Consider the following 144179-nt stretch of genomic DNA (forward strand, 5'->3'; position numbering starts at 1 on the left):
TTCCAGAAAACCTTGAGGCTTTTTAAGGGCCTTAGGTTCTGTTGATTAAAGAAAAACTTTAAACCTGAAGTTCAAACCTCGGACTTGTATAAGCTTCATGCTAGAACACTTCAAGATGGATTTTTGAGGAAAAGAGTAATAAAAAAAAAAAAAGATGTTTCCTGCAACTCTGCCTGAAGTTATTCTAACAACTTGTAATATTTATTTCATATCTTGTTTCTTTTTCCTTTCAACCTCCAAATCCTTATCAACAGTTTTTCCACTAAACCTTTTCCACTCTGTCCATCACATCTTACCAGGCAAATATGCCATGAGGGACTTGGTGCATCGTTTACCTGGAGGGAGCAACAACAACAACACCAGCAGCGGAGGCGGAGGAAGCACCAACAGCAGTATCCTGGCTGGGAAGACAATGTCAGACGACACCATCACTGCAATCTGCTGCGCGCTGCATGAGGTCATCACAAAGAACATGGAGAATACCAAAGCTCTGAGGGACGCCGGTGGCATCGAAAAGCTTATCGGCATCGCCCGCAGCAAGGGAGACAAGTAAGTCAAATGTGAAGGTGTTGTTGGGTGAAAGATTGGGGTAAACAAACAGAATAATAAGGCTTGGTTAGATGCAGAATTTCTTTCATTTGCACTTTCAGTAGTTTCATAAAAGTTGCTAAGCCTGGTTGGATTTAAAGAGAATTAAAACCGGTTTTAATTATGTTCACAAGAACTCAGAAGATCTTTACACCATTAGTGAATGTACCAATAAAAAAGCTTGTCGACAAAGCTTGATGGACTCTGTCTTTTACCTATCAGCCAGCCAAAAGCAAAACTATGTCTAAGACATGCTTAGAAAGGCATCCAAATTCCTGCAAGTGAATTTATCCGCACTGCTCTGCTAACGTATGGCTGGGCTGGACATCACATTGATTATACCATAGTTGTTTGCCATATCTCTTTTTGTCATTATCAAGCAGATTTAAGAGGACTGTAGTCAATGTGCTGGAATCTGATAGAGTGGAAAGGGGATATAAAGCCCTCTGGTGAGGCAGTAGTGAAGCTGAAGGTCACCTGTGTGCTCATGTCCAGGCTATGAGTCCTCAGGCAGAGGAGTAAATAGAAAACTGGATTCAGAATTAAAACCAAGCCATCATTGTGTGCTCTCTACACAGACTGTGTACTTACAAGCCTTGAATTTTTAACATCTAGTCCAAAGGACAGTTGAGTGTAGAAACAAAGAACACAAGGTTCATAGCTTGAGATTTTTAACTTTTATCTCATAGTCTAAAAGATCGATGCTATTTATGGCCTACGTGATTAAATAATAGCAATACAATAGTCATCATTAAACAATGACCAAGTTCAGTGTATCTGAATGAAATCTTCATATGATAGACCAAAATAAACACCAGACAGTGGGCCATACTAACACATAAATATGCTTTGAGCTGGCTATAGGTTTGGGGTCACTGCAGTGTTGTTTGTTCCCTTTCTTGTTATCACTGTATTTAGCTCCATCGACTCTGACCAGTTTTCTCATATCTCCTAAAGAAAACCATCCCCACTGCATGATGCTGCCACCACCATGTTTCACCAGAGCGTAGTGTTCAGGGTGATGTGCAGTTTTGGTTGTTTGCCACAAATAGCATATTGTATGTTGGACAAAAAGTTCTATTTCAGTGTTATGTGAGCAGAGCACCTTCTTCCATGTGCTTGCTGTGCCCTCTACAGGGGTTGTGGAAAACAATGCAAAGGAACTTATTATTGCTTTCTTTCAACAATGGCTTTCCTCTTTCTCAGTCTTCCATATAAGTCAGCTTTATAGAGTCCATGACTACTACTGGTCTTTTTCATTATTTTATTATTTTATCATTAAACTAACTAACATTTATTGCCACATAAACACACACAAAAGTACCGTAAATTGGTACCGTTGAGTACCAATACCAATTCCCACAGGTACTGTATCCATTGAAATGTGAAAGGTACCGTACCCTAATGATAACTATAAAAACTAACTTTAAACTGTAAAATTAGAACATGGGGAGATGCCAAACCGTAAAACACCTGTTTTAGTTTATTTCTGTAATAAATTGCTTGAGAGGCACGAGGACCATAGAGGCTACTTCTGCCTCTCTGCCTGCTTTTCTCTGACGCTTTTCTCCTAAGCTCCCTGCTTACTTGCATTATTTACTCTTAACTTTTTATCTCTTCGCCAAAATTACAGAAATATTGGACTAAAACTACTTCTTACCAGCGACTCCCAAGGATGATTATTATTTTTTTTTTTTTTTTTTTTAAAGATGTTAATGTTTTTATAATCAAACTCGAAAGAAGGACAAGTTGACGCCAGCTAATCGGCACAAAATGTCTCCCTTCACCACAGAGGACTTCGACAAACATTTACAGAAATTGGCTGTTTTGGAGATGAAAATCCATCGACTAGAAGTGAATGTGGAGGTGAATATGGGGTACAGCGATGATTCAACTCTGCCTGTGATCCCAAACAGTGACAGTCAGCTCAACAACTCAGCCGGCAATCAGAACATCAGAATAAACCTACCGACAGATCCCCCTGGCATGTTTTAGGTACAATCCCAAAAAATCAAGGTGGACGACTCACTGAAAGATCTCAGCAATAAATTAAATAAATTAGAATGGCCAGAATTACAAAGAAATGCCCCCGTTTCCCCTGGGAAAAGGAGACCTCGACAGCGAGCTGCTGTCACAACAACTGATAGGAGTGAGACAGCTGGAAATAATGGAATTCCCCTCCAAAACAGATTTGCTCCACTACAGAATGAAAACCAGGAAAATGATCCATCTTCTGAGAACAATAAAAGGTTTGAGAACAACCTTCATTCTAAACAGTCTTCTCCTAAATTACCAGAGAAAAAGCGCTACACCGAACCAAGAGCCCTAATAGTGGGCAACACAGCTGTGGATGGGATTAAAAACTTCTGCAACAAGAAAAACACAGAAGTTATGATTGGTACCAGTAACATGGTGTCTGATATCTCAGAATATTCTGGCAATCACAGAAAAGCGCCCATCTCTAGAAAACCTTATTATACACTGTGGAGCCATGGATGACGTGGCTAAGAAAAAATCAGAAGGACTGAAAGAGGATTTCACTCGTTTTCTGAATATTGTTGGAGGTCTCAATATCAAGGTATTTCTCAGCGGACCCTTTGCACCGATTTTCTGTAGAGATTAAATTTTTTCAAGACTTCTGATGAATAATAAATGGTTGAAAAAAACATGTGCTACTACACCTGTGAACTTCATCGACAACTTTAATATGTTTTGGGAAAAAAGACAACTCTTCAAGCTAGATGGTTTCTGTTTGAACAAGCCGGGAGCCAGACGTCTCACATCTAATCTGTTCTATTCATTAAATAATCTGCCAGCAGCTTCAACCTTCAGCAGAGAACATGGAGCATCAACAACAATGATAACGCTGCCTCCAACAGCTCCAGCTGAGACTAGCGGCCAGTTGGCTGAGAAAGAGAGGTCATCACAAAAGGTCTCCCAGTCGAAATACACAGGAGAAGTGGACCCCCCCGTTATACCCCCCTCCCCCCAGAGCCAGACCGACCCCCCCGTTAAACCCCCTTCACCCCAGACCCCGACCCAGACCGCACAGAACTCTCCCATCACCCCACTGAGCCCGCTTTTTGCTTTACTGGATTCTGATAACATGAAAGGAGCTCTTAAGATCGGAACCCAAATGGTTCTGACATCTTCTCCATTCAACACCCCCCGTGGCCGAGGCCCTGCTACTAAACCAACATCCAAATCCAAATGCCGCAGAGCCCCACCACCCCCTAATCTATCTCCTCCTAATCAGGACCTTCAAATCACTTCTCTGTGATACAGTCTGGGCCCCAGTGGTAACTCTATCAGAAATGAGCAAGTCCAAGAGGAACTTGGGCCCCTAATAGGAGATAGTTGTAAAATCTATGTGCTTATATGTGACAGAAAGAACAAAGCCAAAAGAATAAGAGACAGTAATAAACAATCAACGAAAGCCATAAACTGTCAGGTACAACCAGACACAGAGTTAATATCAGCAACTAAGTCATAAAAAGCTTTATTGAACATTAGATCTCTGTCAGAAAAATCATTTTTAATCAATGACTTCATTACTGACCACAATCTTGATGTTATGTTTTTAACAGAAACATGTTTACATGAATTTAATGAAGCTCCCATTCTGATAGAGTCAATATCTCCGAACTACAATTTTCTTTGTGAGAGCAGACAACAAAGAAAAGGTGGAGGGGTGGCCACTTTGTTTAAATGTTTATTAAAGTGTAAAAAAGTATTTCTGGGCAAAGTTGACTTTTGAATATTTGGCTCTCCAGGTAAAGAGCCCGGTCCGAACCATGTTCTTGAATATTTACAGGCCTCCTAAGTCCAAAACAAATTTATCAGTGATTTTAATGAGCTTTTATCTGTGATATGTGTTGATTATGACTGTTTAATTATTGTGGGAGACTTGAATATTCCCATGGACAATCCTGAAGACAGAAGTGCAATAGATCTATGTGACACTCTTAGAAATTTTGGTTTGACTCAACATGTTAAACAGCAAATGCACAAACAGGGACATATTTTGGACTTGATCATCACTAAGAGTCTAAACATTTCCAAGGTGTCTATGACTGATGTTGCTCTATCTGACCACTTTTCTGTTATTTTTGAAAGCATCATTTCCAATGGCTCAGTTTGCCAAAGAGACATGATAAGAAAACACATCTTTAAGGATGGTGCTGCTGAAACCTTTAACGAGATTTACTCTTCTACCTCCACTTTGCCCTGTAACACTGTAGATGAGCTGGTTGATAACTTTCATTCTAAAATTTTGGACATCATTGATTCATTTGCTCCAATTAAAGTGAAAGTCATTTCTGGGAAGAAAATGTCTCCGTGGAGAAGTGCTCCACCAGTCAGAAGTGAAAAAAAGGAGTGTCGAAAAGCTGAACGCAGGTGGCGAAAGACTGGACTCCAAGTTCACTATATAATCTATAAAGAGAGACTATACAGATATAACCTACAATTGAAAAATGCAAGGGAATCTTTCTTTTCTGAGATCATCAGCAAAAACATTAACAATGCTCATGCATTATTGGCCACGGTCGACAGGTTAACAAACCCTCCTGTAACTGTAGCATCTGAATTCCACTCTACCAGGGCCTGCAATGAATTTGCTAACTTTTTCACTGAAAACCCCAAAAGATCAGAGGGGCAGTCAGCACATTCACATCAACTCCAGTACCAAAGTTGTCTCCAACTAGAACTGATTTTGACAAAATTTCCCAATTTCACCAAATAAACGACAAAAACTTAGAAGAAATCGTACAGCAACTAAGCTCTTCTTCCTGCTGTCTCGATGTTTTACCCACAGCTTTCCTTAAGAAAGCTTTGCCTGTCATAACATCTAATTTAACACAAATAATAAACACGTCCCTTTTGTCAGGTGTTTTCCCCCAGGCCCTGAAAACAGCAATTATCAAACCTCTATTGAAAAAGAGCAACTTGGAGAAGCTGCTACTACAGAACTACAGGCCTATATCAAACCTCCGCTTCATCAGTAAGATTATTGAAAAAGCTGTGTTTCAATATTTAAACAACTTCCTAACAATGACCAACCGCTTCGATGTCTTCCAGTCAGGCTTCCTGCTCACCACAGTACACACTGCTCTTGTCAAGGTGTTCAATGACATCCGTATAAATGCAGACTGTGGAAGAACCACAGTGCTGGTATTATTGGACCTTAGTGCAGCATTCGACAATGTTGATCATTCCATTTTATTAGAGCGCCTGGAAAACTGGGTCGGCCTTTCTGGTACAGCACTCAACTGGTTTAAATCCTATTTGAAGGACAGGAACTTTTTTGTGTTAGTAGGTAACTTTACATCAGAGAGCACAAAAATCACATGTGGCGTTCCCCAAGGGTCCATCTTAGGGCCCCTCCTATTCAATATCTACATTCTCCCCCTAACTCAGATTTTAATAAACAACAACATAAGTTGTCATAACTATGCTGACGACATACAGCTATACGTTACGATGTCACCATGTTACTATGAACCCATTCAAGTGCTGAGTAAATGCTTAGAAGAAATCAATGCATGGATGTGCCAACATTTTCTTCAGCTGAATCAAAACAAAACTTAAGTAATAATTTTTGGACCAAAGGAAGAGCATTTAAAAGTTGGCACACAGCTTCAGTTAATACAGCTAGAAACCACCAGTCAGTCTCGAACCCTGGGTGTAGTGATGGACTCAGACCTGAACCTTCAGAGGCACATAAAGACAGTAACAAGGTCAACCTTCTATAAACTAAAAAACATCTCCAGGATTAAAGGACTAATGTCTCAGCAGGACCTTGAAAAACTAATTCATGAGTTCAGTTTGGTATTGATTACTGCAATGGTGTCTTCACAGGTCTGCCTAAAAAGTCGATCAGACAGCTGCAGTTGATCCACTAGAACTAAGAAAGTGGAGCACATCACCCTGGTTCTAAAGTCCCTACACTGGCTCCCTGTAGCTCAGAGAATAGAGTTTAAAATACTTCTGTTAGTCTATAAATCACTGAATGGCTTAGCACCAAAATACATTACAGACTTGTTGTTAGTGTATCAACCACCCAGACCTCTCAGGTCTTCTGGCTCAAATCTACTCTGCACACCCAGAACCAGAACCAAACATGGAGAAGCAGCTTTTAGTTCTTATGCTCCACTAATCTGGAATAAACGTCCAGAAAACTGTAAAAGCGCCGAAACCCTAAGTTGCTTTAAATCAAGATTAAAAACCTATTTGTTTAGAGTGGCCTTTGAATGTGCCATCTAAACATTATTAGTTAAGTTTTCAGTCTAATTTTCCTTTCATTTTCTTATTCATCATTCTATTCTCTCTCTTTTTTTAATTACCTCTATTGTTTGATTTTCTGTATCATTGTAATGTTTTTCCTTATGTACAGCGCCTTGAGTGCCTTGTTGCTGAAAAGCGCTATATAAATAAACTGGACTTGACTTGACTTGATAAATGTGATTCCTTAACTGTTTTTTTCTACATCTGGTATATGGTTGGCCCTCCCAGAATCCAAGACAATAACACTGACTGAAATGTCTTGGAGAAATGAAGTTTAATTTTGCAGACTCGGATAAGGCCACATGAGCCAATTAAACTCAAAGCCATTAGTCAGCTGAGTAAGAACCTGGAGGAAGCAGATTGAAATGTTGGCCAATTAATCAATCACAAAGAGCAATTATGCTGTCTGGGCTCAGTTCAATTTAAGGATACAACAGAGAAAATAAATACAGTTTTTTTTAAATGTCGTGGTCTTTGTTTGAAGGTGCTGATGATTTAAAATGTGTAGTTTTGGTGTTTTTTATAACCTTATCCTACACAAAGCAACAAAAGGACAATCGAGCTTTACACTGTGTGTTTTTGCTCTGCTGAATTCCCAGACATAGTCCCAAAGTGGTGAAAGCAGCATCGCAAGTCCTCAACAGCATGTGGCAGTACAGAGACCTCCGCAGTCTTTACAAAAAGGTACAAAAAGGACAGTCTGCTCTGGGAGCCTTCCACTGGGATATCAGACTTGTTTTTCATGATGAATATTGATACACTGAGCGCTGAGAACAAAACTGCAAGGCTTGTACATCGTCTGCCTTTCTTTCAGGATGGCTATTCGCAGTACCATTTTGTGGGCTCCTCCTCCACAATAGAGCGAGACAGACAGCGACCTTATTCCTCCTCTCGCACACCTTCAATCTCTCCGGTGCGGACATCCCCAAACAATCGATCAGGTGGGTCGACACCTTCCTTTCTTTGCTGTCCTCCCTTTAAAACCCCATCCTTCTTCCCACCAGTAGAGTCCAGTCAAAGAAGAGCTGCTCCATTATAGCTCAAGTCTTCTTTAACCTTCACAGTACAGCGACTGCTGACAAATTACTCCGTTGTCAAGTAAAATCCTTGCTTCATGCCCATTACAAAGGTTCCCCACCCTTGTGTTGTCAGAAGAAGGGTTTGAATAATTTGAGCCATCAAAGTCTTACAGAACTTGGACTGATGGTGATGATGACAGCTTCTGACAATGTTCATCATCTTTGATCTTTTCAGTCTTTCCAGACTGCGGTGCTGGCTTTCACAGTGATGACTGCTGTGAAACCAAAGAGACCAGGTTGACAAACTTCAAGCACACATGCTGAATGTTTGATGCAGATCGACACTTAATTATTTTGAAATTAAACTACTTTGTTTGTTTCATCAAAATTGTGTGTTTATTATAAAATAATAATAAAAATTAAAAATGTCACAAGAAATATATTTTTCAGTTTTATTTAAAAAGAAAATCGTGGCCCTTGAATGCTCTCAACTTGATGATTTTATCTCTCATGGCAAACTGTCTGGACACCAAATTTACTTATTGTTATATGGAGTTTTGATACGAGGGATCGCAGATTTGATCTTTAAACAAAGTCTGCTGTTTTATAGAAATCTATTTCTTTCAGCTAAAAATATTTAGAAAAATAAAGGATTAAATTCTAATGTATTGTCAGGCATTGAGGTAAATTCAAAATCAGCGAAAGATAAAAGTGTAGGTTAAAATAAAAATAAAACATGCCTGTTAGGTTAATTGGTCACTCTAAATTGCCCTTAGGTGTATGAATGAGTCTGTGCTTGGTTGTTTGTGTGTTGCCCTGCGATGGACTGGCGACCTGTCCAGGGTGTACCCTGCCTTTCGCCCATAGACTGCTGGAAATAGGCACCAGCTCCCCAGCGACCCACTATGGAATAAGCGGTAGAAAATGACTGACTGACTGACATATTTTCTATTCTTTAAACAGCTTTAGAAACAAATGAAACTAAATATGGATATAACATCCAATGCATTCGGTTGAAGCAAAAGAAAGGAAATTAAATAGACCATGGATTTCATTTTAATGCTAGAAATACATTCTAATTATGTGACATTACAATTGCTCTAGCTTGTCTGCACATCGGTATGGTACTCTGTGTGACAGAGAGAGAAGAGGAGACCGTGTAGACATATAAATGACATAAATGAAGCTTTGGATTGCAATGTGACAAAATGTGAAAAGGGTCAAGTAATATGAATAGGTTTGCAAGACACTGGGTGTAACTTTGTAATGTCACATATGTGGATATTTGAAAAGAAAACAACACTGTCATCTTTAGAGTCAAGCAGCTGTAATAAAACTAGTGCGGAAACTGATTATTTACGGTAAATTTAAATTATCTTATCTGTGAACCTTTTTAAAGGTTTCATTAGCCCATCTATATTTAGAAACAAGCCTTCTGCATGAATATCTGAGCCTATCAAGCAATAAAGTGGCAAAATGAGAGCGACTCAGTCATTTGGAAGCTAATTTGACATTTTTTTGTTTAGTTTCTCAGTTTACACGCATACAAGCTGCTGCAGATGGTCCCTCGAGCACACAGAGAACTATAAGTGTGCCTTTGTGTGTAGGAAGCTTTAGAAATAAGTGTTCCAACAGCAGCTACTGACAGACAACGATTAGCCGATGCTACACTAGAGTGGTGATGCTGCAGTGCATACCTAAGCTTATGGATCAATGCAAACTATATTAATGCATGCTGAAGACATAAAGTGGCAGACATGATGAGTACACGATCTGGGCAGCTTTTATGTGCAAAGCTGCTGACAGTGATGTGTATATTACAGGAAACCACATGGCACTGAACTGAAAGATCTTCTCCTATGTATCTCAGTGTCTTTGCTGCCCATCGCAGTAACAAATAGTGGAACAGTGAACTTTAAAATGGTAGAAGAGATAAGTCAGTGTTTACATGTCTGAAATTACACATGAGAGGACAATGACATACAAACAAAGGAGAAATGTGTTGCCACCACATTGTAAAGATAAAAAAAAAAATGAATCTTTTATTGCAGCAACATAATATCAGGAAAATCAAATCATTAATTTAAATATATTTATTCAGTGGAGAGAAAAAAACATAGAAATATGTATCTTTTGGAAATATGCTGGTTTTACTGACTTTGCAAATGATCCTTTTGAAATAAAAGTTTTTTTAAATATTTATAATTAACTTGTTTAAGTTGATCATAATTTATAGGATCTTTATATTAGTAATCCATGATTTTCCTTTTGGTATGAATCTTAAATAAAATAGAGGATAGTTTTTTTCATCTACTTTTCATCTTAGCACCACACATACTGTAATAAGCAGGTTGGTGAAGGAGACAAACAAATCTCCAAAGCTGATGGTTGGAGAGCTAGAACAACTGGCGACCGGAGGTTTCCGAGACCCCATAACAAAATAACAAAAATACAAATTTGAAGTATTTGAAGTAACAGGCTTATAAATTGGAGTAGAAAAATCACACTAATAGGGCTATTAAGATCACTAATAGGGCAATTAGGACATGCAAGTCACTGACCCTACTGTGTATCTCACAGGTCTACAGTGCAGGTGTTAGAAAGATTAAATCTGAGGCTACCTCCTCTGTTCAGTCTTCAGTAATCAAAATGGCTTCCTTTACTTCTCTCTAAAACTACCTGTCTTTCCTAGCCAAAATGTGCCCATTGCTGTCTTCAGAAGAGTGTCTCTTGTCCCTGAGTGTTAAAAGAACCACTGATTCTTCACCGGATCAGTTTGCTCTTCAGTGATGGGCCATCCATTTGTGTAGCAGATGTTTAGTTTTTCCTGTGTAGAGGTCTCAACATTTTTGGACTTGGAGCTTGTGTTTGGGTGTTTTTTTCTTGGGATGAACCAGTTTCTGTCTGAAAGTAATATTAGGTTTAAAATGCTCTGGAGTATTTCGTCTTAGTTTCCGGGATTTTCTAGCCACATATGAAGTGACAATGTTCTTTTGCCTCTTCTTCTTTTCTCCTGGTGTCTGGATGACTGAAAACCTACAACGGTGTTTTGTAAAATAAAGAAACGTAAAGAATGGCACAAAAATGCATTTATTAATGCATTAATTTTAAAAGAATTGTTAGAGGTGTCATTGATATCGTAACCTCTGAAACTAATCTTTTCCTATCATGAGATTTTCCTTCCACTAAATAAATGTACTCAAATTACCAGTTGATAGTTTGGATTATGAGAGATTGCTACTTCAATAAAATATGAGTTTTTCTTTAGGTTTTTTTTACACATCTTTACTGGGGGTCAACAAATATGTATGTGTCTTAATTTGCTATAAAGCCTCAGAGCTCTGTGTGTTAGTTTAGATTAAAATCAAGTAAATACAACAGTTCAAGCTACAAAAAAAGGTACAAGTTTCTGACTTTTTGGTTTTGAGAGGTCTCCAGAATGTTTCATCCATACTTGTTTCTTTTGTTCTCTCCTCCTCATGTATATTGGAATATAGAATAAAGATATTCTGTGTGTGCACCTATCATTTTTGTGTGCAGCAAGTGCTCCTGCATCCCCCAGAGAGATGATGGCATTGAAGGAGAGGAAGGCAGACTACGAGTCAACCGGCAATGCCAGTTTCCATGGCAACAAGGGCGAGCACACGTCCCGGAAGGACGCCATGACGGGTAGGAATTCCATCTTGTGTGTCTGTCACAATGTCACTATTCCCTTATGTAGTAAAGGCTTTAGAAATAAAATCAGCTTACATGTGTCTGTCAGTTCGTCAGTATGCAGCAAAGCTTCAACATTTTAGATTATTAGTTTTGAAACCAACAGGGCGGAGAATCCGCTCTATACCTCATATATATACTCTATGTGAAGCTGGAGGCAGAGAAGGGTTAGGTAAACTTTGTGCAAAGGCAAATCTGCACATTAGTACCAAGTGGAATACAAAACTGAAATGCAGCTTGTGTAGTGGTAAATTTCGACCTCCGTAAAATTCGTCTCTGTCTGTCTGTCTGTATGTATGTGTCAATCTTCCAGGAAATGATACCTTTTTTCTTTATATTTCTCAAGGCTCTGATTTTCAAACAGTGATAAGAACATTTAAAGATTATTAGAAAATTACTGTAAGCTACACATAGAATCAAAGGGAAAATGTATTCTTAATCAAACTAATATACTGTAGATTCACAGGCAAACACAGGAAAGAAATATACAAACATAAGACTAACCAAACGGAACAAACTACTTCTAATGATAACAAAGGATACGTGTCTGAACTGCTTAGTGAACATTCATCAATCCTATTATTTAACTGACTTTATCAGACTTTCATGAGACTTTGCATGAAAAGGTCTCCTTTTAATCTGACATGCTGTCAGATTAAAGGCAAAGGGGAGGAAAGGGCATTGAGTTCACTCTCCTAACGCCAGGTCCAATTTCACTGCAGACATTACAAAGGATTTCTCCCATCTGGATTAACAGGGGAATTTCTTTCTCTCACACTCAGGATTACAGTCTCTTGGCGAGCAGACACTATAACAGTCCCAGCTCCTTATCTCTCTATCGAAGGAGTCTCTACTCGTGGCCCTTAACAGTGGCTTGGGTTACTTGGTTGAGCCATGGTGGATTTCCTGGTGGGGGATGAGGGAACACCGTCTCTGAAGAGTTGCACAGAAAAATCTCTTATGAGGAATGTTTGCAGGAAGACAAACAGGCAATGTTAAAGAAGATAAAACAAAGGATTTTCAAAACAGTCTCTGGCCTCAGCTGATCAGGTTGGACCTGTGGACGGCATGTCTTGATAAAAGCAAAGCTTACACACATCGGCAGTGACATTTAGGTGACCAACTTTCAACGTCTCTTTTCCATCCCCGGATGTATGAACGGGAGATGAAATGTAGGATTCTCCAATAACCCTTAAGTAACAAAAATAATTTTTCACACATGGTCTCAAAAAATATGCCAAGGTCCTTAACCCAAAGCAACACTTTTAAAATTTTCAGTTGCACATGAATATGATAATTTTACTAAACGTCAGGCATAAGGATTCAAAATTATTCAAGGACAAGTTCATATCATTAAATTAAATACCATAATTGATATAAAAGTGTACATTAAACTTTATCTAATGAGGAAATGATTCAAACTGTCTAAATTCATTAAATAGAAAGACAGCTTACTGTGTGCTCAGCACACAATGAATGATAACATAATTCTCTCTCACACTAGAACTGGGGATGACTGTGTGTGTGACCCTAGAACAAAGTAAGAAGTTACAGCGTCGCATCCTGAGGGCCACATAAGCTATAGCTCTATTTTCCTTTCAGGATTAGTAAAATGAAACAAGAATAGAAGGATTGAACCACTTGCCCTGTGTGATTTAAAGGTACTTGTATGAAAACCAATCATCAGAGCTCAACTCAAAATGAACAAACTTGAAAACCCAGAATTTTTACTTGTTTTCTACGAGTGCTTTTGCCTTAACCAATGTAGAGCAAATGTCTCCCCACTGTCTCTCCAGGTCAGATATCCGGGGGATCTTCAACGCTACACAGAGGAGCCTATGTATCTCCCACTGATGATCTAAAGTATAATCAGGTAAGTAAACTCTTTTTGTTTTGGAAATGTCCAACACTGTATGTGACAACCTGTGTCAGTTATTCCAAGCAAATGCATCATACCACGTCCATTTGAAAAGAGTATCCTCTTCACAGTATATGATAAATTCATTTAAACTGACTGCTAGTTTGATGCGCAGAGTATAAACAAAAATAAAAAAGGAACATCTTAGAATAGGCAGCACTCATTTAATTTGTTGAACATTGAAGCTCTTGATAATACAGTAAGGAATACAAAAATTAGGTATGATTTGTTTGGAAAGGTCGTAAGCAGAACGCTTCTTCTCTTTAAAGTGAATATGGAGACATGGTTTAAGTTTGTGAAATTGCATCTGAACAAAAGGCAAGACTCCTTCATGCAGGCGATACCAAAATGATGTTTATAAATGCTAACAATATATTTAACCCGGAAGAACTGATAATGGGGACTTATTTATCAATTCAAGTTGCTGAAAATGATGTGCCAGGACATTAACAACCTAGTGGATAAATAGATAAAACAGTCTTTAAGCAGAGGTTGCATACCCCACTCCTCAGGAGCCAGTGCACTGCAGGTTGAACTAAAGCAACATTGTAAAAAAGACAGGCCTAAAATTTCTTCAAAACGATCTAAAGTACAAATCTGATTATGTAGAAAATAATTGCTTTAAGTTATAGCTGCTAAAGCTTTAATTTATTCTGCTTTATTTATTCGACCCCTAAACTAGAAAGAAGCAACTTTACGTAATGCCACGACTTTTTGACAGACCTGCAGTTTGTAGCAGCTTTTTAATTGCTTCTCACTGATTCAGTGATATGTCATGTGTTTGCTAGCAGTAGGAAATGAACATCATTAGCAGACTGTAAAAGTAGGAAAAAGCTCCTTGTTCATTTTTTGTTAGTAGCTAGCTTGAGGAAGTCTGGAAACATTTTTAGGTAAACTAGGCCACAAAAGTGTTTGCACCCCTTGAACCTTTTCACATGTTGTCACATTACAACAACAAACTTTAATGTGTTGTAGTAGAGATTTATGTGACAGACCAACACAAAATAGTGAGCAATTGTGAAATGGTAGGACAGTGATAAGTGTTTTTTAACTTCTTCTACAAATAAAAATCTACAAAACCTCCATTTGGATTATCCACTGTTTGCCCTGATAGCTCAAAATAAAATCCATTGCAGCCAAATGCCTTCAGAAGGCAGATAATTAATAAGCAGAGTCTAACTAAGCTGACAGACTAGCTAAGAACAGCAACGGCAGAAAACTAACACTGCACACCACCCTGAACACACAATCCCGACAGTAAATCCTGATGGTAACATGATGATTTTCTAAATTGAAGTATGTGATTACAATGTGACAAAAGTGCACAAGTTCTTCCTGTCATAAATGGCTTTTGATCTCTTTCCAGATCTCTTCTCAAGGCTTACCATCAGAGCCTTATCCACCCTTCCAAAATCCCCCCCCACCCGACAGCGGCAACTATGAGGATCAGGATCAGGCCTTCTATGACAGCCAGGTTCACCCTGGAGGTCGTCCCCCACAGGGTGAACTCAACATGCACCTACAGGGACTAAAGTCCACTGGCAACTATGTAGACTTCTACTCAGCCTCCCGACCCTACAGTGAGCTCAACTATGAGACCAGCCACTATCCGGCCTCACCAGACTCTTGGGTCTGAAGGGACACAACGCTGGAGGAGGAGGACAAGCTGAAAGATGGGGAATGGGGATAGTTAAAGTTTGGAGTTAGAGCAGAGAGGATAGTTTGCCTCCCTCCTCATCCTCTCCCCTGTAGTTTCTGAGTAGCATTATAGATAGCAGGACAAAGGAGGAGGAGGATGGAGTACTGGAATGGAGACATTAGGACAGGACACTCCTTTCAGAGACATCTGAGGAAGGCACGAGAGGGGGCAATAGGAAGAGCTGCCACGCATGTGCATGCACACCACCAACCAATTTGACACATTTTGTTTATGTGTTAAGTTCTGATCGAAAAGTGTTTTAAAGAGTGCTCATCTTGGCAGGAAGACCTCGGACCCCTCAAGGAGAAGTAAAGGAGACAGACATAGAGAAAGAGTCAGAATGTATGGGGGAAAGGTTTGGGTCGGCGACTGCTTTGGGAATCTGAAGGATGACAGAGATAGAGGAAATCAGATTAGTGGTCTCCAGCATGTGAGGTTAAGGTATACAAATGAAAGTGGTTGCCTGTAAATATGTGCTATAGCAACATGGCTTGTAGTAATGTGAAGCACAAGAGGCAGAGCTGTAGGACATTTAGTACATCACTCGTACTTTAGTTTGGGCTTCAGAAAAGTGTCCCCTTCTCTGGGCTGGAGAATGGAAGGTTTTTTTCTGTTTCTCTTTGTTTTGATGTCTTTCTACTTTTTTAATTCCAGTGTATAGTATTTGATGTCGCACTGTACATTGATGGAGATGCATTGTGTTCTGTGCATTGCACTATTTCTGTGTTATGTTCGGGCCTTTTTTATGCCATTGGGTCAGCCTCACCTTCTCACCTGATATCACATGTAATAGCTGCACTTAAATCTCACACCTCAGACATCTGTTTGTTACCAATGCGAAACAGTGGCGATGAACTGCTGGGTCACGGTGCTCCTTTCACTGCCCTGCTGTTAGCAGACAGTACAGCTGCCAGGAATAGCTGAAGAGAGACTGATATGGCATACCTTCTCTGCTCGCTTTACTTTTCTAGGCTAGCTTTTGCATTTTAACATCGTAAATCCTCTCTTTGTTGTTCAGGGGAAGCCCTTACTCCAAGCGACCTGTCACTTGTTGTGTATATAACCGTGCCAAACAAGCGTAACTTCCCCTCGGCTTAAGAAGGGGGCATCAAGGAGTGCGTCAAAGGGTCCAAGTTCAGCTGAACAACCTCTCGGTTCGGATGCCAGTTTGTACATGCTTTGGTTTTTCTAAACTGTGTTTTACTGAGATGAAAAATTGTCTATCTTGCACCAACAAGAAGAAAACCACACACATAAAAAAAGAAAAAGAAATCCCACTGAGAGACAGTGGGACCCGGCAGAGCTTCACTTGCTCACATGTACAAAATTAGTTGATTTCTGTGTTGTAAAATAATCAATGTTTGAAGTACAAAAAAAACAAACTTTTCTGAGAGATGGGTGGCAGTTCTAACTTCATGGTAGACAAATCTGTTAATAGAGTACGGATATATATTATATAAATGCAAATATATACTTTTTATGTGCAGATGTGGATGTCACTTATAGCAGCAACATTAACGAGAAAAGACTTGTTAAAAAAAAAAAGACAACAGCTACATGTAGGCATTTTGTTCAAATCTTCTTTTCTGGTCAACACAATAAAATGTCAACTTTGTGTAGTAATGTTGTTGCTATGTGGAGTAGAGTAGTCCAGGGCCCAGGGACCCATGTTGTCACTGAATCAAGCCAACAAGGTGCTACATTTCTGACGAGTATTACCAACATGTCGGTATTTTAACACTGCACAAAACATCTCTGTGGGGCATTCTGATTATATACAGGACCTTGCTGTATTCATACTCCCTGTATTTGTTCACAGTTTATGTTACTACACAGACTTCAGTGTATTTGAAAGGGATTTTATGGGACATGCCAACACAAAGTAGGGCATGATTGTGAACGAGAAGGATACATACATTTTTTTTTTTTACTAAAACAAAATATAAAAAGTGTGGTGTGCATTTGTATTTTGGATCCTTTAGTCAACACTTTGTAGAGCCAACCTTTTGCTGCAAATACAGCTATAACTCTTCTGCTGTATGTTTCTACCAGCTTTGCAATTTAGACATTAACATTTTTGCTCATTCTTATTAGGAAAATAGCTCAAGCTCAGACAGATTAAACAGAGAGCATCTCTGAACAGCAATTTTAAACTTTTGCAAAAGATTCTTGTTTGGCTTTAGGTCTGGACTTTATCTCACACCTGAATATGCTTTGGGAAAAACCATTAATAGTTTTTCTTTGAGGTTAGAAAAACTGATCTGAATTGAATTAAATTCCATTGAGGCACTGGCTGTATTTTTAAGATTGTTGAATTGCTGGAAGGTGAATCTCTGCATCTCAAGGGCAGGATGGTGCCACCATGATGTTTCATGATTGGGATGGCCTGTTCAGAGGGATTTTCAGTGTTACTGTAGTGTTCCTTCACACAGTGTTTTGCATGTTTTCCAAACTCTTTAGATGTGCACCCATTTGTGAATTATGGTCATATCTGACTAGAGCACCTTTTAGTTGTCCCGTCAACATTTTCTCCCCCTGAGGTGTTGATATCTGCAGCTCTTCCAAAGTTACCTTGGACCTCTTGGCTTCTTCTCTGTTTGATGCTCTCTCTTCCCCAGGCTGTCAGTTTAGGTGGACAGTAACTTCTTTTTATTTTTGTGTAAAGGATTTAACAGCTAGATGCCCAAAGCACACAATTTAAGTCAGGGATATCAGAGCAAAGCGTGTTGAAATTAAATGCACATCACACTTTTCAGATTTTGAATTCAGAACAATATTTTTCCATTTCACAAGTCTACATTATTTTGTGCTTGTCTATCACATAGATCCTATTAAATCACACTGAAATTTGTGAATATAGTGTGATAAAATGTGCATATCTTCAAAGTATATCAATACTTTTGCAGTGCACTTTTATAATCTGACCTCCTCAAGTCAAAGAGCAAAACTTGCATCCCATGAATGCATGAGTATTTTTGTCATCAAGCCAAAAAGACTAAATTGGAACAACTGACAGACCCTGGCCCCGGCAACTCACTGCTGTTTTAGAAGTCCTAGAGGTCATCTTCCAATGCTTAAAAAGCCACTCATAATGCAGCTGTTCCCCACAGACGCACGCTGGATGTTCAACAGATTTGTTAGTGAGCATCTGGAAACTGACAACGTCATGTATGTCTTTGTGATCCTTAGGCAACAAACCTGACATAAGACCTGTATGGAGATATAACGTCGGTGACCTTTTATTTTGTTGCTAGACCAAATGTGTTTTAAGAAGACAATTGTAAATCTTTCTATTGCCTCAAACAGATTGCAACTGCTCCAAAAAAATATAAAAGGACCATTGAAGAACCTCTGATTGATCGAGTTGGTTTTTTTCTGCAGAAAAAGATGCTTCTTTGTTGTTATAAATTATATTTGATGATTTGAGCAAACCCTGATTGCTGGGCCCTATTTTTCTGTCTTTGCTGTGCTTCTGCTCTCTGACGACACCCCTGCTGGTGAGGCAAATAACTACCAGACGTAATTGACAGCAGTCAGAAACACCTCCTGGCTCCTATTGACTGCTTTCACTCATGCACAGTCTGCTTCATGTTACCATCTGGGCATGGTGACAGTTTTAGTAAATGGGTCAAAAAAAGGATAGAGAATTTAAAACCAATGTCCAGCGACCTCCCTGACATGCAAAGCCACAGCTCAGTCCACTGTATGTTGCTCCACTGATATTTCATTTATGGAAATGTCTGTTGCTCAGAACGTAACAGTACACCTGCCTTCTTTTGCAAGAATCCAATCAGCCAATCCCATGGCAGCAGTACCAAGCACGCCAATTTGCAGAAGTTCAGTGAGTGCCTTTACAGTCTAGAACTACAGATGACCGGCTGCATACCTGTGCATCAGGCAAATATGCAGAAATGATGTGAATTGTTTCAAAATATAGAGAACTTCTGAACGTATAGAGACTTTGCTGCATAACCTTGATTCTGTAACACTGAATTCTTGGACTGCAATATTGTTACTCATATTATTATTTCTAGTGAACTCCTGAGTCATAGCTTTTTGTTTTAGGCTTGCAGATATGCAGAAATTAAATAAACACAAAGAAACTGAGAGATATTTAAATAGTTTCTTCAAGCCTTGCAGTTTGTTGCTTTTATTAAAAATCGCTCTTGACCTTAATATGCAAAATGCAAGGAACTATTCAGTAACACAGACAAAAATAATAAATGGAGCTGTTTGTTATAGAGCTGCACAGTCAGAAGAAAAGAAAGAAAAGAAATGAGTTCATTTCTAATTATGGCATTTGTGGATGGTTATCTCAGTCAAACAGGCAACCTCAGATTGGTGACCTGCAAAGGGTCATGAGTGCTCTCTGGTGGCCATTATGGCAACTGCACTACAGGTCAGGATGGCAGCCATTTTAGTCTCGCAGGCCCATTCTGCTTGCCTATTCCCATATGGCACTGCAGAACCAGTCTGTATGTAAAGGCTGCTTCTTTATTTTTATCACACAAAATGTGCTGGACAAGTAGATCTTCAAAAGAGATAAATACATTTTATTTATTCGCTGTCAAAGTCAATATTTATATATCAAAAAGCACTTTCTTTCAAAGCAGAATCAAAGTTTTAGATCTCGTATTTCTTTTGAGGTGAAGTCTGGTAATTCTCCTCTTTTATGTACTGTATATTGGACTGTCAGCTCTTGATTTTCTTTCATCCTAAAAACAATTATTAAAAAACAGTAAGGAATCCGTAACTGACAAGCAGTAATGCATTTAAAAAAATATCATATCTATAAACACATAAATCACGCATAAATATAAAACACACACACGCACACACACACACATACACACACACACACATACACACACACATATATATATATATATATATATATATATATATATAGATAGATAGATAGATATAAGTACAGCCTTCACATTTTTTATAATATTTTATTCATGGGACAGCATGAAGATATGACACTTTGATACAGTGTAAAGTAGGCAGTGTACAGCTTGCATAGCAGTGTGAATTTGCTGTCCCCTCAAAATAACTCAACACACAGCTAATAATGTCTAAAGCATTGGCAACAAATGTGAGTACACTCGTAAGTAAAAATTTCCAAATTGTGCAAGTTGTGCCCAATGAGCCATTTTCCCTCCCCAGTGTCATGTGACTTATCAGTGTTACAAAATCTCAGGTGTGAATGGGGAGTAGTTGTGTTAAATTTGGCGTTATCATTCACATACTCTCCCATACTGGTCACTGGAAGTTCAACATGACACCTTATTGCAAATAACTCTTTGAGGCTCTGAAAACAGAATTGTTGCTCTACATTATGATGGCCTCAGCACCTGAAACTGAGTTTACATTCAGTACTCCAGATTCCTGATAACGACCTAATTATTTGATTCAGATGTGTGTGTCAGCAGTGACACCTCTAAATGTTGCAGGACACTGGCCCTCGAGGACTGAAGTTTGATACCTGTGAAATACTGTAACCATGTCCCGTGGTCTGATGAGACCATGATAAACTCTGTTCAGATTGTGTCAAGTGTGTGTGGCAGACAGGTGTGTCTTGCCTACAGTCAAATATGGTGGTGGGAGTGTCATGTTTCTAGATTGCATGATTGCTGGCAGCTGTGGGGAGCTAAAGTTCATTGAGGGAACCATGAATGCCAACATGTACTGTGACATACTGAAGCAGAGCATGATCCCCTCCATTCAGAAACTCGGCCGCAAAGCAGACATGATAATAACTCCAAACACCTCCAAGACGACCGCTCCTAGAAACTGATGGTAAAGGCGCTGGACTGGCCAATCATGTCCCCAGAACCCAAACCCTACTAAGCAGATGGAGGAGAGGAAGCGGATCCCAGTGGCAACCCATAAAGATCCAGAGAAACTCCATGCCAAAGAGAGTTAAGGCCGTTCTGGAAAATAATGGCGGCCGCGGCCACACAAATATTGAGACTTTGAGCGCAATTTGGACATTTTCAATCATACAAGCTGTACACTGACTACTTTACATTGCATCAAGTTTTATATCTTCAGAGTTCAGTGTACCAAAATGTGTGCTGTTTTACTAAATTTGTAATATACCATACTATACCATATATACAGATATATATATATATATATATCTGTATATATGGTATAGTATACTACAAAAGTGAGTATATATATATGTGTGTGTGTGTGTGTGTGTGTGTGTGTGTGTGTGTGTGTGTGTGTGTCAAAATTCAGTGTGGAGTGATTTCATGTACACTGCAACTTTAAAACTTTCTTACTAAATAATCTAGTTTTAGTTGTTTCTTGCACACGCAGTTACACATGATCCCTTCTTCCAAACCCTGTGACATATGAACTGAAAAGCTATACATTGGATATGACGGCCAGAATAAATGAGAAAGTCAGAGAAAAAGTCTCCACCGCTCATTTACTGTTGGTGAAGTAACTAATGTGAGGGGCAACCAAAGCACATTCTTGGATATACTCAATGTAACTATTGGTTTACTTGTAAACCATAAAACTAGGGCTGTTAAACTGCAAACAAAACAGTATTATTGGGACTTTGGTTTTTAACTGGAAGTGGACACCCAAATGAAATTCTGTTCAAGACTCCATGCAACCTTGGGTCAGCTGTGACCATATGATCGAAGCTTTGCTTAGTAGGATTTTTTTTTTTAAACTGCCAAGTTGTTGTTGTTTCATATAGGCAGAATTGCTTGTGAATTTCAGGAATTAAAAAGACACCAAATGTGAAAGCAAAAAGTGACATCATTTGTCCTGATGTATGAGACATCCGGAACCTAGACTGTGTTTAGAATTAAAGCCAATATGTGAAATTCTCTTGTTTTGACTAGGAACAAATTATTAGCAGCATCCTAAAGTTTCAAGGATTTTTAAACATTATAAACATTTTTGAAAATATATAACACAGTAGTAGTGGTCAAGATCACTAGTAGATGGCCTGTTGTGTTTAGTTTTAATTCAGAAAAAAGTTAAATGTAATTTTTATTATTATATCTTTCATTATTAAGTACGAGGACATTTGATTTTGTTGTTATGATTAAATGTTGCAGCAGCCTGCCATAGTTTTATAGTGTGTAGCGGGACAGAAAAATCTCCAAATAGACAATCATAAATATTTTGTTCTCATCTTTTCAGGTAAAAAATAAACATCTTTACGGTTCTAGAAGCTGATTCAAGATGTTAGACCTGTGGCAGCGTTGAAGTTTGTGCAAAGAAGGTCAAGTTCCAAGTCAGACCATGAGACTTGTCCTGGAGTGTCTGATCGACTATTCATAGTATGGTTAAATGCTTCCAAAGGTGCAACAATAAAGGTTAATGTTCATTTTAAACTTAAAAAAAAATAGAAAACTGTGCAATGTTGTTAATAACATAACAGAAAATGTTAGAATAATGGCTAGATTGTATATTATGAGTGTATGAATGGCCTGTATAGTGAGAAACCAAAAAGCTAATGGTTATAATCTAATGCAAAAATTCATTGTTAAATGTTCTCTTTGAAATACAAAAACATGCACATTGTAAACCAGTTTAACTGTTTTTATTATAGGTCAAAAATTCACACACATAATTTTTTGATATTCAGAAGGAAGCTTATACTCAGAGCCACACACTCAAAAGGTAGAAAAATGCAACAACTAGGATAATATTTTTTTCATAAGGCAAGGGACTCTGACATGTGTAGAGTTATTAATTGAGTTTGGCATGTAAAGTAAGTCTCCCTCTGTTTTTGTTTTGTTTACATTCAAGTTATTTGTTGAGGTGTCATCAGATTTTGTATTTGTTTCAAGAGTTTTTCAATACATCAACAGCATATAAAAGTTTTGTCATTTTGTTCATATGTATTTTTCACAGAATATTATTTGTACCCTTCAGATTTTAGGCATTTGGTTCTCGCTGTGTTATGTACCAAAAGTGAAAAAGATTTGAATGAAATTTTCACTGCCAGCATTTTACTGTTAGCTAGCATGTGTAGCATAAGTTAAATAAACTGTGATGTTAATTTGGGTGCTAACTGTTTACTTTCTAAACATATTTAAAAATAAAATCAGTGTGTAAAATTATTTAAGTTCATGAGAATTTCTACTAATATCCATTATGAAGAAATAGGTTTATTTGCACTACAGTCTTCCACAAATTAACTTTCCCCCAACATTTTAAAAGCTGATATTAGATATATGGTCCTCACAGTGTTTTGCAACAACAGCGAAAATAATTTGACAACATTAAAGGAGCCTACTCATAGTGTGTTTGTATTTGCCTTTGGAAGTTGGATTTTCTGAGTTCCCTGTCATGAAGGTCACAAAGCACCCTCAAGTAGCCAATCTAGCTTCCAGCCATCTAAAACATAGTACAGTCAGTTGGAGGAATAAACCATTCAGCACTACTGATCATTTGTATCTCAATAAACCGGTGTTACACAGTCTACTGTTCTACCTCCATCTGTGAACATGTTCCTGTTTGCCCCTTTACCACTAGTTCTTTTTAGGTCATGCCACTCCAATTAGTCTTGCTCTTTTCGGCATGGATCTGTTGTATTTCCATGAATTCACTGATTGCTGCAGCTAAGGTTGAAGCCCCGCCTCCAGCCATCAGTGTAGTGAGCTGTGCCGCTATTAACTTTACTGTGTAACATTGTCACAATAAAAGTAATCTGTGCGAAATGATAAAAAATAAATAAATAAAACATGAATAAACAAAATACAAATACTGTTTGTATTATTGTATGTGCAAGAATGTCTTATATATGTTATTTTTTTTCATGTATAAAATTACCCACTGGGATAATTAGTAGTCCTGAGTTTTATTAACTTTTCCCTGCACTACCTCAGTGAAAACCTTTTCATTTCTTTTTGTCCCATGGCCAATCAGTAAACAGCAGTCTGTTCACGTCACATGTAGTCCCAGACAAAAAAAAATAGGTACCAATATTGAAAAAACAGTAATGGAAACACTCACAAAGAGGGCTGAGTGGAGTGGCGCCAGGCTAAATGGAGCCCGTGAATAAGGGGCATTAGAGTTTGAACGCATTAAATTAAAGAGGAACTAAACCCCAAATCAGCTTTTTTTGCAGATAAACTGTTTAAACTGGGTCTTAAGGGCTCCATAAAGGGCTCCATAAAGCCTCTTTTAACCTCCGGTGACGAGGGGCGTGAAAAGTCCTCAACCTCAAAAAATCTCTCCGTGGTGAAACTACCAGAACTGCTCTGCTCACTCTCAATGATTCAATATATGAAATTAATCTAACTGCGCACTTTCCCTCGTCCTCCTGACCACACCCCAACCCCCATTTGCTCATCCCCACACTTTGGGGGTGGCGTTGAACACTTTGGTCGCATTTTTTAAAATTTTCCGGGGAGCGGAGTTATTCTTTTACATGGGGTTTAGTTCCACTTTAAGCAAAACACGATATAACCTTGAATTGCTAATAATAGTTAGCACCATCAAATTTAGTAAATTGAACTATTTTTTCTGACTTGCAAGTAGAACATGCTCTTATACAAGTGCAATATTTATTACTGAGTCTGAGCTCTGACGTCTAAGACAAATAAATATACCATCAGTTTTTAATGCTAGTGCTAATTAGCCTTATATAATTAACTTACTTTTTTGCCCAACTGACATAAACTGTGATGTTGGCAAACAGTTTGAGTTAACAGTTTGAAACGAGGCATTTGGTCCCCCGCTTAATTCAGTAATAAAACCCAAAAGGATCTAACATGAGAGAAGCACTCTTCCCTGCTAACGCTAGCAAGCTTGTGAAGAGTGACTGACAAAGTCATATTGATTGCATATTGATTTGGATGCTAACTCTCTTTTTTGTGGATTAAACCCTGTTTTAAAAAATCATTGCATTTTTGTTATCTAAAATAAATGGCAAATTGAGTAAATGGGCACTTCTAGTTAAAACAAATCATTGATATGAATTATACTTTTTCACAGATTAATGCAATGTTTTTAACCCCAGCATTTTAAAGCTAAACTTAGGTGTGTGTGCTAAATTGAGGTTTTGTAACAAAACTGGAAAAATGTGACAAAAATGAATCGCTGAGATTTCACTACTCTTCTTAATTAGCTTGTTTAACGTGACTGGTATAATGTTAGCTTTATTGCTAACTATCTATTTAAAAGCAGAAAAATAATCATTAAATTTTTTGTGTAAAGTTATTAGCCTTCTCTAAAAGTTAATAATTGTGGAGCTACCCTGTTTTTCTATCATATTTGTTCATCTCTGACACTATGTGTTAAACCCCCATTTTGATTTGTTTTCACCAATTTGTGCTCCAAAAGCCAGAAAGAGCTAATGACAGCCTTCATATGGCACAGCTCAAAGAACCGCTTGCCTACAGACAGAAAACTATCTCGTGATAACGTTAAAAGTCAGCATGTCAGAGTGAAGAACTAAGCTGTTTATTTTTGGCTCTGTCTTTTAGCTTCTTCACAAAGCTCTAGCCTCTGTGAGCTCGCTCTTCAACTCAACTCTAAAACAGTGAAGGAGGACTTTTTGTTGTGTTTTGATGTCATGTTATATGCTCCCTAGTCCTGCCTTGTTTCACTTGATTTGGTTGTGTTGAAATTCTCATCATCCTGTATCTGTCTGGCAGGTTGTAAAATCCTTGCCTTTTCTGAGCCCATTCCTCCATAAGAAAAACTGACAGATTCTACCAAATTACTCTTTCTGCTAATTACATCCAATATGTCATTTGTCTTTTTGATGAGCACTTCTGATTTTGCTGTTTTTGTTATTTCTACAGTTATTCTTCTGTTATTTTGTCAGAGGAAATGTTTGCCACTTACATGAGTCCTTCCATATAACCACGATGTAAAGAAATTCAAGGGTTGGCTATGTAAAAAAAGAAAGCTTTGTAGCGCTGCCTGTCTTACAGACCACCTTTAAATGTGGCGAAAGGAGTTGTCTAATCTCTCTAAAAATACCTGATGCAGTAACATTTAATCCAAGTTACATGTTTTTTCTTTATGTTCTGCTCCCTTATCTGCTCCCCTATCTTTAGCATTACAAAATACACCTTATATGGGAAGTGTGCAAATTCAAGTAGAAACAAGGCAACAAGGCCGTCACATCAACAACTAGACAAGCAGAAATTACAACTTGCAGTTATATTCACATTAAAGGTTCAGATTTGCTAAGGCTGTGCTTTGAGACCACTTTGCCACAAGACACTTTCAAGCTCTATCTGGGCATTGCACAAAGTCATGTCCTGCAGTGACTTCCTTCTTTTATCCTTCACCTCCTTCTTAGCAGAGATAGTATTCGTTGTCTCTCCTCTTCCTGCCTCCTCTCTATTTTCTTCATCTTGTAATCCCATTTGGGGATCTGGAGCTGGTTTCTGCTGCTGCTTCTGCTTGGGTTTTCTGGTATGAAGCTCGGAGGTGGAGCCTTGCAGAGCCTGACCTTTGGCACCACAATGCTTGGCCGCACACTGCTTCTTCTAAGCATGTTAAGCGGCAGGAGACTGGCTCGTCTAATGGCCACCGTGGATGCTGCAGCCATGTCATTGAGCAGTTGAGGCTGCAGGCTAGCCCGTCGATCCCTAACTCTGGGAATGAGGAGGACCCTTGAGTTCTGGAAAAGCCTTTTATAGTTGTTTAGCCTGTCGGGACCCAGGCGTTTGAGCTCTGCTATCCGTTGCCTCCTCAGGATCTCCTGGACAGCGTGCCGACGCTTTCCAATGCACGGTGGGCTGCCTGGACACACGGTGTGGCACGCTGTGGCCATGAAGGGACTAGAGATGCCTGTGGTTATCCTCACCATGTGTTCGAGAACACCATCATTCACAGGGTTTACCTTGTTGTTGATGTAGAACCTATAAGGGCAGCAAGAGACGATTTTCTTTAAGCGCTGACAGAATGTCTGTGGGTTTTGTGCCTTCAACACGCGTTCCTGCAAAAGAACATCTTCTTTAGTTGTTTGAATTGGACTGTGTATTTATATCTACAACTTAAGTTAATCGTATTGTATTAACCTCTAACAATGGCCATTCTAAGGAGAAGGAGTCACAGAACTGCTCAGCACAGGGATTTGATATAAGCCGAAGCATCAGGTCAGCCGTCTCGTATCGACCGGTGAAGAGAGCCCACTCCTTGGGGGTCATTTGCCGTCCATAGTCCCGAGCCTGTATATCACTTCCTATATGGAGACATATTTTAGTGCTCTAGAGTTAAAAAAAGTGTTATTAAACATGTCCAGGTGTCTAATTTTCAAGGCAGCATATGCACTATGGCATATTCTTCCACTTAGACATCATGATCATGTTTGCTGTCAGACCAAAGCCACTCTGTCAGGAGTAGGCTTGGTGAAGACCTGTTTCACAGCAAAGTGATAACTTGTACATACCTGCCAGCATGAGGGCTCTAACACACTCAAGCCTGCCCTGCATTGCAGCCTTCATCAAAGCTGTGAAACCATGACAGTTCCTCCTCTCGATATCCAAACCCGGGAAGTAGTTCAACAGATAGTTAGAGATAAACGCATGACCTGTGAACCACAGAGAAACAAATATGCATCATGAAGTATGAGTTTTCTGAAGGACATTTCCACATTTTGTCACATTGCAAACACAAACCTCTCTATTGTATTGGGATTCATCTGATAGATTGACACAAAGTAATGCCTAATTGTAAAAAGGAAGGAAAATAATGCAGTGTTTTCAAAACGTTTTTACAACTATAAATCTAAAAAAGGTTGTGTCCATTTCTACTTAATGTGCTTTGCTCTAAAACAAAATTCAATGACTCCAATTGCCTTCAGAAGTTACCAAGTTATCAAATAGTCCATCTGTGTGTAATTTAATCTTAGTATAAACACAGCTGCTCCATGAAGGTTTCAGAGGTTTGTTAGAGAACATTTGTGAACATGTAGTTTCATAAAGACCCAGAAACATACCAGACAGGTGAATAAAAAATCTTCAGAGAGGTTTATAAACCAAGGTTAGATTCATCTCATAAGTACTGTTTCATTTTAATAGAGGTCCATGCAGGAGACACAGCAAACATGTTAGTAAGGTGCTCTGGTCAGATGAGACCAAAATAGAGCTTTGTAGCTTATGTGCAAAATACTATGGGTGAAAGACCACAGCACTCACAAGAAACCTGATCAGAGTTTGTAGGAGGATGGATGGAGCTACAGTCAAGCCTAAAATTATTTAGACCTCTGGCATATTTAGGTTTAATGTAATCTTTGAATTTATCAACATGTTTTTTCTGACCTCTAGTAATATTAAGCTCTTGGAGCCAGATTCCTGACTTGAATCAGAAAGGGAAGCTGTGGGAGAAACTAAAGATCAGGATAATGACAAGGAAGCCTTCCAACTACAAAGACTTGGAGATCTTTCCTAAAGATAAATCGATAAATTACCAGTGCAAAGATACAAAAACCTGTTCATCAATTATAAGAAAGGTTTGAATGCTGTGATGCCAATACAGACTGATTATTGAGAAGGGTTAAAATCATTTTTGTCATGCCACTTTTCAAATGAATTAAAAATGGATCAATTATTTAATTCAAAGCTGATACCTTCATTATGTTTTTTTACTTTTGAGCGATGCCTATCTAATTTCCTAAAATCTAAGGATTTAAGAATGATTTTAAGATTAACTGTAAATACAGGGCAACATCTAGAAGAAAACCTGGCAGCGGCTGCAAAAGACTGGAGAATAGGGGCAGGTGTTCTACCAGCAGAACAATTACCCTAAGCATTCAGCCAGAGCTAATGGAATGAGTTCGATCTAAGGGTATTCCTGTGTTAGAATGGGAGTCTTCTACAAAGCTGAAGATAAAGATAGATTTCATTTTTCATCATAACTGTGAACCTCAGCATACTTTCAGTTTATCAACATAATTGATTCACCAGAAGATGATTAAAGGGTTTGAACGGTCTTGGCAAAACTCTGAAAATCTGCAGGATCACAGGGATTGTTGGTGAGAGAAGTTGCATTCGCATAGATGTGTGGATGGTGTGCGAAACTATTTCAACATCAAGATTTAGGGTGCTGCAAGAATCCAACCAAAGAAGACCTCAAGCTGAAACTGAATCAAACTGTCTGAATTAAAAAGAAATTGCTCAGTGGTTAATGCAGCTTGTTTAGTTGTTTGTTTTCTTAACCCAACAGGTTTTTTGTTTTTTTTGTGGAGTTTTGCAGAATTTATGTCACATAAAAATAGGAAAGGATATAATATGATTTGTGTATCCATGCATCACAAAAACCTGGCATTTTCACCACAAAAACATACAATGTTGATATCCACAATAGTATGAAAAAACTTGTCTTGCAACCCTACTTCCTAGTCCAAACACATAGGGAATATAAGATATTATGGACAGAGATATTCCTGCAGCTATTTCAGTGTTGCTGTAGTCCTCTTCACAACTTCCCTAACCACATTCTGCCTTGTGTTTAAAATAAATGGAGAAACATTACTTTATTGATTAATTATTATTATTATATCATTATTGCTGAATGTCTTAATTGGATAATATTGTTTATTTTTTATGTACCATGCTCCTGACAGATACATTTATACAATATAATTTTGATCCTTTGTAACCCCTCTGTGAACTACGGCTTTAGCAAAAAGTACGTAAATGAGCAAATTTTTCTTCCATTGCACAGTTGCATTATATTTTAAGCTGACTTATATTCTCTTTTTCAAAATAACAAAACTCGGCTCTGGAAATGGGGGTGTATATGTTCATAGGCATGAGTATTCATTTCATTTTAATCTTCTTATTTATTTAAACCATTTTTGGGGTGGAATGAGGAAAATCAGAATCAGATTTATTGCTAAGTTCGTTCATACAAACAAGGAATTTGACTCAGCTACACTTTGCTCTTTTGTTTTGTTTTTGTATTACAGAATATACAAATTTACAATGTACAATATACAAATATATAATAAAAAGGTTCATTTGCAACATCTGTATGCTGTTGTTTTGTACTCTATTGAATGTTCAACAGAGAAACAGCCTGGGGGAAGAAACTGTCTCTGTGGCGGCTGGTTTTAGTGAACAGTGCTCTGTAGCGGCGGCCTGAAGGTAAAACTAAACAGTTTATGTGCAGGGTATGTGGGGTCTGCAGAGATTTTTGCAGCTCTTTTTCTGATCCTAGACCTGCATAAGTCCTGGATGGAGGGAAGGTCAGCCCTGATTATTCTCTCTGCATTCCTGATTATTCGTTGCAGTCTGCACCTGTCCTGTTTTGTGGATGACCCAAACCACACTGAGATGGATGAAGACAGGACAGACTGAATGATGGCAGTGTAGAAGATGACCAGCAGCTCCTGTGGAAAGTTGAACTTCTTTAGTTGCCTCAGGAAGTACAGTCTCTGCTGGGCCTACTTTTGAACAGTGTCTATGTGTGAAGACCATCTCAGGTCTTCAGAGATGGTGGTTCCTAAGAACCTGAAGTGGTCCACAGCTGCTACGCTGTTGTTGAGGATGGTGAGAGGGGTGTATGGGGTTGGTATTCTCCAAAGGTCCACCACCATTTCCACAGTCTTGAGTGGGTTGAGTTCCAGGTAGTTCTGACAACAACAGTGTACCAGCCGATCCACCTCCTGTCTGTATGCAGACTCATCACCGTCCTGGATCAGAACAATGACAGTGGTGTCATCTGCAAACTTAAGGAGTTTCACGGACAAGTCTGCTGAGGTGCAGAGTGGGGATAGAACACACCCCTGGGGGGCACCGGTACTTATTGATCTGGTTCGGGAGAAGATGCTCCCCAGTCTAAGCTGCTGCTGTCGGTCGGTCAGGAAGCTCTTGATCCACTGACAGGTGGAGGCTGGGACGTTGAGCTGTGTGAGCTTCTGGTGGAGGATGTCTGGTATGACGGTGTTGAAGGCCGAGCTGAAGTCTACAAACAGGATCCTGGCGTACGTCCCTGGACAGTCGAGGTGTTGCAGGATGAAGTGTAGACCTAAGTTAACAGCATCATCTGCCAACCTGTTTGCTCAATAAGCAAACTGCAGGGGGTCCAGCAGGGGCCCTCTGATGTCTATCAGGTGCTTCAGCACCAGCCGCTCAAAGGATTTCATGACCACAGACATCAGGGCTACAGGCCTGTAGTCATTTAATCCTAGGATGGTGGGTTTCTTGGGCACTGGGATGATGGTGGATCGTTTGAGGCAGGAGGGGACCTCACACGTCTCCAGTGATTTGTTGAAGATCCGGGTGAAGATTGGAGCGAGTTGATTTGCACAGGCTTTCAGACATGATGGAGAGACGTTATCAGGTCCTCCAGCTTTCTTTGTTTTCATGCGCTGAAAGAGCCTATTTACATCTTCCTCAGAGATCTTTAGTGCAGGCAGAGGATCTGAAGGTAGGGGGGTTGGTAGCTTTGTGGGAAGAACTTGTTCCTGAGTAGGATGTGGAGGAGATGATTTGAGGCGTGAACGGCTTCCTGTCATGTCTGCAGTAGAAGCCATCCAGACGGTTGGCCAGGCGAGGATTCTGTTCAGGATGAGTGGAGGGGCTCTTGTAGCCAGTCAAGTTTCTCAGACCAGTCTATACAGCTGAAGTGTCACCAGTAGAAAGGCTGTTCTCAGCTTCTCACTGTAGCTTCTCTTAGCTGCTTTGATATCTATTGTTAGTCTGTTCCTGGCCTGCCTGTACCGTGCCCAATCTCCACTGCTGTGAGCTTCTTCCTTGTCCTTGCGCAGATTCCTGAGGTGTGGAGTAAACCATGGCCTGTTGTTCCAAAGGTGCAGAAGGTCTTGGTCTGCACACACGTCCTCACAGAAACTGATGTATGATGTCACCACATCAGTTAGTTGGTTTAAGTCAGTGGCTGAGGTTTCGAAAACAGTCCAGTCTGTGCATTCAAAGCAGGTCTGTAGCATCTGCTTGGATTCCTCAGTCCACTTCTTAACAGTGTGAACCTAGGGTTTGGAAGCTCTTAGTTTCTGTCTGTAGGTTGGGATGAGGTGGATAAGAGAATGATCCGAAAAACCCAGAGCAGCCCTGGTAACAGCATGATATGAGTCCTTTAAAGCTGTGTAACAATGGCCCGGTGTGTTTTTGTCTCTGGTGGGACACTTAATATGCTGTCTGTATTTGGGGAGTTCAAACAAAGAGAGAGCGAAGCTCCGAGGCAGCCATCGTCGGCACCATCTTCCTTTGACCCCAAATATAAAAAATATTTTAAAAAACAGCACTTTGGTGCACAGGTTTAAATGTGTAAACACCACTACCCCCAACAACTGATGTTCCACATCCACAATTTTTATAGGACCAATAAGCTTCTGACATAACCCTGTCACGATAATTGACTACAGTACTCTTCTTGATGCAATTGGTTTATTTAAATTGACTGGTTTCCAGCCTGGGACCAGGCTTTTAAGCTAAATCTAAAAATTTTGAACAGGGTTAAGATTGGGGTTCATGGAAGGTAATTTCAGAAGTTAAATACTAGCCTGAGGACTCTGGTGTTTCATCAGTCTAAGTTCTTGGCTTGAAATTTTGTGGTTCCTGAGTTGTTCCCAAACGCTCTAACCAAAGTTTATTTCAGGTTGAGTTTTGGTCTTCTTCTAGACATTGGCAAAATGATGAGATATCCCAATAATTTCTACTTACATACAGTAATTTGAATTTATTATATTGGAATATGGAGTTGTTTATAAATGCCTCCTCAAGACCTCACCCAACATGTTTGTCTCTACAATTCACCATCTTAGATTTTCCCAGAACTCTTTGGACCTATCCGTTGTTCTGAGAATTGGTCAATCCAATTGGTGTTGTCAAACAAATCCTTTTTATGTTGGCTAAGAAAAACTACCAGCTGCAGTAAATCATGATCACCATTGAGAAGTTAACAGGTCATCACCTGGCCTAGAAGCCTCAGTGACACCTATTAAAATATGCAGATGACTACTTTGGCGTAGGTCCTCAGTTATCAATGACATGCCACTCCTAAATGCCTAAATAGGTCACAGGACAACTTCACTTGTTTCTTTAATATGTTTAACAACTAATCCAAAAGGCAGACGTGACCAAAACAACTCACATGTCGCTGTCGTCAGGTGTTTAATCGTCAAGGGACAACAACCTATGTTTTAACCAAATGGTGGATAGAGCCAGTGATTTACATGAATGTAATGGCCCCGTTAGTGTCCTTAACAGCCCTGTTAGAGTGATTATACTGACTACAACATAAGGCTGATACTTCTAACCTATGTTCAGAAAGGAAGAAACCTTTTGGGGCAGAGGTAAAACATAAAAAAGTCTTGTATTGTTCTACTTAAGCAATTAGGGATAATGTATAATATTGACCCTGTGGATAGGAGAAAATCTAAAATAAATTAAAACTTGTGCAGCTAATTCTTGCTACTAATAAACTAATCTAGGTTGTGTGCTGTATAATCATTGCACCCAGAACAATCAACAGCACAAGTAAACAAGTAAATCATTCAGTGTAAAATGAATGACAATCTTGCTACTCATTAGTGCATGTAAACTTCTGACTGAAACTATAAATAAATAAAAGTCTTTATCTGTTTTTCTTTTTTTCCCCCAAAAGTAGAAAACAACAGAAGTTCCAGGTTGAACAATCTATCATTGCTTCATAGGTGGGACTTAAACAACAGTCTGTGTTATTATCAGGGGGCAGGCTGAACTTTGTTTACCTGCTTGAGCTGCAATAATAAGGGCGGTGTTGCCCTCGTTGTCCTGCCAGTTCACATCCAGGTAAGGACACTGAGAGAGAGCAATGACCACCTCCACGTAGCCATGATAACACGCCGCAATGAGGCCAGACTGAAACACAAAAATAAATAACATGGGAGTCTCAGTCATTTTCTTTTTTTCGGATCTTTAAAAACAACATCATGGTTTTCTAAGGGACAATGAAGATTTCTCTTTTATTGTTTTTAAATGCATTCCAAGATATTTTCAGACGTTCTAAGAAAACTATTTCTTAGCACTTGCAAAACAACTTTATTCACTAACTGACCTTATAATTTTCACGGCTTCGTTTCAAAAACTAGAACTTGAATGTTGCTTTGGCCAAGCTCCTCAATCAGAGCACACCCACTCCTGTTAGCTGGCTTATACTTTGCACTACACAGGTGGGCAGCTATTCCACATTGGACTGGACATGTAAATAAGTAATAAAAATGTGTTTTGGGAACAGATGACAGACTTTTTTCCCCTATTCAATTGCTGTTGCTGCTCCCAAACCAAGCTGTTCTGGGCAGTGAGCCATATGGACATTATCAAAAATATATTAATCTTCGTTTACATATTTTAAAAAAAACAAAAAACGTTTTCCTGTTCTGCCTCATGTGCACTCCAAACGGACACCGTTCTCATATTGCAGTCTATCTGAATAATGATGGCAGAGAAAGGCTGAATGAATGTAATTTCATGAAGTTCTTGTATTTGTATTTGGAAAAAAGGATTCAAGTGATTCAAATATATAGTTGTATAAATCCTGACGTTTGTTTTATGGACAGAAAATGTATTATACAAACATCTGGCGGCTGCTAATCAAAACTGACATAGTTAAAAAAAAAAACTAATGTTCAACTTCCAGGAGGTCCATCTGGCTCTGATAAAACAAATACAACAGATGGCATCCACTTTGCCATCATCTACAAAAAAACATTAAAAATCAGTATTTGGCAATGTTTCCTGCTTTACATGAGGAGGCTGAGTTAATGGACTGCACTAGGAGGTTTCCCTTTAGAGAGAGACCCCCCCCCAAAGGGGTTACTTCAGCACCCCTAAATAATCTACAAAGCTGGGTGCACCTAGTCAGCCTACTGGCCCAGTATCAGTGCAAGCTTCTTTCTGTCTCTGTCCATATCTATCAGCATACATTGACTCTTACCTGGTACCAAGGTCAGTGTCTTCACAGAGCTCTTTAAAAGCTGAGCCCTCAAAGCAAGCTGTTTCTTCATGTTCTCACCATGTAGTTTACACTCTCCATCTGTTGAGAAGGCTTAAAAGGGTGCTCTGTGTCCTCCCTCAAGAACTGGCCTTCAGCAGTTTTCTTGTTTCCAAGAAAAAGCCTGCCTCCGCTCTTAGTTAAACCTGACAGCACTGTTACTGAGGTTTCATACTGTTTGTTCACATATCAAATCATTACCATTTCACAATCTGCTAATTCAAGTTATGACTTCAGATGTTATGTCTTGTTGATGCCAGCTGGAAAAAAAAAAAAAAAACCCAACTCTTTAGAGGCTGGTCTAAAATGTACATTACATTTAGCCATTTTCTATACCTAAATAATCATTGCAATGGGTGGATCAATGGGTAAGAGGCATGGTACACCATGGGTAATCTAGGCATGTATACTCTCTCACCTCCTTAAGGGAAATTTCAGGTAACTACTAACATTCATGTTTTTGGACTGTAAGCAAAAGAGCTGAGTAAACTAATGTGTTAATGTAAACTGCGCATAGAACATCCCCAGATTCCGATCCAGGAAGGCAACAATGCTAACAACTGATAAACCATGCAGTCCATTTATACTCATTGACCATTTTGTTAGGTAGACCTTGCTAGTACCGGTTTGGACCCTGGTTTGGAGAGATTCTTCAAAGACATGGTCTATATTCAAATGATATCATCACACAGTGGCTGCAGAATTGTTGACTGCATGTGCATTGTGCAGCAAGAAGTGCTCTGTTGGGTTAAGATCAGGTAACTGTGGAATCATTTGGAGTACAGTGAATTCATCATGTACAAGAAAGCAGTTTAAGATGAGCTGAGTTTTGTGACACGGTGCATTAATCAGGAAATAGCCATCAGAAGATGAGTACTTTATGGTAATGAAGGGGTAGACATGGTCAGTAACAATATACAGGCACACTGTGGCAATTAAATTATGCTTAATCAGTACTAAGGGGCCCAAAGTGTACCAGGATACATCACCACCGTTTTTTTAACAACTCGGGTGGTATGTGGTTGTTTGGGTTACTGAGATCATGTAGATCCTCAAACTGTTTAAACTGAGGAAGCATAAGAATGAGAACTGGAAAATCTTCCAGAACCAAAGAGTATTCTGGTTTCTTTCTGAAATGGTTACAGTGACATGACCTAGATGGCTGATAGTCTACACACACACAAGAGAAACTAAGCTTCCAAATCAATGCATCTGTCCTTTTTCTAGTTAGCAGAAACACGCACGTCTGAGAAAAAAAAGAAAATCTTAAAAGGTACTGAACCCAGACACCTACTCTTCTGTTCCGGTCGGTCTCTTTTACCTCTTCTTCAGTCACTCCTTGTCTGATCATAATCTTTACTATGATGGCATTGTTGTTGCAGCAGGCCTTAAAGAAGGAAATTGGTTCGGGGCTTTCAGGGCGGTAGAGGGAGCGGTTAAATTGGGAGATGACTGAATCATTTAGGGGATAGAAGGAGTCTTCTGAGGTGATGCTTTGGGTATCCGAGCGATCCGGTAGCGCGTCAAAGTCCAGTTCCTCAAACTCCTGATAGATCTCATCCTCATCCTCCCAGTAGTTTCGTGTGTAATCAACGTCAATCTCTTCATTGGTGTGTTGTCCAGAGATCTCACACTCAACTCCATCTTCATCAACCTTGCAGATGGACATAACGGGCATATCCACAGCCAAGCCGCTGGCTTTACTGTTAGCCTTGCCAAGTACAACTCCTCCAGCAAATCCATTCTCTTTAACCTTTGTATCTTTTCCTTGTTCCTCTGTTATTAACACCATTTAAAGCGTCCCCTAGCCCCACTTACCTTATGAAATTCTTGTGGAATGGAAAAAAAAACATTTATAGAACCCAGAGTTTACATCCAACAGCCCACATCATCATTGTTTCTCATTCTATCCACCAAAAGGTGAAATCCCACACAGGACTTAACTTCAAAAAATGTTACACTTAAAGAACTAAAAGGGGTCAGAAAAGAGGCACGAGAACTTGGCACTCCGTTGAAAATCCTCCACCATGGTTGAATGCATCTTGTTAGAATTCCTATGAAATCAGGATTTCCTTGAATGTCGCAACTCATTTTCAAAGGTTTGATCATGTGCCTGATTTGTGGCAGTCAGTCTGGACTGTAAGCGACTAAAAAGAGTCAATAACAATAACCTGTAGTTGCTGTTCCTCCTTACTATGTCACTGACACATTTTTGAAACAAATGAAGCTTAAAAGGTCCAAGATTATCCATGAGTTTCAAGAAACAGAAAAGCAATAGCTCTTTTCCACATGACTTTCGATGGTGACCGTGTAAATCCCATAGTTCCTATTGTGCAATCCTTGAACTGGAAGAACATCAGAACCTCAAATTCCAAGATTCTTATGGTCCAATTCCAAAAATAGAATCAGAACAAACTGACGGTGCTGAGCAACTAATCCTGTGGTTCCCTGTAGAGGAGCACTTGGTAGTCTGAGGGCCAGCAATAGGACAAAAGGGATTTTGTTGAACTGCTTCTTGATAATCCAGTTAGTCTCTCTCTCTCCCTGACTGGTGCCCTTCGGTTGGAATACGGTGTAACCTGAAACTGACTGACTTGAGCACCCAGGTAGGGTTGCAACATTAAAAACATTCTTTAAAGGAGACATTTTGGAGGAGATAATAAAGTTTTCTTTGATTTTTTTCTACAGCATCTCAAGGGAACTCTAAATATATATATATATATATTTTTGTTTTCATTTTTACTCCTGCTTACATCCTTGTTTGACACAAATATGCCCATTAGTGAATTGTAATTAGTTTAACTGGTAAAGCCAACTCTGCCCCCCACTGCTTTAATCTCCTGCTGCACTTAACACAGCCAGCTTAAATTGGATTTCCAACCCACGTGACCTCATTCGTAGATAGGGTACAGTGGAAAAACTGGGATCGATCCAAACTTTAGCAATGTCACATTTTACTAAATGACTTTTAAACCAAGTTCACTTCAGTTAGTTAATGAAATGGATTGAGTTTTAGGAGGAAAAGAATCAGAAAGTTAATTAGGAAAAAACAAATGAAATACCTGCACCCTGTGGGACAAAAGTGGCATAGTTAGCACCTGAAGTTGATCTTACTTGTATTTACTTTAGCAATGTAATGCTACTAATGTTATTAGGTTGATTTAAACAGTTAAACCCTTTTTGGAATGTTTGGAAGTCCTGTTAAAAAGTTATAAGCAGTCAATTCCTTAATTGTAGCAGACAACTCTATTTACAACTTCATTTAGTATAAATCCAGATAGGGTGGCGCTTTTGTCTTTAATGCAGGTTAAAATGAGAACCCAAATGCAGAAAGAGGCAAATATAGCAAGCAGGCAGAGGAAGGAATGGTGAAACCCACAGTGAAAATCCAATAACAAATCAACAACAAATCCAACAGAGAAAGTAAAAAAAAATTTCTTTTAAACTGGACAATGTTAAACAGCATAACAGAAGAAACTGACTAGGGATTTAAAAAAAAAAAAACACAATTTCCTTAATACTGGTGTGGTGATTACTGGGTGCAAGAGTGGATCTAATCACATTACGCTGCAGCAGTGGAGAAACCAGGCAGCTGCAAAAACGAAGGAAAAACAATGAAAGGTAGAAAATACAGGGAAAGAATAACTAAACAAAGCATGACATGTACATTAACTTTGATGACATTCTATTCTTAATCTAGGGTCCAGTTGGTTGATGTTGCCAGCAATAGAAACTTTAACTATTCTGCAAACATCTTCCACAAGGTTTAATAGTGTGTTCATAGTTAGATGAGAAAACTTTAGGTTAGGGATTTCACCCCAGTTCTCTGAAACATGAGTGAGGTATCTCACTATGGGACACGCCTCCAGCGCCTGTCCCCCAGAAGCTCTATTACATTACGCCAGTCTTGACTGGCAGGCGGAAGTGACGTTTGCTCCCATGGGAGGGACTTCCTCCCAGTATAAAAGTCAACGTCACATAGGTGATCTTCAGTCTAGTAAGCACACCTCTTCCTCGCTCCCTGCAAGGAGGGTGATCTGGTGAGATACCTCACTCATGTTTCAGAGAACCGGGGTTAAATCCTTAACCTAAAGTTATCTTTCAGCATTCGTTTCAGTATCTCACTATGGGATATTTCTGCTCCCATATTGCCAGATAAGCTCACTCAAAGACCAACAGCATTCATGGCAATGTGGAACCCACACCCAAAACCGTGTGAGCCAGTGTGGGCCTGGTGACATCCAGTTTATAGAACCCAGTGAAGGTGTGAGGGGTCGTCCAACTGGCAGCCTCACATATTTCCTCCACAGGTATACCCTGGAACAACGCCCAGGATGAGGCCACACCACGAGTGGAATGAGCCCGCAGACCTGCAGGGGGTGCATGGCCTCTGCTCTCATAAGCCATAGTAATAGCCCCCACTACCCAATGCGAAAGACGTTGCTTTGTGAGAGGCTTTCATTTATGTGATGAAGCCCACGACACAAACAGTTGCTCTGATTTGCGAAAATCCGCTGTTTTTTCCACATATAACCGCAGAGCTCATTAATTCAAGGGCACGGCATGGCAGAGCCGTAGCAACCTTAGGTATAAAGGCAGCATTAGGTTTCAGTAAAACCCTTGACTCACCCAGAAACTGCATGCAGGACGGGTTAACTGAGAGCGCTTGAATGTCACTCACACGCTTAGCAGAAACCAGAGCAATCAATAAGGCCGTTTTAAAGGAAAGCACTTTGAGCTCAACCTGCTGCAACCGTTCGAACGGTGCACGTGCCAACGCATCGAGTACCATAGGTAAATCCCATGAAGGAGTGAGGTTCCTCGACACTGGGCGGATCCGTTGTGCACCCTTCATGAATTGACACACCAGGGGGTGCTGCCCCACTGTTTTGTCACCAAAGCCGACATGACAGGCTGAAATAGCAGCCTGGTACACCTTCACAGTGGAAAAAGCCAAGCCTTTATCCAACAGTGCCTGCAGAAAAGTTAAAACATCTGACACAGGGCTTTGCTTTACGCTCACCATAGGTTTTGTGCACCAACCCATGAATGCTTGCAATTTACCCTCATACACGTTACGCGTGGAAATGGCCCTTACATTTTGAATTGTGTCAATAACGTTCTGGGGAAGCCCACTGGCAGCCAGATTTAATCCTTCACAGGCCAGGCCCATAGGGCCATGCGCTCTGGACGCGGATGAAATATTTCTCCGCGTGCCTGCGTCATGAGATCTCTGTGGAGGGGAAGCCGCCATGGCTCGCCTTGTAGCATCTGAAAAATCTCCAGTGTTTCCCTGGCCAGCGGGGAGCTATCAGAGTGTTTTCCCTCTCGCACCCTGGCGAGATTAGGAATGATCAGTTCCAGCGGGGGAAAGGCGTACAGTAGGACCGGTGGCCATTTGTGCGCTAGAGTATCCAGTGCAAGCGGAGCTTGTTGCTCTGTCAGTGAGAAAAACATCGGACACTGAGCGTTTTCCCCTGATGCGAAGAGGTCGACCTCCGCTCGGCCGTACGTCCTCCATATTTGGGACATCACAACGCTGTGGAGTTTCCACTCTTTGTAGCGGGGATTGCACCTCGACAGCAGATCCGCGCCTCTGTTCATGCCTCTGGCACGTGAGTCGCTCTTAGCGACAGCAGGTGTGAGCTGGTCCAGATTATCAATCTGTATGCCAGCTCGTGTAAACGACGTGAGCGTAGACCCCCCTGTCTGTTGATGTAAGCAACCACTATTGTGTTGTCCGTTCTGACCAAAACATGGTGCCCTTTGATAAAGGGCAGAAAGTGTCTCAGTGCCAGCATCATGGCCAGGAGTTCCAGACAATTTATGTGAGCTGTCTGTTTGTGGACTCCAAACGCCATTTACCATCATCCCCTCGTGAGTGGCTCCCCAACCTGTCAGCGAGGCATCTGTGGTAATTACCTTCCTCGTCAGGATGGTTCCCATGGTAAAGCCCATGATGAGAAAACTGGGGTGCTTCCACAGGCTCAGCGCGCGTGCACATATGAGAGAAACCCGGACGCTGCGGTGAGCATGGCGTGTGGGGCTCAAGCTGCGTGACGCCACCCACCTTTGAAATGGGCGCATGTGTAGACGGCCGAGTGTGATAACCGCCAGCGCAGACGCCATCGGATCCAGCAGTCTGAGGCATAACCTGAATTTCACCTGTGTGCCTCTGCGAAAGAGTGCCAGACAAGCCTGAAAGGCTTTTACTCAGTCTGCTGAAAGGCGCGCTCTGAACTCGACTGAATTCAGGGATAGACCAATTAAGTCGATTGCTTGTACTGGGGTTAAGATGCTCTTTTCCCAGTTTATTGTGAATCCCAGAGCTGTCAGATGTGAAGTAAGCATCTCGGCGTGCGTCATGAGCTCCTCTGGAGACTGAGCTGCAATCAGCCAATTGTCTATATACGTCACCAGACGCATCCCCCTTTCCCTCAGAGGCGCAATGGCTGCCTCAATGCATTTCACGAACACATGAGGACTCAGTGAGAGGCCAAAAGGAAGTGCAAGATACTCGTATAGTTTTCCCTGAAACACAAATCTGAGGTTTCTTATGTGAGGGGGGTATATAGGGATATGGAAATATGCATCTTTCAAGTCTATGGAGACAAACCAGTCTCCTTGACGCACAAACCTTATCAGAGCTGCGTGTTAGCATCCTGAACGAATACCGTCTCAGATATGTGTTCAGAGGCCGCAGATCCAATATTGGTCGCAGACCCCCACCCCATTTTCGGCACGAGAAAGTATCTGGAGTAAAACTCGTCTCTGCTTTGCTCCTGCGGTACCAGCCGGACAGCTCTTTTGTGCTGCAGGGAAATTATTTCCTCTTGCAGGACGCGAGTGGAGTCTCCCCGGACGTATGACTGTACTATGCCCTTGAAATGGGGTGGGGCTGTCACAAATTGGAGCCTGTATCCCTTGGATACAGTCTTTATCACCCAATCTACACTCTCGCCACAGCTGAGTGTTGTTTGCCAGTGGACCTAAAGGTGCTTCCGTGTAAACACTGCGCAACACCGGCTGAGGGATCTGCTGTTCCACTACAACTGCTAGCTGCGCTCGCCCCAGGTCTGGTTCTTCCACAGAAAAAACAGCCTGCCGTGCTAGAGGTAGGGTGAGAGCTCCCCCTTGAGGCCTCATGTGCAGCTGTGCCAAAGTTGGAGCGAGAGTTCCCCCTTGTGGCCTCATGTGCAGCTGCACGGCCACCTCCTGGCCGTGTGTTATTTTTAACCTTTTTTTTGTTGTTGTTGTGGCTGTGCCCTTGGCTCCAGGCCTGGATGCGTGCCAGAAAACAACTTTACTGAACATGTTGTGAAGGGGGAAGGTCGTGTTTTTAGACACTGGCATGTGTTTGTGCACTGGTGTGTGCTTTCTGGCCAAAGCTGCGGCTCCACTGAGCTCTCGGTGGCTTTGATCTTCCTCCGCTTCGGTCGGCTCTGACCGATGAGCTCCAACGTCAGCTTTGCAGGCCGTTTGAGTTGCCTTGAACGTGGCGTTCTGAACTCGAACTGGGAAAGGACGTGTCCTGGTAGGTGGTTGCAGGTGTCTGGCCTAGGTAGCACGCCTCTTTTTCTTTGCGCTCACATTAGTGGAATGGGTTGCTTGGTTTCACGGTGTCGCCGGGGGGGCGAATGGCTTCCTTCCGCAAGCACCTTTGAGCACAGTCTGTTTCCCACGGTCTGCTGACTGTGGCCGAGGCTGGCGTTTGGGGATGGGGTAGGCTGGTCGAGCCGCCGCTTGAGCAAACGGCACACGGGGTGCTGGGGGGGGAGGAGGCAGCGCTTTCCTGAGCAGAGACAGCGTTAGCGCTTCACCTTCCCTAATTTTTTCCTGACAGCGTTTTTGCATGGCTGCCACGTTGGGGCCGAATAAGCTCTTCGGGTCCACGGGGGTGTCGAGGAGCAGGTTCTTTGTCTTTGAGACAGGCTAGACAGGTTCAACCATCTAGGTCTCTCCTGAGTGACCATCAGGGCCATGGCTCTCCCAGAGGCTTGGACAGCGCTTCTGTGGTGACGCAGGCATAGGTCCATCACCACGCACAACTCGTCCCACAAATTCAATTCAATTCAATTCAAAGATACTTTATTGATCCCTGAGGGGAAATTAGAATTCCAGTACAACCCATCCAGACGGGTCACCAAGGCTTTGCTGCCCACTCACAGGCGCTGCCCTTAAATCAGCCATCTGCTCCTGTAACTCTGCTTGGTAAGCGAGGAGAAGAGATGAAGTGTTTAGGGCTTTAACAGATGCTGCCACCGCCTTGTAGCTTTTCTCAGCTATGAAGGGAAGGGTGGGTCCTGCCGCTGTCATGGCTGACTTCTGCGATGGGTACAGGTGAGATGCCAGCAGAGGTTCTACGGGAGGCAGATGTGAAAAACCGCCGGCCTCCATGCGCGTCCAGTCCAGCACCGACCCTTTTAGGGCGGGGTTGTTGCCGGTGAGAGGATTGCTCCAGGACCGGGTTTCTTCCTTGAGGCACTCGGGGAAAAACCGGCAACAGCTGTCTGCTGGAAGATTTGGCTCTCGGGAGCCGCTTCCCCTCATACCGAGATGTGGTAGTTTCGGTGAGGGTTTCCAGCCACTCGATGTCCAGCTTCTTTGCTGCCCTTCTGCAGACACCGTGCAGGTCCGTTGCAGTCGGGTTTGGGGAGCCGCTGTGACTGGTGTCATCCGTCACCAAGGGCTTTGCAGCCGATGGGATTGCATAAGGCCCGCAGTCCAGCTCGTCGTCGTCAGACCCAAGACTGATGGACTCCAATTCGGATTCGGACTTGGCATTAGCAAAAGTGCTGAAAACTGGAAGTGTGGCCTCGTCTTCCTCTGGGTCAGTCAGTGGCGCGACAGCGTCGAGCTGATCACCCCAACTGGCTCCAGCCAAGCTGGGCTCTCTCTCATCAGTACCAGGAAGCTCCGGTGGCAGGGGATTGGCTACCCCCATCACAGGATCAATCTCTGACAGGCTAGTTGGGCGTGCTAGCCTGCGCCAACGAGAGTTAAGGGAGAGCCGTGCACAGTGCTCGCAGCTCGCCGGTGACGCTAACACGTCCTGGGCATGTTGCAGCCCCACAAAGCGCAGACAGACTGGGTATCTGCCCCAGCTATGAGATTGCCACATGTGCAGGTTCTAGATGGTGCTTTGACTCTGTTCATGGTGAGAACGAGTGCAAGTTACACAACTTCGTAAGCTCCTTTGAGATTGCAACTAGTTTGGTGACCAGTTGCAGCGCTGCGGTTTGGCGACAGACCAGAGTTGAAAAAGACTCAGTTGTTAGCTTGCTCTGTGAACAGTTAAGCCAACTCAAGTTACTGTAATGACCATCTTAGAGGTGCTTCTGGGAGCGAGAAGAGGTGTTAGACTGAAGATCACCTACGTGATGTCGGCTTTTATACTGGGAGGAAGTCCCTCCCATGGGAGCGGACATCACTTCCACCTGCCAGTCAAGACTGGCGTAATGTAATAAGAGCTTTCAGGGGGACAGGCGCTGGAGGCGTGTCCCATAGTGAGATACCGAAACAAATGTTGAAAGAGAACCAGAATTGCAGCCTCTGCTCTAATTCATCCCAAAGATGTCCAAGAAGGTGGAGGACAGGACTCTGTGCAGGCCAGTCAAGTTTCTCCACACCAACCTTTATATACCTGCAACCATGGAAGTGACTGGAACACCAGAATTAATTGATTTGGTGGTGGGACACAATACTTTTGGCAGTATAATGTATCATGTGGACATACTGTTTTACATTTTTTAAATGTGTTTCTATACCCAACATATGGTGTTATCTAAAAGTTGCAGATCAGGTTTAGGATAATTAGTTACAAAATATTTAATGAATCCCTATTAATTTGCTTACCCTGGTTTTACAGCAGAGCAGGATGAACTCCCGACACCCTACTAATAGCTCTAGTTCTTTAAGGAGGAACAGGCCACAGGTGCTTTCTTGCTTTCTCCACAATTTGATTGCCATGACAACTTAAAAAATAAAGAACAGGTGGAAAACATCAGGTTTGGCTTGCCATGGGAAATCTGGAGGTAGCGGCATATGCTTCTAATCTGCGCTTGGACTAACTGTTGAGACTGTGCATTAACTCCAAGGTAATTGGATTCAGTAGAAATAACTTCACATCCTGTTTGTGGAGCTGCAGTCTTTTCCAGCACTAGAGATAATCCCATGTTAAGAGCCAAGCAGTTATTAGGCACAGAGATCAATGTCTTACTGGATGATGAAAAATTTATAGAAAGCATTATAATGCACGTGTCTCTGTGGCACAGTTGTAGCAGCAAAGTTAAATGGATCACTTTTCTCTGAAGATCAGATAGTTTCAGAAAATTTCAGCGAGGAAATGTACTCTGCAGCAAGCTAGACAATTTAGACACCTCTTATAACTATTTCTGAACAAGCTATCTTCAATTCATTTACTTATATAGCGCCAATTCACAACATGTTGTCTCAAGACACTTCACAACAGTCAGGTTCATACATTCCAATTAATCCTAACCATTGAACAGTGCAGTCAGATTCAGTTATTTATTCAAATTGGATAAAAAGTTTTTCTATCTAAGGAAACCCAGCAGATTGCATCCAGTCAGTGACTTGCAGCATTCCCTCCTCCTGGATGAGCATGTAGAGATAGTGGACAGTCACTGGTGTTGACTTTGCAGCAATCCCTCATACTGAGCATGCATGTAGCGACAGTGGAGAGGAAAAACTCCCTTTTAACAGGAAGAAACCTCCAGCAGAACCAGGCTCAGTGTGAGCGGCCATCTGCCACGACCGACTGGGGGTTTGAAAGAACAGAGCAGAGACACAAAGAGAACAAAGAAGCACTGATCCAGGAGTACTTTCTATGGGAAGGAAAAGTAAATGTTAATGGATGTAGCTCCTTTAGTCATTTCACCTAGAAAGAATTAATAGATCAACTCTGAGCCAGTTTTCAAGGATAAAGTCTGAAAGAGAGCACATATTAGTTACAGTAAAAGCTCAGTCAATTGCTATATCTAGGAGAGAAAAAGGGTATCTTATAGATTAAGTTCTACTTACTCAGCAAAAATCTGTTTATTTAACTCGATGGGCTCAAATCCAATATTTGGGGGTCCCTCAAGGCTACATTATATTAATAATTTACCAAATGTGAGCATAAAGGTTCAAGTTCTGTAATTCATACCTATTTATTGGTATTGAATACATTAAGTTTACGATTGACCCTCGAAATCCTTGCTTTTACTGAAGACCAGAAAACTTTGTATGTAATGTTAACAAAATAACCAAAACTTTGGGATTTTTTGGTGAGGAAGAAAATTTATTTTCAGTAATTTTGTTGGTCTTATTGGTCACCTATAAAAACATAAGAAAACAGCATCTATTCGTCCATTAACAAACAAACATATTAGCATACAACACTTGGAACATGCTGTGTTAAACACGGCACATTTTGGAATAGTTAGCTACCAACCGTAAAATAACACCCCTAGCTGCAAATAAACAATATTAACATAAATACATCTTCTATTACAGTAGCTTAAACTCACACTGAATGTTTTTTCTGCAATAGTGAGCTTTGAAGACCTTTTCACCTCCATGATAAACTTGGGTCTTCTTCCAGCCTTGGTTGCCACGGTTCCGGTTTTTTTACACTAATTATTGCTCTGTATGGGCAGGTTGCTGCATGTGCCTTTTTTCTTGTAGCAATTTAATAACCTTTGAAGATGACAACTCATCTTTCTTACAAACTACTTCGTTGGTTAGTCATTTAAAACTTGCAGCTGTAAAACAAGCCAAAACAGGTTTGATAAGCTAACAGTGTTTATCTGAAAGACAAAAAAAACTCTTGCAGAGTCCCAACATGTGTTTATTGTTTATACGACAGAATAAACAATCAATAGAACTTTTAAGTTTTTTTACACTACATGCCACTGTCGGTTTGCACATATAAAAAATAGAAATTATTTGCTTCTAGAAATTGAAATTCAACATTAAATTCAATGCGTCCAGCTCAGTTCGAAGCCCCTAAAAAGGTCACTTTATAGCATCTTTCTAATTTATGAGCATTCCACACAACAGGAGAGCTACAGGGACTAGAAATAAAAGGATATTTGACAATCAAAGCAGTTAATACCAACTAAAACGTAAAATTCATTACAAGAAACAGATTCAAAAGTTCTATAGGTTAAATCAGGGAGTCACCACCGTCAGATCCAGGTGCCTCTCAGCATCAGTCTGATAAAACACACAACTCCAGTTATGTTGATTTGTTTACAACAGACTGAAATGATTGCTACTGGGACATAAAGTGCAACACAGTAAAACATGTGAATGAATACACACCTTTTACTCTTCACAATCATTACTGATCCAAAACAAATAAATTAAACTCTAGGATTGAAGAAAACAGCAGAAATGTGAGTCTTTTCACTGGCAGTAATAAGTATTCATAGAAGGGCTGGGTCTTTTTTGCCACTGAAAAATAACTGAACACCCATACATTTCTGAAGCATCTCAACTGTCTGATTTTTCTCTAGAATGGGACAATAATTCAGTCTAAGAGCCTCTCTGAACTGTAGCAGAACAATGCAGAGAACTTGGTTACACAAATGAGAGGGCTTAGCGGTCAACGGCCTATTAGTTTTCATATTCATATTCACATGCACAGTGTTTTTATGAACAATAGGTGGTGAAGAAAGTAGAACATGGCAAGGATATTTAGTAAATCTCCCCAATGTTACACGAGTGCACTTCCTAAACTTGATTTTCCCAAAATAAATCGACACACATGTAGTTTAGGTGACTTCAGGTAAAAATGCAAACTGAGATGTTTTATTTGAAATTAAAGCTACATGTCAGACTTCTTAAAATATAACAAATGTTGGTTTGTTTTAAAATAAACAAACTAACACAAAATTGCCCTGCAGGTATCAGTGATTATTTCAGGATCATGTGTTGTCCTTCTGGCTGATTCTGAGTTTGCAGTCTTGAAGCTGGTTTAGATATACATGGATCATTTCATGAAATGACCATGCACACAGGAATATATATTAGCTGCCCTTTGCATGAAGCTTAACTGTCTGACTATTAGACTGCTAACTGGGGAGCAGCCGTTTCTGATTTGCTGTCAAATGCAGTGATGAAAACGTGTCTGGCTCAAGTTATGTCAGCTAGATTTTAATTCTGAAAATGCAAAGCCAAGGAACTGAACAAGAGAATTGTCTGACTGATTTCTGCTTGTAAGCATGTACCTCTCTCAACATTCCCTAAACCCATTCAGACCTTATACAGCGTATATAACGCAATCACCAAACCCCACATTTAACTGGAACTTCAGGAGAGAATGGGCTAGAAAATAGCAACAGGTGCCGTGCAAAAATATACACACCCACTGAATGTTTTGACATGCAGAACAAGGCTGGAGCTAAATGATCAGTTTCTAGCTTTATTGTACGAACTTTATGGATCCATGAAGTCTGCACAGTAAAGCTGGAAACTGATCAGTGAGCTCCAGTCTTCCATGTATTTGCAAGTTTAATGTCCTTCATCCTGTCACTGTTTAGTGAAAGATGCGCAGAGTGGCTCAGTTGTACTGAACATTTTCAAATTTTGTCACATAAGAGCCACAAACACATGTCTACTTTTGCTGGGACAAAATGTGGAAATGTTAAAGCGGGTGTAAATATTTCTGTAAGTTCTGTAGGTGCATAAATCTAAAAGTCTAAAAAATCTAAAGTTAGCACTCCAGCGTAGGATAAAAGCTATATTTTACCCATCTGTTCACTTTACTAAAGCTAACAGTGTCTTTCTTATGCCATTAACAAAACAAACATTAAGAACTTATGAACGTAGCAACTAAGGTTTTAGCAAAGTGGAACATAAATTTTTTTCTACCTCTAAAAATTAATATTTTGAAGAGTGTTACCTTTATTTAGCTGTTGGTTTGTCTCCTCTTAGCATTGTCTTTTAGACAGTTACTTTAAACTGTTTGAGTGTTACCAGGCAGTAGACTCCAGAGAGTAAAGGTTAGAAGCGTAGCTGAATCCAATACAAAATTATGTTTATTTAGGAAGGGTTCTATGACTTCTTACTGAACACAGGGGTTAGAGTTCTTGTTGTTCTACCACCACACAAAACAAAAGGATGTCCTGATTCGTCTGTGGTGGCTTCATGCAGCCTAACAAGTTGTGCCGCAGAAGTGTTGCTGAACCTAGATGTAGTAAGAAAGACATCAGCCTTTGTCCTCTCCTTTTGCCCACAGCTAAAATGATTCCGTTTTAAAATTTCTAAAAACAAGCTATAAAGCCGCCTACTGCTAAAACTCAGAGTGACATCGAAAAAAAAAAAAAACATGTTCTTCACATTTTCCACCACACCATTTTTGTTACAATTTTTTGTTTCTTATCCAAAGAAGATTGACTTTGTAGCGATCAATCAGTTTGTCCTCCTTACCGTGGAAACCCTGTGAGTCTGGGAGCCGGACTGTGGAAGTATACCATCAGAAGTTCAAAGATCTCCATCACAGCTCTAAACATATGTAAAGAACGACACATTTATTCTATGATATGTTCAAAGGGAAGCTCAATCTGAGGTAAAAGCTATGCTCATCTGACCTGAATTCGAAGCAAACTTCTGAAAAATAAAACAAAAATGAAAACATCACCTGAGCAGGGGACTTCATCAGAAGGACCAGAGAGCATAAATCTGCAGAGTTTGATTTCAGCAGAAAGCTCAACAAGCTTAAAGACCTTGTTCAAAAAATCAACCTCACATGAAAACTTCGGCGGCAGAGTTCTTGTCTTCACTTGTCAACACCTCCGCTTCCCAGACTGGTGCTGCGGGAGATGCTTGAGAAGAAAGGGATGAGGCTGCAGTCAGAGGTTTTATATGTAGTGTTTGAAGATGAGAAGTGAAGCAGCCGAAAGAGGAGGTGCTGATGGCCCCTGGTGTGAGGTAGGGTGAGTCAGCTCCAGTCATCCTACAGCAGTATCAGGTTTATGAAGAGGTGGTGTGAGGGGTGGAGGAGCTCCTGCCTGACTTCCGCTCATAGTTTACCAATCGTTGTCCAACCAGGTATCTGGTGGACAACAGGGAATAAGAAACGCAAAGGATGTTACTTAAAACATACATCACAACCAGTGGCGATTGCTCTAAGACTGCAAGGGAAGCTCAGCTTCCCCTAAAAAGTCAAAAAATTAGTGATCAAATATTTACAGTTGTGTGTACATGTCATTGACTAAATATGCACTATAACACGCTCAACTTTTGTTCAGAATCAGCTTCTTATCACTGGTAGCGACGCGGCTTTCCTCTCCTTCATTCCCGCAGCTTCACAGTGCTTTAAACAGTGAGTTCAACAGCGAAGCAGAAATGCTGGGCTTTGTCCCGCCCATCAGACGCTCAGCGTCTCTGGGGGTTTATGGGGCAGTGGGCTGGCCTCGGCTGGCCCGGACGCTCAGCTTCTGCATGATGATTGGATGATCTGTCTGAAGCTGAAACTCTTTTTGATTGACAGTGAAATGAGCAACTCAGCGATCTTGAAATTGAGTTTCGCCTCCTTGAAAGACCAGCATCCGCCACTGATCACAACATCAGGATACCGTGACAACTTGAGTGTGAGATCATTGTAGAATAAACACTGAGCTTGTGTTTTTCAAAGGCATTCCTTCCCTTTAACCTTTTTAGATTATAATAACAACCTGCAGTGTATTTTACTAAAACTGTAGGTGATTAACCAAAACAAAATAGTGCATAACTGTCAATTTTGGCTATGAGGCAGATGAACAGGAAACGATCTTGATAAGACCTTACACACTACAACATCTTATAGACAGACACTCTACCCTGGGCCTGGGACAATTGTCCCATTTTTCCCACCCCTGTCAGCGGATGTGTTCATAGATGATCTCTATCCGGTCTGACTCAGCCTGAACAATTTTGCAAAGAAATGCAAAAATGTCTCTAGGCTGGTAGAGACATCACAAAACATGCTGGAATTGCAGCAAAGGAAAAAGTACTGAGTCAGGAGACTGAATGCAAATGGATGCTGCACCTTTCTGATTTGTAATGGTGAAAAAAAAAAAGGAAAAAACCATGTGAATCCATTAGCTTGTTATTCACATTTATGCACTACTTTGTCTATCACACAAAAATCCAAATAAAACACACTAAGGTCTGCCGTTGCAATGTGACAAAGTGTGAAAAAGTTCAGAGTCATTTTGCCAGAAGCTGTATGTGGAAGGTAGTCAAACAGATTTTAGATTCTACTGACTTGTCGTTTTTGATGTGTTCATAAAGTCGTTTGAACTGCCGAATCTGAAAGGTCAGAATGGCCAACAGTATGACCACCATCAGCAGGAACGGATAGATTCTCCTCTCCACCAGTGTCTGCATCTCTGGCTGCACTCCTGCAAATAGAAAACAGAGAGGAAAAGCGAATGAGCAAAGGAAATGGTGGGCATATGTGCAAAAAAGATGAGAGCAGATACCCAAATAAAGCATAAAACAAAGTAAAGGCACACTCAATCATCGGGACTCTAACTAATGGCTCACATTAAGCTGATGAAACAACAAAACAACAAAAAAACTTCCACAAATGCATAAACAAATCTAAAGCATGCTTGAGAAAGAAGACTTGATTAGTAAATCAAACAACTACACTGATTTATTTCCTTAACCATGTTCCCTAAAATTTTCACTGCTATCTCAAAGATGTTATCTCAAAGAGGGTTGTTTCTGGATACAGTGACTGCAACTATTAGCACGACACAGCACTATTTATTCACTGGAGTATAAAAATATCTTAAAATGTTAAACCCAAACACACACCGACATGAAAGATAAACATTGAGAGCTATACCCAGCAGTGGTGTGAGGCCTTTAGAGATGGAGTAGGGCACACAGAGCGACAGCAGCAGGAGACAGATGACAGGGGCAGCCAGCCTCCTCACGATGAAATGAAGGTCGATGTTTCTGATGCCGTTTGCATACACCTGCAGGAAGGAGGAAGTGATGCTTACTGGATTCCAAGCTCCTTCGGGTATTCCTTTCTTTATGAAATCCTCCGAAACAAAAACTCCTATGCTTTTCGGTTTGTAAAGGTAAACATGTTCCTTAAAACACTTCCGGGTTTAGTAAAAATAAAATAGGTAAAAGTTCGAGATATATATATATACTTTGATACACAAATGGGGATAATTTTGTAATCCCTTTGTTTTCTTTTGGATTCAAAACTACTAACTATATCATGGGATTTCTTTTTATGGTCAAAGTTTGATCAGTTTAATTGTTGACGAAAACAAGGTTTGTACAGATTATTTGGAATGAGTTCCAGTCAAAATCAGAACGAGCAAAAATCGCAAACAACCGGTCATTCTTCGAACTAAACAGGAAATTGGATCGGCATGCAAAGGTCAGTATTTGAATTGAAGCATATTAAATTAAGAAATCAAGAAATACTCATGCATCTTTTGGTATTTAGACAGTAACTGATATTGATTTTTCTATTGCAAATTCCGATGCTTTAAATTCAGGGTACACAGCCGATATTTTAGGCACAAACTGTTTACTTTTATTTAGCCGATGCGTTCTTTTTGTCATTCTTAACCTCCTGTAGACAACTGTTTCAAATACGACTCAAAACACCACACACTCCAGGTGCCACGTGTTTATCACTAATGCCTGTTGATTCATATTCGACACATACAAAATGTCACTATAAGCAACTAGCAGTTGGGAGTTATGCCTAATTATACCCAATTTTGCTAATTTGTATAATGAACACTTAAATGTATATATATATGTGTTCATCTCTACTTAATTTAGAATCGACTTGACAGCAAAAAGACATAAATAAAAACATAAATAAGTATTTTTTTATATAAACGTAAATAAACTCGAACAGTAATGGGGCCATTTTCTTTTCCCATGTGCAGTAGTGCTGAAGTGAGCCGTCTTATGTAGTCATTGATCTGATGGTAGAATAACCTCAGCTGCCATTCTTTAAATATACACAAAGTGAAATACATGAAGCACTCAGAGGGAATGTGCTTCCTTTTCAGTCAGAATGTCTATTTACATATACGTTTTTTTTTTTTCTGCTGTTACAGTATTCTACGTCTCGCTCATATATGCATTACACAAGCAACAAGCTGAACTTCCCAAGGGGAATTGTATTGTTTAGGACCCACAAAGATCTGATTATCTAGTGAAATTTAGATGTGTCAGCAATTTATTCATACTACTTCCCTCCTAGTCAAACTGCAAGCTGCGTTTGAGTCATTCACGTCCATTATTAACTCCAGTCAACAGCAATCACACCTCTCTAAAACCAGTCTTTTGTGCAGCAGGTGAAGACCAAACTAGAAAGCACGCACTAACAGTCCTGCATTCAACAGCGGTGTGTGTGAGGGAGTCAGAACTCAGAGCATAAAAAAACAACAGATATTTGCTGATTTATCTTCAGACCAATACATTCACATGACGTGAAGTTTCATAGCACAGGTACAAAACATTATAAATGAGTATTCAAACATTCCTGGTTCTGTTTTCCTCTTTCTGATTGAATGGAACGTGGAAGAAAGTGGGACTGACCTGCTCAATGACTGTTTTGAGCCACCACTGGGGGCCCATCAGTGTAATGGCAGCAATGATTTTTGCATGAAGGACACCCAGGGCCCAGTCCTGCAGCAGAAAAGCAAGTCAAGTTAGCGCACTAAGATTTAAGAAATGTTCAGCATTTAATCTTCAAAGCTTTAATATATCTACTTAGTTCGTTTTTAATACAAGTATCAATTTCAAGATGTGCTTCTAAACACTTTAATGCCGAAAACCTGATTTTGATGCCCAAGCCATTAGGTTTAAAATATTTTTGGTACAAAAACAAGAAACACATTCAATCATGCTTCAGTAAAGGGATTTTAAGTTGTGCTATTGTCCCAAGTGGGAAAAAATGTCACTGTAAGTGTAGTTCTTCACTGTAAAATTGAAAACTATGTTTTTACAGCATTTTAATTACTTCTGTTCTCTGTTTCAAACATAATGAGCTTTCTACAGGCCATACAAAAGCACTGCATCTACTTTAAAACAATTACAGGTTCAAATGTTTAACACAAAAAGCCCCTTTTCCACCAAACTGGAGCTAGAGTATGCTTAGCACCAGTTCTTTGTGTTTCCACCAGGTCCAACTCTGCTTGGTCTGAAGAAAGAGCTGCTTTCGTCAGAAGCTGGCAGTGAGCATAGATGTTTAAAGCTCTGGAGTTAGTTTGCTGTTGATCTGTCTAATTTAAAGGCAAAAAAACCCTGTAAAAAGATAATGCTTCAACATGAAATACGTTGAACTGGCCAATCAAAACGTTTCTGTAGGTCAAAGAAGGCCTGGATGCCCTATAGCCGATATTTTCCACTACAATCCATAAAGACCATTTCCAATTTGGTTCTTAAAACATTGGCTATCTTTTAATATCACCAGGTAATAAGCACTGCTGCCGGTGCAGATGAGAGATTGGCTGATTATGAAGCATTTTCTATTCCCCCCGTGAGTTCACTTCATTCATCCTGGTCGGTGTTTACATCCCGCCGCAAGCTAACGTGCAGGTCGCACAGCGCATGCTCGCCGACCAGATACTGAGTGTGGAGCGGACCAACCCGGACTCCTTAGTAATCGTCGTTGGCGACTTTAACAAAGGTAATCTGACCCACGAACTCCCCAAATATAGACAGTTTATAAAATGTCCGACCAGAGAGGACAACATTCTGGATCACTGTTACACCACCATCAGAGACGCTTATCACGCCGTCCCACGTGCTGCACTGGGCCAATCCGACCACATCATGGTCCACTTGATTCCTGCATACAGGCAGAAACTAAAGCTCTGCAAACCTGTTGTGAGGACGACAAGGAAGTGGAGCAGTGAGGCTGTGGAGAATCTCCAGGCGTGTTTAGGCTGTACAGACTGGGATGTGTTCAGGACTACTACCAACAGTCTGGACGAGTACACAGAGGCTGTGACGTCCTACATCAGCTTCTGTGAGGACAGCTGTGTACCATCATGCACCAGGGTGAGTTACAACAACAACAAACCCTGGTTCACAGCTAAACTCAGAAGGTTAAGACTGGATAAGGAAAAGGCCTTCAGGAGTGGGGACAAAGACATATACAGAGAGGCAAAGTACAAGTTTGGCAAGGCAGTGAAAGAGGCCAAACGACTGTACTCTGAGAAGCTCCAAAACCAGTTCTCAGCCAACGACTCTGCGTCTGTCTGGAAAGGGCTCAAGCAAATCACCAACTACAAGCCGAAAGCCCCCCACTCCATCAACGACCGACGCCTCGCCAACGACCTGAACGAGTTCTATTGCCGCTTTGAAAGACAAAGGGACAGTCCTGCAACCATCCCCCACGACACCCCCCAACAGCTGCAGCCACAATCCACCACCCCCACCTCCCCAACCTCAAGAGGGGCCTTGGCACCTCCAACCCCCACCCTGAAGTTCCCCCCCACCAGCCCCCTACCCACGCCGAGGACGGCTCTTTCCATCCAGGAGAGGGACGTCAACAAACTCTTCAGGAGACAGAACCCCCGGAAAGCTGCTGGTCCGGATTCTGTCTCACCAGCCAGCCTGAAGCACTGCGCTGATCAGCTGTCTCCAGTCTTCACAGACATTTTTAACACCTCACTGGAGACATGTCATGTGCCAGCCTGCTTCAAGTCCTCCACCATTGTCCCTGTTCCCAAGAGCGCCTTGTGCTCTCACACCTAAAAGACGTCACCGACCCCCTTCTGGACCCCCTGCAGTTTGCCTACAGAGCCAACAGGTCTGTAGACGATGCAGTCAACCTAGCCCTTCACTTCATCCTCCGGCACCTGGACTCCACAGGAACCTACGCCAGGATCCTGTTTGTGGATTTCAGCTCTGCCTTCAACACCATCGTCCCAGTTCTGCTACAGGAGAAGCTCTCCCAGCTGAGTGTGCCCGACTCCACCTGTAGGTGGATAACTGACTTCCTGTCTGACAGGAAGCAGCGCGTGAGGCTGGGGAAGCACGTCTCTGACTCCCTGACCATCAGCACCGGTTCCCCTCAAGGCTGTGTTCTCTCTCCTCTGCTCTTCTCCCTGTACACCAACAGCTGCACCTCCAGTCACCAGTCTGTCAAGCTTCTGAAGTTTGAGGACGACACCACCCTGATCGGACTCATCTCTGATGGTGACAAGTCCGCGTACAGATGGGAGGTGGACCATCTGTTGGACTGGTGCAGCCAGAACAGCCTTGAGCTCAACGCTCTAAAGACAGTGGAGATGGTTGTGAACTTCAGGCAGAACCCAGCCCCACCTGCCCTCATCACCCTCTGTGACTCCACAATTGACACTGTGGAATCTTTCCGCTTCCTGGGAACCATCATCTCCCAGGATCTCAAGTGGGAGCCAAACACCAGCTCCCTCATCAAGAAAGCCCAGCAGAGGATGTTCTTCCTGCGGCAGCTGAAGAAATTCAACCTGCCAAAGACTATGATGGTGCACTTCTACACAGCCATCATTGAGTCCATCCTCAGCTCCTCCATCACCATCTGGTACGCCGCTGCTACAGCCAAGGATAAGGGCAGGCTGCAGCGTGTCATTCGGTCTGCTGAGAAGGTGATTGGCTGCAGTCTACTGTCGCTCCAGGAACTGTACACCTCCAGGACCCTGAAGCGGGCAGGGAAGATTCTGGCTGCTCCCTCCCACCCCGGTCACAGACTCTTTGAAACTCTCCCCTCTGGCAGGAGGCTGAGGTCCATCCGGACCAAAACCTCACGCCACAAGAACAGTTTTTTCCCATCTGCCACCAGCCTGGTTAACAAAGCCCGGAAACCACCTTGACACCCCCCCCCCTTTTTTTTTTTTTTGCTGACAGGACACCTGTAACCTGTAACTCTATGCGTTACATTAACGCTCAGCTTGGACTCCTGCTTTACTTGCACAATGATCACCTGCACTGTTGTATTGCTCTTGCATCTTATACTGCTCTATATTTACTCTCACTCACTTAAAACTGTGCACATATATTTATATTATATTGTAGATATGTTTATACTGTTTAATTTGTACTGTATTGCACTGACTACGCCAAAAAAAATTCCTTGTATGTCCAAAAACGTACTTGGCAATAAAGCTTTTCTGATTCTGATTCTTCTGATTCTGAAATGGCATTAATAAATTAGTTGTTAATATTGGGGCATTTTTACAGGCAAACTGAGATTAATTTTAGGATATATGTAGTTAAACTGTCTCTTTCCGCTGTTATCCTCCACAAAAAAACAAGCTTTATTATTAACTGGATGAGACATTTATAATAAAATGCTTCAGAATTGGCACTCGGGTTGTGGAAAACCAAACTGGTGCTTCTCTAGAACCAGTTAGGAACGGGATGAAGTGCTGGAACCACTTTGGTGGTCAATTAGTCAGAACATTTTTTTCCAGGAAAAAACCCCCCAAAGCATTCATTTGGAAGATAAAGTAGGAAATATTACGCTAGATAGTTACTATAGAATAAATTACAAGTGGAGCAATTTGCAGCGGCAGAAAAAACAATTCAACAATAACTGACACGTCACATGAAACGGTCTGAATGGGGCAAAAGAAACTGAATTAAAACGATGAAAATAGTTCAATAATCTGACCCCACCCTGTATTTCATATATTCACATACTGTGTATTCCTACCTGCCAAGGGTAGAAGAGAGGCGTCTGGTCCAGCGGGACTCTGAGAGGAGCAACGATGATCAGGTCAAACAGCAGACCCAACAGCAGAGGAATCACCCCGGCTAACATCGCGGCTACCACAACGGTCTTAACGATCTGCACCCAGCAATCCAAAATTCAGTGAGAAGGCGTTTTTGTCATCGGTGATGCAGAGACAGACACTGACATTACCATAAGCGTCCACTCGTGAACTCTGATCATGATGACTGTCCTTCCCTGTGGCATCCAGGACAGCAGCACCGTGGCGGCTCGGATGGACACCCAGCAGACGTACAGACCGCTGGCTGCTGTATATAGCTCATGGACCACGGCGCTGCCCATCAACAGAGACATCAGCCAACGACCCACACACACTGAGGAGAACAAAGCAGAGGAAACATCATGGCCACCAGAGTAAGAGGGAATATCACAAGCAGACAATGTGTAAGATAAGCATAATTACTGGTAATATAGATAACTCTCTGACATGATGTTGTGAGAACGTTATCAAGGTCATTTCGTTTTCTGTTATACTCCGCTAGAAACCAAAGCGATAGGGCAGTATCAAACAAGACGTCGTGACGGTTTGCAGATTCCTACTGGTGCAAACAGAGATAGCTCATGGGCTGTTCAATGAAAAATCATTGTTTTATTTTACTATGAACTGTTTTTGTAAGAGCAGTTTAATTTTCAATTAACAGATAAAGGAGAAAAAAGTATCTAGTTGTTAGTTATAGTCCTAAAAGAAAAATATCAGATGGCTAAAACAGATATTGGCACATCAGAGCTTTACAAAATCGGCTCCTTTTCTACTCAAAAGTCAACAACGCTGGGTTTTTGTCTCATTTCTGGAGTGCTCACCTGGAAGCGTAAGACAGAACAGACTCGCAAGTAACAGAGTCATACACATGAAGACCACCAGCAGAATGATCTGAACAAGAACATAAACAAAAAAATGTATAACTTTTAAAACTTAGAGCAATAGAACTGACTTGGATTTGTTGAGGTTCTCTGTTTAAAGTACCTTGAGGAGAAAGTTGGGGGGTCGTTGGTAGGGTTGGAAACCCACAGGACCGCCCTGCTGCAGAATGGCTTGGTGGGCAGCGTGAAGCCCCTCCCCGAGTCCAGGGATGCGGTTGTTGTTTAGTCGATTAGGGGGGTTATTTGGTTGGTTTTCATCTTCTTCATGGTCCCCCAAAAGGTACGAGTGAAGGTCACTGTTGGCAAGCAGTGTATTTACTACTTCATATCTCTAGTGATTTGATTAGAGACAAGAAGACTTACAAAGACCTCAGCACTTCTGTACGTAAAAACTGTTAGTTAAACTCAACAGGTCTATGACTATGAATGTTAAAATATATGCGGGCACGTGTGTAAGACCTACAGCACATATCCAGCTGTGAAAGTCCAGGCATGGACCAGACGTTTGAGCCACTGGCGAGTGTGACCCTGCTCCAACAATGCTGGCAGAACAACCTGAAGTAGCAGGAGCTCCAGCGACAGCTCACTGACTGGAGCGTCACTGTGGAAGCAACACATTGATATCAATGTTACTGTAGATACTAGTTATTTTTCATTTAAGCTATGCATGAACAGCAAATGAGATGTCATTTTGACCTGGCGCACCTGTAAAGCATGACGTTGTAGGGAAGGAAGGCTGGAAAGAGCAGTTTAATGATCCTGATTGGAAGCCAAAGCATCAGCAGAACGATTGAGCCGAACACCACCTGGAAGAGCGCAGGCAAACACCAACATCAGCCTATAACCGGTAAACATCACTAGTTTGGAGGCCAAAACAGGAGACAAAACTTTGAAACAGACTGACAGGCAAAGAAGCTTCTGCGGTTGCCCTCAAGGCCTCAGGCTGTGGGAACTTAACAGCCTTTATGATAACACACACACACACACACACACACACACACACACACACACACACACACACACACACACACACACACACACACACACACACACACACACACACACACACACACACACACACACACACACAGCAGCAACATGATGAGGTTAACATGAGGGAGAAACAAAAAGAAGTTTAATCACCACTGAAAGGGAGAGGATTCCCCTCCATCTTTTCTACAACTTATCACTGTGATTTTGTTTCACATCATCCATGGTGTAACACAGGTATGCACTGAATGAGTGTCGCTCTTTCTCTGGGATACTGTATGTGCCTTAGTGCCTTAGTGAGTGTTGTACAAGCAAATAAATCCCTCAATGGAGAGTAGTTTTGTGGCCTGTTCTCACATTAACACGCAGTTTTTTCAACTCAACAATTCTCTCTGCACTTATTTATCTGAGGGTACTGGTTCTCCTACCAAGCTTACTATTGTCCCACATCAGCTTCTAGGCATCTTCCACATTCTAGCATTCAGTGTGATTGCCAATGTTACTGTGAAACACTAACATGTTCACACAGCATCAGCAAGCTTTAAAAGTATCACTAAGTAGTAGTGATGTGACGCTCATGAACGAATCGATTCTTTTGAACGGCTCCTTAACTTGAACAATAGGACTCAAGTCCTAGGGAGAGCCGTTCTTTGTTTTTTACTACTTTGCTTGCTTATAATGCTACTTTTTCGATTTCATTTCATTTTTAATTATGTTGTATTATTTAGGAGATTAAAAACGGAAACAGAAAGGAGGTAGGTACGAGCATACTGTGCAGATGCTCTTTGCTTAATGTTTGTTTTCGTCAACCAGGGTGTGTGGTAGTGTATGCCACGTAGCTGCAACACCGACGCATGCAGTGAGAGACAGGAGGAGGACGGTCACAGTGTAATCGTCACTCGAGGCCGAAACAATGAGTGGTGCAAAGAAATGTTTATTTGGTTCACGTTTCCAGTTAAGCGTCGCTCACCATGAGTGCGTTGCCTTAATAGTTAGATTTAATGCTGTAGAAGGTGATTTTAATTTCTGCCAAAGCAACTCAAATGTACCTTTTTCTCTTCTATTTTGTTACATTTTCATTTCCTTATTTTGTGTCTATATTACATATAGCATCAAAATGCTGTTGATGCACACAACTCTCATTAAAGAACAACATGGGTATGTGATATTTATGATTTAATATTTTATTTCATTTGACCAGGGAGCCTTCTATGTTTTCCATATCCCCTAAATGACTTGTGGCAAACTCTTCAAAAAGGTCAGACCTGTGAAGAACATAACCTGTAGATGTTTTGTCTAAATATCCCACCTAAACTGTGGATCTATGCTGCTCCTCTAGACCTACGGTTGGCCTCTCTGACCAACGCTTCACTTGCCTGGCCTGTAGTTTAGGACTTTCATATTTTGCCAGGTTGGCAGTTGTGCTATACACTTCAATCTTAAGATGATGAATTAAATAGTGCACTGTGAGATGTTTAAAGCTTGGGATATTGTTTTATAAACCAACCCTGCTTCATACTTCTCCAGAGCTTTTTCCCTGACCTGTACTGTGTGTTCCTTGGTCTTTATGGTGTAGTTTGTCCTCTAATGTTCTCTAATGAATCTCTTGAGACCTTCAAAGAACAGCTGCATTTATACTGGCATTAAAATACAAACAGTTGGACTTTATTTACAGGTAAAGTGACTTCTGAAGGTGATGGTATTTACTGGATTTCATTGAGGGGCCTTAGCTTAAAAGGGGCAGGGGGGTTAATTCATATGCAAAAAATAAAAAAAATAAAAAATTTAAGGTTGAAAGGAGACAAAATGTGAAAATGTTCACAGGGTATAAATACTTTTGCAAGCCTTCTTATCAAAGTATGTTTGAAATACACGATACCAATTAGTTTGCAAACGGGTGACAAGTGTGCGGAACAGTGATGTTTTATGCATGAAGGCTCGTCTTGATTGCTAGTAACATTATTATGTTGTGGTAACATACACATTTTTAATTGCGTAAATTATTTTTATTTTGGTTTTTGAAAAAATAATATGTACATTGTCTTTGATATGAAGTAAAAACAAAAATTTCTAAAACCTACTTTAAATATCTTCAATGTTCAAATATCTACAATGTACTTAAAAATTCAATAAAAAAGACGTTTTCTTTGGAACCATGAAAAATAAAACTTTGGACTTGTTTTGAACTGACCACTGAGAGTATGAACCTCCGAAGGTGTCGGTAGATTGGCAGGTGAATCATCTCTTGCACTGCGTTGAAGTCTGGATCGTTCAGGTTCCTCAAAAACCACAGAACACCTGGACGAAGAACCTGCTTACGCACAAACATGTTTATTTTGGATAACACGTTTTTAAAATGTCATTTTCCAACTGTGAGTGGATGTGTCCGTTACTTACCTCTCTGAGCAGAAGGATGAAGGAAGCAAAGTAAAAGACGTAAACCATGCCAACAAACCAGTGGAGGAACATTGTGGTACCTGGAGCAGAGTCAAAACTCTGCTCTCTGTCCTTCAAAGTCGCATCAAACATTTCCTGCAATGAAAAGGATTACTTTTTAATTCATTTCCCCCACCCAAAAAAAATAAAAGAAATCACCTAAACATAATTAGCCCAAACAGCATAACATTTAAATGATTTAATTTTAACAAAATATGCACATTATATCTTTTCGTTTCTTTTATTAAAGACCAGAATACGACTGAAGCAACACAATCATGTTTTCATTCTGCGTGTTTGCTTTACCAGTGAACACACGTCGAGCCACCAGCCACAAATGAGTGGGAACAAGCCGATCTCCATGACAACCAGCAGGGAAACCTGGGACATGCAGAAGCAGAAAAAAAAAAGAAGAACCTCGCAATTAAGTCTGTTTTCATATCATCAAGATTATCCTAATTGCTGTTGACAATGAAAGCTTTGCTAGTTTTCTAAACAGAAATGTAACTAAGAGTGTGAGGAGGAAGATGTAGAGCAGCACTTCTCTTGTTTACCTTGACAACAATGTAGCAAACACCCAGAAGGCGTCTGGACCGCTGGAACTTTACCAGTGAAGCCAATGCCTACAGCAGCCACAGCTAAGGACTCAAACGATTTAACATGAAAAACTGTAATTGACCTCTGATAATAAAGTAAAAAACCTTGGTGTTATTTTTGACCAGGACATGTCATTTAAATCCCATATCAAACAGGTTTCTAAGATTTCCTTCTTTCATCTCCGGAACATTGCCAAAATTAGAAATATCCTGTCCAGGAGTGACGCTGAAAAACTAGTCCATGCATTTGTTAGTTCAAGGCTGGACTATTGTAATTCTTTACTATCAGGATGTCCACAAAATGCAGTTAAAAGCCTTCAGCTGATTCAAAATGCTGCAGAAAGAGTTCTGATGAAAATTAAAAAGATAAATCACATTTCTCCTATTTTAACTTCCCATCATTGGCTCCCTGTTAAATCCAGAATAGAATTTAAAATTCTCCTCCTCACATATAAAGCCCTTAATGATTTAGCTCCATCATACATCAGAGATCTGATTGTTCCATATGTTCCTAACAGAGCACTTTGTTCTCAGACTGCAGGTTTACTGGTGGTTCCTAGAGTCTCTAGAAGTAGAATGGGAGGCAGATCCTTTAGTTATCAGGCTCCTCTCCTGTGGAACCAGCTCCCAGCTTTAGTCCGTGAGGCAGACACCCTGTCTACTTTTAAGGCTAGGCTTAAAACTTTCCTTTTCAATAAAGCTTATAGTTAAGAGTGGCTTAGTTTATCCTGAGCTATCTCTGTAGTTATGCTGCTATAGGCTTAGGCTGCTGGAGGACATAATGACCACTTTCACCCTCTTTGCTACATTCTCACAATACTTTTAACTTTGTTCTCTCTTTTCTCTTCCTAGAAGCTACACCTGGCCTGACTCTGTGTCTACCTGTGACACCTTTCTGGAGAGGGGCATCGTCCAAGCTTCTGCTGGCAACAACTTAATGCTCACCTTCTACCGATAATCCACATGGCCCTGTCTTTTAGTGTTTAACCCTTTCTCTCTCCTAGACATGGCAATTGACTGAGCTTTACTGTAACTAACTCTATGTGCTCTCTTTCAGACTCTAACCTTGAAAACTGGCTCAGAGTTTATCTGTTCTTTCTTTCTAGATGAAACGACTAAAGGTGCTACATCCATTAACATTTACTTTTCCTTCCCATAGAAAGGACTCCTGGATCAGTGCTTCTTTGTTCTCTTTGTATCTCTGCTCTGTTCTCTCAAACCCCCAGTCGGTCGTGGTAGATGGCCGCTCACACTGAGCCTGGTTCTGCTGGAGGTTTCTTCCTGTTAAAAGGGAGTTTTTCCTCTCCACTGTCGCTACATGCATGCTCAGTATGAGGGATTGCTGCAAAGTCAACGCCAGTGACTGTCCACTGTCTCTACATGCTCATCTGGGAGGAGGGAATGCTGCAAGTCACTGACTGGATGCAATCTGCTGGGTTTCCTTAGACAGAAAAACTTTTTATCCAATTTGAATAAAAAGCTAACTCTGACTGCACTGTTCAGTTGTTGGTATTGGTTGGAGTGTATGTGCCTGACTGTTGTGAAGTGCCTTGAGACAACATGTGTTGTGAATTGGCGCTATATAAATAAAACTGAATTGAATTGAATCCAAACCTACCAAGACAAACTGCTGACAGCAACTTTTACTCCTGCACAATTTAAATCTCAACTTCATGATAGAAAGCTAAAGAAAGCCATGACAAGCTAACACTAAACATCAAGCTGAACACAATATGCATACTGTTCTGTGCACGTCACAATTACTAGCTTCTATGTGTTGGCCAATCACATAAGATCCCAATAAAATCCAATAAATCTGTGGTTGTAATATGACAAAAGGTTCAAGGAAAGTGAAAACTTTTCAAAGGCATTTTATGACAGGAACATTGACTCAAACTGCACATATACCAATTATTTTTGATAAATGTTAAAGAATTCTTGATTTTGTGACAATCATTTACAAAAAAATGTGATTTGCAGCATGGAGAGGATACATGGCAGACTACGAGAGCAGCAGCCAGGAGGATATATCCCAGTATTGTGGTGATGAAGCCATCGAAATGTGACGCTTTGATCTGCAGACAAAAGAAAGTGTTTTTCATACATTCCATCCACGGGGGAATTGCTTGAAAACAACTCTGACTGTCAGACATGATAGTTTCTCATTGTGTATTCTAGTGAACTTACATAGCCTTCAAAGCCAAGGCCAACAACAGAGAAATGTCCAATGTGATATGGACAAAAGGCTAGAGGGAAAAAAACACAGTTGTTAGAGTAGAAAAAGCAGACCAGACCACCTGATTGTGTAAAACGAGCCTCAGGTTCCCATGCCATGATGGGCGGAAAGTGACAAATGTTTGTCAAAGGTAGTAGGACTCACCAAACACCAGGATGAAAAGTGTGTTGAGAGACACCACCCAGAAGACATGCTCCTAGAAAGGAAAACACAACAAGGTACATGATGGAATATTTAAAGTACCGTAATTTAAACAGCTTAAATCACTGGGCCTGTTCTCATGGTCCATAATTTATGGATCCTATAAAGACGCATGTTTATTGTTAAAGCCAGAGAGCTTCAAATGAGAAGATTCCCATTCATTAACGAGAAGATTTGAAACTATGGGTGAAGAAGTGGTGTCAAAAAGAAGACAGTGAACTTACCAGGAAAACAAGGGAACCATCTAGCCCAAGCATCTGAGACATACATGGAGAACAATGTTAAAAACAACACTTGGAAAAGCTCAGAAAGCACTGCTTAGCATTGTCAAGACATGTCTGCAGTTCATTCAGGCTGCCGGAGAGCGAGAGAAAGCAAGACGTACAGCAGATAACAGGCCACAGCAAAGCTGCTGTTTTATCCTTTTGAGCTGTCAAATGTTGGATTTGGAAACACTTTGGAAGCCGTGAGGAAGTCTGAGAGTTAAGGTAAGGATGCACATTTTCTAGAATATATATAGACAGAGACTACTGTACTGTTTTTGTAATCGTATTTTAAAGCAGTCCAAAATGTTGCCTCTGCTCTGATATAATAAAATAATGATCGCTCAAAACGCAAGCCTAGAAAAAATTTCTTGTGATATTGTTATTTTATATTCTCATTCTTAAAGATAAAAACAGGAACCAGGTCTTAATCATCCATATTAGGAGGCGCTTTACATAAATTGGAGATTAGAAATTGGCCACAGAATTCTGATCATTGCATCTCTATTAGTAATGCAAGCTAATTATGTGCAATTTAAAACAAAAACCTTCAAATACAATTACAACCCACTTTAATACCTGACAGCGAACTCAAAAACTGATCTTAAAACACTCAAGGATTAAAAATGCTGGATGTTCCCCTAAGTAAGATGGATATTTTGTTTTCTAGTGCAATTGGTCTTAAATTATCTTCTAAGTCATGTACACTGTACTACCTTTTTAGCAAAACGTTCTGGTTAAGAAGTAATAAAGTGGGGAGAAACACAGAAAAAAAGAAATAAAGCTTCCCACTCTTTCCCAGGTCAGCTCCTCTGCTGCTCGGTCCCACTCTAGAGCATTCCAGTTCAAATCTTCTGCAAAGGAGAAACAGGTGCAGAGAAAACAGGAATGAGTAATGAACATCTTTGGCAATATCATGTAGATTGTTCTGGGCACACTGAGTGACAGACTCAATTTAGGCAAACATAAATCTTTTGTGTTGAGTTGAATTAGCCACATAGCCAATTTGGTATTAATTTCCCAACTTTTATAGAAGCTCAGAAATAACCCAATAAGCAAGAACTGTGAAAATGTATTCAAACACTGAAAAAAACACATCATAAAACTGATTTTCTTATGGAGCAAGCAAAAATAAACCTTAGATCATTTCAGTACTCACCTTGCCCTCCATTATTGGCATCAGCAGCATCCTCCTCCCTGCCTTCTTCTTCCTCTTCTTCTTCATCCTCTTCCACGTCATCATCATCATCCTCTCCTTCATCATCGCCCAGTTCTGCTTCGTCCCCAATGTGTCCAGCTTCCTGCTGGCGGGCCCGGGCCGGCCCGTTGGGACCGTGCTCTGCAGGGCGCCGTGCCCCTGCGCCAGCTGCAGCAGCCGGGTCATTGACTGCAGCATTAGCAACTGGACCCTGCACAGCCATGATTTGTAAAAAGATGAGTTATGGTTGGTCCAGTAAAACCTTCATCCAGAAAAAGTTGAATTTATCATTTTTTTCATATCAGCCACCCTCACTTTTAGATTTGGTAGTAGCCAGTTTCATTCCGACAATTAAGACAACCACTACAGCAAAGGCTGCAACGTTTCAGAAGAAAACACTGCACTATAATGTATCTTAAATGATATTTTTAGACAGAAATTTTGTGTATCTCAAAAATCCATACAATTTAAGACTTAGAATTCTAGATTCTACCCACGGTAAATCATTAACAACATTAGATTAATATCTAGTTGGGGTTAATCCCAACTAGATTGTGGCATATCCCATGTAAGAAAAATAGGGGATTAGTTGAACATATTCATGAGCCCCTAACCATGTGCAGGAAAATCAAAATGTAATCTAGCAGACCTTCAACACAAACTGAGCTCACCTCATTAGCTTGTGCAGGACCGTCAGGCTGGTTTGGAACCAGAGGGGCTTGATTGTGCTCTAACCACTGTGGTGCTCCACCATGGACAATCTGCTCTCTGAGCCACACCAGACTGATAAAGGCACACAGTGTGCAAGTGACCACAAAACAGCCCTGGAGGCAGTCAGCAAGCAGGTTTTGCCTGAAAGTAAAAAAAAAAAAGGTTAAAATGTGTTCCATGATCGCTCTAATGATACAAGGTAACTAAAGGTAGTGTGAGGATGAAAACTGTGATGGAAGAAGCCATTACTGAAAAACTTGATATCTCAGTCATCTTTAAGTGATGAACAGAAGGTTTATACATTTTTATTTTTAAATCCTATAGTTTTCCAGATTAAAATCTCCAGAGTGATTTCTGGAAAAAAAATAAAAGAATTTCACTATAAATTTATTTTGAGGTGTTCCTGGTTTATCGAATGTTTATCGAATGTTTTCTAGAGCTGGATCTAGAATAGACTCAGAATTAAAAAACATTGTGTCCATAATCTATTATTTTCTCCAATCTTATTCATATCTGGAAATTACTTAAATCGATTTCCGATCCTCTTCAGAATGCACAGGGGCCCTGGTGTACAGTTGGTACTCCAGAGGGCATTATAGTGCAGCTCTTAAATCTGGTATAACAAACAAAATAAACATATAAACAGCGGGGTTCAAAATGCACCAGAATGCACCAACAATGAAATCATGAGTTCGCTGAGTCGATATTCCTTCGCAGAATTAGGACACGACCATCACTCAACATCCTTCTGCAGACAGGCTTCAGTTTTCTTACTTGCTTTGCACATGCAACCAGAAAATAATCTCTATTGATTATGGTCTTTTCAGAGATCCTTTAAAACTGATCAAAAATGTTTCAGGTTGTTCAAAGCATCGAGGAACGAATGACATAACTTTGGCATATCAGGGATCAAGAACACAATGGTTTGTGAAGACCTACAACAACCAGATACAAAAAGACAAAACCCAAGGCCAAAGACTTACGTGGAAAGCATATCTAATGGCAGGGTAAGAAGAGAGCTCACAGAGCCGGTAAACAAACACTTGTAGATGCGACCTGCCGGGAAAACACAAATGAAAGGATGAGACGTCAGTAAAAACAATGTGGGAGATTTTCTTTTTAATGTTAAACTTGTGGAAGCTTGTTCTCAATTCTTCTATTTTATTTTTGTGACTTACATGCTGTGAGAGGCACAACACCTAGCCAGGCAAAGGCCACCAGAGTGTAGTGGAACCAGTATCTGATGGCTGTTCCAATACTGGTGGCCAGCCCTGCAAAGATGTCTTGGACAGGCAGACGAGATGGCATGTCTGGAGAGTAAACTGGAGAAAACATGGAAGGTGGGACAACAGTCATAAACATTGACTTGCCTTGCAATAATTTAATGTAATATCATCCATGCCTCAAATACTCATGAACTTGTTCACATTCTGCCATGTTGCCACAAACTTTGATATCATTGTGTTTTCTTGTAATAGACACAATATAAATTAGCACATAAATCTATGTGGAAAAGATAAACGGTTTTCAATTTTAGCTTTTTTTACAAATAAAAATCTGAAAAGTGTGCCGCTTTGGGTCCATACCATGTAGAACCACATGTTGTTGTCCCAAGTAAGGCTGCAAGTCTTTCGGTTAATATATTTATCCTGTTCTCATTTGCAAAACAACTCAGGTTCATTCAGGTTGATGGAGAGCATCTATAAGCAGCACTTTTAAAAATCTTTTCACAAACTATCAATTGATCTTAGGTCTGGACTTTGACTGGGCCATTCTAACACATAAATAAGGCCTTGATCTAAACGTTTCCATTGTAGTTCAGGGTTGATGTTTTGTTGTTGTTCTGTTAGAAGGCAAACTTCCACTCGAGTCTCAAGTCTTTTTCAGCCTCTAAAAGGGTTTTCTAGGGTTAACCCTAACCCTCTAGAATGGCTCTGTATTTAGCTCCATGTTTCTTCCCATCAGCTATGGCCAGCTTCCCTGTCGCTGCTGAAGTAAAGAAACCTCTGTGGAGATAGTGTGTTCAAGCTGATGTGCAGTGTTAGTTTTCTGCCACAATTTGATTGTAACCCATAAAGTTCAATGTTGGTCTCATTTGACAATAATATCTGTCAGGTATGTTCCTTGGTCTTCATCACACTGTGTATTTACTAATGTTACCTGATTAACACATTGTTTGCTTAGCTGCTCAGGTTAAGTGAACAGCAATGTCTTTGTAGGTTTGGAGTTGTGTTTACAAGTGCTTTCCATCCACTCCATCACATAAAATCCACAAAAAAAAAAAAAAAAGAAAAAACAGATTTAAATTTGTGGTGGTAATGTGTCAAAATATGAAAACATTTAAGGGGTGTGAATACTTTTGTATGGCACCGTTTTGGTTTTTTTACAGAACAACTCACTTGGTGTAAATGCAAACCTGTGTTTGCATAATTCACAGTATTCTTTCCTACTGTGTTTTAGCCACTGCAGTAAGCTGTGAAGACAAAAGACAACATAATGAGTTTATTCCCCTTATACAGGTTATTTTGCGTCCAAAGTAAAATTGAGCAAATTAATTCTAATCATAAGAGCTTTCTTATTTTTACATTTTGAGTTTGAAATTAAACATGATTTATACAAATATTTATGCATATTTAAACAACAGCTTAATATTAGGAGGAACAGAAGGTAACTGAGCTAAATACATTGTTATTACAGTGTATTAACATTTTCACTGTCATACCATTCCTGATGGATAAACTTGATGCTGCCAGTACAGACACAAGGATGGTAGAGAGGCTTTTCCTGGGTGCCCTCTGAGCGACATACCCGACAAATGTCTGCTGTAAAACAGATACATAAAACACAAATTAGGAAGGTTTCTGCACTTTTCTTTTACTGGCTCGCACAGATTGCCTAAATATAATCAGCAGAGGTTCTGCGAATTCATGACTGAAAACACTGTTTACTGTGGGTTTCCTATAAAGGTCAATGATTATTTTATCATCTAGTTTATCTGTTTTAACTTGTGTAAGGTATGTGTATGTCATGCATACATTTTCTATTGTCCCAATATTCTATATATTCTACTGATTTGTTTCTTTTAATTATAGAATCAGTTTAAGTAAGGTGCCTTTAAGGTCAGGTTCCTCATGACGTTGTCTAGGGCTAAATATAAATATATATTGGGTAATTCTTGGGTAACTATGTATATATACAGTGTAATTATTCGTTATTTTAATTATTATTTTATTATCATTATTAAACTTTTGTTCTTTAGAAAGTGGAAGGGAAAAAAAAAAGTATGGAAAATCAAACACTGTTTGCCAAACTTATCCAGACCTGGAAAATGTTAAACCGTAAAAAAATCAAAAAGGGATGCATGTGTCAGGTGAGGACAGGGCAACAGCGCCAAAACATAATCCTTGGATTACATTTGTAGTTCAGCGACCAAAATAAAACAACTATAATTAGCCGGTGATGCGGCGGTTTGATGGCATTTAGAAAGCCCCCAGTGCTTAGCCGCAACGGACTACAAACGTGAATGTCTATTTATTAAGAGCCAGGTACGAACGAAATGAGTTGGGCATTTTTTTAAAGATTACATAATTACAAATAAATGATTGTTGTAATGTTGTATATGAATAAAATCCATTGGAACTGAGAAGTACATTAAGTAGAAATCAAGATAAATCTAGAAATGTTGCCTTGTCAGCTGGTAAAAGTTCAAAAACAAAACAGCAAGCGATAGCTAATGGGATGTGTGGCTAGCTTGTTACTGTACGTAACGTTGATAAAGTTGCACCGTTATCTTGAAAAACTGTAGAAAAAAAACTTTGCACGGGATTAAATCTGATAAATTTGTCTTTCGTGACAATTTTCAGGGTTGCCAGTGGAGCCATTAGGTGTTGTTTCTAAATGCCGAACCGCAGCAACCTAACACAGCTGTTTATATTTACAGCTCAGGGCTAATAGATGGAAGCTAATACCCTTTAGCTGCGGAGCTAACACTAACTGGCTAACGGTTTCTTAAATTTCAGTAAACATGTATCATCATTTTAGAAGACATAAAAACCTCCTTAGACACTGCTCGTATTTAAGACCTACTCGGATTATGGCGCGCCTAGTTTTAATACGAGCGGCAGAATAAGTTACTACACTAAATTAGATCATTTAAGTTTGAACATTAGCTACCTTCTTCTGCGGTATCCATCTTGGCTGGCTGCTAAGCAGCCCTGCTCCACTCCAGCAACCCGACAATGGGGATAAAGGCAACAGCGGTTAACTATCTCCAAGTCAACATCTCATTGCCTTGTTTACTTTAAGACGGTCATGTTAAAGTGCGTTTAAAATTTTCAATACAGCTTTTTTTACTTGATAGTAAATCGGGTAGCGGTCACTACATACTCAAAGCAACAACACGTGATAGTACGGTATTTTCACCACTAGGTGGCACCAAAGAGCAACAAGACATTTTTTACACTGCAGCATTTTTTTAAATTAAAAACACAGAAAGCCAACAAATGATACAACCATTGATGAATAGTACCTATTGTTACTGTAAGAAATGTACCTGTGTAAGCTTATCAGCACTGTCTTTGATTTAGTCTTATTTTGTACATAAAATAATTTATGATTAGTTTTATTTAAAGCAGGTTTTCACCTATTAAGCATGAGTATTAACAGGCTACTAAACTATATAATATAAAATGAAAAAAATCAGACACATATCATTGCATAAAATGCAAAAATAAAAAAATATATAAAGATAAACCAAAAACAATGAAAATCTGTAGCCCATGCAGCTCTAGAAAACGCTGAGCAATCTTGTGTGTGGATCTGGTTTATCCTCTAATGACATGTTCCTTGTCTTTCCACTGTGCAGATCTGATTGAAATGTTTTGGCATCATACACCCACACAGTGTCTATGCCTTCCCCTTCAGTGCTTTCAGGAACCCATGTGGGAAAGGGGAAGCGACAGGCAACCACCTTTGCTGAACTTGGCAGCTCACTTGCCAGCTTAAGCTCCAGCTGATCCATCTGTAGACATAGAAAAAAACTATTTTAATAAGCATTTTGAAGACCAAGACAAGCAACATTTTATTTTATTGTTTCAACTTTTTCACCTATAGCCATTGTGTAGATTTTATCAAAGAAATGTATGTAACTCACCATTTGAGGAACTCCAAAAATTACAACAGTGGAATACTGAGCAAAGCTAGCCTGTCAAAAAAGACAAAAACATTTGGGTTTACCATGTAAGATTAATAAGTTTTATTGTTTATTTTTTCAAACTAAATGAGTATTCATATGTGATCCTCTAATCAGGAGCCACTGACCTTCCACAAATCAGAGATGTGAAAGGAAGTGGAGCGATGAACCCCCTCTCTCCAGGCCTTGTAGCGAGAATACCAAACCAACCAGGGGTTCAGTTCTAAACCGGATGCCTGAAATCCACACTTTGCTGCTGCTATCACCTGCAAGAACAAGAGGGAGCACAGGGAAATGCAATGCATCAGTAAAGTAAGTATTGAGCAAATATCATTGTTTAAAAACACAGGTGTCAAACTCCATTCCTCAAGGGTGTGTTGAACCAGAGACACATCTAAAAGTTTCAGGCCATCGAGGACTGGAGTTTGACACCCCTGCTTTAACAAATCATAGCTGGAAATGGATCAAGGCCTGCATGAGATATAGGTGGACTGCAAGGACAGGTTGACAAATGTAGCAATAGTGAAAATAATTAAGAAAGGCATTGAAGTTTTAAAGTTGTGTCAACAAGGGTCACAGTTTAAAGCTAATGTAATTTATACTAGGGTTGTCAAAATAATCGATACTAGAAAATTGTATTTTTCAAATATACTCATTCGTGTAAAAACTAACATTAAGTGACCTTCTACAGCAGACATTAGCACATGCCCTCCTTGAACTGCTGCTACAAGTTTTGGACTCTGCTATTGTGGGTCTCAGTTCTCAGAATATCAGTTGTTGTCCATTTTTGATTTAGTATGTGAGCACAATTCAATTCAAATTCAAAAATACTTTATTAATCCCAAAGGGAAATTAAATAATAATTATAGAAATTAAATAATAATAATTAGGTAGCAGAATTCAATCAAAACTGGAAATAACTTCCAATACCTTTTCTTTCAAAGCAGAAGCTTCTCTGTCAGTGTTTTAAACGGAGAAAATATATTCTACTGTAAAAAAGAAAAAAAAAAAAGGCTTTTCCTCTGAATAAACTGTCTATTTATTACAAGTCAATGAATTGGTGAACAACTCATTCTGTTTCAATGTAAATAAACATACATGCATATAGATCAAAGAATAACACTAAGCAACACAACCCAGTATATCACAGGTCTAAACAGCACTTACTATCCTTCCATCTCCGCTTCCAATGTCCACCAGAGTCCCTGATCTGGTCCGCAGCACCTTGAGGACGTTCCCCACCTGAGCCGTGGTGGCTGGGACAAATGGGAGGCAGACTGTTCTGAGGGCAGGGGCGACAAATGGAGCAGCCACCGCGTAAAGAGCGACCAGTGAGCCTCCAACAACCCCTGTGAGGACCAGTCCGAGTCGACTTCTACTCCGTCTCTCTTCAGTGAAAGCTCCCTTACTCCGTTCCGAGTTTAGAAGCAGCTCCCGCTGTGACATGATTCTTCTTCTTCTTCTTGTGTTGTTTATTGGCGGTTGGCAAACAACTTAATGGTGCGTTACCGCCACCAACTGGTAAGGAGTGTGGATAAGGATTTTGCTAACAAAATGAAAAAAAAAAACTAAACTAGATAAATAAATACTTGAATAAATGAAATCATCTCAATTAAGCCAGTATTCCGACCTGTGTGTACCCCACCTCCCACCCATAGACTGCTGGAGATAGGCACCAGCATCCCCGTAGCCCACTATGGAAGAAGCAGTATAGAAAAGGACTGTCTGCTGTATCTACAAAAGAATACCTCTTCTACTCTCTGAATTGCTGTTATGTAAACATTGCAATGATGAACTAGAGTATGAACAAATAATTGTTCTTGGTGGTCTAATTTCCTCCATCCATTGTACTGCTAAAAGACTTGCCAGCATTTCCCCTGTATACACTGATAGACCATCACTAGTCCTTTTACCCTTAAACTATCAATATAATTATGTGTACTTAGAGCCTCTAAAATTAACTCCTTATCTTTCTTCCTTTCAAGGACTGAAAAATCTATTTTAGCTTTAGGGAGGATCCATGTATTGCTGGTAATGAAACGGTTGGACTAATACCCAACTGATCCCCTCATAGTTCTGCTGCTCTCTGTTCCACTAACCATCCAAAGCTTTTTACTATCTTCTTCTCCTTCTCCTAGCAGGGTTGTTGTGTTTTTTGTGTTGGATGACATTTATCATGGCACTGTGAACTTGCCTAGTAGTATCAATTGTATTCTTCTTAGTCCCAATGGCATTTCTCCCATGTCTACTTGTAAATCTGCCAGAGACGTTGTCCTGAGTGCTCCTGATCAAAGTCGTAATGCCTGAAATTGAATATAATCTAGTTTTTTAGGAATCGTGTCTGCTGCTAAACCAAATACCACACACCCATATTGTGGGACTGACCTTTTCAACGCAATATAAATTGCCCTTAAAGCAACTCTGTCTGCAACCCACTGACTCCCTGTTACACACCTTATTATATTTAAACAATTTTTACATTTATCTGAAACTTTCTGAATGTGAATCTTCCATGTTAATTTTTCAACTAACCACATTCCTAAAAATGTAAACATTTTGTTCTCTCTAATTCCGGATTATGTTGTTTTAACTATCATTCGCTTCTTTTCCTTGTGAAAAACATCACCTTTGTTTTATTGACAGAACATTTTACCCCCCCATTTATATGACCATTTCTTTACTTTTGTAATAGCCTCCTGAAGTTTCTTTACTAAAAACTCCAAGCTTTTTCCTATTTTGCAAAGTGTCCCATCATTTGCAAAAAGGGAAAACTCCATCCCACTTTCTACATCACAAGATTGATCATTTATTATTATAGAGTATAATAAAGGACTAACTTTACTTCCTTGAGGTGTGCCATTCTTAACAAAGTATTTCTGAGAATAACACTCCTATCTTAACTTGAATGGTTCTTCCCAACAAAAAAGTCTTGATCTTTTTAAACATATGATGAGAAAATTGGGGCTTCACTAAAGAGTTAGCAGATATTTAAGAATTCAAGTAAGGAAAATAAAAAAGAAAAATGTTATTTATCAGCACTCGGCCACTTTTAGTTTCCCGCTACAACCAATAAAAACAAAATCTAAACTACTTTATTCTTCTTGATTTTATTAGGCTCCGGTTGCAAACGTTGCGGTACATGACTGCCACCTGCTGGTTTGGAATAATTTTTGCAATCATTTTAAATTTAATTTAAATAGTCGTTTTATTATTCTATGATAAAATCTGACATTTTTATAAACCCCTTTCTTTTAAAGCTTTTTCTCACCATGTCCTCTTAAAAACACCATGATGAGGTGTTTCTAAGGGATGTTTATTGCTAAGTGTCTGATTATTCACAATCACACTTTCACACCTATATTAATTGCATTAATATCAATAATTGCCTTTGATTTTGATCTTTTATTACAGCACATATTTAATTTCTTGTTAAGCCTTACTGTTGACCCCATATCTTTATCAAATGGAGTACTTATTTTCATAAATATTATACACACACACACACACACACACACACACACACACACACACACACACACACACACACACTATATATATTGCCAAAATTATTTGTCTGTCTACTTTTACAACTTTTCTTTTATGACATCCTATTCTTGATCTATAAGATCCAATTTGTTGATGGACCCACCGTTGACAGCAGAACCTTAAACTATTCTGTAAACATCTTCCACAAGGTTTAGGAATGTGCTCATAGTTAGATGATCAAATCAGAATTGCACCCTCCGCTCTAATTCATCCCAAAGGTGTCCAAGAAGGTCAGGACTCTGTGCAGGCCAGTCAAGTTTCTCTACACAAAACTTTATACACTTGCAGCCATGGAAGTGGAACAGGTGAAACAGGAACACCAGAAATCATTGATTTGGTGGCGTGACGCAAGTTGTCGAGGAAAAAAATTTTAAGTGCCCTGGTTTATGACCTGATACTCTGCATGAACTGATAAAAATATTTAAACCCATTTCTTTGTTCCCCTGGAGCAGGTTTGATCAATAGCATGGTTCAGGGCAGATGGCTCTGTTTAGTCAAAGTGTAAGATAAGATTTATGTCACACTGCGCAGCGTTTAAATTCTGTAGTCAAAATGTTGAGGTTACACCAGCATACCTACATCCATGTCTTTTTGTGTATGTCTTTACTAGCTTTGTACTTCTAGTTCTTGATTGTTTTCCAACTCTTCCATGCAACAAAGCTCAACCAGCTTGAATGGAGAGCATATGTGAGCATACATTTTTATATCTTGTCATAGATTGACATTTGAAATTAGTGTCTGGAGGTACTAGACTGTTCTAAGACATGAATTTGCTTTGATCCAGACCATTCCATTGTAGCTCTGGCTTAATGTTTTCAGGGTTGTTGTCCTGCTGAAAGGTGAACCTTTTGGACACTCTCAGTTCTTTTGCTGCCTTTAACAAGTTGTCTTCAATGATTGCCAAACATTTCTTACAATCAATCTTTTCCACAACTTTGACCAGCCTCCCTGTTCCTGCTGGAAAATATATTACCAGCGCATGATGGTGACGCCACCATGTTCCCTAGTGGGAATGATGTATTCAGGGTGATGTGCTGTGTTAGTTTTCCACCACATATCTTGATTTGCATAGGCCAAAAAGTGAATTTTGGTGGCATCTAACCAGAGCACTTTCCTTCACATATTTGCTGTGCCCCTACATGGTTTCTGGCAAAATGGCCTCCAATAACTGTCAATGGTTCTCATAAAGGCCAGATTTTAGTGTCCATGACTAATGGCTGTCAACAGATTCACCCACCTGACCTGTGGCTCTCTGCAGTTCCTATGTGCAACATCATGTCCTGTTAAATTTGCAGTTGTGTCATACTTTTCTACGTTTGGAAGATGGGTACAAATGTCTTGAGTTTTGGATGCTGTTTGATAACCAAACCGTAAACTTCAGATCTTTAACCGTGACCTGTCTGGTTTGTTCCTCCAGCTTCATGAGGTTGTTTGTTTACTAATGTTACCTTCACAGAACAGACAAATTTATACTGAGATCAAACTACATACAGATGGATGTTTTTGACTAATTAGGTGACTTCTGAAAGTAATGGTTACACTGGACTTTACTTAGGGGTGTCGGAGTAAAGGGGACTGAATACAAATACACAACACACTTTTTCAGATTTCTTTTTAGAAATATTTGAAGTGAAATCTATCATTTTCTTTCCACTTCTCGATTCTACACAACTCTCTCTTGGTTTATCACAAAAAAGATCCTTTAAAATACATTGAGGTTTATGGCTGTATTGTGACAAAATGTGGAAATGTTTAAATTGTAGGAATTGTTTCACATGACATTGCAAACCAGCATCACAATAACTTCTTCCAGAAACTAGAGAAAACCAAAAATATAGGGCTATCAAATAGTTCTCAATAATAATTGGTTCTTGGCACTGATTTCAAGTGTATAATACATACAGTCACAATGAAAAGGAGTGCAGCAATAAAAGAATAATGCCATGCTGACTTTCAGGGAAAAATATTTATTCAAATAAATTAACAATTGAGTGAAAACACACACAGTATCTAACATTTACTAAAGCATTTGTTTTTGCTTTGGTAGTGGAAAAATGTCCAAACATGTAAGAAAAACTGCAATCACCAGATTCGTTCGTTCGTTCGTTCATTTATATATTCATTCATTCATTTACATAATTGACTGTATATACTCATCCATTAGATAAACATATTTTGCAGTACTGTGTGAGGGCAGAAGTATCAGGAACAATAAAGGGAACTGGGATCCAATAGAATGATTTTTATCTTTCACTAATCTGTGTTATACTTCACTTTCGTCTTTTACTCATGTCAGTTGTGCCCTAAACTGTGTGGTACTTTATACTAAATTTAATTCTTTTGCTTGGGGTAACATATATTAAAACTAGTAATTAAAAAGAATTTATAAGCTGAATTGTATGCTATTTCCATTCAATGAATGTCAAATATGGATTTTAAAAAGACACTCAAATAGGATCTGTATTAAGTTTTAAGAACTCCTGGATTTTAGTCCCTGTTGAGAAGCAAAAGAAAATTCCCAAACTGATTTTTACTTTTTTTGTGCAAATTTCTCCCATCAACTTCAATACAAACCACTGCAAGATGACCTGATTTGCTAACTTGCAATAAATTAGAAGTCATTAGACAACGTACGATGAACAGTGTGGTCCAAACCTGAAGTGCTGTGGTGGATCTGGTGGTGGTGCAAGTGGTGGAGGCTGGTGGTGGGACCAGCATCCATCATCAAATCATCCTCCTCATCCTCCGCCCTGTACACCTCCGCCCCATCTTGTGAATAGCTGTGCTTCATCACCAGGATGCTCCGTCGACCTGCTAGGGTGTTGTGGTGAGAGAGGTGAGGAGACATCTGTTTCACCATTATCGGTGACATCGGGGGTACGGTGGCCCCCCCATCAGGTGCAATTGTAGCATCCCTCAGGCTCAGGTTACTGCGGCTACCATGGATGCTGCCATGGAGGCTTCCCTGCTGAGAGCCGCAGTGGTGGTCACGGATGCACTTGCTTTCAGAACGCCTGAGTTTGTGGAACTTCTCAAAGTCATCTGCCAGAGCAGCATCAGTCAAGTCACCAGAAGGGGCACGGCGCAGGGTGCAGAGCTCGTAATGTGGGGGCTCAAAACCAGGGTGGAGCAGAGCTGGATCAAAGTCATCTCTGTGGATGCAAAGAGAGACAAAAAGTACAAATACTGACAATTAAACATTCAGGATAGGTACTACCAGGCCAGATTTAGAAGAATGTGGGCCCCTGGTCTAGAATCAGTTTTGGGGTCCTACCGACAAAAAATTCCTTTTACTCATGCAAATTGCAGTAGATTATTAGGCAGACCTTCACACAGATATGAATTGATGCATGAGGACTTGTAGACAGCTCCATGTTGTTACTGAAAAGGTGTACTGTTACTTCATACGTACGGAAAGAAGGTGGAGAGCAAGCTCCAGCAGAACAATATCAGAGATTTGTGGTCAGGGATGGACATTTTGACAAGTTTCAAGCAGAAGCAGGATTGGATAGATGGAAGTCTGGAGAGAGCCAATGAAACACATTCTTCAATTGGTTCAGTTTAGAAAAAAGCTCAGCATTCTCCTCTCTTGCTCACAGTCAAGCAGACATCCCAACCTCCTTTGACCCACATGGTTTCTGTCACACCTCAAATGTTTTATCTTCTAGTTTCTAATAGAAAAACATTTCTACTGACATTTATTATGATTTACCCAAAGTGAGACTGGGGATCATCAACAATAAATATATTCCAGAAAAATCTACGTACTATTGTTCTTGGTTGAACCAAAGTCAAAAGTTGAGACACTGGTAAATGGTGGTTACGTCCATGTCCTCAAGTCATCACATAAGGTTTTCATAAATGTTTTATAGGTGTAAGTGTGCTGATACATTTATTTCACTACTTCTGTTTGCTAGTTTATTAAATAACAACATCCAACAAACATAGACATGGCAGCAAAGGTCAAAGTGAAACTTGCTACCATAGCAGGGGTTCGTTTGTAACTTCTATTTTACATTAAATTATTAGTGATCAACATGTTTGTAATATAATATCACACCACGTGGGTTATACATCTCTTACCTGCGGATGACATATTTCTTGCGAGGCTGCTTGATCTGAATGATGACAGAAATGATGAGCAGGATGACGACCAGACCGCAGGTTATTCCAATGATTGTGAGGTTAGTGTTGTCCAGCGTATCCAATATGCTGGCCTTTCTCTTCTCTAGTGAAGGAGAGACAACACATAAGTCAGCAGACAGCAAAAAAATGTTGCAAGTTTAGGCGGTCAGCCTACCTTTGCACCGATTCTCATCCCACGGGTAAACACAGTTCTGAACACCGTTGCAGACGAGGGTGTTGTTGATGCACATGTTGCTGTGGCAAAAGAAGGTGTCTCCTTCACATGGAGCTAAAATAAAAGGCAGTTGACAAGCAGCCAAACTTTAAGGTCAACTATAGTAAAATTCCAGGATATTTCATGAATGCACAGGACTGCACTCTGTTATCTCTCACTCTTACAGCTTTTAAAAACCAGTGCTGTGCTCCCATAATGACTTGTGGTAACAATATACTGACTAAAGGGAAGTACATTGTCATACTATAGATCCTTGTTTTTTAATTAAACAACCTATATGGGTGGTATGTGTGCGGCCAATGCTTCTATGCCCAAAATATAACTATCTTCTATTTTTTTTACATCTCCTGTACAGAAGGTTAAACACTTCTAATGAAACGTTTTATGGCTTAATGTTTTGGTGCTTTCGAGAGCGATGCCTATGTGTGCCAAATGACAACAACTAACCTCAAAGAAGCAAGCTGAATGTGACAGACAGCATTACCACACAAGAACTTTTGTTTTTTCTTTATGTATACATTGACCTTTTACAAACTGCCACTTACGTTCATGGAAAGTCGTAAACAGGATCTTAAATCTGCTCTTCCTGCTCCCCTCATCCGCCCAGAGCCTCACCACACCTACAGAGGTCACCAGCATGACATCGTTGGCAACTGTGGAGCAAAACTTGTTCTTCAGGTGCTCCACTCCACTGCTCCCATCATAGATGGCGACGAAATTGCGCTTGCACTCATTTGAGTTGTGCATTTCATACTCTAGAAAGCGCATGTAGATCTGTGGGGGCAGGATTTAATGAAAGACAAACCAATAAGCTGAAACAAATTATCCACTGTCCAAACGCACACAATAAAAGTGCAACACTTAGGCAACCCAAAGATTGATCTCCATGGATAGGGCTTCCAACTGGGCAAAAGCACAGACACTTCCAAATTGCACATGTGATTTCTTTTTTATATCATGTAAAATCCACTTTTTTAGCCTTTAAATACATGTTGTTGTGTACTTGGAGTCTGTCTCTCCAGGTGTTGCAGAGATATCTTTATATTCTGTTAGGGTCATAGTTTTCAGTACATTAAATTTTCTCTATTTTCATTAATATTTTTTGAACTGTTACGTCACAGTATTTGCTGCGGAACAGCTAAACAAGGTAATGGACTTCTGGCTGATCAGTTTTTAATATCTGCCATGTTTATTTTTCTCTGTTATTTTGTAGTTCAAGCTCAAGTATGCCTATGCTGAAAGAGGGTAAGTTTGGTTTGGTTGTTGGGTGTATTAACCCACACAATTAATTATGCAACATCAGGACCTCTTTGAAGTGCCTGGTTAAATTTTATTTTTCATGAAAATGTTTCCACATCAGTGGGATTAGTGCCTTCAGCAACCTCTGCCAGTATCAAGAATAATTTGCTGAAAGACTTCATCTGATTAAGGGGTCAGTTTCTTCTGTCTATGGAAACAACGGACACAGCAAAGTGGTAAGCTGCAAATAAAGCTAAAATGACAACAAACCGCGAGTGTGAAAAGAAAGGACTTAAAAGCATGATATGTTCCCTTTAAGGTTAAAAGGTTAAAACTTTATTTTTCAGTAACATTGTATTATAATTTCTTTGTGGGTTGGACACAGTCAAAATGAACAAGCATGGTAACAATAACTCAAGCTAAAAAGTAAACCAGAGGTAGCATTTCTAAGACACAATGACATAAAGCAATCGTAAGAGCTGCAAGAATTGCAAGTCAGACATCATGGTACACCTACAGTAAAAATGTTCCTACAAAAATTACATATTTATTTCCTTGTAAAGACAAATGTCATTAATCATTATAAAATAGAATGATAGATTTATTTATAAGCAGTATCTATTATTAATATATGTTTAAAACATTCCTTTATTAAATTATTAAATTAACACACTCTACAGTAGCTCACCTTTCCTCTTGGAGGGGCTTTAATGTACCACCTGCAGTCCACTGCTTCAGTCAGCTGTGCCTTGCCCTCTTTGGCTATCTGCGTCGATTCCACAAAACCCTCCGGACCACTCAGCTCAAAGTCACAGGCTGTGGAGAAAAGAAATGAGTTGTGCCAAGCAAAAAAACATGTGATAATATGTTGAAAGATGGGTTTAGTCTTTAAGCACGTATCACATGCATATCTATCATGGTAAAGAGCTTGAAACGTTCAATGAACAGTTGTACAAATCTTTTTGGAAAAGAAAATACAAGCAAAACAATTTCCCAAACTCTGAGATCTCTTACTGAAATATATCATAAATTACTTACATAATGTGTCTGCAGTTGTGCACATCTAGACTTGACAATATTAATAATTTGGGACCTGATGGAATAAATTTAATTGACCAAGTTCCTAAACCTCAATAACAAAAATACTGGGTTGAGTCCAGTGAAATCCTGATTTTGTTTTGTATTCACATTTATGGTAAAATGTGTCCAGTAAAATAAATACTCGCCTGGTAGAACTGGTAATTCCCCAATTTCTTCAAACTCAGGATCTGAAATTCAGAATAATAATTATGGTAGAGACAAACATTTAATACTGTGTATTTATAGGGATAAGTCCAAACTATTGTTCACATGAGAAAATACAGTGCCTTAAAAAGTATTCTTTAATTTTTCACATTTATTAGAATTTTATGGGAAAGACCAACATGAGGTTGTAAGAAAAGTTTAAGAATAATGCATTAGTTTTTCTTGCTAATAAAAATCTAAAAAATGTGACATGTGCTTTTATTCTGGTCAGAACAAATAGAAAGATGGATGGAGCTAAATACAAGAAAACTGTGGAAGAAAACCTTTCAGAGGCTATAAAAGAATTTAGACTAGTGGAAGCTTACATTTTAGCAGGACAATGACCCTAAACATACAGCCAGGGCTACACCATGACCAAGGCGTGTTCATGTGCTACAATGGCCCAGTCAAAGTCCAGACGTAAATCCATGTCATAATCTTTGGCAGGACATGAAAAATGAGGTTCACATATGCTTTCCATGTAATTAAACTGATCCTGCAAAGAAGAATGGGCCCTTCTAGCACATAAAGCTGCAGCAGCATTAACACACATGTTCTCATCAAGCTTTTGTTTGCTTTTGTTTGTCAGTCGAGCGATGGTGAAATTTCAAACTAAAGTAAATTCATCTACATTCAGTGCTGCACCCACTGTTATGTTCTGTAGTGTAGAAGAAAATATAGAGGCACAGCATTCTGTACTCTCCTTGCACATCACAGAATGTTTTAAAATATTTTAGATATGTTTCAATTGTAGTTGGGCTTCTGTTATTGAGCTACTTACTCCTTTCTAAATCGATTGAAATGTTTACCTGAGACACATTGAGGATAATGCTGGATTTTTTACATTTCTATTTGTGTTTCATTTATGTTTTGTGTTTTAATCTATTACTTTTTTATTTATCCTGCTGATGTCATCACAGGGAAAATCCCAGCTGCTTTACATGTGAGCACTACCCAGGGTTGTGAGGGACGTGGGGTTTTGTAAATACTGTGTTATCCTTTGTACCAGTCATATTGTGAACTGTGGCTCTCAATAAAAAAGAGGTAACAAACAAATAAAAAATGACAAAAGGGAAGAATTTCAAAGCAGATTAAAAGAATTGTAGCTATAATTGCAGCAGATGTTGGTTCTACAAAGTATTGACTCAGGGGAAAGTGCACACTTTTCAATTTCTATTCACGGAAATCTTAAAAACCATGTAACCTTTTCCTATGCTATGCACTACTCTGTACATTATAACTACAATAACATATGTAAATTCTATTATGGATATATTTTATACAACAAACAATATACTTAAGAAAATGTATATCGTGTTGTTTGGTAGTTTGTAAAGCAACATTGCTTCTTTTTAAAATGAGATTGAAAGAAAATAAACAGAATCTTTGACCAAAGATTATAGAGGAAAAAGAAAATGAAATACATAATAAAAATAGTGATATTTAAGGCATATTGAAAGACATTAAACACACAGCTGGCCGAAGGTTACGTAAAGATGTAGCGGCACAATTTTGATGGCCTCAAAACTCAAAAACCCTGATGCTCTTAATCAAAAAAAAAAAAAACACAGAAAGGGAACACATATTGTGTCCTAAACCTTTGCGCTGACGTGGATTAAAAATCTTAATAGTCCAGTTTAATTCAGGACAGATTAGACTCTAGTGGCTTCTATCAACCTGGTGATTAAAAAAAAAATTACTTGTACTTGTGGATTCTCTTAGAAACACTTGGTTTAAAGAAAAAAAAAAGAATTAAATGAAAGTATGGCGGACTAACCCACTAGGTGCTATTTTATGTGTAAAAGAGAGAATGACTTTTCCCCTGTATAGATCTTTTGTTATTGAACAAGCAGAAAGCTGGGGGTTATAAAGTGAGAAGGTAATGTGATGAAGTCAGAAGCTTAAAACAACAAGGACACTTATTAATCCTCTCTGCTTCTTAATCTTTATGCTCCAGGCCACATTATTCACATTCATTCCATTGTGTGTGTGTGTGTGTGTGTGTGTGTGTGTGTGTGTGTGTGTGTTTGTGTGCATGTGTGTGTGATGCTACAATACATCCCCAGCCCAGGGGCTTTATGCCAAAAACAAGAGGAAAACTGTACAGTTGAAATTAAAACAAGATGCATGATAATTAATAGTAATTGGACTTGGTTTTCACTCAGCATGAAATTATGGTGAACATAGAGCAACGGTAATAAATCATTGAGGTCAAATGTTAACCCATTTTGACCCATCTAATGAAGCAGGAGATCCTTTTGCTTGATTACAGCTTTTGTTAACCAAAATTAAACAAAATATTTCGTTTTAGGTTTACTGACCAACTTTATTACAAGTAGATTTACAAAAATAAAAATAAAGATGAACCAATTACTGATTGCCTTTTATTTCATGCTTTTTGAACCAATAACTGTTCTCAGGGAGAGATTGCGGGGTGCAAGGACTGGGATGAACTCTAGTGTAGATACCTTTTTTTTGTCTCATTGGGGTTGTCTCACAATGCGGGATGGCACTGTGCCCTCCCTTCCTCTGTCCTTTTGAGTTCACGTCACCACAGTGAACTGATGCCTGCCTGGTGGATTGGGTGCTCGGGGGTGTGTGGGGGGAATAGGGTGGGGGGTTGTTACCTCCCCAGTGCTTGTTGGTGTTGCTGCTGCAGGCTTGTTTTGATGCCTGGTCATGCTGGTAGCTTGCAGTGGACTGCTGTGTCAGGGAATTTGGCGCCCTACATCTCTCCCTATATACCTCTTTGGTTTGGGTGCCTAAGCTCCTGTCCTTTGCAGCAGACCTACCTGTGTCAGGTTATCTTCGTGGTGGTGCCTGCTATCTTTCTACCTGGGTAGAGTTGGGTAGTAATTAGTTACGTTTACCCAGTTACATTTACCTGAGTAACTTTTTGAGACACTTTCTACTTGTGGAGTTGTTGGCTACTCTAACCAGCACTGATCATTTCAATAAAAGAGGAACAAGCACATTTTAACCAAACAAGAACAAGAAACAAATTCAAATTTAAATTTGAATTATACATTTTTGTTTCTTGTTCAAAAATGTATAATTAACCTACTCTAGGTATTGATTTCAATTCTTACTAGTACTTCTGTAAAGTTATAACTTTTTGTTACTCTACCCATCCCTGTACCTCGAGCTGCTGTGGCATTCAGGGGCAGAGGTTACAGTCCTTTAGCTGTGCTTTTTATTGAGTGTTGAGGTTTCTAACCTTCTATCCAATAGCGCCCCAATCACCCCCCCCCCCCCCCCACACACACACACATACACTGACACCAACATGCACACATGTTTTAAAATTGTTAATCATGCAATAAGGATAGAATATACAGAAATATCATCTTTGTCGTAATGTCAGTAGTGTCAGAACAAGACACGTGACAATAAATACATAAAATAAAGAAAGAAAAGTGGTAACACCTATCCATCACTTGCAAGGGCTTCGCTTTTAGCATATCCTGATCACTTCTTCATCATAACATTATTTTAATCAACTTTTGGGTTGGTCAGTAAACCTAAAACGAAATATTTTGTTTAATTTTGGTTAACAAAAGCTGTAATCAAGCAAAAGGATCTCCTGCTTCATTAGATGGGTCAAAATGGGTTAACATTTGACCTCAATGATTTATTACCGTTGATGTAAACACACAGAAAGCAGCTTCTCCTTTTTTGTTAATAATGAAATATATCCTCTCAAAAGAACATATCAAGGTAGGGGTCTGATAAAAAAAAGAGTTACCGTGCATAATGTTTTAGTCTTTAAAAAATAAAATAAGATGCTGAAACAGAATGTTAGATACTTTACAGAAAAAAACAGCTCTGCTCCATAACATGCACTTTTGGCAAAGAACCTCAGGCTGCTGGCAATTTCAAAACCAAATTCTGTAGGACTGACTGAGGAAACTACAGCTGTAGTAACATAAACGATAGCAGAAACATTTTAATGCTAAAAACAATGTATAAAAAAGGTTGTTTAGTAGATGGGCTGAGGGATGCAGATTAATCTTTGCCTCTTGTCGGTGTAGGTGGCTTATAAACTCTTTGGTTAATAAAGCCTCCGCCTCGGACGCCCTTAAGCTGCTACCGCGGCTCAGCACTGACAAGCTGCATTCCCTGAAGACAAGCTTTCATTAACGTGTGTGTGCGTGTGTGTGTGTGTGTTTGCATGCATGTGTGTGTAAGATGGAAGGAACAAGAGCCTCTGTGTGTGTGTGTGGGGGGGGGGGGGGGGGGGGGGCTTCCCTGCTCTTGTCAGATGCAGCTGCTGTGCCTGCACTACAAATAGAGAACACATCATATTACCAGCAGCATGCAACTGTAGAGTTTTTATTGTTGCCTCTTATATTTTGCACAGTTAAAAAAAATTTAAAGATTCAGTGTGATTTTATCATTTAAGAGTGTGTATTATCTAGATTTCATGAGTGGAAAATTGCACATGGTTGCAGAAAATACACAAGCAGTAGCCAGCTTTGGCACATCAGAAAACACATTCCAAGGGGATATAGAGAGAGACCCAAGCTAAAAGCAACAGAAAGCTAAGAGCCTGTGTTTTCTGTGACACAGGTAAACACACTCCGGACAACAAATTGCAATAGGTATACTGTCAGTGTCTAATCAGAGAGGCAGCCAAGAGGCCCAGGGTAACTTCTTAGGAGCTGCATGTCCTGCTCGGGTTGGCTTATAGTTGACAGGGGAAGTACTATATAAGTCATGCACTCCACCATTCAAGTCATACTGCAAGAGCCATGTATGGAACATAGCAAACATGAAGAAATAGACCAAAATGTAACCTTTTGGCTTACGTGCAAAACACTGTATGTAATGAAAAAAACTAAACACATCACAGATTCTCGATCTCCTATTGAGAATAGAAGATTGAAAATCTTTAAAACTGATGTTCATAGATGCTTTCCATCCAATCTGACTAGAGAACAATGGGCTTAAAGTTAATTCTTAAATTTGCAAAGCTGGTTGACCTACCCCAAAAGGCTTAAAGCAGTAATTACTACATCATAAGACTTAGGGGTCTGAATACAAAAACAAACCACAGTTCTCAATATTTTATTTGGTAATTTTACAAAAATGGTAAATCATTGTAGCGTCTTCCCTTAATTTCATAGTTATGTGAAATGCTTTGAGTTGGTCTATCTCATAAAACACAATAAAATACAATGACATTTGTAGTTTTAATGTTACAGAATGTTAAATATTTTAAGGGATGTAAATAGTTTTGCAATGCACTGTATGAAACCTGAACAGTTATAACTTTCCTAACTCTAACAATGAATATTATTGTGTCTAAACTTACACTGGTGTATTGATTTTAGCTGAAAAAGTTATGTGGGACGCTCCTAAATGTAGGAGCTCTGGCATTATTGTCAGCGATCTTTGATGTGCCTCTTTCTGTGTCACAGCTAAACATTACGACACAAGTTCACATTGTGACAGACGGAGAAAAAAAAAATGTAAAAGCCAACATGTATAAAGGTGTAATCAAGAATAAATGAGAAAAAAATGCAACACGGCTATTTAATTTCTAAGTTACAAAATTATTCATACCCCTTGATCTTTTTCACATTTTGTCATGTTCCAACCAACCATAAACTCAAATTGTATTTCATTTTCATTGGGAATTTATAACCAGCATAAACATTTTAACCATGCATTTGCAACCCCTTCCCCTTTTAGTTGAATCTTCTGACACATAAAGTGCTTTAATCATTCCATAATAACTATTTGTTAAGTGTCCTTGTCTTGTTTGAAAGTGAATTTGTCCTAGTCTCAGATCTCTTGCAGCCTCTTTTTTGCTGTTCTCCTAGGATTGCCCTGTATCTGTTTTGCTCCATCCATCTTCCCATCAACTCTGACCGGCTTCCCTTCCCCTGCTGAACATAACTTTCCCCACAGCATGATGCTGCCAGCACCATGTGTCACTATGGGGATTGTTCTTCACAGGAAAGCTGGATTTATAGTGACATCACCCTATTTTATTTATTTATTTTATTTTTACGTGACTTCTGAAGGCAGTTGGTTAAAACGGTCATTTTATATTTGTATTTATAGAACAATCTTTCTTTCACTTTATAATAATGTGCTACTTTTTGTTGGTCTACCAAATACTTTCAAGTCTGTGGTTGTTATGTGACAAAAACTCAAATAGTCCAAATTTTATGAATACTTTGACTGTATTCTACTGAGACAGCAACATTTTCTATTGTGAACCTACTTAACTTTTAGACATGTCCTGAAACTGGGTGGTCCACCCAAGCCAAAATAATGGTAAAATTTGAACACCAATTCCACTTTAATTATCCAACTTGTTCTCAAATACCATAGTTTCTAAATGACACCCTTTAGGCTGTTTGTTTAAAGAAAATTTTAATGAGAAACAAAACAGAAAGTAATGCCTATAGTCAAAGTCCTCCATATACTTGATTAGCTACCTTATAAAAGAAGCACAGTGCAATAGATAAAAGCAGAGTTTATAATTTGGGTGTTCTGTTGGATTTCCCCAAAACTTACTCAGCTCTTGCTTACCTTGTGTGAAGTTATAGCGGGCTGAAAAGCCAATGGCCTCCAGTTCACCATCAACCACAAACTTGATGTAAAGGTACCTCCCGCTAGAGCGGACATAGGCAGGGCTCTCCTGCCCGCAGTAGCGGCCAATGATTGGAGAGAAGCCGAAGGGCCCATCGCGTATTTCAATGTGGTCAAACCGGCACTCCCAGGATGGCTCAATGGAGTACTTCTCATCAAAGAACAGATCAATGCACTGTCGGGGCAAGGCTGCCGCAGAAGGATTGTTTAAGAAATGGGAGGGAAGATCTAAAGCAGGATGGGACAGGAATTAAGTCTTACCTTCTATAATGTAGATGCATTCCTTCTCAGGTGGGTATTTCTCAGGATAATTTGGGGAGGTAAAATACCCTCCACTGGGCTCCTTTACCCATGTTCCACACTGCCCAGCAGGGGTCACACCTGAATTGTTTTTCACTGGCAAGATAATTAAAAGAACAAAGATTTTAACATTTTTTAGAGGGTTTGTAGATTTTTACATATGCTTTCTCATCTTTTACAATGTTTTTTTTCTCTCCTAGATGAAGCCACTGAAGAAGCTACTACTGCCTTTAACGTTTTACTTTTCTTTCACATAGAAAGTACTCCTGGATCAGTGCCTCTGTGTTATTTTGTTTGTATGCTTCTGTTCTCTGAAACCCCCAGTTGGGAGTGGAAGATGATCGCTTACACTGAGCCTGGGTGTGCTGGAGGTTACACTCTGTTAAAGGGGAGTTTTCCTTTCCAAAACTCAAACACCTAAGGATCATAACATTAAAGCAATGATTATTCTTACAACTGCTGAAGTAATATAATACACTTGCATACATGCTTATTCTGGTCAGTACACATTTCTATTTTTGTTTGAGGTCTGCTCTGCTAATTGAGTTATTGAACAATTTGACTTTTTCTTTTAAGGACCATAACAGATCAGAGAATAAAAATTTGCAGTAGGTTCTTTGATGGAAGCAATAGCTTTGAAATACTAAATGAATTACACAATTATTGCTATTTGTGCTTCAAAACATAATACCCTAACCTTTATCTGATTTTGTGTTTAAGCTGTTGGTTGACAGGAATTTTGAGGCATTTAATGAATTGGAAAAAAAATAGATTTTCAGTATTTGACAAGCTGCTCATTGATCAAAGCCAATGAAGGGAAAGTTAGATGATTTTGATCTCTGCTTGATTGATTGGTACATCTCTATTTAATTCCGTTAATTTAATATTTGTTATTTGGATCTAACGTCTTAGGTGAATATATTAACTTGATAAGATGATGGTGATTATTTTGTTCCCTCAGAATGGCTGTCATTGTACTGTGTTCCTAATCAGGAGACTTACCAAACAGCTGACTTTTTGTTGTTTTTGCTGTTTTGTAAGCATGGAGAAAGTGGCAAAGATACCTGTCAGCCATCTGACCAGCAGTGTGGAGCAAATGGTCAGGGATGGGCAGCATTGTACTATTCTATGTTTCAAACAACTCGCAAAAACTCCAGTCACTACGGATCTCAGAAAAAAACATTTTGAATCACATAAATACTATAACGTTAGATTTTAGCACTCACTTTTTAAAAGCCTTATATACCTTCAAATATGTCGCTGTCTTGGAATCACATTGGTGTTTTTCAAGATTTAAATCTCAGCCAGCACAATTAAAAGCAAAAAATAAAAAAAAGCTAGAGTAACATAATTTTACTAAGCAGTGAATATTCTATGAGGACTGAAGAAATTATCTATTTGATAAAGTTAAAGCAATCAAATGTATCATATCACATTCCAGTGATTTGCAAACCTGTGTGATGATTCAGCTTACCTTGAATTTTTTTCGTTTTTGCTGTTGAACCACACATCTCAGGTGGGATAAGGCTTGCTGCTACAGCTGAGAAGCCAGAAGAGATAGAAATAATAATTTTATCTGAGAGAAGAATGGGAAAACAGGAAGCTAAGAGGCTGTTAGATCCTCACAAGGAAGAATCACAGTATAACAGGTACACAAGATGTTAGTGATGATTCTTTAAAGACGCAGGATGAAAGTTTGTACTTGATTTTTCTACCAGCGTTTTAATGTTTTCATTCAGTGAACTCACCGATGAGCTGCAGAAGTTTGTGCACCATGTCCCCGAAGATGCGCAGATCTGTCTCAAATAGCTTCAATAAACTGTCGGGCGTTGCGGGAGCGTGTCTTCATAATTGTGTCTTCGCGGTAAAACATGATGTTGCGCTTTTCGGCTCATATGCGCCAAAACAGATAGCGGACACTTGTCCTTCCCCATCCCCCAACCCCTTTCTCCCGACAGCTTTAAGGATTAACTTCTCTGTCACAAACCTTCACTTTTTTTCTCCTTCTGTACTACCTCTAGGCCGCTTTACTGCACTTAAAATGTATACGAATAAACCTGCTGGTGACGCATGCATATCCGCGTTTTTGATTTGGTTAATTTTATTCAGCTTTATTCATAATTATTTACATCTAATGTCACTATCAAATCATGTATTAGGACCCACATTTGTTTTCATACTGATTAGTGAAGAAGGAAATTGCCTGAAAGTTTAAATTATGTAAAAAAAATGTATACAAATATATACAATAAATATTTAAATTTAGAAACATTAAGAGCTAATTTACAAAAAAGGTCTGATAACTGATCTAGCTAGATGGATTGAGTGATTTGAACAATATTTTTTAAGAAAAAAAAAAAAAAAAAAAACATTTCTCTAATCTAAACCCAGTGCTGTAAAACATCCGAAGAACAGACCAGGCATGATAGTCACTCTACATATTGTGCTTCTTCACTGCTGTAATGAGGGCCAAATACAGACAAAGGATTGAAATTGTGGTGTATTTTTACAAATGAAATAAAGATTTCAAAAATCAGTAAAAATACATGTGTTCAGCATACATCACGAAATTGAACTCCGACCTATTCAAACATAGATTTTTAATTACAGATGGTCAAATGTGGACTCTTTAAAAAGCATAGCACCAAATCAGAAGCTGCACATCAAAGTTCAGCAACATCAACTAGCTATGTACACCAGAAGGAGGCGCTCGTTTCCATGATGGAACATCCAAGTAAGCAGTAAGGAGCATGTGACAGAAACCCCAAATCCTCCAGCAGCTGTGATATGTCAGAAAGCCTTAAAATGTGTTCTTCAGACCTGTTTGAGGTGTCCAATTCAAGATCCCCACTTCCATTACCCAGTAAAGATAAAGACATGCTAGTTTAGCAAACACTGTTGGTTTACATTTGTTACTCAAGAACAAAAAAAACTTGATGCTTTGAAGACAGAAAATTCATCCATTTTTATTTCCCACCAGATTTTACTTATTTATATTTAAAATGTCTGTATATTGAGATCATAGTAGAACTGGAGTCAAATTCCTTGTTTGTGTGGACAATTGTAGTGATTCTGAATCTGACCCCTAGACAGAAGCAGTTTTAATTCTGTAGGTATGTATAGTTGAAAATTGAAAAAATCAATTTGAAAATAAAACCTTAAATATTTCAAGAACCAGTGTCATATCAGCACACAGAGCTTAAAAAGAGCATCTGTATGAAACTATAGGTCCTTCTCAAAAAATTAGCATATTGTGATAAAGTTCATTATTTTCCATAATGTCATGATGAAAATTTAACATTCATATATTTTAGATTCATTGCACACTAACTGATATATTTCAGGTCTTTTATTGTCTTAATACGGATGATTTTGGCATACAGCTCATGAAAACCCAAAATTCCTATCTCACAAAATTAGCATATTTCATCCGACCAATAAAAGAAAAGTGTTTTTAATACAAAAAACGTCAACCTTCAAATAATCATGTACAGTTATGCACTCAATAGTTGGTCGGGAATCCTTTTGCAGAAATGACTGCTTCAATGCGGCGTGGCATGGAGGCAAACAGCCTGTGGCACTGCTGAGGTCTTATGGAGGCCCAGGATGCTTCGATAGCGGCCTTCAGCTCATCCAGAGTGTTGGGTCTTGAGTCTCTCAACGTTCTCTTCACAATATCCCACAGATTCTCTATGGGGTTCAGGTCAGGAGAGTTGGCAGGCCAATTGAGCACAGTAATACCATGGTCAGTAAACCATTTACCAGTGGTTTTGGCACTGTGAGCAGGTGCCAGGTCGTGCTGAAAAATGAAATCTTCATCTCCATAAAGCTTTTCAGCAGATGGAAGCATGAATTGCTCCAAAATCTCCTGATAGCTAGCTGCATTGACCCTGCCCTTGATAAAACACAGTGGACCAACACCAGCAGCTGACACGGCACCCCAGACCATCACTGACTGTGGGTACTTGACACTGGACTTCTGGCATTTTGGCATTTCCTTCTCCCCAGTCTTCCTCCAGACTCTGGCACCTTGATTTCCGAATGACATGCAGAATTTGCTTTCATCCGAAAAAAGTACTTTGGACCACTGAGCAACAGTCCAGTGCTGCTTCTCTGTAGCCCAGGACTGGGGAATGTGGCACCTGTAGCCCATTTCCTGCACACGCCTGTGCACGGTGGCTCTGGATGTTTCTACTCCAGACTCAGTCCACTGCTTCCGCAGGTCCCCCAAGGTCTGGAATCGGCCCTTCTCCACAATCTTCCTCAGGGTCCGGTCACCTCTTCTCGTTGTGCAGCGTTTTCTGCCACACTTTTTCCTTCCCACAGACTTCCCACTGAGGTGCCTTGATACAGCACTCTGGGAACAGCCTATTCGTTCAGAAATTTCTTTCTGTGTCTTACCCTCTTGCTTGAGGGTGTCAATAGTGGCCTTCTGGACAGCAGTCAGGTTGGCATCACTCAAAACTCCCATGATTGGGGTTTTGAGTGATGAACCAGGCTGGGAGTTTTAAAGGCCTCAGGAATCTTTTGCAGGTGTTTAGAGTTAACTCGTTGATTCAGATGATTAGGTTCATAGCTCGTTTAGAAAGCCTTTTAATGATATGCTAATTTTGTGAGATAGGAATTTTGGGTTTTCATGAGCTGTATGCCAAAATCATCCGTATTAAGACAATGAAAGACCTGAAATATTTCAGTTAGTGTGCAATGAATCTAAAATATATGAATGTTAAATTTTTATCATGACATTATGGAAAATAATGAACTTTATCACAATATGCTAATTTTTTGAGAAGGACCTGTATATTGATCCTTTGTGATTAGTTTTAACTTCTACTCATTTGATTGATTCTATTAGAGTAAAACATTGTTGCAGAGTAATATTTACACATAACTGTGCATATACCGTATGTACCTCAAAGTGAACTATTTCATAATCACTTTCCCGAAAAGAGCAAATATCGGGCAGGTCGTGATCCCACCTTCCATTTCCCAGGTTTGGGATGTTGTGGAATTTCTTATCAAAGTGGAGAGAAGTTGACTCACGAGAAGAGAAAATCCGGACTTTGTCTTAATAAGTTTTATTCAAAGGCATTCAGCGTTTGAATGACTCTGTCACCAAGCAAGTCAGTTAAACAGAGCAACGAACAGAAATCACAAACAGTATTTATACTAAAAATGAGGGTGTTATCTCAACTTCAAGGAGTTTTAGAAATATGGCCCCTAGACCCTCCCCAGGTCAGAGTTAACAAAGTTATTTATGAGGCCACCCATCTACCTTCCCTTGAAATATACACTTCAGGAAGGGTTAACCATAACACTCTCCAGCATGTGAATTTAGAGTCCATCTGCTAATAAAAACAGAACACTAATCAAACACAGAGGTCAGAGGTGAGAGGTAGATGGAAGGTCACCTGTGAGTGATACAACACAGAAACAAATGAGAGAGGTGAAGGGAATATCAGAGCACTTTAAAAGAATTTTCCATTACAGGGATTATTGGTAATTCTTGTTTTTAGTGATGTCCTTCTGTGACGAGGCTACGAAGTTTGTATTAAGTATCCAGGAAGTTGTTGTGAAGCTCGTATTGGGGCTTGTGTTAATGACGCATTTGGTGATGTTCAAAGCCTTGTGAGCTGGCCTTACCAGGTGACTGATTCAAGAACTGGGACACAAACAAAGTAACACAAGCAAATTCACATCACAACCCTCTCCCAAATTTGTTTCCACTTTCCCTTTTGGTCCAGCCATTTTATCATAAAGAGAGATTAAGATCATATTCAGACCATATTCAGAATTTATGCATTGGCTCGTGCTCGTAATCGTCATCTTCTGCTTTATCCGGGACTGGGTCGAAGGGGCAGCAGACTCAGCAGACTCAGCAGAGACACCCAGACGTCCCTCTCCCCAGACACCCCCTTCAGGGGGAGCCCAAGGCGTTCCCAGGCCAACCAAGAGACATAGTCCCTCCAGCGTGTCCTGGGCCGTCCGCTGGGCCTTCTCCTGGTGGGACGTGTCTGGAACACCTCCTGAGGAAGGCATCCAGGAGGCATCCAGTATTGATGCCCGAGCCACCTCAACTGGCTTCTCTTGATGTGGAGGAGCAGCGGCTCTACTCCGAGCTCCTCCCGGAAGGCCGAGCTCCTCACCCTATCTCTAAGGGAGTGCCTGGTGTTGTGGAAAATTCTTTTAGTGTTCTGAACTTTTCTTTACCTCTCTGACCTCTGTGTTTTGGTTACTTAAGAGCAGATGGGCTCTAAATTCATTATCGGGAGTTTTATGGTTAACACTCCCTGAAGGGTTATATCCCAAGGGAGGGTAGATGGGTGCCCTCATAAACAACTTTGTTACCTCTGACCCGGGGCCATGAAACTAAACTCTTGAGATAACACCCTCATTCTGCTGTACACCAACAGCTGCACCTCCAGTCACCAGTCTGTCAAGCTTCTGAAGTTTGCGGACGACACCACCCTGATCGGACTCATCTCTGATGGTGACGAGTCCGCGTACAGATGGGAAGTGGACCATCTGTTGGACTGGTGCAGCCAGAACAGCCTTGAGCTCAACGCTCTAAAGACAGTGGAGATGGTTGTGAACTTCAGGCAGAACCCAGCCCCACCTGCCCCCATCACCCTCTGTGACTCCACAATTGACACTGTGGAATCTTTCCGCTTCCTGGGAACCATCATCTCCCAGGATCTCAAGTGGGAGCCAAACATCAGCTCCCTCATCAAGAAAGCCCAGCAGAGGATGTTCTTCCTGCGGCAGCTGAAGAAATTCAACCTGCCAAAGACTATGATGTTGCACTTCTACACAGCCATCATTGAGTCCATCCTCACCTCCTCCATCACCATCTGGTACGCCGCTGCTACAGCCAAGGATAAGGGCAGGCTGCAGCGTGTCATTCGGTCTGCTGAGAAGGTGATTGGCTGCAGTCTACTGTCGCTCCAGGAACTGTACACCTCCAGGACCCTGAAGCGGGCAGGGAAGATTCTGGCTGATCCCTCCCACCCCGGTCACAGACTCTTTGAGACTCTCCCCTCTGGCAGGAGGCTGCGGTCCATCCGGACCAAAACCTCACGCCACAAGAACAGTTTTTTCCCATCTGCCACCAGCCTGGTTAACAAAGCCCGGAAACCACCCTGACATTCCCCCTTTCCCCCACACCCCCCCTTTTTTTGCTGACAGGACACCTGTAACCTGTAACTCTATGCGTTACATTAACGCTCAGCTTGGACTCCTGCTTACTTGCACTGCTTTACTTGCACAATGATCACCTGCACTGTTGTATTGCTCTTGCATCTTATACTGCTCTATATTTACTCTCACTCACTTAAAACTGTGCACTTATATTTATATTATATTGTAGATATGTTTGTACTGTTTAATTTGTACTGTATTGCACCGACTACGCCAAAACAAATTCCTTGTATGTCCAAAAACGTACTTGGCAATAAAGCTTTTCTGATTCTGATTCTGATTCTAAATATGGTTTGTAATTTGTGTTCGTTGCTCTGCTTCACTGACTAAATTCAGTGACAGTCTTCAAGCGCTGAAATGCCTTTGAATAAATTTATAAAGACAAAGTCTGGCCTTTCTCTTGTTAATGAGTTGATTTCTCTCACACTTTGATAATAAAATCCATAACACTGGCCACCCTATGGAGAAAGCTAATTTCAGCCACTTGTATCTGGAATCTTGTTCTTTCGGTCATGATCCAAAGTTCATGGCCATAGGTGAGGGTAGGAACGTAGACTGACCGGTAAATCGAGAGCTTCGCTATTCGGCTCAGCTCTCTCTTCACCACAACGGACCGGCACACCGCCCCCATTACTGCGGCAGCCACACCGATCCATCTGTCAATCTCCCGCTCCATTCTTCCCTCACTTGTGAACAAGACCCCGAGATTGAGACTTGAACTCCTCCACTTGAGGCAGAAACTCTCCTCCAACCTGAAGAGGACAAGCAACCCTTTTCCGGTCGAGAACCATGGCCTAGGACTTGGAAGAGCTGACCTTCATCCCAGCTGCTTCACACTCGGATGCAAACCACCCCTGCGCATGCTGTAGGTCATGGCTAGAGGGGGCCAGCAGGACCACGTCATCTGCAAAAGAAAGAGACGAAATCCACTGGTCCCCAAACCACACCCCCACCGGCCCTTGGCTGTGCCCAGAAAACCTGTCCATAAACATCATGAACAGGACCAGTGACAAAGGGAAGCTGTGCTGGAGTCCAACATGCACCGGGAACAGGTCCGACTTAGTGCCGGCAATGCGTAACAAACTCCTGCTCCGCTTGTGCAGAGACCGGATGGCCCCTAATAAAGGGCCCCCGATTCCATACTCCTGGAGCACCCCCCACAGGCACCACAAGGGACACAGTCGAATGCCTTCTCCAGGTCCACAAAACACATGTGGACCGGTTGGGCAAACTCCCATGAACCCTCGAGTACCCTGTAGAGGGTGTAGAGCTGGTCCAGTGGTCCACACTGCTCCTCCCGAAGCCGAGGTTTGACTATCGGCCGGACTCTCCTCTCCAATACCCTGACATAGGCCTTACCAGGTAGGCTGAGGAGTGTGATCCCCCTATAGTTGGAACACACCCTCCGGTCACCCTTCTTATGAAGGGGGACCACCACACCAGTCTGCCAGTCCAGAGGCACTGTCCCCCACCCCCACGCAATGTTGAAGAGGCGTGTCAACCACGACAGCCCCACCACATCCAGAGACTTGAGGTACTCAGGGCGGATCTCATCCACCCCCAAAGCCCTGCCACCACGGAGCTTTTTAACCACCTCGGGGACTTCAGCCTGGATGTCTAACCCCGAGTCCTCAGCCTCTGCTTCCACAAGGGAATGCGTGATGGCAGGATTGAGGAGCTCCTCAAAGTACTCCTTCCACCACCCGATAATGTCCCCAGTCGAGGTCAGCAGCTTCCCACCCCCACTGTAAACAGTGTTGGCAAAGCACAGCTTCCCCCTCCTGAGGTGCGCCAGAATTGCTTCAAAGCCAACTGGTAGTCCTTCTCCATGGCCTCACCGAACTCCTCCCAGGCCAGAGTTTTTGCCTCTGCCACCGCCCGGGCCGCGGTACGCTTGGCCTCACGGGACCTGTTAGCCGCCTCAGGAGTCCCACAAGCCAACCACAGCCGATAGGACTCCTTCTTCAGTTTGACAGCATCCCTTAGTGCCAGTGTCCACCACTGGGTTCGGGGATTACCCCAGCGACAGGCACTGCAGACCTTACGGCCGCAGCTACGGGCGGCAGCATCGATAATAGATGTGGAGAACATGGTCTTCTCAGACTCTATGTCTCCAACATCCCCCGGAATCTGATCAAAGCTCTCCCGGAGGTGAGAGTTGAATACATCCCTGGCCAAGGGGTCCGCCAGACGTTCCCAGCAGACCCTCACTATGTGCTTGGGCCTGCCAAGTCTGTCCGGCTTTCTCCTCTTCCAGTGGATCCAACTCACCACCAGGTGGTGATCAGTGGTCAGCCCCTCTCTTCACCAGAGTGTCCAAAACATGCGGCCAAAGGTCTCACGACACGACAACAAAGTCAATCATTGACCTCCTACCTAGGGTTTCCTGGTGTCGAGTACACTGATGAACACCCTTATGCTTGAACATTGTGTTCATTATGGACAATCCGTGACTAGCACAGAAGTCCAATAACGAAAAATCACTCGAATTCAGATCGGGGAGGCCATTCCTCCTCATCACGCCTCTTCAGGTGTCAATGACATTTCCCACGTGGGCGTTGAAGTCCCCCAGCAGAATAATGGAGTCCCCAGGAGGGGCACTATCTAGCATTCGACAGGGACGCCAATAAGGCCGGGTACTCCGCACTACCGCTTGGTCCGTAGGTCAGTAGGGACAGTCAGAGACCTGTCCCCAACCCAAAGGTGCAGGGATGAAACCCTCTCATCCACTGGGGTAAACCCCAACACAAGATGGCTGAGCTGGGGGGCAACAAGCAAACCCACCCCAGCCCGCCGCCTCTCCCCGTGGGCCACTTCAGAGTAGAAGAGAGTCCAGCCCAGAGTACAGATGGGTTCCAGAGCCCACGCTGTGCGTGGATGCGAGCCCAACTATTTCTAGTCGATATCTCTCGACCTCCCACACAAGCTCAGGCTCCTTCCCCTCCAGCGAGGTGACATTCCACGTCCCTAGAGCCAGCCTAAGCATCCAGAGACCGGGCCGCCGAGGTTTCCACCTTCGTCTGCCGCCCAATCCTCTTTGCACCAGTCCCTTATGGTTCCCCCTGCAGGTGGTGGGCCCACTGAGGATTTATGCATTTATTTATGCATTGGCATCAAACATAATATATATTCTATATATTTCTTCCTACATCGGAATATGCGTAATGACATTGGAGGATGAACTATCACGTGGTTTTCTTGCAAGCCAATGCCCACAACAACTGGAAGTAATGTCATTTCCTGGGTCTTTTTTCCCAGGAATGGTTGTAGTGGTTGTAGTTTTTCCCGCTGTACACAGATCTCTTCATTTTGCTCGCACTTTCACTTTCATTTCGTCTTGTCATTCAGTATTTATTGCTCTTTTACATACACACACCCACACACCAGACACTCAACACACACTTACTCACACTTACACACCCACATTTATGGAGCTGCCAAAAGCCGGACGCACCAAACTGTTTTACACCTCGCTCAAAGCTTTGGAGCATATTACAACGCCGGATGAAGACGCCGAATTGGTCCACTCCTCCGGTCTGGATTCAGCCGACAGTGAGGATGAAGCAGAGTTTATTGAAGGAACAGATCCTTCCCATGACGTGTATGTTTATATTTCTGAAATATTACTTGTTTCTGAATTAGAGAAAAATATACAAATGAAAGAATGTCACCGTGTTATGCATCATTGTTATATTATGAGCCTCATAGACATATCTTTTTCTGTGTGCAGCGTTGATGATGAGGAGGAGGAAGAAGACACATCCTGCTCCCCTGAGGCACCCTGTGCTCTGGAGAGAGGAAGAGGAAGGAGTCAGCCTTCAACAAATAGGAGCTGCAGCAGTCGTTCCACTGGCAAGCACTCAAGGTCAGAGACACTCCCCGGTGATGTAGCTCGCTGGAGATGTGAAACTGATCCTGACAACTTGCCACATCCCTCACCTCATTTCCTGCCCAAAAGACAGCCTGGTCTGCAGCCACCTCTTGCACAGTATGTGGACATTCCATCTCCATCTGAGCTATTCAAGAAGTACTTTTACCAGGACACAATCAAAACACTGTGTGCAAACACTAATAAATATGCAGCTAGAAATATTGCAGCAGGGAAAAAATTAAAATGGACTGAGGTCACAGAGGCTGAAATGTATCAGTACATTGGGATGACAGTGTACATGGGGGTTCTGAAGCTGCCAAAGATCCGGGATTTTTGGCGTACAGATTCTGTTTTCAGTGTGCCATATCCTGCAAAGGTCATGTCCAGGGACCGGTTCCTCAGCATTACTTGGAACATACATCTGAGTGACCCTGCGGAAGATGCCCTCAATGACAGCAGAAAAGGCACACATGACTATGACTGTCTGCACAGAATACGCCCCCTGTATGAAAGTTTATGTGTAGCCTGCAAAGCTGTGTACCACCCCAGCAAAACATCTCTATGGATGAGCGCATGGTAGCCACCAAAGACAGAATTGTTCTGAAGCAGTACATAAAAAACAAGCCAACAAGGTGGGGGATAAAACTTTTTGTGCTGTCAGACAACACAGGCTACACTGCTGATTTCAAAATATATTCAGGAAAGTCCACTCTGGTAACTGGGAAGTGGCTGTCATTTGATGCTGTGATGTCACCCATCAACAAAAACTACCTGGGATCAGGATATCACATTTATTGTGATAATTACTACACCAGCCCAGTACTGTTCAACCAACTTCATGACCTGGGGTTGGGAGCCTGTGGGACTTTTCGAGATACAAGAGTCGGCGTCCCAAAAACAAAAACAAATGCCCTAAACAAGAAATCTCCCCGAGGGACCATCAGGTGGATCAGAGAGGGAGCACTCTTATTTATCAAGTGGATGGACATGAGGGAGGTGAGTGTCTGCTCCACTCTGCACACTGCCTTCTCAGGAGACTCTGTAAAAAGAGCATCCAAGGTTGGTGGAAAGTATAGACCAGTGGAGGTGCCAGTTCCGTCTGCTGTGAAGGACTACAACCGCTTCATGAGGGGAGTTGACCTGTCTGACCAACTGATTGGCTCCTATTCCTCACGGAGAAAGAGCAGGAAGTGGTATTTGACAGTGCTGCATCACTTTGTTGACATTGCTGTAATAAACAACTATTTGTTGCACGGTCCATTGTGTGGGAGACTGGAGCAGTAGACCCATGACACACCAGGGTTTCCAGGAGCAGCTGACAACTGAGCTGTGTGGAGCACCCTTACAACAAGTCCCGGAGGCCTATCCCTGTTGCCATTGCTGAGGAGGCATCAGGCTCAAAGAAAGCAACACAGAGATGCAGAAAGTGCAGGCTGTGTGGGAAGTGCACTCCTTTCATGTGTGAGACATGTAAAGTGCCTCTGTGTGTAATCGTGGACAGGAACTGTCACAAGGCCTTTCACAGCTTCGCTGGCAAAATTGAAGGCTAATTTTTGACTCTGTGCCTGTGAATACACTGTTGTAAATATCTTACCGTAAATAGCTTTTTTACTGAGCTTTTACTGTGACTAACTCTATGTGCTCTCTTTCAAACTCTAACCTTGAAAACTGGCTCAGAGTTTATCTGTTCTTTCTTTCTAGGTGAAACGAGTAAAGGAGCTACATCTATTAACATTTACTTTTCCTTCCCATAGAAAGGACTCCTGGATCAGTGCTTCTTTCTTCTCTTTGTGTCTCTGCTCTGTTCTCTCCAACCTCCCAGTCGGTCGTGGCAGATGGCCGCTCACACTGAGCCTGGTTCTGCTGGAGGTTTCTTCCTGTTAAAAGGGAGTTTTTCCTCTCCACTGTCGCTACATGCATGCTCAGTATGAGGGATTGCTGCAAAGTCAACGCCAGTGACTGTCCACTGTCTCTACAAGCCTATCCAGGAGGAGGGAATGCTGCAAGTCTCTGACTGGATGCAATCTGCTGGGTTTCCTTAGACAGAAAAACCTTTTATCCAATTTGAATAAATAACTGAATCTGACGGCACTGTTCAACGGTTAGGATTAATTGGAATGTATGTACCTGACTGTTGTGAAGTGCCTTGAGATGACGTGTTGTGAATTGACGCTATATAAATAAACTGAGTTGAATTGATGTTCATGTTGTCTTTTTGCATTCTGCTTTTTTGTATCTTGTATCTATATAAAAAAATATGATTTGAATTTGGGTTCATCTGTTCTAAAGTTTCAGCACAGTAAAAAACAATTATTTTTTGTTTGTTTATTGCACATTTTATTGTTTGAACATGCTCTTATGAACATATATGTTTGCTCATTGGTATCTGACACACTTAGAGATTTGATTGCACTACTGTAAATAGTTTATTTTGATGTACATATTATCTTTTCTCAAACTTTTCACAATGTACATTTTATTTCCGTTTTTGTCTCTGTTTATACAAATTTGAGTATTTCAAAAATGAAGTTATGGACACACGCCGTATGAATTTTCTGTGTTTTGAAAGGCTTTTGTGCAACTTTTTTACATTACAATTTTTGAGGAATACATCTATGATATTTCTGTATATAGGAATATATGAGTAAAAAAAAAAGTTTTTTATTTTTCTGGTGGTTAATTGCACTTTTTAGCAATTTATTTAGTAAATATGGACTTATTACATACAAATTATAAAACTTTGGTATGTAAGGGTTGTATTGATGTCTAGCACATTGAAATACTCCAAAAAATGGCTCTACAGCATGGCAAACTTGTTCTATGGTAGGTCATAAAGGGTTAAAACTTTACACACCAGTCATGTAATAATAACCACTCTACCTGTTTTACATTTATTTTCCACTTGATGGCACAGTAGAGCAAGTGAAGCTTTATAAAGCTTTGACTCAAATCACTACGTTTGTCTTTCATTGGTTTCTTACCTTCCATGATCTCTGGGGGTTTGCAAAAAGATGGTGGCCAGGGCATAGAGCGCCTGAAACATGGATGGTATAATTGGACTGCACCACCAGCTCCTGCTGAAGAGTTAGTATAACATTTGAGTTAAAATAAAAACACAATTATTTTTAAAATGATCATTGTGACTCTTTTTTTAAACTTTTAAATTCAGTCCATCGTAAAAGGTTGCACTGACTTCCTACAGGGACGGGGGTTCATGTTTTAGTAGAACAACAACTCTAAACATACAGCCAGAAATACAAAGGGATGGTTTAGATCAAGGTATGCGTATGACGGTACGTTGTGTTGTACTGTTATATACTTTAAGTCACTTATGTATTATTAATGTTTTGAGTTGGAGTCTTTACTTACTGTTTTACTTTGTAGACCTTCCCATTTAATTAGGGTAATCTGGTTCCTTTGTTCAGTGTTCCGTTCATTTTCTGTTTTCATGTTACTGCTGGTTCTAAGTTACTTGGTCACGATTTGCTTTAGTATTTGAGTAAGTGTTGTGTCAGGTATTTTTTGAGTAGTGATTGTTTAGTTTTTAGGTTTCAGACCTGTATAGATAGATAGGTTCCTGAATGATGTTTCTGTGGGATTTATTTACTAGAACCTCTTTCACTACCAGGGAAATTTCTTGTGTCTATTTTCACTGTTGGGGCCATTTAAGTAGATTTTGTTCCCTGACATTGAGTGTACGTACTTCAGAAGTGCTGCTGCGATCTGGAACCCCAGATTTTTGCTCATTGCAACAGCAGAGTCCAGGATCTGATTAAATACAGTAAAATCAGACCAACACTGCATTAATCTAAGAATGTTGCATAGTGGTTATGTTTTAAAAGCCATCGACTGCCACTCTAAGCTGTGTGGAAATATAGAAGTAGACTATAATGCACTGTATCGATACCGAATACAATAGAAAGGAAAAAGCCAAACTCTGATCGGGATTACAAAATGCTATCTAAAGACACAATGCATGATAATTTTATTGTGGTTACTTTACTAATTTCAAATTTCATCAAGGACAAGACATAAAAACAATGGGTTAAGGGGTTTAAATGTTTTTTGGAATTAAAAATACTGAACACCTGTTGTGTAGTTTAAAGTTGACAGCAAATATGTACTGCAGAGGAGTATAAACTGGCAGATGAATGAAACAAAATACTGAGAATACCCAACAAGAAATCCTTAATGGTTTCAAACTGAAGAACTGGGTCGGTCTTTCTGGTACAGAACTTGGCTGATTTGAGTTTTATTTGAAGGACAGGGACTTTTTTGTGTCAATAGGTAACTTTATATCAGAGTTAACAAAAATCACATGTAGGGTTCTCCAAGGTTCCATCCTGGAACCCCTCCTATTCAGTATCTACATGCTCCCCTTTGCTCAGATCATAACAAACTAGATAAATTTGTGTACAAATTACCATAACTATGCAGATGACACACAGCTCTTGATTACAATGTCACAAGGCACCTTATGCACAAAAATGTTTGCAGCTTTCATACTAAAAGTTTGCAGTAGGGTGGAATTCTGAAACTTGCAGCACATAAAAAAAATTAAATGTATGAAACTGTGCATATGGCCGCATACTTTGCATTCATACATCCTAATTTGAGTTGGATTTCACGTAGCTACACGTGGAACTTGGACTGCTCAGTCCCCGTCCCAAAATACGTTATACAAAGTAGTGTAAATAGCCAGAAGTCACCCACCACTTGTCCAAATAACCATGGCAATGGTGCTGTGACAGTCAAAGAACCGGTTCTTGTCGGTGGAAAAATGCTAAGAGAGACTGTGACTGTACATCATGAGAGATGTTTGTTAATTACAGCAAACCAACAACTACTTGAATGACATCAGCGACTCAAACCTGACTTGAAATAAAAAGGTTGTCGGCTCAAACCCGTTTAGTTTTACAATGTCTCCATCAAATCTATACAGCACTCTAGCTGCTGCAATAAGCTCAATTACAGCTCACTGCTGATCATTATAATGGCGTGAATATTTCTTCCATATTTCTATTAGGAAGACTGTCACCACACACACTATGTGAGGAGCTTTAGACAATATTGGACGTGATAAAAAAACTGAAAATGACCTAGAAGCCAGCAATCTATGGAAGCAAATCGTTACCATATTTCAAATGAAAAAGCATTTTCAGAAATGCTTCTTCATTTTAAGAATGTGGCTGCATTATTTGACCCATAAATAAAATTAGTAATCAATCATCCTATTTGCATTTGCATTTTCTTCTTCATGACTGCACATTTTATGCCATAATCAAAAAGAAAACAAAGCAGACATTGCTTTTTCGTGGTCTGCCTGCAAAGTACTGCCCAGAACTCAAAAATGAAAAAGCATTCCGAGCTGCGGGCGCAGCAGAGTGACGTCAGCAGCCGCTCTTCCTCAGCTCGCTGCTGACCGAGCTACCCATCTTGTTCGTTAGGGGGCGCTGTGCACGTCTGCATTGCATTACATTGTAAACGTGCTGAGAAATTGATTGAATTGCAGCAGGGCCGAGCTCAATTTGTGGCAGTGGCAGGCAGAACTGGCAGTTCCGGTGGCAGGCTGTGGCAGTTCCGCCACAGCCTGCCACCGAAGCTGCCACCGGAACTGCCATGGTCTGCCGCAGGGTGGCACGGGATTCCGCGAGGATGCCAGAAGGTGCCAGACCGGCCGTAAAAGCTTGCCAATGCCGTTGCCGCTGTTTTTGTGGAAGCTGATGCTGATTATCGGCAAATGGGTTGTCATTGTTGTTATAGCCTGTTACCTTTAAATAATGATTTCATTATTATTATTATTTAATGAACAGCTTTAGACCCATAACATAAGGTGATTGTATTTACTTGACATGGAAAATAAATAGCACTATGTGTATGTGTGACGTGTTGAAAGGATGACGACGATTTATTGCACAAACAGCCGGTTTATTATAGAGCATGAGCGGCTATTCTGAATTGTCACTCACAGAAAATTATAAATAAATGCTTAAAAACACGCTGGATGTCCCAGGCCACGAGGATGCCACAGCCTGCCACTGGAACTACCAGTTCTGCCTGCCACTGCCACAAATTGAGTTCGGCCCTGCTGCAATTCAATCAATTTCTCGGCACGTTTGCAATGTAATGCAATGCAAACGTGCACAGCGCCCCCTACCAAACAAGATGGGTAGCTCGGTCAGCAGGGAGCTGAGGAAGAGCAGCTGCTGACGTCACTCTGCTGCGCCCGCCGCTCGGAATGCTTTTTCGTTTTCGAGTTCTGGGCAGTACTTTGCGGGCAGACCACGAAAACAAAAAAGCAATGTTTGCTTTGTTTTCTTTTTGATTATGGCATAAAATGTGCAGGCGTGAAGAAGAAAATGCAAATGCAAATAGAATGATTGATTACTAATTTTATTTATGGGTCAAATAATGCAGCCACATTCTTAAAATGAAAAGGCATTTCTGAAAATGCTTTTTCATTTTCAAATTTTACATTTCAAATTGAATTTTGGTATCTATTTGCTGTGGCATATTTTGAAAAATAAATCTCAAATGTCTTTTTCATTTTAATTAAGTGAAAGAATGAGCAGTCTTGAAGAAGAAAATTAAAATGCAAATAGGATTATTGATAACTAATTTCATTTATGAGTCAAACAATGCAGCCACATTCTTAAAATGAAAAAGCATTTCTGAAAATGCTTTTTTCTTTGAAATATGGTAACGATTTGCTTCCATAGCAATCGCGCACAGAGTCTGACAGAAGTTTTTTCCCAATACAACTATTACAATTAGAATAATTATAATTCTTTTCTATAGTATAAATTAATCAAGAGTTGAGGAGGCCAACATTATATTGGTGAGACACATTTGCGCATCACAAACAGGCTCCACATATATTGAATGAAAATGATCTCTATTGACAAAAGCATTTTTACTTCCAGATGGGGCCCTTACAGCAGTATGAGTGCAGTCCATAGCTCTGATTACATTCAGAAATCGGCTCCTCGCTGCAAATAAGAGCCACAGTTTAGGAGAAGTTTATTTATCTGAGCAACATACGGATAAGGTCGTCCCATATTGCTGGCATGGCACCCCTCAGGGATGGCTGTTAAATACCCAACCTATCAGTGAGCTCCCTCTGAAAAGCTCTGGTTGAAAGGTCTGCAGCATAGTGAGAACTTGAACTTTGCACTGGCAACGCATGGTTCCTATTGGTTTCCCTCTGTACCACTGGGGCCAGCTCCAAAATAATTGCAGTGGTCAATCTAAACTGGCTAATAAGCCATGCATCATGTGCCAGCAGTGTTGGGCTATCGTCTGCCACTACACCTTCCAGCATGCATTGCAGTTCACAGGAAGTGGGCGTCCCAGCTCTGATGTCATAGTGGGCTATAAGAGCATATGAGACGCTCCACCATTGCTTTTTCTCCTGCTGGAAGCTGGGACTTAGTTACCACGCAACGGAGGCGCACATCATTGGAGAGTAAGAAGTTCACGTGGGTTTCCACTTATTCTCCTCAATGGCCAAACTCATGAGAAGCTCAACGAGCTAAAAGCTTACTTGGAAAAGAAGACCAGCAGGTTTTACCTTACCGATCGAAGGCGTGGACCTGACATGCAACTCAAGCAAAATCTGTGGAGGTTTTCCAAGGAGATGAAAATTTCCTCTTTGTTTTTGCTCCAGTCCACTGCAGACAGTCTGTCATATTTTTCCCCTTTTGCCAAAGGAGGAGAAGCCGACTGTCCTTGAGTTTGTTACAGATGTGTAACAACTCTTTTCCTTTCTTTTCAACTCAACTCTTTGTTTTTTCCTCTTCCCTCAACTTGGTGCTCCAGATAAGACGACATCAAGTAATTTTGTCCTTCTTTTATTTCTGTTAGTACGATAGAAATAGCTTGGGCATGATAGAGTAGGATATTAGGGCGATTTAGAATCACCACTTATTGTAGTCCCATGTGTTCTAAGTTGTATGTGCATGCAATGTCTTATTGAATAATATTTTAATAGTAATAATTTAAAAAGAGTGTGGAAAGGCATATCAGCTATGACTGGGACTCAGAACGTACGTAATTCACACATCAAAGTAAATGGAATTAATTCGGAAAACAATCTAGCCAATTATTTTAATACTTACTATCTTAGGTATGATAGTAAGGATTTTAGAGACCAAATTAATCAAATCAAACAGGAGATTTCTTCTTCCTCTTCTTTGGATTTTATGTTTAATGTTCAGGATTTTAAGGAAATGCTTTTCAAATGTTTTTCATTATATTTCCAAGCAGTCATGAGGGCAGCAAAGGGTTCCAAAAAAATCCACAATTGACAGCTGGAAGGACATTCCCTGGTCATATATAGGTTTAACACATACATACAGGGTTGAATGATTGTTTCGGGGGGTGGGTAACCAGTTGCAGGTGGTCCACTACCCAGTGCCTAGGGGTTAACTGATATAAATTAGTGAGGTGCCTTTAAATGACACCTCATCAGGGGGGTTGTTAGGAATAACCTTTATTAATATGACTCATAGCTGTTTTTGCCATTTATACTATAGTGAAATAGAATATAAGTTCTAATGTTTCCCTTTTGTTACAATAGGATAAGAATGCTCATAGACACACAGTACAAGGATAAATGGCCCAAGGATTGTCATAAATGTCCTGAAGCTGGGGCACTGGGTTTGATGGTGGAGCAGCCGGTATAACTGGGTTGATTAGAAACCTACAGCACACTTAGATTAAGGATGGACACCCACTACTACACAACCTAACAGATAGACACCACAATGGTGACACATAGTCTACTGATAATCACTGAGGGAGGGCACATCCATTGCATTGGAGTCCCAGATATAAAACTACATGTGACCTTCTATCAAGGCTCTTCGTCATCCTCTAAAAGACTGCGACGGTCGGAGACGGGAGCCTCATCGCTGATCTCTGTAAACATTACACTGCCTTAATTTAGATTAAAAAGAGCTAAAAGTTAGAAACTGGTTGAGAGTCGTTCCTTTAAGAGTCTTTAGATAGAGTGTGTGATTGCTTCCGGGGTTCCAAGGAGGGACTCCGAGGCGTCTGACCGCCAACAGGGTGTGGTAGCTCGGACACAGCGTATCAGGGTAAATGGTTCTATATCATTTGAGGTGTTTTCTCCTGGTTCTCATCAGGGTTGTGTTCTTTTTTGCCTGCTGTATATTTTGTACACTAATGATTGCAGGAGTAAGTACATACATAGACATATCCTGAAATTTGCAGATGATACAATTATTGTCAGCCTGTTATAGGGAGAGGATGACTCACCTGGTCAGGTAGTGGAGGATTTAATTTTGTGGTGTGATAATTCCTATTTGACCTTAAATGTTGCTAAAACCAAAGTCATGTGTATAGATTTTAGAAAAAAGCTGAGTCAAGTATCTTCAGTTCTCATTAAAAATTAACACGTGGAGAGTGTTCTATCCAATAAATATCTGGGAGTTGTCATTGACAACAAGTTGACATTCGGTGAAAATACAGATAAAGTCAGCATAAAAGCTCACCAAAGACTTCATCCATACATTACATAAGTTTGGAGTGTGGAAAAAGGTGATGGCCATTTTCTATAACTTTGATTGAATCTGTACTTACTTTCGCTTTTTTACCTTGTTTGGCAGCCTATCAGCTGGAGACAAGAACAGGATCAAGCCAATTGTAAAAATTGCTGGCAACATTATAGGAGTTAGATTACCCAATTTAGAAGAGACATTTTTAAAGAGTCCTACAAAAGGCAGAACACATAGTTCATTCTTCAAATCACCCACTCCATGGTGAATTTGAGCTACTACTGTCTGGGAGACAATTCAGGCAACCCAAATGAAGAACAAACAGATGGAAAAACTTTTTTTACTAGCCAGGACAATCAAGCCCAGTTACCTTTAAAATTCAGATACATTTTAAAGGTAACTGGGCTTGATTTGTTGTTCAGCCTGTCTTAAAATTTACTTGTATATGGAAGTGTATTGATTTTGTTGTTGCTGATTCATTATGTGATTGTTTCTGTGTACATGGGTATTGACCTTGTTTATTTTTGTCTAACCTTACTGTAAGGAGAATTTCCCTAAGGGGACACAATAAAGTGAATACTGATACTGAAGCTTTGACTGCTGTTGGACTCTGAAAGCCTATGTGAAATGTATTGCTGTACTGATAACACGATCCACATTCCAAGTCAATCCAAAACTTTGTTCCATTACACTCTCTGCCTATAAACTGCTGGTTTGATCTTCATAGACACTCAATGTTATTTTATCTGTGTTTGGTTAGCTTTTTTTACCCCTTTTTGTAGAATTGTGCATGCTTGATTAGGTGAAGATTATTGAATCAGAATAGCGAAGTGTATCATGGCTGTTGATTTCATAAATGTTCACGTAGATAAAGATAAAATGTTTGTGTTTGTTTTGTGCAAGAGTAATTTGTCTGTCAAAATAAGGTCCCCCACCATTTGGTGGAGCAGCTGATTAAACAGTGACATTTAGTTTGGTTTTGTTTAATAATGATCAATTATTAATGATAATTAACTAATTGTAATTATTAAGTGCATTGAGCCCATAATCACAACACCAGAATGCATCTCTGATTTCTATTCGTAAGTAGTGATTTTTGGTGAAGAGATTTTATTTTATGAATTATGATTTTTAAGTATTATTTTGATTAATATTAATTAATCAATAATCATAATCCTTACATTATTATTATTATATAATTATTGTGAGATTTTTGAGTTTTGCAAAAGTGCTTGTAGACTATAGAATATCTATACTAAAATTTGCTCAATTCTACTGTAGAGGAGTAAATAATAATCCTTATGAGATGCAAGGTGAAAGTGATCTAGTTTATGGTGTGAAATGTACCTTTATTTTCCAGCTGGCCAGCCCTGCTATGCGTGGAACAGCTGCTGAAGCAACTGGATTTCCCCACGGCCATCCATTGCCATCTTGTGGTCAGTAGTGAGAATTGCAGTTTCAACCAAGGAAATGAATTATAATTGAATCATTTTAGTTCATTAACACAGGCAGATAATTCACCTAGGACCAGAGGGCATAACTTGAGGTGAAAGTTGAAGTTATTAATCATTCATTACCACTTCTGCTCTGAAATGTAAGTGTTTTTGCTGGTTTTCTCGTCTGAAGCATGTTTTGGTCAGACTCATACAGCTAACTTTAGTTGTCTAACTTTGTAGGCCCTACTAGAAGGTAAGTGAACCATAGTGTGTACTACTAACATCCATTTGAAGTTAGAAATAGCGTTAAAATGTTTGTTTATCCCACTTTAAAATTTTATTTTAAAAAAATTGTTTTTTTTATTAAACTTTTCTCTCCTCCCTCCTGCTTTTTTTTTTTTTTGTTGCTTTATTATTTCCATTAAAGCATAGACTTGGTTAAGCAACACTTTGAACGGTCAAACCCGTGTATCCACCTTAAGAACACCCCACACACGCAATACATGTATAAATCATACAGCTAGTTGAGTATATTGGTCTGTTTATGGTACTGCTAATTGAGTTTAGCAACCACTAGTTAAACAGCTTGGTCTGTTCTGTGTTCTGTGCCTTTCTGTGATATTAGCGATCAATCATAGCTGAACAACAGCTGTTTGTTTTGTGTTTTGTGTTGACTCCACAGGAATGCAGGCACAAGAAGCAATTGGAGCTTTGATTTTATTATTACCAGAGGAGTGCAAAGGTCTTAATGGTTATAGCATTGAGCAATGTGAAGCAAGGATTCAGGAGTTGATTCAAGTCACCAGGAACCCACCAAAAGACAGACGGGTGGCCGATGTGTTAGGACAGCTCACTCTTTTGTATCAGCGAAGGTTGGAAGTTCACCAGCATGTTAAACTGCAGTTTGAGCTGAATGATACTTTGCAGACTGTAGATGTCCAAAAGGGCGAACTAACAGAAGCTGAAAATAGGTTGGAGACAGCTGAGTGTAGCCAAGACACTCCCCCATCCTTGGAGGACTGGGGGGGCGAAATAAAACCCACCTCACGGGCTGAAACGTTTGAAGGTGAGCCATACCTGCAGCACCCTGAGAGAACTTTCAGGCCAGATCTGAAACAAGTAGAAGCGGCTCTCCAGACATTTCCTTCTCAGGCTCTTGGTGCCCCTCACACATCCACCGAGTCCAGAACAGGTGTGAGTAGTCAGATTAGGCTCAGTGGTGTAGTGTCCCACCCCACTGTAGTAGGCAGCCATGAACAATACCTGGCTGCGGATTCAGTAGAAGTAAATACTTCAAGGTTTAGGGGCGAGCACCCTTTACACTTGACTCACCGCACCCTCCACTATGGTTTTGTACCCCTGCCAAGGAGACAGGAGAGCCATCCCTGGGACTCAGGTGGTCCATACTGCCCTCAACCACTGCCCAGGACCCAGTCCGTGGAACACAGGACCCATCAGTGTACCATGAACTGCCTCCTGTGCACCCCCAAGGGTGGAGTGGGATGCCCTGATACACCATGGATGTAGCAGGAGTGAACCCTCAAATGATGACTCAGAAGGGCCAGCCTCAATCCCTGAGATTGGTTTGTGCACACGCCAGCTTGAGTCTCTTGCCAAAGACATAGAGCGTTTCAATCCTAATAATGCAGACATTGATGATTATCTTAGGGAAGTCGAACAATGTCTTTTAGACCTGTATTGCCCATCGGCTTGGGAAATGTGGATGCTCATCTGTAAGACAACAACCAGGAGAGTCCATGCGTTCATGGAGAGCCTGTCCCCTGGAGTCCGAGACCGTTATTCGACCCTCTGTGAAGATTTAAGGGAAAAATATTCGGTATACACAGACTGGGCCTCCGCAACACTTGATGTTTTCACTATCCAGCAAAAGAAAAAACCCAGGGAAGGAAAGAACCCAGGGAGTATTACCGCCGCTTGAGAGCTGCTTAATTCCAAGGACGCAATTTGCACATTGGACACAGAGCCTCTCCTTGTTGGCCAGGACTTACTGGACGGGCTGGCCCTGCTCATTGACTGCCACCAGAGCCAACTCTGGGCCCAGGTGGAGGTGCTAAAACCCCTGGGTGCAAGCAGCAATCCACCCTTTGAGACCAACTAAGTTACCAGCTTAGAGGGGCCCAAAGAACCTCTAGCGAACAGAGTTAGTCTCGGGCACCTCTGGTGCACGACTGCACCCAGTCACCCAGGAAACTCCTCTCCGCAGTCATGACTCATTTCTTTGCCCTTTCAAAAGTACAGGTATGAAACCTTAGAACTTTAGTGGTGGAAGGTGCACTTGGAGAAAATGTTCATACCCGAAATGATTTTAGCACTTTTGTTGGAAAAGTCAGCAATCAGCAGAGAGCTATCAGAAATCAGAAATCAGAAATCAGAAATCAGAAAAGCTTTATTGCCAAGTACGTTTTTGGACATACAAGGAATTTGTTTTGGCGTAGTTGGTGCAATACAATACAAATTAAACAGTATAAACATATCTACAATATAATATAAATATATGTGCACAGTTTTAAGTGAGTGAGAGTAAATATAGAGCAGAATAAGATGCAAGAGCAATACAACAGTGCAGGTGATCATTGTGCAAGTAAAGCAGTGCAAGTAAAGCAGGAGTCCAAGCTGAGCGTTAATGTAACGCATAGAGTTGCAGGTTACAGGTGTCCTGTCAGCAAAAAAAGGGGGGGTGTGGGGGAAAGGGAGAGTGTCAAGGTGGTTTCCGGGCTTTGTTAACCAGGCTGGTGGCAGATGGGAAAAAACTGTTCTTGTGGCGTGAGGTTTTGGTCCGGATGGACCGCAGCCTCCTGCCAGAGGGGAGAGTCTCAAAGAGTCTGTGACCGGGGTGGGAGGGATCAGCCAGAATCTTCCCGGCCCGCTTCAGGGTCCTGGAGGTGTACAGTTCCTGGAGCGACAGTAGACTGCAGCCAATCACCTTCTCAGCAGACCGAATGACACGCTGCAGCCTGCCCTTATCCTTGGCTGTAGCAGCGGCGTACCAGATGGTGATGGAGGAGGTGAGGATGGACTCAATGATGGCTGTGTAGAAGTGCACCATCATAGTCTTTGGCAGGTTGAATTTCTTCAGCTGCCGCAGGAAGAACATCCTCTGCTGGGCTTTCTTGATGAGGGAGCTGATGTTTGGCTCCCACTTGAGATCCTGGGAGATGATGGTTCCCAGGAAGCGGAAAGATTCCACAGTGTCAATTGTGGAGTCACAGAGGGTGATGGGGGCAGGTGGGGCTGGGTTCTGCCTGAAGTTCACAACCATCTCCACTGTCTTTAGAGCGTTGAGCTCAAGGTTGTTCTGGCTGCACCAGTCCAACAGATGGTCCACCTCCCATCTGTACGCAGACTCGTCACCATCAGAGATGAGTCCGATCAGGGTGGTGTCGTCCGCAAACTTCAGAAGCTTGACAGACTGGTGACTGGAGGTGCAGCTGTTGGTGTACAGGGAGAAGAGCAGAGGAGAGAGAACACAGCCTTGGGGGGAACCGGTGCTGATGGTCAGGGAGTCAGAGACGTGCTTCCCCAGCCTCACGCGCTGCTTCCTGTCAGACAGGAAGTCAGTGATCCACCTGCAGGTGGAGTCGGGCACACTCAGCTGGGAGAGCTTCTCCTGGAGCAGAGCTGGGACGATGGTGTTGAAGGCAGAGCTGAAATCCACAAACAGGATCCTGGCGTAGGTTCCTGTGGAGTCCAGGTGCCGGAGGATGAAGTGAAGGGCTAGGTTGACTGCATCATCTACAGACCTGTTGGCTCTGTAGGCAAACTGCAGGGGGTCAAGGAGGGGGTCGGTGATGTATTTTAGGTGTGAGAGCACAAGGCGCTCAAAGGACTTCATCACCACAGAGGTCAGGGCGACGGGTCTGAAGTCATTAAGCCCTGTGGTCCTTGGCTTCTTGGGAACAGGGACGATGGTGGAGGACTTGAAGCAGGCTGGCACATGACATGTCTCCAGTGAGGTGTTAAAAATGTCTGTGAAGACTGGGGACAGCTGATCAGCGCAGTGCTTCAGGCTGGCTGGTGAGACAGAATCCGGACCAGCAGCTTTCCGGGGGTTCTGTCTCCTGAAGAGTTTGTTGACGTCCCTCTCCTGGATGGAAAGAGCCGTCCTCGGCGTGGGTAGGGGGCTGGTGGGGGGGGACTTCAGGGTGGGGGTTGGAGGTGCCAAGGCCCCTCTTGAGGTTGGGGAGGTGGGGGTGGTGGATTGTGGCTGCAGCTGTTGGGGGGCGTCGTGGGAGATGGTTGCAGGACTGTCCCTTTGTCTTTCAAAGCGGCAGTAGAACTCGTTCAGGTCGTTGGCGAGGCGTCGGTCGTTGATGGAGTGGGGGGCTTTCGGCTTGTAGTTGGTGATTTGCTTGAGCCCTTTCCAGACAGACGCAGAGTCGTTGGCTGAGAACTGGTTTTGGAGCTTCTCAGAGTACAGTCGTTTGGCCTCTTTCACTGCCTTGCCAAACTTGTACTTAGCCTCTCCGTATATGTCTTTGTCCCCACTCCTGAAGGCCTCTTCCTTATCCAGTCTTAACCTTCTGAGTTTAGCTGTGAACCAGGGTTTGTCGTTGTTGTAACTCACCCTGGTGCATGATGGTACACAGCTGTCCTCACAGAAGCTGATGTAGGAAGTCACAGCCTCTGTGTACTCGTCCAGACTGTTGGTAGTAGTCCTGAACACATCCCAGTCTGTACAGCCTAAACACGCCTGGAGATTCTCCACAGCCTCACTGCTCCACTTCCTTGTCGTCCTCACAACAGGTTTGCAGAGCTTTAGTTTCTGCCTGTATGCAGGAATCAGGTGGACCATGATGTGGTCGGATTGGCCCAGTGCAGCACGTGGGACGGCGTGATAAGCGTCTCTGATGGTGGTGTAACAGTGATCCAGAATGTTGTCCTCTCTGGTCGGACATTTTATAAACTGTCTGTATTTGGGGAGTTCGTGGGTGAGATTACCTTTGTTAAAGTCGCCAACGACGATTACTAAGGAGTCCGGGTTGGTCCGCTCCACACTCAGTATCTGGTCGGCGAGCATGCGCTGTGCGACCTGCACGTTAGCTTGCGGCGGGATGTAAACACCGACCAGGATGAACGAAGCAAACTCACGGGGGGAATAGAAAGGCTTACAGTTTATGATGAAGGATTCCAGGTCTGGAGAACAGTGCTGTTGAATCACTGTCACGTTGTTGCACCAACCACTGTTGAGGTAAAAACAGATTCCTCCACCTTTCGCTTTGCCGGAGAGTTCCGTGTCTCTGTCCGCTCTGTAGAGCTGGAATCCTGCCAGCTGCAGCGCAGAGTCCGGTATTAATCCACACAGCCACGTCTCCGTGAAGCACAAAACTGCCGATGAATAAAAGTCCCTGTTTTTCCCCAACAATAGTTGTAGTTCCTCCATTTTGTTGGGAAGTGAGCGCACGTTAGAGAGAAATATTCCAGGTAACGGTGTTCGTAGTCCACGCTTGACCATTTGTGCCAAGAAAACCCACTCTTAATTGAGGCACAACGCAGCCACGACTGCTTTCAGCAGACTGGCCACACTGCCTTCTGCTGCACCCTCAATGTGCAGATTGGCAAGAAGCAGCTCTCTCGTGCTTTTAGCATGACCTTTAACACCTGCACCCTCCAGTTTTCATCTGGGCGGACTTGCTGGTTCGGCTAGGTGCCCAGTTAGACACATTCAACCAGGTTGTTTGGGCCCAAGCCAACGCTCACTCAAGTCCCTTCTTGGGAACCCCTGAGGTTATGCTGTCAGGACAAACTGTTCCTCAGGCCTGCCAGGTCATTAGTGAGACCAATTAACTAATACAGCAGTGAACAGCAGGTGTACCAATCTGCCTGATAGTCAAAAATTGACAGAAGATTCAGAGCACCCATTCTTTCTTTCAACCTCTTCCCTCCTTCCAGGAACTGTCTTCCTGTCAACTTGTCATTTGGTTGAGAATCCAACCCAAGTGCCTATCCAGGTAACCACGAGAAAACCCCTGTAGATGCTCATGGACAGCTCTTTTCATGACTTTGAGCTAACCATCCCCATCACCGCCCTTATTCTCGTCCTGAGGCAGGACTCTCCAGACACTTTGTTCATGTTTCTGTCAGACATGATCACAGTTAGGAAACATGAAGTTTTGATGACCAAATGCACCCAATTCTAGAAACGGATCTGACCCACATGCAGAAATGCACTCAGGAGAGTTTTACAGATTTTTAACAGATTTGTTTCACAGGAATGAGTAGTGGCGAGAGAACCAGGACCGGTAGATCACCAACTGCAACTGTTTGTGGGAGTCTGGTAGTGGCCATTTGAGAACTGCTCTTATCTTCTCTGGATCTGAGCGAACCTGTCCACCCTCTAGGACAAAACCCAAAAACATTACAGATGATCAGTGAAACTCGCATTTCTCGGCTTTCACAAGGAGTCTATTTTCTAAAAGCCGCTGAAGGACCTGGCGGACACGGTGGCGATGCTCCTCAATGTTCCTTGAATAGATCAGAATATCATCAAGGTGTACAAAAACAAAGACGTTCAGGAAATCCCTGAGGACGTCATTCACTAAGGCCTGAAAGACTGCTGGGGCATTAGAAAGTCCAAACAGCATCACCAAATATTTGTGTCCAAGAGATGTCTTGAAAGCCGTTTTCCACTCATCCCCCTGGCGGATTCTAACTAGGTGGTAAGCGTTTCTGAGATCCAATTTTGTGAAAACGGTTGACCCATGAACTGGTTTGAAGGCTGAAGTGATGAGAGGGACAGGGTACTTATTCTTCACAGTGATCTGGTTCAAACCCCTATAATCAATGCAAGGACGGAGGTGCCCATCCTTCTTCCCTACAAAAAAAAAACCTGCCCCAGAGGAGAAGAGGAGTGACGAATAATACCAAAAGCTGACGGGCCCTGTCTTTTGGCCACATGCGACAAGCAGGGCAAGAGGCTATGAAATGATCTGAGGATACACAGTATGAACACAGATTAGCCTACCTGTGTTTCTGTCTCTCTTCTGGTGAGAGGCGAGTGCACCCCACCTGCATAGGTTCGGGCTCGGAAACGGGAGTCTCAGGTGGAGGTCTAATGGTTGGTGGTGTGTTAACAAAAAATGGGTGTCTCACAGCAATACGATCTACTTGGGACTTTCTCCTAACTCTTAATCAATTATCTACCCTTGTGTCTAAGGCAATTTGTTCATTGAGAGTCTTAGGTTTATCTAGAAGTGCTAGTGCTAGGATCATCCAAGGACTGGAAAAAGGCTGTCTTAAGGGCACAATTGTCCCAACCCAAAGCAGCCGCTAAAGTGCAAAATTCAACAGAAAACTCAGAAACTGGTCTATTTCTTTGTCTTAATGACCACAATCGGCGAGCTATACTTGTCTGATCTGCTTCACAAGAAAACGTTTATCTAAATTCCTACACAAACTCTTCAAAGGTGCAACCGAACTGATTACAGTTCATGAAGCGGGCCTCAGCCCATTTTAAAGCCTTGTCGGTCAGTAATCCTAGAATATATGATATCTTCACATCATCATGCAGAAAAGAATGTGGGGAGCGGTTAAAGACAAGTGTACACTGAAGGAGGAAACCCCCACAGCTACCCACCTTTCCAGAGAACTTCTCCAGGTTAGGGGAGATGACGCCATGCAAGTGAGGCAGGTGCTCTGAGACTGGAAGAGCTACAGCGCCATCTGCAGTTGTGGGGTTCTGCCTGTTCAGGGTATGTTGTAACATACCCTGAACAGGCCTGCTGTAACACACCCTGCTCGAGCAGAGGAAATCTGCTCGAGCAGGGTATGTTGTTGTACATTGGTATGTTTCTGCTGTTCTGCAAGGGAATGAAGGGTTGAACCGTTTGTTTGGATTTGGTGAGTATGTTCAGAAATGGTTCTCCTGAGCTCTCCTCTGCTGGGTCTGGTTGGCCTGAGTGTTCTGTCATGATTCTAGAAACGGATCTGACCCACATGCAGAAATACACTCAGGAGAGTTTTACAGATTTTTAAGAGATTTATTTTCACAGGAATGAGTAGTCGCGAGAGAACCAGGACTGGTAGATCACCAACTGCACAGAGAAGAGGTGAACAGGTAAGTACTGAGTGATAGGTTGACTATTTTAGTAAAAGTAATATGAAACGCTGGAGGAGATGATTGAACTGCCAGGGGGAAAGAGAGATGTGGAACCTGGGAGCACAAGACCAGAGGAAACTGAGTAGGGTAATATCCAAGGTAGGTTAGTCTATGGATTCTTGAAGGAGGTTTCCAAGATGTCCAGTTGAGCTTAGTCCATGGTGTGAAGAAGGGGGAGTGGTGTGCTGGGTGGTGGGGCTTGCACGGGAGCTCAAGAAGAGCCAGGGATCCAGCGAGCCTTACCCTGGCTTTGAGGCTGAGGTCAACCAGCAGTTGGAGAAAGCCAATTAGCTAAGCACCGAAACGGAAAGAACAGCACTTAAGGAGTTGTGTTACGATATTCTATGAGTATTGTATTGTATTGATTAAATGTGATTTAGTTTCATCGCTCGTGTTTAAAACTTAAAAGCTCAAACTCATGAAAAAACATTAGACTCGATGAATTAAATAAAACTGAATGGAGTTATATTTCAGTGTATTTAGCTGAGTTTTAGTTCTCTGTAATTTATTATTGTCGACTGAAAAAGTTTGCGAGGCTTCCCCACATTTTCACGGCAGCTCAAAAATTTGAGAGGATTTCCCCACACTTTCACGCAACGTTCATTTTTGTCAAGCGCCACAAGGTTTTGTGCGTAAACACGCTTCGTACATGAAACCCCAGGTGACCAAGAACCTATTCAATTGTTGGGTAGATGCAGAGAACAAATCAAACCGTAGATGTGTCATAATTTTCTTCAGTTGAATAAAAAACAAAACTAAAGTAATTATTTTTGGACCAAAGGTAGGGCAATCAAAAGTCAGCACACACCTTCAGTTACTACAGCTAGAAACCACTGATCAGGCATGAAATCTGGGTGTAGTGATGGACTCAGATGGGAACTTAGAGGCACATGAAGACAACTATGTTGTGCCCCCAGCCATGGATGAAACATGGACTGAGCTGTACACAAAGATGCTGCTAGGAACCTCTCTCCATCTTTAAACTACACAAACCTACTTCTATCTCAACCTAGGAAGGAGGAGTCATACTGGAATCCCCGTGATTCCATTTAGTCATTGGAACAAAAAATTTTACCCACTCCATTTCATTGTCTTCCACGTGACTCTCCAAGAGGGCCAGACAGGGAAAGGGAATGCGTGTGAATGCCCGGTTTGCTAGCAAACTGGAAGAACTCTTCAAACTTGGATCCAGACGGACTATAATCTGATGGTCAACTACTCACCTATCGAAAACAACCAAAAAGTTAAGTATGATGTGCTGCTCAACTAATCCAGCGTTCATACAAAAGTGGTAATTAAGTGTGGCTTGAACTTTCCGTTCTGAGATTCTACAGAGAAGCAACCTGTGTTCCAGTAGAGTTCCCAGTGGACACCCGGTCTGTAATCAGACCCAATTTTGTAAGGGCAAGGTTTTTGTAACTTAGTGAACGCCAAGTTACAAAAATTCGATGGTGCATGAAGCTGAGTGAAGCTGACACCTCATCCACAGGAAAAATTTCAGCAAATGGACAGAATGGTTAGCGCTTCGTTTGTGCAAGTTTGTGCTGTTAAACTTCTCACTTGTGCTGCTATGGTTTCTGAGATATTAAAAATAATTTTTTAGGGCATCCAGAGGTCACCCTTAACCCAGTTTGCTCCGAATTGAACCAGAGTGGTCTACTTTTTCAGGGCTTCATTTGTGTCGTTAAAAATTTTGTTTGTGCTATTATGGTTTCTGAGATATGTTTCACTTTCAGGTGATCACATGACTTCACCTAAATGGATAACATCTTTGGTGTGCATTGGACATCAACACCACCATCTGTAGATTTCACCAGCAGTTATCGTATTTTTCTGCTCAGTTATCATACAAGTTACATTCCACTGTTTACTGTTTTTGTAAAGTGCCTTCTTATATATTGTTTTTCACTTGATTCCTTAATATTTGGAAGAAGATTGATTGAAATGGTCACTAGATAGCAATTTTAACCTATCACCAATATATTTCATTTTTTTGACAGTAATTAAATATTATCTTCTCACAAAATTAAAAAGAAAACACCAGGTGCAGCCTCCACATACCATGGCATACTGATGATGTTTATGGCCTGCAGCCATCATAACGTAATTGATTTGTGTGTTCAACCTGCTATTGGTGAAAAAAGCCTTTTAAAATGATGTTTGTGTAGTCTTGTTGTAGCCTAAGTGCATTTTTGCCTAGTGAGGTGTAGTGTTTTAGTTCTCACCGCTATGAGGAGCAAGCTAAAGAAATTTTTTCTGTTGTTCTCCTGAGATGTGTTAGAGCAAAGCAAAGATGTTCATTGTCATCTGTAACTAAATAAATGTGCCAAAAAGGCGAAAGAGGATCTCTGCCTCCGTCAATTATTCCTCTGAGTTCAGTGCTGGTGGTGCTGCAGTGCTCAACTGTTGTCTGAGTGCCAAGAAAAAGCCCAACATATTTACTTTCACAAGTGGAGCATTACATCTAAAGCCTCAAAGCTCTGCTTGATATAAAAAAAAAAAACTTTATTAGAAGCTGCTTTGGGATTATTTCAGTTGCGGACATGGAGACGGAAATGAAAAAAAAAAAAAAAAGAAGCACGAAAGATAGAGTGATGGGGCAAAAAGGAAAAGGGGAGGTAAGGAGAAAAGAAAGGAGGAGAGAAAGAATGATGAAGAGAGTACAAGAAAACACCCTGATTGCTTCTACACCTGCAGAAACATTCATATTAATAGCTTTGTAACCAAAACATGCATGGTACTTATGAATGCAAGATGTATTTAAAAATATGCAATAGTGAGTGTGAGGAACTACAGACCCCCCCACGCCCCCGCCCCCCCACCCCCCGGACCTAGGACAGATACGGACGTGATCCAAGCCATAGACATCCAAAGGCCCCCCAGAGCACAGGAACCCCAGGAGAACAACCGCCGGGACTACTGCAACCCCCCCAGAGAAGAGCAGGGGAGAGTCCCAGGGGAACCACCCAGCAGCCACAGTGCAGAAGCCCCAGAGAGCTGCAGCGACGAGCCCACAGGCCCCGACGGTAGCCGTCAACGCCCAAGCAGATCCAGACATGGACCCAGAGACCCAATCCCAGGATATATCACTCCTAAGGCAGAGGCCTGACAGAGCCCAGGAGTCCAGGCCCCAGCAAGCAGCTACTGGGAATGAGCCGGCACACACCAAACCACCCAGCCCCGGACACCAAAAACCACAAGTACACCAGTGGGCAGAGACACCAACCACCGGCAGGTAGTGTGGCAAGGAGGAAATAGGCTCCCCCATTTGATGGGGGGCCTAAACTAATCCAGGAGAGGGAGCAGTCCAAGACCCAACCTGACACAAAAAACAGACACACACAGTCATAATCACACATTGCCACCCTCGTGCATACACATAAAAACACTCACAAACACACGCCCAATGTAAAGATAAACAACAAAGGACGTCGTATACTCACTCCCCATACATACTCTATACTCCCAAGTCTAGGTGCTCCATAGGGGCAAGCAGCCCCTGGACCCACGAGGTGGTCCCCTTCGCTCCAGGGGTGGAGACAGGCGGACCCGAACCTGGACTAGAATAGCATGGGCTGGTGCCTGACCCCGAGCGACCCAAGACCAGACCCCGACCCCCGAACCCCCCCGACCCCAGTCCCCAATGACCCCCATCCTCATCCGGAGAGGGGGCCATGTACAAAAGAGCGGCCTATATGGTTTAAACTAGCCTGCCAACCAGAGTCATCACAGGATGAAACGGATGAAAGAAGTTTCAACCCCCAAATGAATTCTGATCCTAACTCCATGAGCCCCCCACAGCTAATGAACCCCAACACGAATTTCTCCACAGGGCCCCCCCAACCAGGACACAGATATAGAACACATTCCCCCCAACCCAAATGCCATGAATCCCCTTCCCACACCACAGGGGCACACCCCCACAATTGAGCTCCATCCCCTAAAAGCTGACGAAGCCACACCCACACAACGCAAGCTCCACACACAGCCCCATTGCAAGCACCCCCGCCGCATCCTGTCCCCCACTGCACAGTGCGCCATGACGGCAAGGCAAGGGTCCCACACAACGCTATCGACAGCCAGCAGAGCAGCTCACCGACAGGTCGGCCCAACTATCTGGCCAGCGCCAGAAGCCCCAGCCCGTCAGTCCACGAGAGGGAAACACGTAGCAGCCGGGTATCCGGGCCGGGCAGGCCAACCGCTCCAAGCCAAGCTCAACCCGCCAGCCACCCTAGTGCAGGCACAAGACAAGCTCCACCGCCCTACCGACCTGACCACAAACTGCAGCCCAGCGCCTGGACAGGGGCCAGAGCCACAGAAGGAAGCTTTGGAGGAAGGCCACCACAGCACGCCTAGGCACCCTGCCAAAACGTGGGGAACTTTCAACTTTATTTTGACTGATGAATCACCCTTGCACAAAATAAACACAAAACGCCTTCTCTTTATCTATGTGAATATTTATTAAATCACAGCCTGATACAATACGCTCTTCTGATTTAATAGTCTTCACTTACTCAAACATGCAAAGTTCTACACAAAAAGGGCAAAATATCTAACTAAACAACATAAAACAAAACAGCAGTGGGTGTGTATGAGAACAAACCAGCAGTTATGGCAGTTATGGCAAAATAAAAGGGGAATATGGTTGAACGAAGCTTTGGGTGCACCCCTCCCAAAGTGGAGCTCAGTGAGATGCAAAGTCATAAACCTTCACCCAGCAAGGTTGTAAAACTCAGCCCACACAAAGGATCATAAACCCTTTTGGCGGCAAACCAAAAGGGTGTTCGCACGGTAAAGACACACTCGCGAGACACGGCGGCCTCCGAAAGTACCAGCAAGTTTTAAAACAATGGCATGCACATACAATTCAGAACACATTAGACTCTAAATGGCGACTCTAATCGCACTAAGATCTCCTCTACCCTGCCCAAGCTATTCCTAATAAAGAAAAAAAAAATTTAAATAAAGGATGGGTTTTACTTTGTTGAAGTCTTCTGAGCAGAGGGAGAGAGAAAAGGTTGGAAGTTAACGTGCGTCCACAGTTAACTTCGGGAAGAGCGGTCAATCTTTGTCCTTTGGCTTCCTTGGCAAAAAGGAAGAAATATGATCTGACCGTCAGCAGTCGACTAGAACCAAGCAAGGAGGGAAGGTTGCGTCTCATTGAAACTCCGTGGTTTTGGTTACATGTTAAACTCACGTCTTCGATCGGCAAAGTGAAATTTCTGGCCTTCTTATTCCAGAAACCTCTTTTATGAATTTTTCGTTAGCCAACGAAGGAGAATAAATGAAATCCAGTTGGGACTCTTCTCCAGAAATTGATGCGCTTCAGTTGCTGGTCCGGTCTCCAGCGTGAAAAGCAAATGGTGGGTCGTCTCATCCTCTGTTATATAGATGACGGTGGCCTCAGGGCTGCGACGCCCCCGTCTTATCAGCCGCAATGGCCGCTGGTTTTTGTAGGACAGACTATCCTGCGGTACAAAATGGCCGATGACGTTGGAACGGCATATGCGCATATCCAGCAATGTGCAAATGGTCCAATATTCAGCAAACAAGTGGTCCAACATCCCTACATGTGAATGACATGAAAATGTTATAAGTGAGAGTGTCTAAGTTGTACAATAAAATTGGGGCACAGGGTGCCATGGGACCGCAGAGATAGAAAACCCTTGCGGCACTCCAATGACACACCCGTACCCCACGGCCCTGCATGAGCAGTAGTGTGACAGAGTGGGTGGAGGGAGGTGTCCGGGGATAGGGAGGGAAGGACTGGGGGGGAATGCTTTCCAGGGGACCCAGCTCCCTGGCTGACCCCAATAGGCACCCCCGATTGCCAAGTTCCAACAAAGGAGGGAGACATAGTCACATCCATTGGGCTATTGGCTAGGGACAGGCACCGGGCCCCAAGAACCGACCGAAAACTGGGACCACTGGACTGTAGCCACAATCAGGCAAGTGGGGCAACAAAACACATCCAACACCAAGGCCATCAATAAGCCACACCCAACCCAAAATGGAAGGCCCACCCAATTGCTCTGGACCAGCATAGGCACACGCACCCCCCCATAGACAAATGAAGCGAAACCATCAGGGGCAGCCAGGCACCACCCTGCCCACCACTATGCCCAAGGGAAAGACGCTGGCCCAGCAAGCCGTAGGGCGCCACAGAAAGGCCACAGCACATGCAGCAAAGAGGCTGCACTCCCCCCCGAGATGCAGAACCACCAACATCCAGGCCAGCCGAGCAAAAACTACAGAGCCAAGCCGCAGTTCCCCTCGAGCCATGGCCACAGCAAAACAACACATCCCTCCGTACATCAGAAGGGGCACGGTGAAGACCACAAACCCCAAGCAGAAACCACCCAGCCGACAAGCAAACCCCACCTCAGTATAAGGACATGAAGCCCAATGCAACCGCATCGGGCAGGTATGAGACCCTTCCCCTCAAGGTAGCCCTGCAAGAAAATCCACACTGAAGCCCACAAAAGGCAGAGAGACTCACAGAGCTAAAACCAAAACCCACCGAGAAGCCGAGACCAGTCCACCCCAAGATCAACCCTGGTCAGCCCGCTCGCCCAAACCATGCAGACCCCTCTGAACCCCAGGTCAAAATCCTCTCTTAGGTCCAGTATATAATTCACACTTAAGTTGAACGCTAAGATGGGTTCGGAAATGAACTTCTCAAACTGTAACTGTGCCATATAAGCAAACAATGACTTTTCCTTATATTCACCAAACTGCTTGCATGTATGGAAGGCTTCTTTGGTGTAGTTTTCTGAGTTCTCCATTTCAGCAAAAAACAATTGGGTCACAGTTCAGACTGAACGCAATGATGTTTTGCAGATTTCGCTCAAATTTATTTTCCAGGTGTAAAGTTGTGTTTGTTGCTTGAGTAAGGTAAATTCTTAACATGGCTTCAAATGTATTGCCCATCATCAAATTGATTGCAATGATGTCTTCTCCATATGGTAACGTGTTGTTTTGCCTCAGTTGTTTAAAGGCATTCTTATCAGCTATTAACTGTGTTGAACAACTTTAATGAAAAGAAATGGACAAACTCACATTAGCTCTCAGACATAAAAAATGGAATGTGTTGAATAGACTTACAAATGTTTAGTGCTTACCTCTCTGTCACCTGTCTCATCCTGGTGGGGTTGTTAGCTATGTGAGATTTCAGTCTCAGGCATTTACTCATGGTATAGACATGTGGTGGGTAGTATCCAATGGGTTCTTTGATGAAAAATCCCGGGATGGGCCCCATATCTGACATCGTCTCTCCCCTGACCTGTTTAGCAAGAGTATCAAACAGCACAGCAAGAGACAGAGCCACTACCCCAACCTTACCAAGAGTCACTTTACCCTCTTTGCCAAAAGTAGTCTTAAGGCTCTGGGTAAAGTCCTCCAGCTGCTTTGGACTCAGGGACTGCTGAACTACTGTGTAGTGCTCTGTCAGGTAACTTGCAGAGTCTGCGGTGATCATGTTCATGAAATGAGGATTGGGGTTGTAGTTTGGGAATGGACAGATGTCTCAAGCCATAGCAGCCAGATGAACTCCATCATCAGAAAGACACATAAAATTCCCAAAAGAAAACCCCATCTTGCTGTAAACTGCTCAGTCAAAAGCCAGATAAAAAGAGCCTGATGAATCTACAGGACAGTGCTTCGGCCTGAGTGTGTCTGACAGCCGGTCCCTGGACATGCCAAATACAGTATAATCCGCAGAAGATTACATGATTTACATTGTACAAGGCTAAACCTGTGTTTACATTTTAGGGTTAGTAAACTAGTGTTCATCTTCTAAAAACTGGCGCCATATTGATAAACAAACAGTTTCTGAGGACTGAATTTATTTTTAACAAAAATACGAATCACACTCAGTTCCAATAATTGGACAGTCCCTAGCTGAAATAATGAACAAAATCAGGGTTTCATCTTCTCACATGTCCCCGTACAACCATAAAATGATAATACAGGGTTTTTAAACATTTTTACAGTAAAACATATGAAATGTGTGGTATACATTTATATTTAGTCCCATCTACTCAAATATTCACACTCTCTAGTGTGTGATTACCTACTTTGTAATAACCTGTTTGGGAGTTTTCAGTCAGTTTTTGGAATTCATATTTTATAAAGAACACAGCGCTAAAAGTTACTAATAATTTCCCAGTTGTCTTGTATCTGCACTTATCCCATTAGTCTTGTCAGTGATTCATTTTATACAATGCTTCACAAATGTCATCATATTCTTGATGGGCTCAGTGTTTTGTCTTTGTTAGGCTCATTAACCCCTCACCACTTCCTGAACTCTTATCAGACAAGTCATACAATAACTTCATCAGTTTTTTCTGACCAAAAACTGTGGTAAGTAATTAGAGACTGATATTTGTTTTAAGCAAAAGTAACTGAAAAGGCAGTTTATCAATAAATACATTACATGTTTAATTTTAAAATGAAGATAAGAAGCTCTAAGTTTCCTTCTTAGCTCCGACGGCTAAGGTAGCACGTGAACTATGAACATCATCTTCTGAGTTGGCAGGCTTTGAAAAGAGCAAGTTAAGAATTGATTTTATGATGAAAAAAGTCTCACGATTCAACAAAAAAGTTGAGGTCATTAATTTGAATCTGTAGTCCAGCTTTTCTTATCTTTTCTTTAATTTCCTCTATCATGCCACTGCAATGTACTTTTTAAAATGTTTTTGTCATCATGGAAAGCACTTTGAATTGTCTTTGTTGGGACCCCAGCCATGGGTTACAACATTAAAGGCCAGTAAGAAGTTCTCTTGAACTTTCAAAATAAATTGCCCTAACCTGCTTCCAGCTTAGCCCAGAAGATCAGAGCTGAAAAAAAACCCCGCTGTGTTCCAACATGACGGTCTCTTTCCATGGGAATCTCAGATGGGAACCAGACAGGAGAGGCTTGACGCGTGAATGTCTTGGATCCAAAAGTAACTATGATCACATGCAAAAAAGTTAAGTAGTGATTTGCTGTTCGAGTATCCGCCATTCATTCATAGAAAGGGTGTAAAAGACAAACATGGCTTGACTTTTCTTCTCAGGCCTCCAGAAAAAGCCCTAATCGAAGCAGATTTCCCCCATGGCCTGGAAAAGAAGGCCGGGACCATAATAATAATAGCTTTTTTCTTATCTATGAGGTGTTTCTTTTTCATCTCTGTTATTATGGCAAAGCACTTTCAATTACCCTGTGTATGAATTGTGCTATACTAATATACTATATATATATATATATATATATATATATATATATATATATATATATATTTGTCACTTTTGAATTTTTGAATGTCGGTGGTGCTTTCACACTCGTGGTAGCATGACACTGATAGGTAAAAAAAATCCAAGATGGCGCCGCAGATGGTCGCCTCGGCGTGTTGGTGCGCATTGTTTTGTTTTGTTTTTTGCTTTAAAACGGTCTTCTGTGATGGTACCCGGAGCTCTCTCACCAGAGAAGAACTCATGAACATCAGGGCTACTACACCAGAGGAGTTATTTCCAACTTTTCTGCCTACTGCTCTGGAATGTTTGGACATTCTGGTCAAAGGTGCGCTCACCTTTGTTCACGCGGTGAAACGCCGGAAGAGAGGGAAACGGGCTGGGGTGCTGGTACGTCTTCGCCAGCGTGGACTACGAACACCGTTACCTGGAATATTTCTCTCTAACGTGCGCTCACTTCCCAACAAAATTGAGGAACTACAACTGCTGTTGGGGAAAAACAGGGACTTTTATTCATCGGCAGTTTTGTGCTTCACGGAAACGTGGCTGTGTGGATTAATACCGGACTCTGCGCTGCAGCTGGGAGGATTCCAGCTCTACAGAGCGGACAGAGACACGGAACTCTCCGGCAAAGCGAAAGGTGGAGGAATCTGTTTTTACCTCAACAGTGGTTGGTGCAACGACGTGACAGTGATTCAGCAGCACTGTTCTCCAGACCTGGAATCCTTCATCATAAACTGTAAGCCTTTCTATTCCTCCCGTGAGTTCGCTTCGTTCATCCTGGTCGGTGTTTACATCCCGCTGCAAGCTAACGTGCAGGTCGCACAGCGCATGCTCGCCGACCAGATACTGAGTGTGGAGCGGACCAACCCGGACTCCTTAGTAATCGTCGTTGGCGACTTTAACAAAGGTAATCTGACCCACGAACTCCCCAAATATAGACAGTTTATAAAATGTCCGACCAGAGACGACAACATTCTGGATCACTATTACACCACCATCAGAGACGCTTATCACGCCGTCCAACGTGCTGCACTGGGCCAATCCGACCACATCATGGTCCACCTGATTCCTGCATACAGGCAGAAACTAAAGCTCTGCAAACCTGTTGTGAGGACAACAAGGAAGTGGAGCAGTGAGGCTGTGGAGAATTTCCAGGCGTGTTTAGGCTGTACAGACTGGGATGTGTTCAGGACTACTACCAACAGTCTGGACGAGTACACAGAGGCTGTGACTTCCTACATCAGCTTCTGTGAGGACAGCTGTGTACCATCATGCACCAGGGTGAGTTACAACAACGACAAACCCTGGTTCACAGCTAAACTCAGAAGGTTAAGACTGGATAAGGAAGAGGCCTTCAGGAGTGGGGACAAAGACATATACAGAGAGGCAAAGTACAAGTTTGGCAAGGCAGTGAAAGAGGCCAAACGACTGTACTCTGAGAAGCTCCAAAACCAGTTCTCAGCCAACGACTCTGCGTCTGTCTGGAAAGGGCTCAAGCAAATCACCAACTACAAGCCGAAAGCCCCCCACTCCATCAACGACCGATGCCTCGCCAACGACCTGAATGAGTTCTATTGCCGCTTTGAAAGACAAAGGGACAGTCCTGCAACCATCCCCCACGACGCCCCCCAACAGCTGCAGCCACAATCCACCACCCCCATCTCTCTAACCTCAAGAGGGGCCTTGGCACCTCCAACCCCCACCCTGAAGTTCCCCTCCACCAGCCCCCTACCCACGCCGAGGACGGCTCTTTCCATCCAGGAGAGGGACGTCAACAAACTCTTCAGGAGACAGAACCCCCGGAAAGCTGCTGGTCCGGATTGTGTCTCACCAGCCAGCCTGAAGCACTGCGCTGATCAGCTGTCTCCAGTCTTCACAGACATTTTTAACACCTCACTGGAGACATGTCATGTGCCAGCCTGCTTCAAGTCCTCCACCATCGTCCCTGTTCCCAAGAAGCCAAGGACCACAGGGCTTAATGACTTCAGACCCATCGCCCTGACCTCTGTGGTGATGAAGTCCTTTGAGCGCCTTGTGCTCTCACACCTAAAAGACATCACCGACCCCCTCCTGGACCCCCTGCAGTTTGCCTACAGAGCCAACAGGTCTGTAGATGATGCAGTCAACCTAGCCCTTCACTTCATCCTCCGGCACCTAGACTCCACAGGAACCTATGCCAGGATCCTGTTTGCGGATTTCAGCTCTGCCTTCAACACCATCGTCCCAGTTCTGCTACAGGAGAAGCTCTCCCAGTTGAGTGTGCCCGACTCCACCTGCAGGTGGATCACTGACTTCCTGTCTGACAGTCTGACAGGAAGCAGCGCGTGAGGCTGGGGAAGCACGTCTCTGACTCCCTGACCATCAGCACCGGTTCCCCCCAAGGCTGTGTTCTCTCTCCTCTGCTCTTCTCCCTGTACACCAACAGCTGCACCTCCAGTCACCAGTCTGTCAAGCTTCTGAAGTTTGCGGACGACACCACCCTGATCGGACTCATCTCTGATGGTGACGAGTCCGCGTACAGATGGGAGGTGGACCATCTGTTGGACTGGTGCAGCCAGAACAACCTTGAGCTCAACGCTCTAAAGACAGTGGAGATGGTTGTGGACTTCAGGCAGAACCCAGCCCCACCTGCCCCCAATACCCTCTGTGACTCCACAATTGACACTGTGGAATCTTTCCGCTTCCTGGGAACCATCATCTCACAGGATCTCAAGTGGGAGCCAAACATCAGCTCCCTCATCAAGAAAGCCCAGCAGAGGATGTTCTTCCTGCGGCAGCTGAAGAAATTCAACCTGCCAAAGACTATGATGGTGCACTTCTACACAGCCATCATTGAGTCCATCCTCACCTCCTCCATCACCATCTGGTACGCCGCTGCTACAGCCAAGGATAAGGGCAGGCTGCAGCGTGTCATTCGGTCTGCTGAGAAGGTGATTGGCTGCAGTCTACTGTCCCTTTTTTTTTTTTGCTGACAGGACACCTGTAAACTGTAACTGTAATGCGTTACATTAACGCTCAGCATGGACTCCTGCTTTACTTGCACTGCCATTCTTGCACAATGATCATCTGCACTGTTGTATTGCTCTTGCATTTTATACTGCTCTATACTTACTCTCACTCACTTAAAACTGTGCACATATATTTATATTATATTGTAGATATGTTAATACTTTTTAATTTGTACTGTATTGCACTGACTACGCCAAAACAAATTCCTTGTGTGTCCAAAAACGTACTTGGCAATAAAGCTTTTCTGATTCTGATTCTGATTCTGATTCTGATTCTGATTATTTAGTCAACTCAGAGGTAAGGAAACGACACAGTCAGTTATACTTGCAGCAAGGGTAGGTCACACTCTGCAGTGCAAAACTACAAAGTATTAACACTCCTCCCTCTTTATTTGTACATGCTTGATCACACACAGTTCAAACAACATTCAAGGTGGGTGTGTGTGTGTGTGTGGGGTCAGAAAGATTAGGGTTCATGTGTCTTGATTTTAGAGAAAGGAGTGAGGATTGGTGCCAGTCCCTAGATGTTGCTGATAATAGCATAACTCACCCTTCTCTCCTATCTCTTTGTCTATGACATGTGGTATTTATATTGTTTACCACAAGTGATAAACAATATAAAAAGTCATAAAAACCTTAACAGACACGGACTCTACAACCCACACAAGTGGCTCGGGTAGTGCAGCTCATCCAGGATGGCACATCAATGCGAGCTGTGGCAAGAAGGTTTGCTGTGTTTGTCAGCGTAGTGTCCATAGCCTGGAGGCGCTACCAGGAGACAGGCCAGTACACTAGGAGACGTGGAGGAGGCCGTAGGAGGGCAACAACCCAGCAGCAGGACCACTACCTCCGCCTTTGTGCAAGGAGGAACAGGAGGAGCACTGCCAGAGCCCTGCAAAATGACCTCCAGCAGGCCACAAATGTGCATGTGTTTGCACAAACGGTTAGAAACCGACTTCACGAGGATGGTATGAGGGCCCGACGTCCACAAATGGGGGTTGTGCTCACAGCCCAACACCATGCAGGACGCTTGGCATTTGCCAGAGAACACCAGGATTGGCAAATTCGCCACTGGTACCCTGTGCTCTTCACAGATGAAAGCAGGTTCACACTGAGCACATGTGACAGACGTGACAGAGTCTGGAGACACCGTGGAGAGCGATCTGCTGCTTGCAACATCCTTCAGCATGACCGGTTCGGTAGTGGATCAGTAATGGTGTGGGGTGGCATTTCTTTGGAGGGCCACACAGCCCTCCATGTGCTCGCCAGAGGTAGCCTGACTGCCATTAGGTACCGAGATGAGATCCTCAGACCCCTTGTGAGACCATATGCTGGTGTGGTTGGCCCTGGGTTCCTCTAATGCAGGACAATGCTAGACCTCATGTGGCTGGAGTGTGTCAGCAGTTCCTGCAAGATGAAGACATTGAAGCTATGGACTGGCCCGCCCATTCCCCAGACCTGAATCCAATTGAGCACATCTGGGACATCATGTCTCGCTCCATCCACCAACGTCACGTTGCACCACAGACTGTCCAGGAGTTGGCGGATGCTTTAGTCCAGGTCTGGGAGGAGATCCCTCAGGAGACCATCCACCGTCTCATCAGGAGCATGCCCAGGCGTTGTAGGGAGGTCATACAGACATCTGGAGGTCATACACAATACTGAGCCTCATTTTGACTTGTTTTAATGACATTACATCAAAGTTGGATCAGCCTGTAGTGTGTTTTTCCTCTTTACTTTTGTGTGTGACTCCAAATCCAGGCCTCCATTGGTTAATACATTTGATTTCCATTGATGATTTCTGTGTGATTTTGTTGTCAGCACATTTAACTTTGTACAGAACAACGAATTCAATGAGAATATTTCATTCATTCAGATCTAGGATGTGTTATTTGAGTGTTCCCTTTTATTTTTTTGAGCAGTGTATATAATATATATCTATACTCTACCAGTCAAACATTTTAGAACGCCTTTTTCGTTGAATGATTTTCTTTATGTTTATGACTATTTACATTTTTCGTAGATTCTCAAAGAAGGCATCAAAAGCATGAATGAACACATTTGGAATTTTGCAGCAAACCAAAAATTGTAAAACAACTTTAAATATGTTATATTTTAGAATCCATAAAGTAGCCGCCCTTTGCTGTAATGACTGAAATATTAACCTCTGGCCGTCTCTCAATGAACGTCTCGGAAGTTCTTTCAGTTCTCTTTGGAAAACCATTTCAGGTGACCACCTCATAAAGCTTATAGAGAGAATGCCTAGAGAGCAAAGAAGTGATCAAAGCAAAGGGTGAAATAATCTAAAACATACAACTTTTTTGCTATTTCCCACTTTTTGTTTACTACATAACTCCACGTGTGTTCATTCACAGGTTTGTTGTCTCTGGTAAGAATCTAAAATTTAAATAGTAATACAAATAAAAAGGCCCATTAAGTGAAAAAGGCGTTCTAAAACTTTTGACCAGTAGTGTTTATCAAAATTGGCAGCTCGGATGTGTGCAATTACTTTTATTGGCGTTCTGAGTTACCATGATGAGGTAACTAGCCAAAAACCACTCCCAAAAATCTCCACTATTGGGGACATCGGACGGTTGTCACCCACGGTGCAAAACGTTTCCACTCACACACACACACGTGCTCTCAGTGGATAAGCAGATCACCATAGCAACAGATCACTGCCTCTTATGAGGGAGCAGAGGGCCAAAGCTAGGCCCTTCAAGGTCAAAGTGACAGATAGTCCACAGAATAACACACTCCTACAGCTTTAGGTCCCATTACAGCAAAAGGAGGATTCACATTGATCCTAAATTTTTAATGAGCTCAAATCAGGAGTGAAAAACAGGATTAATGATTTTAGCTTTCACTCTAAGTGCACAAGGTGCTGTTTAAAAACAGAGCCATGGTCAGATACAAGTCAGATAATGAATATAGAAGAAGTTCCAAGTTGGCTTAAAACTTAGGTCTATAGTTTAATTAGGACTTTGAAAATAACATTTAGAGACACTCTTATGGAGAGCAGAGATTTTCAACTCTGCTTGCATTCAAAACTTATTTTCTCTTTAAAATACTTAATCGTCCCGTTTTCTTTGCGTTTACTCTGCACCTTAGCTGCTCCACATCAGTTCAACAATTGATAAAAGGCTCACATTTTTTTTCATCTTTTGTGTAACACACTAAATTGCTTTCAATGAGGAAAATGGATTCCACATATGAATAATTGCAGTTAAGAGCTCATTACAAAACAAATTAAATTACAAAGTAGAAGTAACACCAGGGGCATTTTTAGGCTCTTGAAACATTGGGGACTTTAGCTCAGGCCCTTAATACTTTTTATTGAAATGTTTATTAGACAGCTGCCCAGTTTATAATTAATTCAGAATTAAACTATTTTAGGAAATGTTGTACCAGTTCCCTGCTTCGGCCTGGTTTTCATCAAATGCAAATTATGGTGAATCAAACAAAAACAGTTAACAATAATTGTTAATTGGGTTTAATTTTTTTGTTGGTAGTTAAAATGAATGATGAAGAGAAACAGCTTACAATTGATTTAAAAAAAACATTTTACTGAAGCAGGAAATACATTTTGTGATATTTAGAAAAAAAATGTATCTCAATTTCTGCTCAGTCTGTCTGACAAAAGTTGTAAACTGTATTTACTGTGGGTCATAAAGTGTGCTTAATTTCTCATCTACATAAATGACCTTTTTAAATGTTACTCTGTCAACAAATGGTTCTTCTCCTGAGGCTCCATGGTTGTGATTTCTTACATTTCAAAAAAGGAAACTGGTACAAAGTTGATTTTCTTGTCCTGCATGGACTTTGCAGGTTCTAAGATCCTAAAAACTTTTTTTTAATTATGCTTTTCAAACAATTGATTAAATTGCTTCTCTAAATATGTTCCTTCTTTCATGAAACCTGTTCTGTTTTACTGCCATTTTTATGAAGAAATTATTTTCATTTGGCCAGCCAAAAGTAATAGATACAATATTTTACAACACACTCTGCTGTTCTCCACTGAGCATGTGAGTCTTTCTGTGGAGAAAAGGGTGTTTAAAATATAACATAGAGCCTCATCATGGACCTTTATCTTATGTAGTTGTCCTGTTATCATTACTAATATTAGGAATTAATAAATGTATACATAAAGTGGTATGTATGTATAAACCTGAGTAAAGGTGTGTTCTTGTTTAATGAGTTTAGTTTATATAATGCTATGTATTACATGTATTATTCAGAAAAATAAAACAGTTAACCAACTAATGGTACACCTGTGATTAATCGCTATAAGTTATTTCCTAATACTGCACCTTTAAACTACACAGGGCTGGTTTAGAATCAGAAGATATGAAAGAGAAAAGGGTGGCTTAGTTCCGCACTTTCTACTATGCCTTCCTGGCACCAGGATATTTTTATGTTTTACTGGGTAACACCTTTTTCTGTCTAATTGTAGAACTGGACAATAGGACTGACTGCAGCGATGAGATACAATGTGGTGATCTTAATGACCTTTTTAATGTGTTAAGTAAATTTAGGAATAAATGATTTTATTTTGACTGAAGTAAAGGACCAGATATCTTCAAACTATGATGCAAATCCAGCTAGAATCTCACAGAGAGGGTTCCTCATGCTTTCTATCACTGCCAGTCTATCTAACTTTAACTGCAGCTAAGGTGAAAGCCCCTCTGCTCCCTGTTCCTCAGTATGACCCTGATGATGCTCATTAGGGTCAACATTTAGGTTTTACTAGTTTTACAGGACTTCAAATATTTACAAATAAACCTGTCACTGGTGATTCATGTTGCATATCTGCATTGAAGCACAACTGTTTTTGATTTAGTACATTTTATGAAATTATATAATTTGTATTATTTAGGCATCTATGTCACTATCAAATTAGCATTTAGGACCCACATTTGTTTTCATACTGATTCATAAGGAAGGAAATACAGTTGCCTGATAATTTAATTCATGTTAAAAAGTTGTACAAATATATGCAATAAATATTTAAACGTATTAGAAAAATCAGGAACTAATTTACAAAAACAGATCTGATTATTGATTTAGCTGGATGGTTAGATAGATAGATAGATAGATAGATAGATAGATAGATAGATAGATAGATAGATAGATAGATAGATAGATAGATAGATAGATAGATAGATAGATAGATAGATAGATAGATAGATAGATAGATAGATAGATAGATAGATAGATAGATAGATAGATAGATAGATAGATAGATAGATAGATAGATAGATAGATAGATAGATAGATAGATAGATAGATAGATAGATAGATAGATAGATAGATAGATAGATAGATAGATAGATAGATAGATAGATAGATAGATAGATAGATAGATAGATAGATAGATAGATAGATAGATAGATAGATAGATAGATAGATAGATAGATAGATAGATAGATAGATAGATAGATAGATAGATAGATAGATAGATAGATAGATAGATAGATAGATAGATAGATAGATAGATAGATAGATAGATAGATAGATAGATAGATAGATAGATAGATAGATAGATAGATAGATAGATAGATAGATAGATAGATAGATAGATAGATAGATAGATAGATAGATAGATAGATAGATAGATAGATAGATAGATAGATAGATAGATAGATAGATAGATAGATAGATAGATAGATAGATAGATAGATAGATAGATAGATAGATAGATAGATAGGTATTTTTGAGAAACCCAAAAAAAAAACATTTTCCCATAGAGCTATCACAAATCTAAACACTGATGTAAAACATCTGTAGAAAAATTCAGTCCAGGTATGACAGTCACTCAACATATTGTGCTTTTTTACTGCTGTTGTAATATGTCCCAAATGCAGAAAAGGCATTGAAAATGTTGTGTGTGGTGTGTTCTTACAAATGAAATAAAGATTTAACAAATAATTTTGAAAAACGTTCAGCATAAATCATGAAGTTGAACTCTGACCTATTTAAATACAGATTTTAAATTACAGATGGTGAAATGTAGACTATTTAAAAAGCATTAACTTTATGCCAAATCAGAAGCTGTAAATTAAAGTTCAGCAGCATCAACCAGCTGTGTACACCACAAGGGGGCGCTCGTTTCCATGGTGGAACATGGAAACAGCAGGGAGCATCTAAGATACCCACATCCTCCACAGGCTGTGCTACAAGGTCAGAAAGGCTTAAAATGTTTTCTTCATACCTGTTTGAGGTGTGTTATGACACATGTGGTGGATATAACCTTCTGATTCCTTGTTGAAAAACAAAGGGAAGGGCCCCAAATCTGACACCACCTCTCCCCTGACCTCCTTGGCAAGAGTATTAAACAGCACAGCAATAGACAGGGCCACCACCCCAACCTCACCAAGAGCCACTTTGCTCTCTCTACCAATAGTGTTTTTCAGACTGTGAGTGAGATCATCTAGCTTCTTGGGAGTCAAGGGGCTCTGTAGTGCTCTATCAGGTGATGGTAAGAGTTAAACTGGGTCAAAAAAGTTCCAAGGAGTTGCCCCCTCCCCAGGAAGAAACATGTGATTACATGTTAAGAAAATATGGGCCTAAAAGCATTGAGTGCATAAACTTAACAGAAAATATAACTACAGGCCTAAAAAGCAAAAATTTAAAATTACAAAAGGTTTAAAATTATAAAAGTTTAAAAGTACTTGCTAATTAAATTAAATATTTAAAGTTATAACAAAGTTTTCTACTGGGACAAATGTGATTTGGGAATTTCCACCTCAGAGCTGATCGAGGAAGACCTCACTGTGTGTAGGGAGAAGCGGTTTACTGAAGAAGACCCCTCCCTGACTGACAGTGGCTGAGCTGGGCTCTCCTCAATGGTAGGGGGGAAGGTTACACAGCGCCGAAAAGGCTCTAACTCTAACAACACTCTAAGGTTCTAACAAGTTTTAAAGGAATATTCCCCCATTAGCCGGTGCGTTATGGGACGGCCACAAGGGTTCAAAGGAATTACCTCCGCCTCAGGGGCAAACGTTTAATTTTATGGTGAAAAAATATGGACCAGAAAGCACAAGTGCATTAATGAATGGGTTAAAGATGTGAATTCTCCTGCAGGGGTTTAATTTAGAATTACGACTTTACAAAAAGTTGACATCATTGATTTGAATCTGTAGTCCAACTTTTCTTACCTTTTCTTTACTTTTCTTTATCATACCACTGAAATTTACTTGTTACAATGTTTTTGTCATCATGTAAAGCACTCTGAATTGTCTTGTTGCTGAAATGTGCTATACAAATAAACTTACCTTGCTTTGACTTGCCTAATGAAGAGCATGTTGCTCAAATGAGGACTAGTATTGTAGTTTGGAAATGCACAAATTGTTTCAGCAACAGCAGCCAAGTAGCATCTTTAAAAAAAGAGACTGGTAAAATCTCTGATTCCCATAATGCACAGCATTAACCCATTACATTTGACCTCTCTGTACAGTCTATCTTCTTTTCTTATTATTTTATCATTATTGCTATCTTTTTGTGGATGTGTATGTTTTCATCTGTCACTAGCTAGCTTAAAAAACAGTCATAAACTCTTCAGCCTTATTGTGGTGCAAATGATGAAATGTTCTGAAAAATCGTTACACCCAGCAACAAAATCCCAACAAAACGGGTAGCAAACAGTGTCAATCTAAAAAGTCCTACCTCCATACTAGGACCATGTCTTTATGGAAATGCCTGGGGCAGAAAAATGGGCCTTGAAATGTGCCCCTTGATTTCCAGTGTTTCAGTCTCTGGTTCTCACTCAAATGTTTCCATTCAGTAATTACATTAAACTGGTCAAAAGCCTAGCCTTCCCTCTGTATATTTTTCTCTTGTTTTCTGTCATTCAATACAACTTGCTTTTGCTGCAACCCCTTCATGTCTATGAGCTATTTTGCTTTGTTTTTCTTTCTATGCCAACAACATTTGAATTTTGTCTTTTTCAAACAGAAGGCTGAAAAATGCAAAAATAAAAAGTTTAAATCTTTTCATTTTGTATTATTCTGAACTCCTGTCCACCTATCCTTCTGAATTTGAGGCCCCAATCAGTCAAACACTGGAAGGAGAAACTTGACAGTTAAAGACCCAGTAAGTACTGATTATTCTGCATCAGTTTTTATTTAGAGATGCTGGAAAAGCTTTGCATTGAGCTGAGGAAGTGGAGGAACAGCAAACACCTTTTTGGACCACCTTCATTAATGTATTTATCAGTCACAGAGCTTTGATTATACCGTTTTCTGCCTTTGCCGTCCAAAATCTTAAAAAAAGTTCAGAAATAACTAGGGATAATTTTCTGGTAATTTTGCAAACAGATTCAGACATAATTTACAGTGTACTTAAATTATCATGTGCAGCAAATTTACAAAATAAGTTATTTGACATTGAATTACAAAACATTCAAAATTATCAAAATGTGTATTTGTGTATTTACTAAAGTTTTACCAATGCAAATAAGGGCAAATCTCAAACTACTATTATGTGAGTATTATTGTGGATCAAATAATGTCGGATGTTTATAGAATATTGCTTGACAACTTGTTTTTCTCAACAGTACCTTCATTGTTATGACTTATTGTAATCCGGAGAAGATTCACATTGTCCAAAGCTAAATCTGTGTTTACATTTTAGGGTTAATCTTTAGTCCCATCTATTCAAATATTCACACTCTCTAGTGTGTGATTACCTACTTTGTAATAACCTGTTTGGAGAGTTATAATCAGTTTAAAGAGATCATATTTAATTAAGAAACAAAAATACAAATCACACTGAGTTCAAATAATTGGTAAGCCCCTAACTGAAATAATGAACAAAATCAGACGGAGTCTCATCTTCTCACATGTTTTCACAGTACAACAACAAACTGCTTGTACTTCATTACGATTTCATCTAACAGACAGACAGAAAGTAATAAAGAATTACAATATGGAAGCAAATTATAATACAGGGGCTTCTAGCATTTTTACACTGTAACATCTGGAAAGTGTGGTATTCATTTATATTTATATTTAGTCCCATCTACTCTAATATTCACACTCTCTAGTATGTGATTACCTACTTTGTAATAACCTGTTTGGGGGTTTTCAGTTTTTGGAGTTTATATTTTATAAAGAAAGCAGTGCTAAAAATTACTAATAATTTCCCAGTTGTCTTGTATCTGTACGTATCCCATTAGTCTTGTCAGTGATTAACTTTATACAATGATTCATAATATTCATCATATCCATGATGGGCTGTGGGTTTTTTCTTTGAGTCAACATATTACATTCAAAATTATCCCGTGCTCTTATGCCATGTGGGATCCCTCAGGGGATCCGTTCTAGGGCCACTGCTTTTTCTCCCTGTATTTATTGTCTCTTGGTTCCATACATAGAAGGTACATAATTGTATTCCACTTCTATTCTGAGAATAGTAAGGTCTATCTGCTCTTAAAACAGAAGGATGGCTTTTCAGTTAAAGCACTATTGGATTTCTGGGATGATATTAAGTCTTGGTTGGCCCTGGTTAATAAAAACAGGTAAAAGTGTTTGACCAAATAACCCTTGTATGTCCACCACTGTTGGGACCCCTGACAGCATACTTTAAACAAGCTGTTACTGATTTGAGTTTTAAGTTAGACAGTGATTTTAAATTGGACAGAAAATCATTTGGCACTTAACAAAGTAATACTCATTTTATAGATTGGAATTTACGCAGATGCATGAGTTCTCAGTTGTCTAGTGGAGAAATTGCCATTAGTTAACTTTTTTCTGTGAATTTCAGCTCTAGCACCATCTTTAAACTTTTGTCTTTTCCTACTTTAACCTAGTCTCGATCTTGTCTACCTGTAAATCTAAGAGCCTTGACACAGTCAGGCTTGCAGTGTTAATAACGCAGCACTGTTCATCCTCACGTCATTCTAGTGCGAACATGTTTGTAAAGGGGAGAGAGCGGGTTGGCAGAGGCGTGGTCCGCTGCGTCGCGCGTTGCTAAGCGCAAATTTGTATATAAGTGCAAAAATGAGCGGCGATCCTGCGCAGCCTGCGGCGCCCTGAAAGACCCGAGGAATTCAACAGGTACCTACAGACATTCAGCAGCTCCCTGTCCTGCAGCGTGGATGTGCAGCTTTGAAAGAGATCCAAACTGCCTGAGTTCATGATGTCTGATGGATTGATTTAAACGAACTCACGGTGGTTCAGCATCTGGAATATTAAATCTGGGAGAAATTCATAGCGCTTTAGGACAAAGAAACGCTCATTGCTGCTTTGAAGTAAGGTCGCATTTTTGCTTCTGTTATAAATTCTGTTCGAGTGGTAAAATATATTAATATCTAATATCTAATGTCTAAGACATTTCTTAATCTCTATTTAATACAGTAAGCATGCGCACTGAACCTTTGCTTATAACATGTCGTGTGAAAGCTTTGTTTACACTGGTTCTACTGTGTGTACTGATGCAATGACCCGCAGATGCACTCAGAGTGCTGAAAGCTGTATTAGACTCACTGTTAAGGAGACGTTAAACTGGTCGAAATGACACTATGTTTTTAAAAGTCTGCTTCAGGCATGAGGGAGGTTTATCAGTATTATATAAGGGATAACAATTTGTTTGAATGGAGAAAAAAGCTGCAAAAGGATGAATACATGCTTTGATCTCATATGAACCATAAATCAAATAAAAATAAAAATGATAAATAAAACCAGGTAATTTATTTCAACAAATATTTCCTCTGCTCTGCAGTTAAACAAACTTGCACATCCCTTGTGCAGCACCAGTCCCCTTCATCATGAGGAGGTCTCTGCCTTTATCTTGCTGGTTCAGAGCAGCAGGCTTGATCTTCTGCCTGAGCCAGAGCGCTGTGGCAATGGTCCTCGCAAACTCCACCCGGCTCGACTCAATCCTGGACAAGTATAAGGGCAAGGACGGAGAGTGGTGGAGGGCAAGGTCGAGGGGGAAGAGGGCCATCAGCGAAGAAGACAAGCACCTCATACTCAACCTGCACAACAAGCTACGGGGACAAGTCTACCCTCCTGCCTCCAACATGGAGTACATGGTAAATTTAGAACAAACAGCTGTCTGTACTGTGATGTTTCACAACCTAATCACATAGAAAAAGATCCTGTCACTCAAAAAATGCTGTTTTCTAATTCACAATAGTGACACTAGTGTTTTGTGACTTTTAATTTATAGGTGGATACATTCTGCATAACATCCCTCAGCACTATGATGCTGATGTGTGTTGAGCCTAAAGGGCTTTAGGAGTGCTGCTTCCACCTGTTGATGCTGCTTCTTTAATATTCAATATATATTCATCTTTATTATAACGTCTGAGCATTTAAGCCATCCAGCAGCATGTTAACACAATATGATGCGCTTAAAATAAAACTTTGTGGCACTGACTGACTATCTTCAATTCAATTGATTTAAATTTAATTCTGTTTATTTTTGTATTACCAATAAAGGTAATCTCAAGACACTTTACAATTCATTTCCAGTTATACAGAAATACACTATAAATTAATCTAATTCATACAAATACATTCTAATGCAACCATATATCCTGATTAGATTCAATGACACATAGTCCAATCTGATCTTAAATGTAATACAAGACAGTCAAATTTAGGTTATGCCAGTGATGGAATCTGAATGATTTAGTGATGAAGTTTCCCCATACCAAAATACTTTTTCCTGACTCCACAGGAGTAGGGAATAATAAAACTGAGCTCTACAAGCCTAAGCCACTGTCTGGCTCGCCCTAACTCATGCCTTCTGCTTGGACGCCCTCACTGACCCTGGCCCAGGTCCAGCTTTCTCCCCCGCAGTGTTGTCTTGTTCTCTACCTCAGCCTCCCTGCCCATAGGCCTCTGCTTCCTGCCCTGCCT

At 41.2% G+C, this 144179-nt stretch overlaps 7 protein-coding genes across 27 annotated transcripts in view; 3 read left to right on the forward strand and 4 right to left on the reverse strand.

Moving 5' to 3' along the window:
• ctnnd2b (catenin (cadherin-associated protein), delta 2b) overlaps positions 1 to 18571 on the forward strand; it is a 236028-nt gene extending 217457 nt beyond the window's left edge. For 4 of the 9 annotated variants that reach the window (XM_047367741.1, XM_047367744.1, XM_047367742.1 and 1 more), the window contains 6 exons: positions 300 to 549; positions 7464 to 7557; positions 7688 to 7814; positions 11433 to 11561; positions 13403 to 13479; positions 14891 to 18571. In XM_047367741.1, coding sequence (XP_047223697.1) covers positions 300 to 549; positions 7464 to 7557; positions 7688 to 7814; positions 11433 to 11561; positions 13403 to 13479; positions 14891 to 15160 — 947 coding nt within the window. In that variant the 3' untranslated portion in view covers positions 15161 to 18571. The remainder of the gene's footprint in view (positions 1 to 299; positions 550 to 7463; positions 7558 to 7687; positions 7815 to 11432; positions 11562 to 13402; positions 13480 to 14890) is intronic. The other 5 variants (XM_047367743.1, XM_047367745.1, XM_047367748.1 and 2 more) reach the window with 2 other exon arrangements.
• Positions 18572 to 24091: 5520 nt separating this feature from the next.
• On the reverse strand, positions 24092 to 37605 carry ankrd33bb (ankyrin repeat domain 33Bb). The gene is made up of 5 exons (XM_047367550.1): positions 36456 to 37605; positions 33900 to 34029; positions 27615 to 27755; positions 27244 to 27407; positions 24092 to 27161 (listed from the first exon to the last, which is right to left on the reverse strand). Exons 1-5 carry the CDS (start codon positions 36951 to 36953, stop codon positions 26505 to 26507), a joined length of 1590 nt encoding a protein of 529 aa, XP_047223506.1. The 5' UTR covers positions 36954 to 37605; the 3' UTR covers positions 24092 to 26504.
• A 9389-nt stretch (positions 37606 to 46994) lies between these two features.
• On the reverse strand, positions 46995 to 71875 carry LOC124869892 (E3 ubiquitin-protein ligase MARCHF6-like). 10 transcript variants are annotated; one of them, XR_007038686.1, is made up of 29 exons: positions 71586 to 71875; positions 70135 to 70234; positions 69812 to 69885; positions 68591 to 68734; positions 68396 to 68468; positions 67373 to 67553; positions 66663 to 66912; positions 66296 to 66357; positions 65465 to 65497; positions 65184 to 65235; positions 64991 to 65049; positions 64798 to 64878; positions 62762 to 62830; positions 62514 to 62588; positions 62169 to 62303; positions 61963 to 62082; positions 59487 to 59587; positions 59245 to 59382; positions 58885 to 59077; positions 58722 to 58791; positions 58053 to 58234; positions 57843 to 57977; positions 53738 to 53827; positions 52005 to 52137; positions 51417 to 51552; positions 49917 to 50222; positions 49759 to 49777; positions 49598 to 49672; positions 46995 to 49355 (listed from the first exon to the last, which is right to left on the reverse strand). XR_007038686.1 is itself a non-coding variant. In XM_047368118.1 (26 exons), the coding sequence occupies exons 1-26, from the start codon at positions 71602 to 71604 to the stop codon at positions 50141 to 50143; spliced, it is 2784 nt and encodes a 927-aa protein (XP_047224074.1). In that variant the 5' UTR covers positions 71605 to 71875; the 3' UTR covers positions 46995 to 50140. The 10 variants fall into 10 exon arrangements, 2 of the variants coding, with proteins under 2 accessions (XP_047224074.1, XP_047224073.1); XR_007038687.1 differs by lacking the exon at positions 49759 to 49777; XR_007038683.1 differs by having other exon boundaries at positions 46995 to 49672.
• Positions 71876 to 72017: 142 nt separating this feature from the next.
• On the reverse strand, positions 72018 to 74195 carry atpsckmt (fATP synthase c subunit lysine N-methyltransferase). Its single transcript, XM_047368119.1, has 4 exons — positions 73771 to 74195; positions 72732 to 72869; positions 72565 to 72615; positions 72018 to 72432 (listed from the first exon to the last, which is right to left on the reverse strand). Exons 1-4 carry the CDS (start codon positions 74047 to 74049, stop codon positions 72199 to 72201), a joined length of 702 nt encoding a protein of 233 aa, XP_047224075.1. The 5' UTR covers positions 74050 to 74195; the 3' UTR covers positions 72018 to 72198.
• Positions 74196 to 78096: 3901 nt separating this feature from the next.
• On the reverse strand, positions 78097 to 91845 carry LOC124870298 (neuropilin and tolloid-like protein 1). Of its 2 annotated transcripts, XM_047368894.1 has the most exons (11): positions 91684 to 91845; positions 91410 to 91475; positions 89897 to 90031; positions 89576 to 89824; positions 82975 to 83016; positions 82437 to 82564; positions 81055 to 81283; positions 80450 to 80563; positions 80233 to 80377; positions 79562 to 79669; positions 78097 to 79301 (listed from the first exon to the last, which is right to left on the reverse strand). In XM_047368894.1, exons 1-11 carry the CDS (start codon positions 91709 to 91711, stop codon positions 78761 to 78763), a joined length of 1785 nt encoding a protein of 594 aa, XP_047224850.1. In that variant the 5' UTR covers positions 91712 to 91845; the 3' UTR covers positions 78097 to 78760. The 2 variants fall into 2 exon arrangements, with proteins under 2 accessions (XP_047224850.1, XP_047224851.1); XM_047368895.1 differs by lacking the exon at positions 79562 to 79669.
• An 8588-nt stretch (positions 91846 to 100433) lies between these two features.
• On the forward strand, positions 100434 to 102708 carry LOC124870586. The gene is made up of 2 exons (XM_047369376.1): positions 100434 to 100733; positions 100863 to 102708. The coding sequence occupies exons 1-2, from the start codon at positions 100561 to 100563 to the stop codon at positions 101581 to 101583; spliced, it is 894 nt and encodes a 297-aa protein (XP_047225332.1). The 5' UTR covers positions 100434 to 100560; the 3' UTR covers positions 101584 to 102708.
• Positions 102709 to 142278: 39570 nt separating this feature from the next.
• Positions 142279 to 144179, forward strand: part of LOC124870261 (cysteine-rich secretory protein LCCL domain-containing 1-like) — a 21324-nt gene continuing 19423 nt past the window's right edge. Inside the window, exons 1-2 of one of the 3 annotated variants that reach the window (XM_047368841.1) lie at positions 142279 to 142564; positions 143035 to 143347. In XM_047368841.1, the coding sequence (XP_047224797.1) occupies positions 143081 to 143347 (267 nt within the window). In that variant the 5' untranslated portion in view covers positions 142279 to 142564; positions 143035 to 143080. The remainder of the gene's footprint in view (positions 142565 to 143034; positions 143348 to 144179) is intronic. The other 2 variants (XM_047368840.1, XM_047368838.1) reach the window with 2 other exon arrangements.

This window comes from Girardinichthys multiradiatus, chromosome 6 (genome assembly GCF_021462225.1).
Source record: "Girardinichthys multiradiatus isolate DD_20200921_A chromosome 6, DD_fGirMul_XY1, whole genome shotgun sequence".
Lineage (NCBI taxonomy): Eukaryota > Metazoa > Chordata > Actinopteri > Cyprinodontiformes > Goodeidae > Girardinichthys > Girardinichthys multiradiatus.

Coding starts and splice junctions, on each gene's coding strand:
- ankrd33bb (XM_047367550.1), bottom strand. CDS start 36,953: ATGGTGTTAATAACAGAGGAACAAGGAAAAGATACAAAGGTTAAAGAG. Junction 27,756..33,899: donor TATTATTGCAGCTCAAGCAG/GTAAACAAAGTT, acceptor TGTGGTTCACAG/GTCATGCGTTTATCTCTAAC. Junction 27,408..27,614: donor TAGAGCCCTCATGCTGGCAG/GTATGTACAAGT, acceptor GTCTCCATATAG/GAAGTGATATACAGGCTCGG.
- LOC124870298 (XM_047368894.1), bottom strand. CDS start 91,711: ATGGTGCACAAACTTCTGCAGCTCATCG. Junction 82,565..82,974: donor GGAATTACCAGTTCTACCAG/GCGAGTATTTAT, acceptor TTTTCTCCACAG/CCTGTGACTTTGAGCTGAGT. Junction 81,284..82,436: donor AAGCCCCTCCAAGAGGAAAG/GTGAGCTACTGT, acceptor CTGCCCCCACAG/ATCTACATGCGCTTTCTAGA.
- LOC124870586 (XM_047369376.1), top strand. CDS start 100,561: ATGGAGCTGCCAAAAGCCGGACGCACCAAACTGTTTTACACCTCGCTC. Junction 100,734..100,862: donor ACAGATCCTTCCCATGACGT/GTATGTTTATAT, acceptor TTCTGTGTGCAG/CGTTGATGATGAGGAGGAGG.
- atpsckmt (XM_047368119.1), bottom strand. CDS start 74,049: ATGTCACAGCGGGAGCTGCTTCTAAACTCGGAACGGAGTAAGGGAGCT. Junction 72,870..73,770: donor GAAGCGGAGATGGAAGGATA/GTAAGTGCTGTT, acceptor TTGTTCTTGCAG/GTGATAGCAGCAGCAAAGTG. Junction 72,616..72,731: donor ACATCTCTGATTTGTGGAAG/GTCAGTGGCTCC, acceptor CTTTTTTGACAG/GCTAGCTTTGCTCAGTATTC.
- LOC124869892 (XM_047368117.1), bottom strand. Junction 66,913..67,372: donor GTCCTGCACAAGCTAATGAG/GTGAGCTCAGTT, acceptor ATGGCTGTGCAG/GGTCCAGTTGCTAATGCTGC. Junction 62,083..62,168: donor TCATCCTTCTGCTCAGAGAG/GTAAGTAACGGA, acceptor GTGCGTAAGCAG/GTTCTTCGTCCAGGTGTTCT.